The sequence below is a fragment of the Amaranthus tricolor genome, chromosome 13, assembly GCF_026212465.1.
Source record: "Amaranthus tricolor cultivar Red isolate AtriRed21 chromosome 13, ASM2621246v1, whole genome shotgun sequence".
Classification (NCBI taxonomy): Eukaryota; Viridiplantae; Streptophyta; class Magnoliopsida; order Caryophyllales; family Amaranthaceae; genus Amaranthus; species Amaranthus tricolor.
In genome coordinates, this window is record NC_080059.1 from 7691675 (window position 1) to 7822725 (window position 131051).

At 33.3% G+C, this 131051-nt stretch overlaps 14 protein-coding genes and 3 pseudogenes across 28 annotated transcripts in view; 8 read left to right on the plus strand and 9 right to left on the minus strand.

Moving 5' to 3' along the window:
• Positions 1 to 8693, plus strand: part of LOC130798668 (flocculation protein FLO11-like) — an 8713-nt gene extending 20 nt beyond the window's left edge. The window contains exons 1-6 of one of the 7 annotated variants that reach the window (XR_009039092.1): positions 87 to 574; positions 2642 to 3013; positions 3132 to 7444; positions 7675 to 7766; positions 7890 to 7978; positions 8300 to 8693. Coding sequence is in view for 1 of the 7 variants with exons in the window: in XM_057661759.1 (XP_057517742.1) it covers positions 488 to 574; positions 2642 to 3013; positions 3132 to 7388 (4716 nt within the window). In the remaining 6 variants the exon portion in view is untranslated. Of the gene's footprint in view, positions 575 to 2373; positions 2483 to 2641; positions 3014 to 3131 lie in introns of all 7 variants that reach the window. The other 6 variants (XR_009039093.1, XR_009039095.1, XR_009039091.1 and 3 more) reach the window with 6 other exon arrangements.
• Positions 8694 to 10897: 2204 nt separating this feature from the next.
• On the minus strand, positions 10898 to 14677 carry LOC130798670 (rac-like GTP-binding protein 3). Its single transcript, XM_057661760.1, has 8 exons — positions 14178 to 14677; positions 13812 to 13899; positions 13286 to 13395; positions 13064 to 13127; positions 12578 to 12642; positions 12422 to 12487; positions 11777 to 11874; positions 10898 to 11332 (listed from the first exon to the last, which is right to left on the minus strand). Exons 1-8 carry the CDS (start codon positions 14280 to 14282, stop codon positions 11293 to 11295), a joined length of 636 nt encoding a protein of 211 aa, XP_057517743.1. The 5' UTR covers positions 14283 to 14677; the 3' UTR covers positions 10898 to 11292.
• An 8311-nt stretch (positions 14678 to 22988) lies between these two features.
• LOC130798671 (protease Do-like 9) lies at positions 22989 to 33786 on the plus strand. The gene is made up of 9 exons (XM_057661761.1): positions 22989 to 23776; positions 28678 to 28877; positions 28963 to 29143; positions 29295 to 29486; positions 30931 to 31163; positions 32252 to 32353; positions 32466 to 32516; positions 32600 to 32704; positions 33485 to 33786. Exons 1-9 carry the CDS (start codon positions 23173 to 23175, stop codon positions 33581 to 33583), a joined length of 1767 nt encoding a protein of 588 aa, XP_057517744.1. The 5' UTR covers positions 22989 to 23172; the 3' UTR covers positions 33584 to 33786.
• A 948-nt stretch (positions 33787 to 34734) lies between these two features.
• On the minus strand, positions 34735 to 39958 carry LOC130798672 (S-adenosyl-L-methionine:benzoic acid/salicylic acid carboxyl methyltransferase 1-like). The gene is made up of 4 exons (XM_057661763.1): positions 39827 to 39958; positions 38043 to 38456; positions 35706 to 35960; positions 34735 to 35415 (listed from the first exon to the last, which is right to left on the minus strand). Exons 1-4 carry the CDS (start codon positions 39905 to 39907, stop codon positions 35077 to 35079), a joined length of 1089 nt encoding a protein of 362 aa, XP_057517746.1. The 5' UTR covers positions 39908 to 39958; the 3' UTR covers positions 34735 to 35076.
• A 2340-nt stretch (positions 39959 to 42298) lies between these two features.
• LOC130798769 (cytochrome P450 CYP72A219-like) lies at positions 42299 to 48391 on the minus strand (annotated as a pseudogene).
• Positions 48392 to 50360: 1969 nt separating this feature from the next.
• On the minus strand, positions 50361 to 55252 carry LOC130798673 (cytochrome P450 72A397-like). The gene is made up of 5 exons (XM_057661764.1): positions 54881 to 55252; positions 53133 to 53350; positions 52553 to 52797; positions 51876 to 52221; positions 50361 to 51226 (listed from the first exon to the last, which is right to left on the minus strand). The coding sequence occupies exons 1-5, from the start codon at positions 55161 to 55163 to the stop codon at positions 50798 to 50800; spliced, it is 1521 nt and encodes a 506-aa protein (XP_057517747.1). The 5' UTR covers positions 55164 to 55252; the 3' UTR covers positions 50361 to 50797.
• Positions 55253 to 58750: 3498 nt separating this feature from the next.
• On the plus strand, positions 58751 to 64093 carry LOC130798678 (putative F-box protein At3g28280). 2 transcript variants are annotated; one of them, XM_057661773.1, is made up of 2 exons: positions 58751 to 60295; positions 63818 to 64093. In XM_057661773.1, the coding sequence occupies exon 1, from the start codon at positions 59071 to 59073 to the stop codon at positions 60226 to 60228; it is 1158 nt and encodes a 385-aa protein (XP_057517756.1). In that variant the 5' UTR covers positions 58751 to 59070; the 3' UTR covers positions 60229 to 60295; positions 63818 to 64093. The 2 variants fall into 2 exon arrangements, with proteins under 2 accessions (XP_057517756.1, XP_057517755.1); XM_057661772.1 differs by having other exon boundaries at positions 58775 to 60295; positions 62000 to 64093.
• A 130-nt stretch (positions 64094 to 64223) lies between these two features.
• Positions 64224 to 66721, minus strand: LOC130798675 (cytochrome P450 CYP72A616-like). 3 transcript variants are annotated; one of them, XM_057661766.1, is made up of 5 exons: positions 66357 to 66721; positions 65610 to 65827; positions 65215 to 65459; positions 64729 to 65125; positions 64224 to 64649 (listed from the first exon to the last, which is right to left on the minus strand). In XM_057661766.1, exons 1-5 carry the CDS (start codon positions 66637 to 66639, stop codon positions 64224 to 64226), a joined length of 1569 nt encoding a protein of 522 aa, XP_057517749.1. In that variant the 5' UTR covers positions 66640 to 66721. The 3 variants fall into 3 exon arrangements, with proteins under 3 accessions (XP_057517749.1, XP_057517750.1, XP_057517751.1); XM_057661767.1 differs by having other exon boundaries at positions 65610 to 65838; positions 66357 to 66494; XM_057661768.1 differs by having other exon boundaries at positions 64481 to 64649; positions 64749 to 65125.
• Positions 66722 to 67522: 801 nt separating this feature from the next.
• Positions 67523 to 70800, minus strand: LOC130798679 (cytochrome P450 72A397-like; annotated as a pseudogene).
• A 413-nt stretch (positions 70801 to 71213) lies between these two features.
• Positions 71214 to 78761, minus strand: LOC130798676 (cytochrome P450 72A13-like). Of its 3 annotated transcripts, XM_057661770.1 has the most exons (6): positions 78685 to 78761; positions 74554 to 74728; positions 73590 to 73807; positions 73235 to 73479; positions 72757 to 73153; positions 71214 to 72676 (listed from the first exon to the last, which is right to left on the minus strand). In XM_057661770.1, exons 1-6 carry the CDS (start codon positions 78685 to 78687, stop codon positions 72251 to 72253), a joined length of 1464 nt encoding a protein of 487 aa, XP_057517753.1. In that variant the 5' UTR covers positions 78688 to 78761; the 3' UTR covers positions 71214 to 72250. The 3 variants fall into 3 exon arrangements, with proteins under 3 accessions (XP_057517753.1, XP_057517752.1, XP_057517754.1); XM_057661769.1 differs by lacking the exon at positions 78685 to 78761 and having other exon boundaries at positions 74554 to 76012; XM_057661771.1 differs by lacking the exons at positions 73590 to 73807; positions 78685 to 78761 and having other exon boundaries at positions 73235 to 73418; positions 74554 to 76246.
• LOC130798674 (cytochrome P450 CYP72A219-like) lies at positions 77110 to 82608 on the minus strand. The gene is made up of 6 exons (XM_057661765.1): positions 82177 to 82608; positions 80352 to 80569; positions 79900 to 80144; positions 79403 to 79799; positions 78685 to 79112; positions 77110 to 77202 (listed from the first exon to the last, which is right to left on the minus strand). Exons 1-5 carry the CDS (start codon positions 82460 to 82462, stop codon positions 78687 to 78689), a joined length of 1572 nt encoding a protein of 523 aa, XP_057517748.1. The 5' UTR covers positions 82463 to 82608; the 3' UTR covers positions 77110 to 77202; positions 78685 to 78686.
• Positions 82609 to 85905: 3297 nt separating this feature from the next.
• On the plus strand, positions 85906 to 89929 carry LOC130798680 (protein S-acyltransferase 18). Its single transcript, XM_057661775.1, has 8 exons — positions 85906 to 86193; positions 86299 to 86412; positions 86497 to 86922; positions 87032 to 87103; positions 88139 to 88267; positions 88357 to 88437; positions 88581 to 88751; positions 89241 to 89929. The coding sequence occupies exons 1-8, from the start codon at positions 86146 to 86148 to the stop codon at positions 89733 to 89735; spliced, it is 1536 nt and encodes a 511-aa protein (XP_057517758.1). The 5' UTR covers positions 85906 to 86145; the 3' UTR covers positions 89736 to 89929.
• Positions 89930 to 90664: 735 nt separating this feature from the next.
• On the plus strand, positions 90665 to 93790 carry LOC130798770 (cytochrome P450 CYP72A219-like; annotated as a pseudogene).
• LOC130798681 (meiosis-specific protein ASY3) lies at positions 93477 to 101415 on the plus strand. 2 transcript variants are annotated; one of them, XM_057661776.1, is made up of 10 exons: positions 93477 to 93663; positions 94035 to 95539; positions 95649 to 95718; positions 96331 to 96387; positions 96486 to 96549; positions 96684 to 96833; positions 96907 to 96965; positions 98321 to 98455; positions 100223 to 100314; positions 100962 to 101415. In XM_057661776.1, exons 2-10 carry the CDS (start codon positions 94046 to 94048, stop codon positions 101019 to 101021), a joined length of 2181 nt encoding a protein of 726 aa, XP_057517759.1. In that variant the 5' UTR covers positions 93477 to 93663; positions 94035 to 94045; the 3' UTR covers positions 101022 to 101415. The 2 variants fall into 2 exon arrangements, with proteins under 2 accessions (XP_057517759.1, XP_057517760.1); XM_057661777.1 differs by lacking the exon at positions 96331 to 96387 and having other exon boundaries at positions 100962 to 101414.
• A 1098-nt stretch (positions 101416 to 102513) lies between these two features.
• On the plus strand, positions 102514 to 108708 carry LOC130798771 (uncharacterized). Its single transcript, XM_057661867.1, has 6 exons — positions 102514 to 102642; positions 105330 to 105560; positions 105650 to 105933; positions 106058 to 106339; positions 107784 to 107906; positions 108486 to 108708. Exons 1-6 carry the CDS (start codon positions 102514 to 102516, stop codon positions 108616 to 108618), a joined length of 1182 nt encoding a protein of 393 aa, XP_057517850.1. The 3' UTR covers positions 108619 to 108708.
• A 2916-nt stretch (positions 108709 to 111624) lies between these two features.
• Positions 111625 to 116403, plus strand: LOC130798683 (uncharacterized). 3 transcript variants are annotated; one of them, XM_057661780.1, is made up of 8 exons: positions 111625 to 111757; positions 111975 to 112122; positions 112436 to 112510; positions 112815 to 112872; positions 112958 to 113013; positions 114406 to 114468; positions 115261 to 115329; positions 115943 to 116403. In XM_057661780.1, exons 2-8 carry the CDS (start codon positions 112066 to 112068, stop codon positions 116213 to 116215), a joined length of 651 nt encoding a protein of 216 aa, XP_057517763.1. In that variant the 5' UTR covers positions 111625 to 111757; positions 111975 to 112065; the 3' UTR covers positions 116216 to 116403. The 3 variants fall into 3 exon arrangements, with proteins under 3 accessions (XP_057517763.1, XP_057517764.1, XP_057517762.1); XM_057661781.1 differs by having other exon boundaries at positions 111641 to 111713; XM_057661779.1 differs by having other exon boundaries at positions 111648 to 111840.
• Positions 116404 to 116516: 113 nt separating this feature from the next.
• On the minus strand, positions 116517 to 124571 carry LOC130798682 (ABC transporter B family member 11-like). The gene is made up of 13 exons (XM_057661778.1): positions 124329 to 124571; positions 121512 to 121852; positions 121373 to 121427; positions 121108 to 121283; positions 120646 to 120867; positions 120320 to 120558; positions 119582 to 120107; positions 119147 to 119420; positions 118174 to 119039; positions 117791 to 118057; positions 117435 to 117698; positions 117047 to 117340; positions 116517 to 116870 (listed from the first exon to the last, which is right to left on the minus strand). The coding sequence occupies exons 2-13, from the start codon at positions 121827 to 121829 to the stop codon at positions 116517 to 116519; spliced, it is 3855 nt and encodes a 1284-aa protein (XP_057517761.1). The 5' UTR covers positions 121830 to 121852; positions 124329 to 124571.
• Between the last annotated feature and the right edge of the window lie 6480 nt (positions 124572 to 131051).

A 131051-nucleotide genomic window follows, 5' to 3' on the forward strand; every position in this document is an offset into this window, starting at 1 on the left:
TGCGTAAAATGATCGGTGACATTATCACTGACCGATATAATTGCCCGATCTACCCAACACAATCTGCCCGGTTTTGCGCTTAACCCAGATACGCCTTTCCTTTTGCCGCTTAGCGGGTCCGCTCCACTCCTTCACGACTCCATATTTTCTCTATTCACTCTTTTTTCGTCATTCTAGATCCTCGATTCTGTTGAAATTTCATCGTTTCCTTCTTCAAATTTCGTCTCCTTTTCACTGGATCTGATTATCTCCCCCTTTTTCGCCACTAATTTATACCAATCGATTCCTGATTTTTCGTCGAAAGTTATTAACCCTAGTTTCGGAAAAAAAAAGTTAGGGTTTCTGAAATCGGAGATCGATTTGTGGGATTTAAGTTGAATTTAGCAGTTCTTTGAAGTTGATTAGTGAGATTTAGGGTTTAATTGGAGAAACTAGGGTTGCAATTGATGGTGGAAGTCGAAGAAGGAGAAAATGCAAGGGTATTATTATGCATGGGCGGGAAGACATGTGTTTAGTTTCATCGGCTACTACTGTAGTTGGTGTTGTTGATTCTTCAACTTCTTTATTCTTAAAGGTATTATTGTAGAATTTTTTTTTTCTGTTGTTGATAGTTGTTGGAGTACGATTTTTGTTTGTAAAGTTGTTCTAATTGAAGTGTTGTCGATTTAATTGTACTTTTATTTCTAGTTTATGGAATTGATTTGTGTATCGTTTCGTATTCAAAGGTTTATGATTGAAACTAGTTTGCTCACATATGCATCCTCTGGTTCGTATATTTGTTTGTTTTTTTTTATGTGCTTATTGACCAAGCTAGTGGTGGTTTGGAAGAAGTTACTGATTGATGAATAAGGATGTTCATACTTTATTGTTTTCATCAGGGTGTATGTAATTGTTATTCCGTGATAATTGATTCCTTAAGGGATATTTAAGGATGAAATTTTGATATACAAACTATATTTGGTGTTGATTTGAACTTTAATGTGTATAAATTCAACTATTGAAAAAAAACGAGGAGGTGGCTTGATGCTAAGAATTGGCGTTCGGCTGAAAGTTTGATGTGTTAGAGGATGGAAAATTGTCTTTCAAAGAGTTTTTTTGGGTTGGTTGTGTAAGCAGTATTGGTACAGTTTATCTTACAATACAAAGAGAATGTCCTGTTTCTCGCCCTTCCATTGGTTTCTATTAACGTTTTGTCTTCTCACGGGCGGTTGTAAGGATTATAATGCTTAGGGGCTTGTTGTTATTGATTAAATTGAGCCTTAAATGTAGAAATTTATGGAAAGTAGTATCATAACTGAAGTATACTATGTGGTATATTGACTTAAGTGTACAAGTGTACCTATCTTGAAGCTGCAAATTGCCAATGACAATGAAGCAATGTACTGGTGATCAGCAAGTCAAATATCACAGCCATTTTATTAATAAATTTACAGAGTCTAGATCACGTCCTTTCATCTGTTTCTTGCACAACTTGGATTAGACAACTAGAAGGCGTATCCTTGTCACATCTTGTTGTCTCATATTGTGGTTTGGACTAAGATTAAATACGTATTTGCAAGGAGCACAAGGGAGCTTTAAATATACTGTATCACAAGGTTTGGATGATAGGATATTGGAGGTCATGTTGGTAGTTGGCATTGACAATTAGTTGTCCTTTAAAGGTAGTTGCCCATTCTTGGTTTGTGAAGATTTATAGTTTGGTTGTGGATTATAATGATCAATAAAACGACCGATTAAATTATCTATACTTTTTTTAACGTTATTAATGTAAAGTTGCAGATATTGCTTGCTATTTAGGGTTGATTAGAAACAATATTTTCTCGTCACAAGTTTAATGTTGTGTACATCTGAACCCCAAATCTAGCCACTTAATGCCAATGCCGTAATAGTGTTGGGGTAGTGGATGAACAATTTTTTGCAGTTTACCTTTTTGTCTTAAGTGGATCTTGACATTTGAGAAATTTAAGAAGCCCCCACAAGTTAGTCTCTGGATTCATTTTCCACAACTAGAACTTATGCCTTGTAGCAAAAATTCGATGCTCGTCTTTTGTTTTTTGTGCTTGGAATATATGTTACCCACAAGGTTTCTCTTCGCTTGCCTGAAAAGGTTTATTCAAGAAGCTGTGACGTGGGATGCACACTATGATCCTCTTGAGGGACTAGCCTTTCACATAGAAATTTTTAACTATAGGATGCATGGACATTGCTGTGAATTTCATAACTACAACAATTTGAAAGTAAGAAAGTTTTTTGTTTGATTTGTTATTGGTGCTGTAGTGCTGTTCCTTATTTGGGAAACGATTAATGGATTTAGCTTTTGGAAGACCTCTGATTTGCATATTTTTATTTTGTCATCGTCTTTTCATGTTGCAGTAATCTTCAGGATTTGACTTGAATCATGTCATCTGCAGAATGACTGTCGTCCTTTCAGTTTTGTCCTCCAAGGGGTCTGTCTCCATTGTGATTTTATTTGATTTTCATGGTGAATTCTATGAACATTTTTGACAAATATTTTTTTCTTTATTACCCAAGCTTGTCTGATCTTTTGTCAACTTATTTAACATTTGACGAATTTCCTTTTGTTGATTGTTTGGCTAGAAGTTTGGATTGACCTTATTTTTACACGACTTTGTTTTTGTAGGATGGTCGCAAGATTAGTGTTGGTGACTCTGCTCTTTTCAAGCCTTCCATAGACTCTCCACCTTTTGTAGGTATTATTCGTTGTTGGACTTCTGAAAAAGAAAATAATTTAAAGCTCCGTGTGAATTGGCTTTATCGTCCTGCTGAAGTTAAACTTGCGAAAGGCGTTGTGCTTGAAGCTGCGCCAAACGAAGTTTTTTACTCTTTCCACAGTGATGAGATTCCTGCTGCATCATTACTTCACCCGTGTAAAGTTGCATTTTTGCCTAAAGGTGTTGAACTTCCGCCAGGGATTTCTTCATTTGTGTGTCGGCGAGTTTATGACATTACAAACAAGTGTTTGTGGTGGCTGACAGATAGAAATTTTATTGATGTAAGTTTATCTGTATTGTTCTTTCACAAATTTTTTTGAACTGGGGCATCATTTTTCTGTTCTTTTCCATTTCTGATGTGGTTTCTGGCATTCAACTTGTTCTGGATGGATTTTCTAGGAACGACAGGAAGAAGTAGATCAACTTTTACATAAAACTCGTGTAGAAATGCATGCTTCAGCAGAACAGCAGCAAGGTTCCCGTTCGCCAAAGCCAGTGAATGGCTCAGCAGCAACATCCCCATTAAAACACAGTCCAGATAGTGTGCAGAATAGCAGTTCTAATCCGTCTTCTCATAAAAAGGGAAGGAAAAGGGAACGGAATGATCTTTCTGTCGATGCTGTTAAACGGGAACGGTCTTCTAGACCTGATGATGGCGACTCTGGTCTGTTGAGATCCGAAAGCAATTTAAACTTTGAAATTGCCAAATTTGCTGAGAAAGGCGGTCTAATGGATTCTGAAGCTGTAGCGAGACTGGTGAGACTCATGCAGCCCGAAAAATCTGAGAAAAAGATAGACCTGGGAGTGCGGTCCATGCTCGCTGGTATTATAGCTGCTACAGATAAGCTTGATTGCCTTAATCAGTTTGTTCAGCTTAGGGGTTTACTTGTATTGAATGAGTGGCTTCAGGAAGTTCACAAGGGTAAAATTGGAGATTCAGGAAACCTTAAAAACAGTGATAAATCTGTGGATGATTTCCTATTGGTTTTACTTCGTGCACTTGATAAACTTCCTGTAAATCTTAATGCCTTACAGATGTGTAACATAGGCAAATCTGTCAATCATTTACGCTCTCATAAAAACTCTGAAATTCAGAAGAAAGCGAGGAGCCTGGTTGACACATGGAAAAAACGTGTTGAGGCAGAAATGAATATCAATGATTCGAAATCTGGTTCAAGTCAAGCTGTTCAGTGGCAAGGGAGATTACATCAAGAGAGTTCTCATGGTGGAAATAGGCACCTTAGTGGTTCGGACGCTGCTGTTAGAAGCTCTGTCACTCATCACTCTTCCTTGAAAACTGCTGCGGTGAAACCTGGACCAGCACCAGGTGAGTCTAATTCTAAATCTGCGTCAGTGCATCCTAGCAGTGTAAGATCAGCATTATCACCTATGTCAACTACGGAAAGCTACAAGGATAGTCAACCCAAAATAGCTGCTGGCGGCGGAAGTTCTGAACCTCAGACAATTACAAAGGAGGAAAAAAGCAGTAGTTCTAGTCAATCGCACACGAACAGTCAGGGCTCTAGTGATCAGGCTAAAAACATGGTTCTGAGTGGAAAGGAAGATACTAGGAGGTCTACTGCTGGGTCTAGAAGTTTGAATAAAACTGTAGGCACTAGTTCCAAGCACCGTAAAATAGCCAATGGTCCTTCATCTGGTGTTCTCAGAGAAACTGCATCTAATAAAAGCTCATCAATTAGCAGAAGTTCTGACGCCGAAAAGGTGTCACATATTACTGTTGATGCTTCTGTTTATGAAAGCAACAATCATAAGCTTATTGTCAAGATTCCTAATCGTGGCCGCGGTCCTGCACAAAGCATTACTGGAGGCTCTTTGGAGGATTCATCCTGTAGAAATAGTGGAGCCTCTTCTCCTGCTCTTTCCGAGAAGCACGATCAGTCAGATGCCTCTTTGAAGGGGAATAAACATGATTCAAACCAGCTTCATGAGGTTGATGGGTCTTCAACCTCTGCTCACCAAAAAACCTGCGAGCCTAGGAAATTGCCTAGTGTTTCAAAGATTGCTGGCTCTTCGCCATCCAGAAATGAGATCAAGTCTAGAAAAACACATGATTCTTCTTTCAGCTCCATGAATGCTTTAATTGAGAGTTGTGCTAAGTTCTCAGAAGCTAATGTACCCATATCAGCTGGTGATGATGTTGGAATGAATCTACTTGCCAGTGTAGCGGCTGGTGAAATTTCAAAGTCAACTATTTCGTCACCTGCTGTCTCTCCTCACAATACGGACCACACTAGAAATCAAAAACAGTTGCGTGGTGATGATGCCATTCAACAAGGTCAGTGTACTAATGCTGCTGATGCTGAAGATCATATGAATGTTGCAGTTGGTTCAAAAGTTGATGGGGAAAATAGCAAACTGTGCATTGCTAAAGTTGAAAATTTTCACCAAAGTGTGGAAGGCTGCACAAAGAACAGTGATGCATTGGATGAAACTGCTTCCAAAACTATGTCTGCTGCATGCTCTTCAGTAAGGAGCGGAGGTGATCTTGTTTCTGTAACAATGAACGGAAAAGTCAAATCGGCTAAAGAGGAGAGTCTGAATGACCTTCAAATCAGAACTCAGGAAGTTGGTGGCTCCTTGGAAGCAGAGGATAAGTTTAATGTTGCCTCTTTTAATGTTGAACCTGAGGAAAAAGCTCACAGAGATTCTCCACTTTGCCCTCCGAACTGTGATGATGAAAAAAGCAGTGTACATGAGCTTCAAAGAAATTCCTCTTTAGATCAAAGTACTCTTGCTGCAGCATTGAAATCTGAATCTTTGAATAAAAATGAGACACCGATGATGGTTTCTACAAATGCAAGTCTGCATCTGGCAGCTGTAACTTCTAATCACATAAAAACTGAAAAATCTGACGATGTAGCTTCTGGTGACCTATGTAGTCGGGCGGGTAATAATGTATTCGATAAGGAGAGTGATCCTTCTGTACTCGTGAAAGAAGGTGAATCTGGAGGTTGTTATGCAGATGTAGATCAAGAAAGAAGCTGCAAGGATAGAAATAATGAAAGCAAGGAATCCCCTCTGCAGCAGTCTGGTACTTTAGCGACTCAACCTAGTTGTTCTGGAGTTGCTTTGCGGGTAACAGAAAAACATTCAACTGTAGACTTAACCAAATCGACTGCTATAAAAGAGGAGGCTAAAGAGACTGGCGGGTCTGCTGCCGAGAATGATACTCTGTCACCTGCTTCAGGAGGTCCAGATGTGGATTCAAAGCTTGGTTTTGACTTGAATGAAGGCTTTAACGTGGATGAGGGGAAACATGGGGAGGGTATTCTGTCTTCTGGTCACTGCCCAGATATTGTTTGTCCAGGAAGCTCCCTACAAATGCCTGTTTCATTTACTTCAAGTGGTCTTCTTGCATCAGTTACAGTAGCTGCTGCTGCTAAGGGGCCCTTTGTGCCGCCGGACGATTTATTGTGGAACAAACAGGAACTTAGATGGAAAGGATCAGCTGCCACAAGTGCATTTCGTCCAGCTGAGCCAAGAAAAGCTGTGGAGGTGTCTCTGGGTCCAAACAAAACCACTGTACTTGATGATAGTAGCAGACCAACTCGCTTTCCGTTGGACATTGACCTTAATGTGGCTGATGAAAGTTCTGGTCTTGAGTTCACTGGTGGAAGTAATCCTGTATCTGATTTTATGAATTTATCATCTTTCCGTAGCTCTGGAGGACTCGATCTTGATTTGAATAGAGTGGATGAATCTTCGGAAATGGTCCATGTTGGACGACGTTTTACTGGTGACAATCAGAGAGTTGAAGGCTTGGCTCAGCATGTTAAATCATCAACATCAAATGTTTTCTATAATGGTGAAGCTAGTAGTAAAAGGGATTTTGATTTGAATGATGGGCCAGCAATTGAGGAACCTGTTGAACAAATGCCATCTAGTCTGCATAACCGTGGCAGTATTCCTCTCCAACCACCACCTTTGGGACCTAGAATTAATTGCTCTGATACTGGGAATTGCTTTCCATGGTATCCTCCAGGAACCAGCTACTCAGTGAGTATGACACCATCTGCTTTGTCTGATAGGGACGCTTTTTCCATTGTTGGGATGGGTGGCGGTCCTCAGCGTGTTATGGGTGGTCCAACCTCAGCATTGTCATTTACTTCTGATGCCTACAGAGGATCCGTGCTATCATCTTCTCCTGCGTTGCCTTTCCAAGGAGCTCCTTTTCAATATCCAGTCTTGCCATTTGGGTCTAGTTTTCCTTTGCCTACATCTGTCTTGGCTGGTGGATCATCTGGTTACATGGACCCAGCTGTTGGTGGGCGCATTTCTGCCATCTCTTCTCAGTTGGTTGGAAATGCGGGAGCTGCTCCGTTTCAGTATCCTCATGCATATGTCGTTTCTCGCTCTATTCCAGACATTGGCAATAATGGGGTAATCGAAAGCAATCATAAATGGGGAAAGCAAGGTCTAGATCTCAATTCTGGTCCAGGGGTGTTAGATGTGGAAGGTAGAGACGAGTCACTAACAATTGCATCCAGGCAGGTCTCTACTATTAGTTCACAGTCCCTTGCAGAGGATCAAGCAAGGATGTATAGCATGGGTGGTGGTGGACCCTTAAAAAGGAAGGAATCTGAGGGAGGATGGAATATAGATAAGCTCAACTTCAAGCAATCATCGTGGCGATAGAATCACATGATGTTACCAGATAGTGACCGTTGAAAATTTGAAGTTGGTTTAGCTATGTAAGTGCTTTAATTCTGTTTAAATTTTGTGGTAGATTATCTTTAGGCTAACTTTTATCTAACACCGTTCTTTTTATTGTTTTTCGGTTTGCTTGTGTATCTTTTTTCAATCTTAAATACCTTTGTTCACAATTTTTTGTGACTGAAATATTAACCTTCAGTAAACAGATAGGGATGCATATTGTTAAGGGACCCCTTGTTATCTATAATCTGTGTATTATTTAATGAAGGTAATTGGTGGTTTTTAACTTAGCTTGTGATCTCAGTACTTCCACAAAAATCCATTACCGTGCTGAATGTTGCTGTTTTGGCCTGTGGAGCTGTAAGTCCATGATTCCATATCATGAAGAGATGCATTCCTTACAATTCATAAGCCTTGAAATTATTATCTCCGAAATGTTAAAAATGTTTTTTCAATATCACATGTTGCTGGTATGGTTATCAGCAGCTGCGCTAGCAAGATTGTCGTATGGCTCTAAATTCCAATGGCCGGGTTGTAAAAAATGAAGTGTTGGGGTGAAAGTGATGCCTCAGGTCCTTTTTTCCCTCTGCTACTCCTGAAGCAAAATTGGTTAATGATTAGTTATCTTTTCCTCAAGATTTGCTTTAAGTCTTATTTTTTTGTTGTCTTGCTTGATGTCATTCAAGTTCTCACCGTTTTTCTATTGATGGCTGCAGAGTGCAGACCCATTTTTAAAACATGTATCGTTAAAAAATCAGATCTTCTTTTTGACTTGGATAACATCTTTGGTTACTGTATAGCGTCAAAGTTCCATGTATTAACTTGTTGAATCAATTTGGTAGTTTTGGTCCATATTGCAATCATCTAACTACAGTTCACTTGTTCTGTTTCAGTTTGTAAAAGATGGAATCAGGCTAACTACCAAGATGTCATCGTCTAACTCTCGTCATAAAAGGATGGTGGTAAGTGGGTAAACGGACGTGTTCATAAATCTCCGACCCCCATTTCCTGTTGTATAATTCAGTTTACTTGGAAAAGAAAATTTTTGTGTTGGGGGTTCTGCTATTCATGCTGCAAAGCTATCATTGGGTGGCTTTTGGTCAGTTTTCCTTGTGTAGATAGTTGAAACTATTGAGAAAAATGCCTGTTATCCAAAAAGCCTCAGTAGCTTGATACCATTCGTTCCTTCTTCAACTTCCCAGCAATGGATGTTGAATTTGTTTTACTGCTTTTAGCAGAAGTGTTTGTTTGTGCATTTTTCTTTAATTATCCATTCTTTCCCAGATATCCCTCATCTTTGTCTTTGTGCTAGTGTTTACTGGCGCTTAAACTAGCGTTGGAAAGAGTATAAGCACAGTCCGATGCTCGTGGGGGAAAGATTATGCTATTTCATAAAATCTCTATATACTTCGTTGTGATAGGAGTTTGGTAGACACCCTTGGTTTGTGGTGGCATGTAGATTATGATATGCGGGCTGTCTAGTAGTTTATTAACACAGAAGTGCAGAACCAAATTCTTTTGGTCCTTGCTGCTCGATTATTCTTGTGCAATACAATCAATAGGTGTAGCTGGTAGTTGTTAGCTGATTAGCTATCTAAATTGTTATCCAAAGTACATGGTTCTACAAAAATTAGTTGCGAGAATCTTAACAATGGGTAATTTTCAAAAGCTATTCCAAAATATTGTTTGTCGAAATGCCGCCTTATGCTGAATTTGTCTTTTGAATATGAATTGATAAGAAACTAAAGGTTTACGTGTTATGTAGTGATTCAAACATTGCATAATGTAATGGGTTCCCTTCTAGCTAGGTTATTCAAATTGTGCATTTTGTTCCCTTTATTACAAAGACACCCACACTTTCTAAGCTCCTCGAGACCATCTTTTAGAGATCTCAAAACAAGAAATTTGTATTCTTGCAATTTATAGTAGTTAAGCCACCTAAAACTAATTTTATTTAGTTTTAGTGAAACCACTCTTGATTTTCGATCAACTCGGTATATTTTTTAGACAATTAATTTTATTTATCGTATAAAATTATACAATATTGATATTTTAAAAGTATGCAGTGAAAGTAACAACAAATTTAACAAAATTTTACTGTAATTTTGTCGATAACTAACTTAAATTTGCCCCTTTTCCCCATTTTTCTAGCTTGTCTTGGCAATGTATAATGTATCAATGTTTTGTCTCTTAGTCTCTCCGTCCTCTGATGATCTTCCCATTTGGAAAATTTCGCCTTAAGAAAAAAGGAATTTGATTAGTATTTTTGAGACATATTTAGAAAATAAAATATATCCATATGAGATCTCATTAGATTCGTTTTAATGTATATTTTTTTATTATATATTTTTTATAGTTTTTTATTTTGCATATTAAAAGATATTATGACTTAAAATTTATTTTGAAAACTATATAAAAAGTAAACGAGAAAAATAAAATAAAACAAAGGGAGTATTAATTAATACCTCTAGAAAAAGTAATCTCCATCTTAAGCCTTAAAGGAGATCTCCTATGAAATTTGGTGATGGGAGTAATAAACACACAACTCCCAAACTCTATTACGTACCACTTAATACCTCTAAACCTATTAAATTTAACGTATAGGTATTATTTGGTGGAGAAACCAAAAAAGAAAAAGAGATAAAAATAAATATTTTGAATAGTGGAAAAAATACAAAGAGATAAAAAAACTGAGTTAATTATGTGGATAGATTTAAAGAAAGAATATGAATTATAATTAAAAATAAAAATAAGATAAATTTAATGGAACAGACAAAAAAATTAAGTTAAATTTCGTGAGATAGAGGAAGTACCTCTAAAACAATCCAAATCAAAATCCAAATTTCCATATTTACTAACCACCCCTGTTTAATTATTTCTCCCATGCTTAATTGTTGATAGTTTTCTTTTCAATTGATTTTATAAGGATTACTTACAAAATCTTCACGCAGAGGATCTAAGAATTTACGAGATGACCCTATTAAATTACAGTTTTCTTTGGGGTCGCAATCATTTAAGTTGATTATATCTCCAACACATAAATCTAACAAGGTTTGTATTGCGGAGTATTTGTTTTCAAGAAACATAGGAAAAATGAACGTCCAAAAAGTCATAAATAACCCAAATATAAAGATCAACTTAATGGAAATTAAATTTAATAGAAATGTTATTGTAATTAATTTTTCAAAAGTTGAGTGCTATTTTGTGGAAAAAATTTGGAATTTATTAGGGACATTTATGATTTTAACAAAACTTAACGGAAATTAAACGTTTTTACATCCATAATGTTATTGCAGTTAATTTTTCAAGAGTTGAGTGCTATTTTATAGAAAAAATTTTAAGAACTGCGACCACTCACCTTTTGCAATATTTGATGCTTACCATATAGTATTATTATCCCTTGATTTTTTTAGGGTATATTTACAAAATTTCACATGGGACCCAAAATTTACGAACATTTTTCTTTAGGGTTGCAACCATTTAAGTCGATTATATCTCCAACACGCTAACACGGTATTGCTAAGTATTTATTTTCAAGAAACGTAGGAAAAATAAACATCCAAAAAGATTATCGAGAAATTTTGAACGTTAATCTTCGTAGTTCAGGGGATAGATAATTAATCACTTATCAATACTGTTTCCTAAACAAAATACTATGATCATCAAACTGCAATTAACTGGGAACCAAACAATGAACATCAAAATCATAAGAGTGCATTTACAGGGAGTAGCAACTACATTCCTATTGACAATTTGACAGCATCTACATATTGAATCACAGCTTTGATTATAATCTCCGAAGCGAAAACCGGTGAATAGATCAGTAAAGATGTAATATATCTGCTACTTCAAGTCGGGGAGAAAGCCGCTCTTGTTAGCAACAGATTCATTTGAGACACCAGAAACTCCTTCCGCCAAAGAGATTCCTGCGGAAATCATAACTTTTCTGTGAGAAACGTATTTGATTCTCATGGTACTAAAGCTATTTCTCTCATATTTGTTAACACAAGCAGAAAAGGATGGAAAATAGATTGTACATCAATTAAACTCCTAACAGTACTAACAGAGATTAACTAGTGATCAAAACAAAAACAGTTTCCGTTTAGATTACTCAAATACAGGGGCGAAGCAAAAATACACAAAATTTTTAGGCCAATTTATTCTACATCTTATCGCAATTTATGGAATAAACGCGAGTAAATAAACTAAAACAAAACTAATGTAAAATAATATCAGAAACCCTTTAATTTAAGGTCCCTGTGCAGTCGGACACTTTGCACATGCCCAAACCACCCCTGCTCAAATATACTACATATAATGGGATATTGATGCTACAAGTAATGAAAAGAACAAGGCTGAGAGGTACTCACATTATACATCCCTTCCTGGGCTTCTTTTTCTTCTCTTTTTGTTTCTGAGGCGGCTTGATAACTACCTTGATTGCAGCATCAAAAACAGCTTTCACATTCTGTCATTGTACAAAGAACGCATCACTAACAAAGGTGGAACTCAATATATTGTTGGGATGGTTTATCCCACATCGACAAAGTAAATGTGTGCATACTTTATAAGTTATTGGAGCCCTTCTTCCCATTGTCATATGGTTTTGGGATGGTCTTCTTGGCTTATGAAGTGTGTGCACCCCGTGCTTTACCGTTTATATGTTGGAATTCACAATAAGTGTAACTAATCTTAACATGGTATCCGAGCCGATGGTTCGATCAAAAATTTAAAAATGGACATCGAAAAAGTAAAAATGGGGTGCAGACTTTATAAGTTACTGGAACCCTTCTTCCCATTGCCATATGGTTTTGGGATAGTATATATCTTTTTGGATTATGGAGTGTGTGCATTTTGTGCTTTCCCGTTTATATGTTGGCATTCACGATATGTCCAACTAATCTTAACCCATAGGAACAGTTATGTACTTGACAACTAGTGAGATTGAAGTATAATGGAACACCATAATATATAATCCACATATCATAACAATGGCTAAGACAGTTCACTATTACCTGTTGAGTCTTGGAACTGCATTCGACGTAATATAAAGCACCAATCTGTTTTCGAAGTTCTTCTCCCTAAATGAACAAGCTATGCTAATCATTTATCATTCAAACGAGTGATTAGTTCTAATCATTGCCAACAAATGGGTGACTACGATATTGTACCTCTGATGTGCTAACTGGCACTATTCCAGGATGATCTGCCAAGTAGTGTTTGTCCTCTCGAAGATCTGAGCGCAAAATTGAAAGAATATCCAAAGTCACCAAGAAAGATCGGGATCAAAAAAGGAACACGGCTCAAAGAATTTTCGGGGAGACAGAAAAAAAGGGCACATTGATTCATATCTTCAGTGTGATCAGATGCGGCTCTAAAATCATTTTGATTAATATCCACCATTATTTCACAAAATTGATCGTTGCATAAGAGAAAATTGCTTACTCGAACATAAAGTAACATCTAAGACACTAAAATACCCTGACGACTATCGAATCTACGGTATACAAAAGGCTTCTAGGACGATAATCAACCATAGAATAGGAATCAGTCAAATGAAGGTTCATCAACATGATAGATCTATCAAAATATAAATCAAAGATTAATGATGCCAACAGAGCAGAAAAGATCCAAAATTCTGATTGCAGTTGTCTTACCCAATTTGGTGCCAACCAACACAATTGGTATTCCAGCAGCAAAATGCTGAAGTTCTGGGACCCACTGACCAACAAATAGAGTGTCAATATTTGAAACACTACTTCCAAATTCAATAAATTACACACAGCAAAATGCCAAACCAAAACCCAATAATACAAGCTATAACATAACTACATTAGCTTCATCGTTCAATCTCTATCAACTCGGTAAGAATGTAGTACCTTCTTTTGCACATTCTCATAGCTTGCACGACTGACCAATGAAAAAGCCAAGACAAAGACATCGCCCCCTCGGTAGCTCAATGGCCGTAATCTGTTGTAATCCTCTTGTCCTAGAAAAAAATTCAACCCAAAACATCTAAACCGAGAGTTGTTATAAACCAATTGATCATGATATTATCATTACCACCACCCTATGCTTATTTCTATGTACATTGGGGAAACCAACAACAATAATTCCATTCCATTCTATCACCCCCCAATACCATTAATGGGTCCTACTCCGGCAGAGTTTGAAAGGTCGAACGTTGCCTAATAACTAAGAGGTTGTTTTCGATTCTTGATAGCAGATGTAATACGTAGCAAACAATAACACATGCACATTAAACCACTAAAAATCAATCCAGTAACTGATTCAGCTATTTGTTGTTCATGTGTCTTAATCAATGATCAATACTTCATTTGTTGTCAAAAAAATACATTTCCAACCAAAAAATAAGTGACTGGTGGACTGAACACAAAAACTCACCAGCAGTATCCCAAAGGCCTAAGTTCACAGTGGTACCTTCAACAACCACATTAGCACTGAAATTGTCAAATACTGTAGGTATATAATCCTGGTCAAACAAATTATCACAGAAATGTTAACATAATATGAATATAAATACAATATAATCTCAAAGGAAGACTTAAACTCAGAAAGACAAAAGATTTCTTATAATATAATTATTTATTAAACAATGATGAAAACTTTTAGGTTAAGAAACCTAGGTAAAAGCAACAAAAATACAGAAAAAGCTGCAATACCCAGAAAGCATATTGAAACAAAAAAGCAACAAAACACAAGAAAAATCCAAAAATTGAGATACCCAGATGAGAAATTAGGCAAACTTACAGTGGGGAATTTGTTACTTGTATAACAAATCAGCATACAAGTCTTGCCAACAGCTCCATCCCCAACAGTTACACATTTGATAAACCTTGACGCACTTGAAGCCATTAATTTTCAGTACCAAATTGGAAAAACCCAGAATTATATCAGAGAAATTATGCTAGAACAGAAAAGGATTTTATTTTTTCAGGGATTGAATGATGTGGGTAGAGGTGGAAAAATTGGGGATATATTGAAGATGAGAGAGAATTGAATCAAAGGGAAAATTAGTCACAAGAATCTCACTTTTCTCATCAAACAACCAAAACACCACACTCAGTTACTCACTCACCTTCACCTATATCTCATTTGTTATGCTAGCTGTTAGTTAGAGTTTTGGTTTGATCTTTTTCTAACAGGCAATACTAAAGAATATGAATACCCAAAAAGGCCAATACAAAGACTGGTTTATATTGGGCGAAGCTGCTGGCTGATTTGACTAATTAAAAAATAGATTATTAACAAGATGTTTTGTAAATTTTTTTTATATTAGTTGTTTACTTGGTTATAAGAGAAAAAATAAGTGAAAAGTTAAAAAATAATACATTCGTTTCTTTTCAAATGTCCCCCTTTATTTTGGGTTACTATTCATCAATTATTAACATAGTCAGATGAGATCATATTTGATTCGTCTCAACATAAGATTTATGAATATTTAATATTTATAATTTTAAATTATATATAATTATTGCAATAAATATTAAATTAGTGCATTTGCAAATGTGCAAAAAGCAAATAAAATATTTGAAATAAAATAGAGGGAGTAGATTTTTATTTTGACTTAAAAGTTTATTGAGTCATTTATTAAATATTTATTTTAAGATATTTAACTAATTAAAAAATTAAAAATGTAAAAAATTAATTAAATAGGCAAGAAAAAATAATCGATTATCAAATGCCCACAAAGAAATTATAAAGAGTTTAATTTATAAAACCAAAGTTTAGAAAAGGATCCCACCATTGAGGTAACAAACGAACTCTTAAGTAAAATAAAGGACGATTTCTTTAGAATAAAACAGGAAAATTTTGGACTATAGGAAAAAGTTGATGATTAATACTCCCTCCTATTCATCTTAGTAGTCCCATTTGACTTTTCACGGATTTTAAAGAGAGTCAAAAGTGGGACCCTAAGGGTAGGAAAGAGAGTGGTATTATGAGTTTTTTAATGTAAGGGAGGAAAATTAGTATGGGTAATAGAGAGTATAATTGAAAATAGGATAAAGCTACTAAGGGCATAAAAGTCAAAAACCCATACCAAAAATAAAAATAGGACAATTAAGATGATTTGACCATAAAAGAAAATGGGACACATAAGCTGAATAGAAGGGAGTATAATAAAACAGGTAAGATTTGAATTTATTTGGTTTAAGTTTTTTGATTGTATGCTTTGATGTTTCAATGCGTGAATTAGGGAGGTGTAACAATTTTATATACGTATTTCATTTCTGTTTGAACATATAACTAAAAAAGTTTTTACGTATCAAAGTCATATGATTTAAACTCAAAAGGATATATATTATTGGTTCCTAATCTACAGCTAAAATAGGGTGAAGTGTTATTCTAGTTTGTCTCTTGTCGACTAGCCGTGTCAACCCTACAATAGTCATATGATAGACTGTAAATTGCACTGATATAGACGGAGTCTTATTGTACGGGTTAAAATCAAAATGCAAATTAAATCTTAGAACTAGATAGATTTGGAATGCATTAGAGTATTGTTTAGTAAGCCTCTCATTATGTAGTATAAATAGAAAATAATGTACTAGCATTTTGGTATGGTTTTAGAGTAAGTGTGTATTAATTGTAGTCAATAATTAATGTATTTTAAGCGTTTTACAAATTGTAAATTAGTATATTAGTTATTTTTGTAATATATTGTTAAATTGCGTTAATTTATAATTCTGATATATAGGTTCTTGTTGAATAATATATAAGAGTAATATGAATGCTAAATGATGTATTTATTGATTATTTGGTAAAAGCTAAAGGCTGAAACAATCCTAAGGGAAGGTTGGCTATGTCACTTTTTTGTAGGCCAATTGGATTTACAACTAATGAAAGGAACAATAGATTGAATCATTTGGCAACATAGTTTATAAAGGGGGTGGTGGAATAAGTAAAGAGTAAAGACTAAACATTATTATGATATAAAGGTCATATGTTTGTGGTGGCATGAGTTTTATGAGAAAAACAAAGGCATTAAAGCAATACCAAAAGCAAATTTCCTACCAAATTCATCATATGAAGGCTTACTTTAACATATCCAAAGAAAAATTTATCTCTTTTTATATACTTTCATGTAAAACTTAAAATAAAGGGGTGATAAAGGAAGTATCCTCAATACCATTGTTATGAGATAAGTCAACCATAAACCTTATCTTAGAAGCCAAAGTGTTGGCCAATTGCTAATACCTTCTTATTATTTAGGGTTTGTTTGCAAATGATTATTAGTTTAAGTGATTGTTGGTGGACTTGACCAGTTAAAGGTAAGTTGCTATTAATATTTTTTAATTCATAAGAGAATGAATTCTATCATTTAATGGTGTTAATTCTAATCATCAGATCTGTTATAGTTTTAAAGTTCAGCTGTTTCAAGTCAGGTCAGATTAAGTCTCGTGTGCACAACATAGTGCAAAAACAAGGCTATATTAACGTATCGTGACGGTATTGTAAAGGTTTTTGAGTTAACCGCGACCGAAATATAGGCTATACATAGATCTCGAAATAGACCGTGAAATCCATTTCGCATCCTATACTGCGACCGTGACCGAATCTGTAATTTTGCACTATGGTCCCCAATGATTTTAATAACATTCAAATCCAATTGTAAAGTTTGATCAAAGTCGAGTTCAAATATACAAATCGAATAAATGTCGAATCTCGTCTTATAGAGTAGTAAGTTAATGGAGATGTTTAACTTTCTTAATAATTTAAAATAAACAAAGAAAAGACTCGGTTTTTAGTGGTATGAACACGCTTAATCATCAAAACCTTATGAAGTAATTTTCATGGTATCATAGACTTGGCATTGAAGAAAAGCAACTACAAGAATCATTAGCCCTACCTTTCAATCAGCATTTGTTTGAAACAAAAAGAAATTTTATGAAAAACCCTTGTTTATTTGATTGTTTCCACCCCAAATTCACCCATCATTCTTCTACAATCACACCTTTTATCAAAAACATGGGGGGAAGAACAATAGAAAGGACCTAAAAATGGGGATGACTAACACCAAACTTAGAGGAAACTCATTGTTCATGGAGATGAATTCTGTGGTGAAGGTTTTTTGTGTACAGAACCCAACTTTTCTCTTCCATGGCAGAGGAAAAGGCAGTATAGTTCTTCAAGTAGTGCGTTTGTGATTTCAGGGAGAAGGGTTTTGACTAATGCTCATTCAGTTGAGTATCATACTCAGGTTAAAGCTAAGAAGAGGGGTTCTGATACCAAGTATTTGGCCACAGTTTTAGCTGTTGGGACTGTGTGTGATATTGGTATGCTGTTTTGTTTTTCATGTTAAATGGTAGTAGTATTTGGTTTAGAGGAAAATGTTGTTTTCTAATAATTTGTTAGACTACTGTTTTTAGTGTGAGAGCTTTGAAAAGGGTACATATGGTTGTTTGTGTGGTAGCATGGTGGTTGACCAGAAATCATGAATTTTTGCAAAATAACACCAAGAGCCCCGGGCGTAGCCTCCATGCCGCAAAACCATATGTTATACTTTTTGAAACGAGGAAGTGTGAGACACTTAGAATACTTGAAACGGAAGCGTTATCGAGATCAGCAATCAATGAAAGGGAGGTGATCCGAATTCTGGGGGTGATCTCCCGGAAAATCCCTCCGATGCTCAAGTTAGACCAGAGATGAGAGATCAATGAATAAACGATAATAAATTGACTGCAAGAATACAGATGTCTGGGTAGAAGTGGTTTGTATTTGGGTAAGTTAATGAAGATGATCGTGAGTAGGGATTTTTGAGGAGTTTCGATATGGTTTTTCACTGCCCTTAATTGATGTTGGCTGCCTCCTTTTATAGTGGTGGAGAGAGAGTTATTTCTGGGAGAGAGTAGATCATCATGGATATGATGGATGGTAGTGGGTAGTTATTTTAGGGCTAGGGAAGTTACTAACTTAGTAACCAAGCAAGGTGGTTAAGAAGTTCAGAAAAAGCCCCTTGACCGAGAGTCAAGGTCAATCAAAAAGTCAAAGGGTATTAAAGTAATATAACATTAAATAAATAAATGAATAAATAAATGTTATCATAACATTTAGCCCCACGCATGAAAGATGATTCAAGGAAAGAGCCCCAACGACCTGAAATATCTTTCTTTATGCGGAAATAATACTTATCTATCAAAACTGAATTAAGGAAGAAACACGATCATGGAGGACACTCAAACGCTCAGAAAGGTGAATATATCCATAATTTGGCGGACCCCCTAATGGGTTATGAAAATTGGGTTTGTAAGCTTCGAATCGACTGTTCACACGTCGAATTCAGAGTTGTAACGAAAAAGTTATGACATTTTCCAAAATAGTCATGTGAGGCGCACCAAGTCCAAGCGGAAAGCAAACAAAGGCAATAGAACTGCGGCTTGCAATATACGGTGAGGTAGCCTCAACTAGCCGTGCTATCTAGCAGCAAAATGAAGATGCGGGTGTTCGATCTCGCAACCAAGGATGCATGACAAGGGTACTCTAACAAACTAAGATAGCCTTGCCATTGTATAACATTTCACGTGGATTTAGTATATCATGATATTTTCCAGCTCAGATTACACTAGTACTCCAATGCCGCGGAAGTTCCAAAACTTAGAATATTTTTGGAATTTGTTTGCCATAAAGGGGTCCGACTTGTCTACTTCACGGACAAAATGCTATGATTTTATTTCTTTATTTTACTTTATAATTTCGTATTATGTGCCGCGGATTCTCAGGAGGATTACATGCCGTGGACATGAATTGGTTGACTCACATACGCCTTGGAGTCTGAGTAACTAAAATCATGAGCAGTTGATGACGCGGCTTGGATTTATTCTTTGATTTCTTCAATTTTCGCTGAGGGACTCCAAAGGAGTCCGACTTATCGATATCAACGAATGATAAAATACTTAGAGTAATTTCTTTCATCTTAACGCACCCCATATTTTTCTATGACGCGGAATGAATGCAATCGGTCTGCATCCTCGTAAATATGGGCAATTAGAATTAAAACTTATGAGCCCCAACATGGGTGATTTTCTTGTTCCGCGGCATTCACTTGTCTTGGTTGTTCCTCATACTTGCACAAATTACGTTTTACTCTAAGTTTTAGCTTAGAGGGGGTCTGGTATATTGAAGAGGCGGACGGACTAAGGTTTGAAAATTCTTCCACACTTAAAATATTTCGCAAAATTATTGGGGGCTACCTGGGAGTTCGACTTATCGATGACACAGACATCTTCCACAATGATCATGGATTCATTGCAACTTTGAAAAATTATAAGTTGGTCATATATCGAGTCCGACTTGTAGACTCCGCGGTCACAACCAATATATCATAAGTTCTATACATACCGCGACCTTTATGGGTGATGCGGCAACTAATCCGTCTTGTCTATAAGTCGGACGATAAAATGAGCCATCCTCTCATACTTAGATTTTTCCCAACTTTCTTAACTTTTAGGACCTAAGTTGGGGTTCGACTTTTCGACCCTACGATTTCGTGAGAAAGCCTGGTGACTTTGAGAGATTATCAACATCTCCACCCACCTTGGGGGTCTGACTTGTCAACTCCTCGGGTACTTCAAATGATTGGATACTTAGAAAAATTATCCACATCCCCCCTCATATTGGGGGTCTGACTTATCGACTTTTCGGTTTAATTTCGAGTTCCACTTCTCGTTTTAGGGTGTTTCGGGGTGAGTGAGGTTTTCAAGCATTTATTTTTGTAATAAATGGGGGTTTTGAAACTGTTCCCTCTCACCTAACTTCCATTAATATCTCCTTCATTTCTTTAATATTTTTTCGTAGTGAGAGAAAGTAGGGAGATACGCTCCGACAATCATCAATCATCCTTCAAATTCTGACAAAATTTTCGAAGATCTTCAAGGTTTTTCTGACAAATCTTCAAGTTTTCTAACAAATCTTCAAATTTTCTGACAGATCTTCAAATTTCTTCAAACAAGGTATTCGAATTTTCCTCAATTTTTGAATTTCTTCGAAGTGTTCTTCGTGTTCTTGAATTTGTTAGTTTAAGGCTTTGAATTTGTTTATGAAACTAGTCTTTATTCTGTACAAGTTTCGCCTGCTACTTTATTCTGACTATGGTTAATATAGATGTCACGGCTACAAATGAGACAATAGCTAACACAAACATCAACCCTACTAACCCGACGAACTTCCCCTCTTTAGCTGTATGTAAACGTATTGATGAGAGATTGTTGGTAGATGATTCGGGTGATAGCAGTTCAGTGAGAATCACCCCTCATTATGAGTCGATAAAGGTCGAGGATGAATCGTCTGTATTCCCTATGTATACACCGGAGATAATGAAATCTGCTCCTTGGGAAGTGAGCATTGCTTTCTTCCCAAATTACTTGCCGAGAATAAATCCTGACCTAGAAGGGTTATTGTATGTAGATATGAAAAAGATCGAACAATCAGTCGAGTCGTCAGGAAGAGAAAGTGCGGCGCCGGTGCCTCCTCCGTTTTATATTCCGGGCGGTGGGCCCCTTAATTATTTCATTGATTTGCAAACCAAGAGGGACTTAGATAAACAATGGAATGCTATCTCTCTAAAGTGGGGGTTGAAAGATGATTACAACATAATTACTCCGGGGAATTATGACACCGTTAGGTTTTCCCCACCACACTGTATAGTTGTATATCTTCCTTCCTTTGAGTTTCCCCTTCATCCCTTTTTTAGGGAAGTTTTAGATCTTTTAAATATTTCTGTGCCGGAATTATACCCTAACGCGTGGGGTTGTTTGGTGGCGTTTTTGATACTCTGTAAAGTTTTGGCCGTGCCTCCAACACTCACCGCCTTTAGATACATTTTTAGGGCTCGCCTGTGTAATTCTCAATCATACGGTTGTGGATGGTGACCTTTACTCATCGTCGTGGGCTGAAGATAGTTCACGACCTCCCTGACAATCAGAAGGGATATCGGACTAAATTTGCCTATTTGTACAGTTCTAGAGGGTGGAATATTAAAACCTTTTTTGATATCAAACCCAACCTTTCGGGTTTCAACAACGGGATCCCGCAGTGCTCATTCACTGACGCGGTAATAATAGAATATGCAAAAATGGACGTGCAATTGGGAAGGAAACCCATGAATGTTCAGCTCAATTGGATACCCGCTCGTTCTGAGTTGGAGAATGAAAATCTTCTCTCAAAATTCGGAATCAGTTTAGCCATAGATCGAAGTAAGGGCCACCATTTCTTGCCTTTTTTATCATCCGTTTACTTGTTTCTGACTTGTGATTTTTTAGGGGTTGCTAAGGAGAATCTGAAGACCAAAAACTCGGACCTGATGAAGAAGTTTAGTGTTATGAGGTTTGCTCATGGGGCCAACCAGAGGGCCGCGGAAAAGCCCTTGCCTCTTCCTCCCAAGGTATATATTGATGTTTTTTAGTGAACCATAGGGAATTTTAACTTTTTCTTTCGTAGGATTCGGTGATGACCGAAAAGGGGCTGGATGAGGTGCCCAGCGAGGGAGAGGCTCTAAGGCTTCTCGAGGAGAGGAAGAGGGTTCATATCCCAGATGAATCTAAGAGGGTGATTCCTTCGGAGAAGAAGGAGAAGAAGGAGAAAAAGGAAAAGGAAGAGAAGAAGAAAGAGAAGAAGAGGAAGAGGGAGTCTTCTTCTTCCCATGCTGAGAGTGCCACGAAGAGAGCTTCCGTGGACACTATCAGGACTGCTATACCTATAAAAATCAGGTCAGTAGAGAGGGAGGTGTCTAGCCTTCAGGGTAAAGCGATGCCCGTCTCCGGTAAGGGTAAGGAGATGGTGGGAGAGTCAGTTGCGGCCCCTAAGTCGCACGTCGGAGAGGTGTATCGTCGCCGGGAAGTCTTGCCTTTTCGACACGACACCCTTTTCACTGATCTGGGACATAAGAGCATGATAATCCGATTTAACAGGGCGACCTCACACTTAATAAGCAAAGTGGACGTCGATCACCTAGAGTCCCTATCTCCCAGCGACAGAGTGCGCCAGTTCCAGGCTTCCGCGGCTGAGGTAATGTCACCAATCTGCCGATTTGCCTTTAATCAGTAGCGCAGGGAGTTAAATCTTCCTTTATTTTGCAGACTTTTCTAAGGTTGTCTTTCGAGCTGAGCTTAAGCCGCCAAAGCGCCGCGGATAAGGAGACCTTGGCGGCCTTAACCTGCCGCTGCGATGAGCAGAACGAGGAGCTCAGGAAGCTCCGAGAAGATCTTGGTGAATTGCTTATTTTTAAGCTTATTTTTTCAAGTATTTAAAGAAATGAGTGTCACACCAAACTATATGCAAAAATAAAATTCTAAGGAAAACACTTTCAAGAGCAGTGTTTTTGTACTGCTAGCGGGGTTTTGGTCAAGGGAAAAAACGCTGCCTGAAACAACATTTTTTCAATTAAAGGAAAATACTACTAGCATTTTCCTCTCTTTTAATTTTTTTAAAAAATAATAAATTGAGAATTGAGTTTTGGTTAGGGAAACAACGTTTTCTCAATTAAAGGAAAACACTGCGAAGAGCAACGTTTTTCCTTTTAAATTAAATTCAGTAGTTTGTTTGTGCAAGCATTCGTACCCTAGTCCCTTAGGCACTAAAACCCAGTTTTCCATAAAAACTTATTTTTGCAAATAGTTCAAAAAATAAGGTAAAAAAGCAAAAAAAACTCTAAAAACAAGCACTTCACCTTCAGCCTCCATGCTGCATCTCTCTCTGCATCCTCCGCCATTAACAAACAATCAAGCTCACTAACAAATACAATCTCAAAATGGGCGACGACAACACTAACAACATCACCAACACCAACACCAACACCAACACCAATACCATCACCAACAACCGTAAGAGAAAACGCAATCGAAAACCCAAAACCTCAGAAACCCTAGAAAATCCCACCATGCCACCTCCAATCACCACCACAACATCAAATTCATTCAACCAATCCGACGTCGTATCAAACATGGACCTTGTCGAACCATCCCCTTCTCATCGCCGTCGTCCCCGCAACCGTTCCCGTAAATCTCCTCAAACCCCCGACACCAATCATCAACTAACTCCGGCCTCCAATGGTTGTGTGACCCATAATGTAGCTGGTTGGGACCCAGCTGCCCATGGTGTGTCAGCCCGTGTCGTACCAGCTATGGATGCAGTTGTGAAGGTATTTTGTGTTCATACTGAGCCGAATTTCTCGCTTCCTTGGCAGAGAAAAAGGCAGTATAGTTCGTCAAGTAGTGGGTTTATTATAAGTGGGAGAAGGGTCTTAACAAATGCTCATTCTGTCGAGCATCATACTCAAGTGAAGGTTAAGAAACGGGGTTCTGATACCAAGTATTTGGCTACTGTTCTTGCTATTGGCACTGAGTGTGATATAGGTATCATCTTTGTTTTATACTTCTTTTTGATGCAAAGTTTTATTTGGGTTTGTTTTTATTGTTTTTAATGTTAATTATTGTGTTATTTTGTGTTTAATTGAAGCATGCTTACTTACATTTGGATGGTAAGTGTGATTTGAGAATCAATCTAGAAGAAACTAGGGGGTGTTTGGTTTGTGACAAAGTTTTCCAGGACAAATGATATTTAATTTTTTTTGTTTGGTTTGGCTGAATACTCGGACCTTGAAATAGTGGAGAAAGTTGGTTTCCTTCTATTTCTATTTCTGGAGAGGCAGAGCAAAATTGAACAACTTCTATAAAGGCCCTGCTCAATATTTAAAAATTATGATATTTTTCTAACAACTTTGTATATTTAGACACTTAACATATACAGAGTAATTTAATATTGAGGCCCCTAATTTTTGCGGGGCTATGTGCAGTTGAATATGTTCAGAACCTCCCATGTCCGGAGGATAATGTTCCCAAAGTGAAGTAAAACTCGCTTCCATTCAATCTTTTCCATAGTAATTCCCTTAAACCAAACGAAAATGGGAAAAATATTTTCTAGGAAAATGTTTTTTTTCCTAACAAAAAACCCTATTATTGAAAAGAAACAAAAAAATTCTGGTTTGTCAAATGAGCTGAACTATACTCAAGTTTTCCATCAAACTCAAGTTTTTTTTTGGGTTTTTTAAATATTATATCGGTGTTGATTGTGATTTTTTTATTAGTTCAAATATATTTGCTTACATTTGGATGGAAGTAGTTTGAGAACAACCCAGAAGAAGCTTATTGAAAAAAAGAGAATGTTGGGCTGTGAACTTGTGTATGATATGACGTGTGAAATGAGTTGAATTTTGAAAATATTTTTTGTGGCTTGGTGAGAGGCGGAGTTTTTGACCTTTGAGGTATCTACATGTTTAAGTTTGGAACAATTTTTTGGGTAGGGTAAGATTGAGGAAGTCTTGGATTTTCAGTTAAGCATCCGAAAGTTTACGAGTTTTGAGGTGCTTATGAAGTTTCATTATACTGCTAATCAGTTTCGCTAGCATTAACAAATGAGCTTAGCATGAATATATGCTCATTGCTCATGTTATTTATGTACAACCATATCAGAATAAATTATTCATCTTTGCTGCTTATTTAGTGTAATTATCAAAGTCTCCTACTATATTTCATGAAAGTGAAGAAATATAGAGCCTTAGGCTCTTTCTATATGGCTTATTTTAGGAAAAGAGGGAAACTAAGCCTTTTTTCTTTATGGCTTATTTCAGGAAAAGAAACTGAGAAAGTTAAGCCTCATTTTTTATGGATTACTAGAGGAAAAATATAAGTTTAGTTAAGATATTAATATGTTGAGATTAGAGCTAAGGGCCAGTAAGAATTGGTATGACAAATTTCTTTTGTTTAATTAATTTAGATGAGAGCTTCAAAATTCCATTAAGTTATGATATTCCATATAGAACGGAGTTGTAGAAACCTCACCTAAATTTAATATACTTTCGATAAGAGCTGTTATTTAAAAGTTATAACAAGTTATGTGAACTTTTTAGAAACCTAAATTTCCTTGTTTATGTTATGTTATCAACATACGTAGAGCAGATAGTTTTGTGAATTGTGACATAAATTTTTTATAATATTTTACTTTGAAACATGTTCTAGCTTGTGTACTATTAAGATTGGTCTTGTCTTTGCTGCTTAAGAACCAGAAATGTAGAAGCATTGAAGTGCTTATTAAGTTTCATCATGATACTAAGTAGTTTTGCTTTTAGTTTTAAAAGGCACAAGGCTAAGTGCAAGGCGGAAAGCGAAAAGCGAAAGCGTGGGCTTTTCGTATCTTTTGATTCAAAAGCCTATAAAACAATTCTAGAACACATTTATACTTATTTATTATTGTAATTGTATTAAAGGTCTACTACATTTATTTTATTGTGCTAAGTTACTAATATAATGCAAAATGACACAAAAGGTTCTTCATATTAGAATATTTTGTTACAAAAAGAACAAAAAATGAAAAACTTATAAGAGGAAAAAATGAATAATTTAGAAGACAGACATATAAATTTAAGAATATGGAAATGAAAGATTAAAAAATTAGGTAAATTATGAGAAAAAAATAAAGATTAGTTTACAAATTATATCAGAGTAAACTAGAAAACAAAAGCAAGACTAAAAATACAAGAAGTCATAGGGAGAGAAAAAAAGTGAAGAATTTAGAAGGACAAAAAAAAAGATGAATCCACAAGACAAGAAGTGATATTGGAAAAGAAAAAAAAAAAGAATAAATTGTGCTTAGCCGTGTGGAGTTTCTTGAGGAATGGAGATAAGTCTCAAAAGTTGTAGAATTGTAAGCAAATCTTAATCTTGTCCCTTATTTCCCTTCCTAAACAAGATCCCTTCCTTACCCTTCTCTCTCTTTGTAGAACAACTCTTTTTTGTCTACTTTTTACATGGAAAATTATTTAAAACACTTTCTCCCATCAAAAAACTAAAAGTGCATAGAGCAAAACTTCGCAAGCGGTGAGCTATACTAATAAAAGTGATTATTTTAAAGCCTTCATGCAGGGGGCACTTTTTAAAATCAAGGTATTGCTAGCATGAATGGTAAATATGGGTTTGGCTAGAATGTAGGCATGGTTATCTAATTTACACCATATTGCAAAAACAAGGCCACATTGTATCATATCGGTTGTATTGTAAAGGCTTTCAAATTTATCGAATCGGTATTAACCACAGTGTAAAGATGTAAAAAAAGTCTCATACTTGGCAGTATCACTCGTATCAGTCGTATCGTAAAGGTTTCAAGTGCTATTTTATGGTTGAGGCCAATATTTGGTGCTAGGGCGATCACATCATCACTTTTTTTAAGTAATCGTGACCATTACCGCTTATTTAATGTAATTTCAATAGTCTCAAACTATGTTGCAGTAACCTTAGGCCCTTTCTTACGACTTAGCCTGTTCTACATGCCATAATGGCTTATTTTAGGAAAAGAAAGAGGGAAGCTTAAGCTTCATTCTTTATCGAGTATTTGATGAAAATAAGTTTACTTAAGAATCAATATCTATTGATAAGGTTTAAGAAAGGCCAATAAGATGAATCGTCGTGACTTTCCATTTAATTCACACCTTATAAGTTCAGATGAGGGTTAATAAGTTCAAGTAATTGGTGATAATTTACATGTAATGTTGTTGCAGAAATTTCACCCAAATCTGATATACTTTGGAGGGAAGATGGTATGTAAAAGTTAGCAAAAATTTTTAGAAACATAAGTTATCTTGTTTATGGTTTATTTTCAACCAATGTACATAAGAGTAGTGGTTTGTTTTGTTTATAGATTATGAATGAAAAGGTTATTCTGTGAATGGTGATTATCGTTTATGGGGAAATACTAGTTGGTTATTTAAAGACATGTTTTTTTCTAAAATCTCAAATTGTTGAATTTCCCATGAAATGAGAAACATGACTTTGTAAGGATTTGAGTGCTATATAGATCTCACATGCCACATATTTGGAAATTGAATATGCCAAAAGTGAATGATAGAAGCACTCTTTCTAGTCTTGTATAGGTTTCAAATGTGCCAAATTTGCAAAAATGGCTTTCTTGCGCCAAAACCAAGGGTATGCGAGATGCTTTCTCTCTACCAATCAAATGTCCTCATTAAGTGTCGGGCCTAGTTATAAAGTTTCTAGAACATTTTCTTTAGCCCAATTTATTGAAAGCAATTTACATCTGTATTTTGAGATTTTCATTCATAAGGTGAAAAGGGCTTATTTGTTTTTTTTGACTTTCAAAGGCTGCAAATCTTAATTACATTACCCAAGGAACTCCCTTACAACTCTTTTTTAGCTCTTGAAAGATTTATGTTAACCTTTAACATCTTATTTTGTAATAAGTTAGTTGATTAGTTCGTTTATTCTACTTTCTCACTCACTGTGCACTCTTAGTGTACAAAGCAATGGGCAGTTGCTCTAATTTTCTTCATCTCTTTGCATGCAAATTGTCATCCACTCGTCCTTTTATTTTCATAATGCGGATTGACATCAAATTGTGCGGAAGAGCCAACTGTTGTATGCTTTGTTATTGAAGTGGCAAAATGCTCTCTGTAGGTGACATGGATAGAAAATTATGTACTATCTCGTTCTCTGCATTATAATTTTCATATTCAATTACTTATATTAAGGTTTATGTGACTAGTTTTAGAATCTTGAAAAAGTACCAAAAAATGCTTGCTTTTCCAATATTATTAAAAATAAAGTAAAAAAGTATGATTTATATTGAAATGTATCAAGTTTTAATTTGGTAGTTTTAAGGCTGTTATGGAGTAAATAGCTTACTCAAAAAGGTGTTAAAAATGTATATTAATGATTGTATTTCCATGTACATTTGTTTTCTTTTTGAAGAGTTAATCCAAGTTGTGCTCGTTAGGATGCAATATGTAGTTGTAAATTCTGCAAAAAGTTTGATAGTTTCCGTTGTATATATGGCAGTTTTATATTTATTCTTTCATATTTTTACAAGATTTCTGGTATTTGCTGGAAGAATCATGGAGTTAAACAAATACATGTATGAGTAAGATGGAATTTGTAGAATAGGACTCATTACAACAACAATAACAACATTCTCTTACCCCAATGCCAAATAGGGACTCATTGTAGCATCAATATCAGTATCTATGTTTTCCTACTTGGGAAGTGATAGAGATTGCCTAGTATCACTAATATTCTTTGTCCATTAGTGATTTGAACTACGGAATGAGAAACATTTGTTGTTTACTAATCAGATTTGTTATTATGCATCCATCACTCATCAGTTCTTCTGTTGTAATGATGCTTTTTGTTGGAACATTTGAGTTTGATCAAGAGTTTATGGACACTTTTTGTGCATATTGCTGTTGTAGCTCTGCTTACAGTTAATGATGATGAGTTCTGGGAAGGGGTTTCACCTTTGGAGTTTGGGGAATTGCCTGCTCTTCAAGACGCTGTAACTGTTGTTGGTTACCCAATAGGAGGGGATACTATCTCCGTTACCAGTGGAGTTGTCTCTCGTATAGAGATCCTGTCTTATGTCCATGGGTCCACTGAACTTCTGGGGTTGCAGGTGTGCACATCATTCCTTTTCTTATGCTTAGCTTTGCTTTTTAGCTCTCACATTGTTAATATCTTATGCTTTGACACTGTTGCAGATAGATGCCGCCATAAACTCGGGGAACTCTGGTGGTCCAGCCTTTAATGACAAAGGAAGTTGTGTGGGCATTGCATTTCAGTCTCTTAAGCACGAAGATGTGGAGAATATTGGCTATGTTATACCTACACCCGTGATCAATCATTTTATTCAGGATTATGAGAGGAATGGAGCATATACTGGTAGGTTCATACGAAAAATCTGTGATTTGACTGTGGCATCAATTCATGTATTTAGCTCAGCAATCTCACCTGATACCTGCTAGAACTTTGAAATATTATTTGTGGCTGTTTTCTGTTACGTCTATCATTCATGATCATTGTTATTTTTTAGGGTTCCCAATTCTTGGTGTTGAGTGGCAAAAGATGGAAAATCCTGACTTGCGTATTTCAATGGGGATGAAATCTGATCAAAAAGGTGTACGTGTCCGACGAGTGGACCCTACAGCTCCTGAGTCAAAGGTTTTACGGCCGTCAGATGTAATCCTGAGCTTTGACAGGGTTGATATTGCAAATGATGGGACAGGTAAAAATTCGAGCTCCTCTTCTGGGACTATTCTATTATGCCCATTTAAAAATTATTTATGTATGCATGTACTATATCGTTTTGTTCTTTTTAAATATGCCAACCGTTTTAGGTGGACTTATCTCCAAGCAACAAGCCTAAGTTTGTTGAGGTGCTGAAATTGGCCTATTTCCAACATTTTGATGTTTAGTGTAATTTACTGTGCCTGAGTGTATATTCTTGGTGTACAATTTTAGTAATTTGTTCAACATTGTTATGTGGCTAAGCAAAGACTCCATAGCCATATTAGGTGCTAATCTACTCTTGCAATATCCGATTATCATGTCCTTTAAAATTTATTTTATTTTAGACATAGTGACATTCGGATAATTGAAAATTAAATTATAGCTACGTTGGCTGGTCTAAACTCTAAATGACCATTGTGTTTAGCACATTATCTTATAGTCTGGTGTTCTTTTGAAAGTTTTGGATTTTCTTTCTTGATTGTGATAAAATAAACTTTTGATGCTACTACCTTTCTTGGAATAGTTTGTGATTCAGATACCCTGTTATATAATTTGTAAGTAACCATAAATGGTGAAAAAATGTAGTGTATTTGCTTTCTTTTGGTTTAGTGATCTATGGAACAGATGTGAAGTATGAACGTTTGTTCTGGAAGTTCTCTTTCGGGGCCTGGGGGATTGGTTTACTTTGGGTGCTCTTTATTTCCGTTACTTTTAATGTTATTTATAAAAGTGTTAAACATTCTTGGTTCTTGAAAAGTGTTTTCGTGTCTGAGTGTGTTCTTTCCAAATTTGTTGCTTAGGAGTTCTGAGTTCTGATTAATTGCTGTCTATAGTGTCTAGATCTTCTAAAGTGCTCTTTGTCTGGCTGACTTTTGAAAGTTTTTAGGTTTTAATTTGTGTCTGGAATAAACTAACTATGAAATATGAGTTAAGTGAACTCAAACTTTATGCCTTTCTATGTAGTCAGTCTTTAATATCTGCTTTTGAACAGTGTGGGCATGATTTTTGCTCTTTGGTTGGTTTCATACATTGCTATGCAGCATGCAGGATGAAGTTTTTTCTCTTTACTCTTAATTTTTTTTTTTTTTGTAATAATCTGTATTCTTTAAGTTTTCTATACAAACTTATAAATAATTGTCATGGCTAACCCATTTAGTATGTTAGTCTTTGGTGATTGTAGATTTTCTTTAGGACGGGGAAATAGATACTAGATATTTATCTTGTGTTGTTGCTTGAAGTATCCTCGGCATAATGTTGTGTGCATGCTTGGTTGTTGTAACTTTTTTTAGCAAACAGTTTAGTAGACCGGCTCAGTTTCTCTGGTGTACTTCCTAAAAACTTGACCTAGTCTGTGTTTGGTTAGTAAGAATTTATTTTTCGTGGGTTATATTACAAATACAACATATTACTTACTGAGATTGACTTGTATTTCGTAACAGTTCCTTTTAGGCATGGAGAACGCATAGGTTTCAGTTATCTTATATCTCAGAAGTATACTGGAGATAAGGCTGAAATCAAGGTGCTACGTGATTCAGCTACACACACTTTCAACATCAAACTTGGTACTCATAGGAGACTCATTCCAGCTCATAGCAAGGGTAGACCTCCATCGTATTATATAGTTGCGGGATTTGTATTCACAACTGTCTCAGTTCCATATCTTCGTTCTGAGGTTTGGCTTTGATCTCTTTTACCTCTATTGCAAGTTGCAACCCAACATTATATGCATGTATACCTATATTGGTTGGTACAGTGACTTTTGTTTGCATGGTATGTGTAAGGTGACTTGGGCATCTATTAAAACTTAAAAGTATAAGCTTTCACCACCCTAGAGTTTTTAGGATTTCACCACAAACTGAAGGTTTTTTTGTTTCTTTTAGGATATGCCATTTTCCTTTTCTACTTCTGTTGGGCAAGGTTGTTTTGAAGGGAATAATAAGGCGTAATCAGGATGTAATCTCCATCTTCCCTCAATTTTGAAAGAATAAGTTTATCCTATTAGATCCATTTGATGTGTCATGTGTATCTTGGTTGGAAAAGAATTATAGGATCTTCCGTGATCATCTGTTCAGTTACACTATTTATGAACTTTCTAAAAGGTTATCTTAAGATTGATTCTCATGGGATCCCTGGGTTGTCCCTTTTTAATTTGATATGCGATTGGAGTCATTATATTCTAATTTGCTTGATATTTCTGGTCTTCTCTTCATATGTTGTTTCTTACTTCACTGACCTTGTCCAAAGAAATTGCTGATGATGTTTTTGAGTTGATCTTTAAAGTTTTTATGGTGATGGATATTGGTTTAAAGCGATAGCTAAAGTGATGGATATTAACCTAAAGCTAATTTCTTTACACCTTTTTCTTTTTTGAGTTTTCTTTATGTCAATTTTGTGCTGAGCGGACAGTCTGGACTGATAAACCGATTCGTGGAATTTGCTCAGTATATGCTCATGAATCATGAGTCATGTATCCATGCGAAGATGTGTGCTTATACATCCATATTAGAAATAGTCAGCCATTCTCCGTCAAAAAGAAAAAAGAAAAACGAAATAGTCAGCCATTGGATTGTGTTTGATCTAATTTCAATCATATCTGTTCCATTTCAGTATATGCTCATTTATCTGTGCAGAAAATTGGCGCTGCTGGCGCTTGGTTACATTGAACTCATTTGCCTTTCTGCGTGATTTTTAACCCCCTTTGGTCTCATTGTATACTTGACTCGGTTTTGCTCTTGTACTCATGTGTTTGATATGTGACAGTATGGGAAAGAGTACGAATTTGAGGCACCAGTGAAGCTTCTGGACAAGCTTTTACATGCTATGCCGCAATCAAAAGACGAAGAGCTTGTTGTTGTATCTCAGGTCTTTTCTCTTTGGAAATCCACTACTAAAAACACGATAAGAAAATTTCTAATAAAAAAATGAATTGAGATTAATTTGAAGCATTTTTCTTAATGATTTTCATTGTGATCAGGTTCTTGTGGCTGACATCAATATTGGATATGAAGAAATTGTGAACACTCAGGTGTAGTAGAGTTGCAGCACCTTGTTTCTTAATAAGTCTATAACTTGTTTATGCAGCCAATTTGTGTTTTGTTTGTCTGTCAGGTTCTTAAATTCAATGGTAAACCAGTAAAGAACTTAAAGAGCCTGGCAAATATGGTGGAGTCCTGTGAGGATGAATTCATGAAGTTTGATTTGGATTATGATCAGGTCTCTCTCTCTCTTTCCTTCTCTCTATAGTCTCTTTTGTGGCACTTCCACCATATGCACTTGCTCAACTTCTATACCCTCTATCCTAACAACTGCAATTGGGGGCGTTTTAGAGGTTGGGAATCGATGCGTACTTTTTAGGGATCAGGAGGAATGTTTGGATAGAATGAAAGAATAAGTTGAAGATGTGGATGAAAAATAAAGAGTTGTGTTTTATTTTTACCATTTCAACTTTAAAGTTCATCCCTTTTCTAAATAGGGTAAATTGTAAAAAATAGACCAACCCTTGTGCGATCCGCTGAAAATAAATTCATCTACTGATGATTTTTAAAAAAACCAAGCTATTTGGTATAATTGCTTCAAATAAACCCACCTATTGTTTATAACCATCTTCAAAACTTCTTTGTGATCAAATTGTTTTATATTTTTACGATTTTCCCTTCAAAGTATATTTAGCAAATTCGACTGGTTTTTTACTGTAGTGCTTTCGAATTGTTTTGTGATCAATTATGTAGTTTTTTTGATTTTTTTATAGTTGTCTCCTTTCATTGTAAAAGAAAGTCATGTCTTTAAAGTAATTTCTTGATAAATTGTTTGACTAGGGACTACGCTCTTGGCCTGATATCACTACAACATACTTTGGCACAAATATTAAGAATATGTGAGGTTATTTAAAGAGAAAAGACATGTTAAGTAGTAGGGCATTTCCATAAAAGGAAAGTATAACCATTTCATAGGAAGATTTACCGGCACTCATTTGCACTTGGTTTGTGTCTGCAGATCGTCGTTCTTCGGACGAAAACAGCAAAAGCTGCTACTGTTGATGTTCTTGTTACACACTGTATACCTTCTGCTATGTCGGAAGATCTTAAAGCTTAAACCCTAGAAATTCTACTTACTTCATTTAGGAAGTTTTGTATTTTCCTTAGGATTGGTTCTAGCTTTCAAAGTTTCACTTGGTATTTTGACATTTAGTTACAAAATAACCAATTTTTTTCATTTCAAACTATGTGGTATAAGTGAATCTCAAATTATATATTTTTTTCTAGACGAGAATATTGATATATCATATATGTTATGAATCTAACAAGTGCGGAAGCTGGGAGACCGTCTAAGAATATGTTGAATATTATTGCTTTGAAGGTGTGAATTAGACAATTCTGCAAGCAATCAAATGAAATGTGCGATAAATAAACGCAAATAATAATGTCAAGCTTATTGACGTTCATCCTATTCCTAGGTAAGCATTTAAGGGTCAAAGAAGCTATTAGCTCAAATAATACAATGAAAGGTGGTATGACAACGATGGAGACTAAGATTAGTATGAACTTTAATATTTAGGTTTGCTTAGTTTGTACATAATATGAAAGGTATTTTTGAGTCTTGATCATCATATAAAAATTTGAGAAATTTAGAGAAATAAGACAAAAATGATATGGTGTCAAGAACATAGATGAGCAAAATACAAGATATGAATCTCTTATTTTTGGTAGGATATATATAATGACGTGTAAATTACGTATCAATACTTACTTTAATGATTGGATCAACTGCTCTAAAAATAATATAGTTGATTCAACTTTTGAGGTCACTTGCTCATTACCACTATGAAATTTATTTAAAAATTAAATCATTAGTCAATTTACCAATTAAAAAATAAAAACTTACTTACTATTTCAAGAAAAGATTAGCTTACTTTTATTTCTCTAAACTCTTTTCAAATAATTATTTGAGATTTTATTTATTTTGTTGCATAAATTAAAAATATTATTTTAGACAACCAAATGCTATATATATTTTATATACTATATATACTTTACTAAAAAAAAAAATACTATATATACTTTACCTAGCTAGTACAAAAAGGAAAGATTATGCAAGACATTTACAAAATAAATATCATTATTAAAGTAAGAAACTAAGAATAAGACTGAGTACTCATTTTAGTTGACCATATGCCATTAACATGAACCATTAAATATCTTGACATTTACATAATACTTTGTTTATTCTAATATATATTACCCGAAAATTATGATCAATGAGAAAAACACTTAATAATATATACAATTTACGGTTATTTCTTTTATTTATTAAGAAGTAAATAACACGTCTATATTGATAATGATAATTATAATACATAGAATTTCAACTCTATTATTTTACCAAACACTCATTAAAGACTAAAATAATAAACCTTTTATAAAAAGATTTAATTTATTTTCATTTTACATAGAATCCATAAAATATCAAAACGAGACTGGACAATCACCCTTGAATTCCTGTAGATGATCACACAATAAACAAGCTTTATTTAACATTAAATTTTTATTTATTCTTGTTGGTGATTGCCGAACAATATTATCCATGATTCAACCGTTTCGAGTCAAGGACACGGTAACATTAATGAACACATTATTCTCCTTGGCCATGGAGACTCGTACAATATCTTTGTATCGATTGAACAAGTCTTCAAGAATGTGTTCATCAAAATGATTAATGAGTAATGGTTCCGCAACGGATCTCATACATCTAGCAAAGTCATAGTGATTCCTTTTATGTTGTTCACTTGAATTCCAGTTCACTTCAGAAACATCCACATGATTCAAAGTGAAACTTCCCTCTTTCTCAACTATTCTGTTTACTTCTGCTGCTGATGGTGTGTATTGAGGGATGTTGAATGTGTTTAGCTTCTCTTCCTCTATTAAACCCTACACAAATTACACAAACATATTCTTTCAAATGTCGGTATATAACATTATACTACTTTCAATTTTATAGAAGTATATTTTTTCTAATTATCTATTTGTTAAGTGGATTCAAATATTCAATATAATAGTCTTACTTTTATTGCAAAAATATCTAAATTTTCAAAGAGCGAAAAAATTAAGTCTGGCACAGATATCACTACGGCCCTGTTTCAATAACCTACGTATAGAGCGTATTTAATAGTGTGACAGCCTTATACAATAATTTGTGATAATAATTAAATAAGTAGTACCTCAAAAACCATATCGTTGAGAACAGTAGCAAGAAGGTCCCACTCGTAACAAGATTCCTTACTGTAAGGTTCATTGCTTCGTCGTCCCAAAATAGTAAGCACCATCATTCCACCTCCTACTACTTCTTCGGATCGACACCTTAAAAACGTCGAAAAATCCTTTTCGAACTGCTCATAATATGCTTTAACCACATTTGGTGGACTTGTCTTTCCTATGTAAATGTTTCTCTTATTGTCTTCAATCCCTTCAGGTACCTTTTTCATTTCATCATCAAAATTTAATTTCAATATATACTAATTATCATCAATTATAATATATTAAATTGTGTAAAATTAGTGGAACTTATTTTTATTTATATTCGGGGGAGGTTATAAACATGTTCAATATGCTGGACCGCATAGGGTCCGAAAAGTTGGGGGTTTTAATATTAATTTATGTAGTATATGTTAAGCGTTTAAAGATACAAAATTATTTGAAAAATATCATAATTTTTAAAAAATTGCATACCTTCAAAAAACTTATCTATTTTTGCTTAGCCCATGTAATTATATTGTGTAACAAAACTCGTTTAGACAGTATAATTGTAAAATTGTTTTAAATTTGATTAAATAGTTCTACTAAAATAATTGAAATGTTTTCTTTTGTATTTAAAAAAATACTCACTTTTAATTATTTAATTTTAACATGTCCTTTTAAATATTAAATTTGACACGTTAGATATTAGAACACTTGGGCTCCTTATATGAATATGACACATCGTGACACGATTTGATCTCATACATACACAAGTTGCTCAAATTATTAAATGTTAAATGTATATATTATGAAAGTTCATTGTTGAATCTGATAGAATAAAATATTTATATTATATTTAATAAAATAAAATATTTAGATTTTATTATGTTAATATTGCTAGAATATATTTTGTATCATGTAAATATTCTATTCTATCATATATTCAATACACTTTAATTATATATACAAGTCCGAACTACTCATATCTAGTACTTCTAATAGAATAAAAAGAAATGATAATTATATTCCAAAAACGGACGCGGATGAATAATAACAATATACCCTACTGTGCTACTAAGTAGTAGAGGTGATCAAACACCGGGCCGGGCCGGGCCGAGTGAGAAAAATTGCCCATTGATGCGGGCCGGGCCGGATTAAAGTGCGGGCCTAAAAGTTCCTGCCCAAATCCGTAATAATTTGCGGGCTTGCGGGCCTATTTTATATATTATTTAATTGTATCATACAATAAAACTAAAATTAAAATATTATTTTTTCCTTTTCAAATTAATTGCAACTTTGAAAAATGTCATTATTAATTTTTTACTCTTAATTTTTGTTTAACTTTTTTTATTTATAAGTTGAAATATAATTAAGTGATATCTTGTTTAAATCATTTCATTGCAAAGATTATTAATATATAACTTTTGTAATTTTCATTACATATAATTAAGAATATTAATAATTGAATTAGTACATCAAACTTCATAACAAATAAAATATTGCAAGAATATTAATAATTATTTACTCTTTTCGGGCCGGGCCACGGGCCAAATGTCAATCCCAAATCCGTCCCAAAAAAATTCGGGCCACTTATTTTCTGCCCAAACCCGCCCATCGGGCCATATTTTGAAACCCAAACCCTCACTTTTTCGGGCCAGGCCGCCCATGATTAGGTCTACTAAGTAGTAAGTACTAACGAATAGACCTTTGAAAAAATTTTGTTCCAATCAGAAATTAACCTGAAAACTTTACTGGTAATTATCTGAAAATTTTGATTCGCAATTTAAAAATAACATAACCTTATACTAATTAAAAAAATTAGGTTAAATCTAGCTGTTTTCACCCGTTTTCGATTTCATGTCATTCATGATTAGAGCTTTTGGTCCCCATCTAGTCACCAACTGGGGACAAACACACATCTCCATTTAGTCGTCATGTATTCCAAAGCGGGCAAATTTAATTTTAAAACTCAAACATTTAATTTCATTTTCATCCGATTTACCCCCAAAATCTTTCATCCTCTATCTTTACTCTTTCTCTCTCATTCTAAACTTTAATTTTACATCTGAATCTCTTATTCTCTCATTTATTTAGATCTCTTTTTCTTATTCTCTCATTTTTACTCTTTTATTTTACTTCTCTTTCTCTAATTACTCTCTGATTTTTTATGCCTTATACGGTCGAATATGTAGAATATGCTCAGAGCCTCCCTGCACCATCAGTTGTTTAATTTCCAATAAATCGTCTAACCGAAAAGAAGTTCAATTCAAGTATATATAAATATAAATTGGTAGTAATTAGTAAAAAGCATAAAACAATACCTGAGACAGCCACATGAGGCTATAAGAAGAATGCACAAAATGCAAATGGTTGGCAGGGAAAAGCCTACCATAAAAAGAGCCAGGGACACCATTTATAAAACAATACCCAAAATTCTGTCCCATAAGCTTCTTAAGCTTATCCTCAAACATTGGCAATGACCTAAATATTGTGTTAAAATCATTCCCAGGAAGATCATTCAAGTAAACCTGATATTCTTGCTGATATCCATTATTTCCGACCTCTCGTCGCGCTTTTTCAATGGTTTGAATGAGCTCAGAGACTACACCCAAAGTGTTAAGCTCGGCTGAGGAGCACCCTAAATCTGCTATGCATAAGCTTGCTGGTCGTGCTTTGTAATACAGCTCTGTTATTGCCTTTTCTTTGATGGGTTTTGTTAATGATAGCACCTGTTTCTGTTGCACCAAAAGTTTCTTTTTGTTCATTGACTTTTATTATTTACTTTCTCCTTTTTTTTAATAAGGATATAACGTATTATGGGCAGTTACGAATTAATTTAATATTAAAATTCCTAATTTTACGGATGATTGAACATGTTGAACATGCTCAGATTATTAATCACCTGATAGAGTATATAATTTGTCATAGAACTTTATTATATGGTTTGAAACTTTGACCAGCTTAAGCTGGTGAAGTAGTGATTAAAATTCTAATTATTTTATGTATATATCAATTTTATGCTTATATATTTGGTCTGAAATTATAGATAATATTAAAAACTAGGCGAAGTAAAATAATAACAAAACAAAAGGTTGAAAATTGAAAAAGGGTTAAATGAGAGAAAATTAAAAAAGTTGAACATTTACATCCGGTGCAACATGTATATTGTATACCTAAGGTTTCTTTTCCTTTGATGAGAAAATATATTTTATCGCTTATTTGCCCCATTGGAAAACATTAAGAGACAAAAAGAGTGATACATATTGTATTCATATACTACCTCTTGTTGGAGTTAATTGTTACGTTTGAACCTTTTTTAGTTCAATTAATTTTTTACTAATTTAATTTACTGATTAAAATTGATTGAAATTCATAAAAATTAACTTTTATTAATTGTAACTAATTAAAACAGATTATAACTAATTTTTATTGATTATAACTGATTTTTAGTATAAATCATCACTGAGTTGAGTTGTACTAAACAAAATTAATTAGTAATGATTGTAACTATTTCTACTGATAATTTTTTATTTTTACTAATTAATATTAATTTTTACTTGTTATTTTTAAACTGATTATTTTACTATTCTATAAATATTATTTTACTTTTTATCTTTATGCAAGAGAAAAAATATCGTAAAGTAGAATTTTACTTCATTTTATTTTTCTTAATGTATATTTTCATAATATCATATTAACTTTTTAATACTTTTAACTATATGCATTTAAAGAAATTAAAGATTAAAATAGTATATTAAATAAGTGTAAAATAAATAAGAATTATAACAACTAATTTCAACTAGAAGAAGTAAATAGTTCACCTAGGAAATTTATACTCCCCTATCTCCAAGAGTTTACATCAATATATGAATAGAATCATTTTAAAGTTAAAAAAAAAAAAAAAACTTTTCTAGTGAGACACCGTCTTTAAAGATACGACCTCAAAATAAAAAGCGCACATTCTTATTTTCTCTTTAATTTGTATTAATTGGGTCATTTAGCCCATATATCTAATGTGTTTTTCGGAGATATATATCATCTCTCAAACAATTTGTGAAATAAAAAATACTGAAGAACTGATAAAGCTAATAGGAAATAAAAATACCTGAATGTAGGATGTTTTGACATAACTGGTTTCATCGGTTCCTTCCTTCATGCGAAGCACCTGTTTCAGCTGAATTGTCATCTCAAATATGGAAGTAATATTTGGGTCTTAAGCTCCTTAGAATGGTTTTAGAAGTTAGATTTAGATACAATAATCTCAAATGTCCAATTTATAGCAATTGAGGACAATACTATACTTAGGACCAAACAAAAATGAAGTTGTTACACTTGTATTCTATGTGTTCTTATTTAATTACCTCACTTATATCATGTCATTTCATTTTTTTTTATAACATACAAAATTGGAAATCATGCCACGTATAATATAGATTCCTATTTGTATTCACATTCAAATTTAAATTTTTAAGTTTGTTTTTGACCGTGTATCGTATTTGAATCGAGATAAAATATTTAATGCTACATATAAGTAATAAAAGAGTTTTTATTGCATGCATTTTAATAGTCCTGCAATAAAAGTATTTAAGGGTTTGGGTTCATGTTTAAGAAACAAAAATATATATTATTGCTATTTTTTATTATTTTGGTCCACCATATGTTAGTATTCTGAATTTACAACTATTTAATATCACTTTTAAATTATAAATTATAGACTATTTTGAATTACTTTTTTTTATATCTTCTATCTTATAAAATACATTACTCCTTTATTTCATTAATTTTACATCATTTTAAATGATAATATAAAAATTTTTTCAATTAAATAATACATATAAGTAAAATAGAGAAATATTATTTTCTATCATGAATACTGAGTTTCAAAGAATCGTACTCTTCTAAATTGTAGTATAGTTCCAGTTTACGTTCACACTTAACAATAGAAAACGTCCTTTCTTCTACCAAAATGCATTGCTTTTACCTTTTATTTTATTTTACTTATACTCTATTATATAACAATTACATCTCACTTTTTACTTTATTTTCATCCACAAATTTATTACTTTTGTTTATTTTAATCGCTTATTTTTTTATATATTCAGACTAGTCTTGAGAGTATGTTAAAGGAGCCGTCCAAAACCCAAGTAAAAAATGTAGTACTTCCCCCGTTTCATAATACTTGCACCAAATAAACTTTTGCGCAATTCAATGCGTTTGTCGGATTGTTTGTATTTAGAATTATGCATAACTAAAAATTATAAAATTTGATATTATGAAAGTATGCGACGAGACAAATAAAATAAGATCTCACATAACTGTGTTTTTTTCTCGTATAATAACCAAAATATGTAAATTACTATCGATTGATAAATAGTGCAAAAGTTAATTTGATTACAAGTAATATAGATAATAAAAAGGCCCATAAGTATGCTATAATTGAGTTATAGAAAAGCTTTGGAAATCCACCATAATTATTACAGCTTTGTTAATGTTATTTGAACCACGTTTAGCTTTTTTATCCATGATTTTTTTCAAGTCTTTTGAATTCGAATGATTTTACAATACTAACATCGAAATATTCTTGCATTGTTTGCAATTTAAATAGATTCAATTTTCATAATTTCATCAAGAAAGTTATTTAATAAGTCCTTCTTGTATTCTTCAATTTGACTGCAATTATAATATATATATATATATATATATATATATATATATATATATATATATATATATATATATATATATATATATATATATATATAATCAATTAGCACATGTTTTTACGGGCAGATCCATAATATATAGGCCTTGTTTTTTTTTTTTTTTTTTTTTTTTCTCGTAATGCTGACCAAATGGCTTCACTTTAAAATGTGTTGAAGCCTAAAATGTCAATCTAACCTACGTGTGATTGCCACTTTTTGAATTTTTTTTACCAAGATCTCCACATCGTGATTCATATACCATCACTAAGACACGTCAGCTTGATTTAATTGGTCAAAATTTTCTAATAAGTCAATGTAAGTTAAGAAACCACAAGTGGCAACCGGAAAGTAACAAGTCGCAAGTGATAAGATAGTTAGATACTACTTCTTATTCTAACTAAATGTTTTAATTGATTTTGCATATATTATTTTCTAATTAAGCTTAATTAAAAATTATAAAATTTGATATTAATAAAATTTATATTGAGAGAAATTAAATAAGATTTCACTTGACTATATTTTAACTTATTAATTAAAAATAAAATACAAATTAAGAGTAATGGGTAAAAAGTTTCAAAAAACAAATAAGAGAATGGATCATGATAGGAGAGAGTATATACAACTACTAGTATAATAGGAGTAGTATATTTAGTATTTTTAGTAATTAGGGGTCATAATTTATTATGTTTCGCCAATTATTAACTGGAATGACATTCGATTTGAAAGAGGGAAACGGAAACGAAAACACGAAACGCAACCTAGATTGACTCCGGAACGATTGGGATCAAAATTAAATTAAAATGATTATTTTGCTTCAAGAAATTATTCTGAAATGGAATTTTTCTAGATTTCTAGGTTTCATCTCGTTTTTTTTCTAACTTCTATTTTCTTTAATTTGTAAATGAAAGCCAAAATACCTTTTAAAAAAGGTCTTCTAAACCAGGACATTGGGAACGACGAAGGTTTCCGGATTGGAGAACGTGGCTACATTCCACACTCCATGTAAATATGATTTCTCCTTAGCCTCTCAAATCTCAATGTCGGCCCTGATTAGAGAGATTTGAAAGCTATGAATAAAGATGTATTCTGTGAAAAATGAAATGAGGTAGCAAGTTTAGCTGTTAACATATGTGTAAAAGCCTTAAATATCTTTATATGCTCAAAGCCTATGTAAAACTATAGGAGCTCCATACTGAGGCTCTAGAAATATAACAGGCTTAGGTGCATGAACATAAGTTGGTGAAAGTTCAAAGGAAAAACTTTGTAGCATCATCGATACCGCCATCTTCGCTGCTGTCATTGCGAATTTTCCCCCTATACAAATTCTCGGTCTCCAACCAAACGGAAAGAATGAGTTGTTCCCATTTGTCGCCTTAGAAATCCCTTCATGGAATCTATCGGGTTTGAACTCTTCTGCATCATCACCCCATAATTCCTTATCCCGGTGCACAAGGAGTATAGGGATAGTTATCAACGCGCCAGCAGGAACCGACAGTTTTCCTACTTTAGAATCAGCTGAATTGCTGGCGGATATTACCTTAAAACCTCGTTTAGAATCATGCTAACCTATCGAAACATGGATATCAATGAATGTTTCATAAGACACTCAAATAAATTTGTAAAGTTTTAGGAAAATTCAATATGGTGACCCTGAGTTTTTGGCTTTTTCACGTGATAGACGATAAATTTATGTGATGACCCTGAACTTTCAACTTTTCCACGTGGTAGAAAAAAAGTTAAATTCTTTGTTAAATTAAGTATTCATTTCGACCGGATTACAAAATAAGTGACTAATTAAGCTAATCGCGACGTCGATTTTCTGAAAAAAAGTCAAATGTTAGAAAAAATAGCGTAAAGTTCACAAAAACACTTTCCTATTGTCTACCATGTGAAAAAATTGAAAGCTTAAAGTCAACACGTGTATTAAAAAATATGTTTGTCTACCATGTAGAAAAACCAATAATTTAGGATTACCACGTAGAATTTCCAAAATTTTATGAACATAAGATCAGATAACTTACTGTCTTCAAAAGGCTTAAACCTTCAAAATCTGGGGGGTTTTTCTTGAATGTATGCAACACTTCATTTCGAGCTCGCGCCTGCCAATCTTGGTGCTTACTTACTTAGCAAAATCAATGCCCAAACTCATCAATTACTTTTTGTATACACGGCCTAATTTGCTGATTTTGCACATTGCTACCAGTTTTTCCAGCATTAGAAGCCAAAAGCATACTCAACAGGTCATCTTTTACCACTTCTCGAGCCTCAATCCTGCTTCCTCTTGTCGATTACTTGTTTTAGTAACGTCTGTATTCGATTGTGAACTTCCTTAAACCTCCTATTTTTCATCGTTGGAAGGTACGCACAAGGTTTAGGTGGGTCAGATGTACGCAAATGTGATAATAGCAAACATCATATACAAAGTTGTTTAAATTAGGATTCTAATTAAAATCGTTTAGAGAGGTAACATCGAATCATAGAATCATAAGATTCTACGATAAACCTAAATTTGCTATTTAATCATTATATTTTCAACTTAAAAGTTTAAGTTTATGAATTAAAAGTTCGATTCAATTCATTTTGAAGAATGAAATAGAAAAATAAATGATAATTATTTTGAATCAACATACCGATGAAGAAATTTACTTTTTAAAAATTACGATGTTAGAAGTTGAATCGAATGAAAAATTAATGAAAGATGATATTTAAGAAAAATTAATAAAAATTAAGAATAAATTTGTAGAATCTGATTGCTAAATCGTAGGATCGTAAAATCGTGTTATGATTCTACCTCTATCAATTTTATAGTAACTAGAATCGTAAGATTCTACCAACTATACCTACGATCCATATTGCTCGGTTTTTTTGGATCCTAAAATCGTAGAATCGTAAATTAGAATCGTAATTTTAATAAATCATTATCATATACAACTTTATGTAAATATGGTATGTTAAACAAAGTCACCAAGCACTTCTCTTTTATCAATGCATAAATTAGTCAAAAATTTACAACGTGGTAAAATTCTACTCCTATCACTCCCTCCCTATCAAGCTAAGTATAAAAGCTTTAATTACTTGTCAACCATTGTTGAATTTAGGAGCATTTCTAATAGTATAAACAGGGTGCTCATCAGTTGCATTTTCCTCATCCCACCACAACATTCTTGAGTGGTAAAGCAAAAGCGAGAGTAATATTTTAGAGTGAGTTATTGTAAGAATAAGAGTGAGCTACTATAATATAGTAGTAATATATATATTGTAATCTTTTATGTTTCTAATGATATTATTATTACTTTAAGCATTAGTTGTTCAATACCACCCTAAATTTTAATGTCCACATTATTATTTTGCTATCCCTTCCACATAAATATACCCCGAAATCCTCTATAATTGGTATCAGAGCCAAACAGTCTATTGTGAGACTCACTTTGGTAAATTATCGATCAGGGACTGGTAAAAATTAGTTAAAATAATTTTGGCTGCCTGAGTGATCAAGTGATCACATTGAAATTCCATCTGTGTGCTATCTAGGATTGTGAAGTTTTTGGTGAGAGATCATTACTTATTACGTGAGAGACGCAACTAAGTCACAAATGGCGGATATTGCGAGTACATCTAGTAATATTGAGAAACTCAACAATAATAATTACACTATGTGGAGCATACGTATGCAATTTTATTTGTTGAGTCAAGACCTTTGGGGGATACCACAGTACTAACTAATGTAGAAGAGTCAAATAAGTGAAAGATTAAAGCCAGAAAGACGATTTACGTGTAGGCAGCAACTGTTGAAGACGAATTGTTGCACCGCATCAAGGATGCGAAGACACCCAAGGAGGCGTGGGACACATTATCTGGGTTGCTCTCAAAGAAGAATGATGCTCGACTCCAGATGCTAGAGAACGAGTTAATATCAATTCAACAAAATAAATTGACAGTGAACCTATATTTCACTAAAGTCAAGACTTTGTGTGAGCAAATCACAAAGTTGGATCCGGAGAATCCGATCACAAAGACTAGGATGCGAAGGATCATTGTGCACGGCTTGAAGCCGAGTCTTAATGGTCTTGTCATAGCCATCTGAGGTTGGGCTACACAACCAACTTTAATCGAGTTTGAAAATGTGTTAGCTAATCAGGAAGCTCTAGATATCAAATGTCTGGAGTTTATGTCAAAGATGAAGAGACTGCTCTATTTGGAAACAAAAATCCAAATAGAGTGGTGAGTAGATTGGTCAGTCGAGTAATCCATTACCTGGCAAGTCAAATCAAAAGTCAGGAGGATTTCAGAAAGGACGAGGAAAAAGAGGCTTTCATCAAGGGGGAGCTCGAGATCGATAAGAAAATCAGAATAAAGATAAGACCCGGACACAACGAGAGGTTGTTTGCTACAAGTTTAGTAAAAGGGGACATTATGCTCGGAAATGCTAGTCTAAGTCAGTAGAAGGGAATGCTGCAACTTCGGTAGAGCCAGAAAGCGAAAAATAATGGGATTTTCAAGCTTCCTATGCCATTGAAGAGTCTAGTTCAAAATGTGAACTAGATGAGGAAGAACAGTCTTTCGACATGATGGTTGTGTCAACCTGCAACATCGAGCCAAAGGAGATTGCATTTGCCACAACAAATGATAAGATGATCAATTACAAGGATGATTGGATCATCGACTCTGGTTATTTGAATCACATGACTGGAGATAAAGAAAAGTTCGTGAACATGTCCGAGTATAAGCGTGCAGCAGAGCTTTCAAAGAATGCTCGCATCATAAGCTACAATAAACACCAATTGTGTACTCGATCAGGATATCATGGAAAGCACAGGCGCGATTGCTAGCTAGAATCTTCCTTTTGGGGTACTTAAAGATGAGATATATAAGGGGTGTTTGGCAAACGGATGAAAGCTATTACAGTGGCTGATTTGACCAGTTGATTTCATTAACTAGTTTGACTAGCTGATTTTGAATCCGCTGCTATTAGCAAATTGTTCAAAATTAGCTTATTCATAAAAAATAAGGAAAAATTACCTAGTACTATCCTATCTTTTCATGATTTTTCGACAACAATCCCACTTATTGATTAACCATAAATAATCCCAATATTGAAGGTATTTTCCTAGAGTAAATTCTGTAACCAGCTGACTTGCTAAAGTAAGTTTTTTTTAATAAAAGATAGATTAAAATAAAATATCGAAAAAAATGTTAAAAAATATTTTAAAAATTCTAATTATTTTTTATTATTTTGAATTTTTTATTCAAAATTTTAAAATTTTTCTCTAATTTTTACATTAATTTTTCAGTTTACTTTTTTGTAAATTACCTACTATATCAGGTCATTAGTTACCCAATCTTACTCTAGGCAAATATCCTATAAAGTTGGGATTATTTATGATTAATCAATAGGTAAAATTATTGTAGCAAAATAATGAAAAAGTTAGTTATTTTAAACTATTTCAATCAGTTAATTTACAAAACATTAGCATTGGGTGATTTGACCACCCAACCCTCTATTCGTATTAAAATAAGCTAAAATTGTCAATAACTTATTTCATATGGTTTATTATTCAACATTGGTGGGTGAAAACTTAAAATGAGTGTAACATTCAAGGAAAAAACCTTTAACTTCTCCATATGAAAGGCAGGGTTCAACAATTTCCTATGGTTGATCCATTCTTCCCCCTCATAGTTGATTAGTCCCGGAAAGAGCTTGTCAACAATGTGGTTCAACTTCGGTTTCTGAATATCGCGAAATTTTGTTAAGGCCTCTCTGATCATCTCAGGTTTAAAGATGTTTATCATTGGTGTAGGACCTGCCCAAATGAAGTAGTCCTTTCCTGCATACCAAGAACTCAAATCAAACTTCTGGAATTTGTCATTGGTATTGATAGAGTATGATCCGAGCTCGCAATACATTCACATTTCTATCCCAAACAATACTTGTGTATTTGCAAACATATAAAAAGCAAATGAAATATTAACAAGAGTAAATTTTATGAATAAGTATGATCATTAAAATTCAATTTTAATCAATAAAAATCAATTTAAGCAGCAAAAATTAGCTACAATTAATAAAAATATGTTACAATTAGTAAAATTTAGTTACAATAAGTAAAACATCTTTAATCATTATAGCTTAATTATAATTTATAACTAAATAACAGGTACAATCAGTAAAAATCAATTTCAATCAAAATCAGTTTTGATTAGTAAAAATCAATTTGAATCGGTAAAAATCAATTAAATTAGTAAAAATGAGGTGAAATCAAAGGGTCTAATTGTGTAAATCCAATCCACACTATAAAGCAAATAACAATATAAATAAATTTGAGTAGGTAAAAATCAATTAAATTAATAAAAATGAGGTGAAATTAAAGGGCCTAATTGTGTAAAATGTAAATCCAATCCAATCATAATAACTATAAAGCAAGTAACAATATAAATCAAAATTTGTGATAAATGACATACCAAATTTGTTAAGCATGTGATGACGAAAAGGTTCAATTCGTGGAAAGTAATTATGATTGAAGCTATCCATGGGATGTTTCATAGTTCGAGTAGACATTGATGAATAGACTTTGATATCTTCATAGAAGAATTTGTAAGGTGTTACCACAATATCCAGTTTACCACTCAATCAATTAATAAAAAAATAATATTCTCACCAATTTAATTAGGCTGTCTTATTTAATTTTTTAACATTATTTATCAATCTTTTTTAATTTTTATTTGAATTAAGATAATGTAAGTAAACATTAAGATAATATAAGTATATTATAAATAGACATTAAAATAATATAAATAGATATTAAAAAAACAATAGGTGGACATTAAAACTTAATGGGCTTTAAACCTAAGAAACCGTCTCTAAAAAGAGACAGGCTGATTAGGAGAAGAGTCACGATCGAAACAAGGTAGGCCAGTCAAAGTATGGTTCATACATGATAGATGGCGGGACCCATTGATCATTACACGGCCATATTCGATGATTAATTGTTCGTTTAGTTCAATTTATTTTTCTATATTTGATCTGATTGTAATTCGTTTTTAAAATTGATAGTGATTTTTATCAATTGAAATTGATTTTTATTGAATGTAATTAATTTTTAGTTATAAATTCCAACTGAATTTTATAGATAAAGTTACTTTTTTTAAATTACAAGTAATTTTAGTGATTGTAATTGATTTTTACTAATTAATATTTTATTGATTACTTATTTTTATAAAAGTGAACTAAATAGGGCTTTTAGAGCATTAGTAATGGTAATCTAATTTTAAATCACATGACCAAACTAAAGTAAATTTACTGTTATTGGTGATAGTGATTTTATTTGGGGTGGGTCCGGAAAAGGTTGGGAAAAAGAGTCATCATGTGACCCGTCTAATAAAACGGTCACTAATTTTTTTTCAACATTTCTGCCACATGTCATGCATTTATTGAATTCATAATTCAGATAGCCTTTGCATCTCCTTTCCAAGTGGCACGATTTTATTGGATGAAAAAATAGACTTTTATTTATTTAAACGACTATTTTAATTAATTAAATTTTTTTTTAAAATTAAATTATATCAAGAGTCATATTTTTTCGAGATCTATAAAATAAGATCAACTTTGATATTTTTTGACATAATTTCATATTTACTTATTTTCTTTCCTATTTTTCTACATTTTTTTTTGTTAGAAAACACCAAAAATCATCCCAAAATGTAATGAAGTTCTATTAATTAGTGTTTATTTCCAGAACTTTTAATAAAACTATCCAGATGTAATGATTCAACTAATGTACCATTTAAATTATTTCATTAGTTTTTTAATTTGTGTATTCATTTTCTTTATGCGCATCGTAATTTTTACTTAATTTTAATGAATTTCATTTAATTATTATTGATGCCTATAAATTTATATTTATCAAAAAAATATCAGATTTATTAAAAGGAAAAAAAATTAATTAATAAAAAATTAAATTTATTTTAATAAAATAAAAATTTATATTAACTTTGTACATGAGAATGTTATTATGAAAAAAAATAAAAATAAGTATTAGATAAAATAAGAGAAAGTATAGTGTGGACTTGTGGTAGATAAAAGTAAGAGAGACAAGATGATACTCTTTTAAAAGAGATTATTGTTAATAAAATTAGGTTAAATGATAAACTTTTAGGAGAGAGAAAAATTATAAAATAGTATGATGACTTTTTTTGGGTCAACATTAAAGATGCTCTTAGTACTTGGTACTAAACAGACAAGAGTATTAGGTGACCAAATTAATGTTTAAATTTGAATGGTTTTAATAGGAAAATTTTGTTGCAAGTGTGATAGTCATGTGATGTCACATGTGTGTTCTATTTCGATCATTTTATTTTCTTTAAAAAATTAATTTATATCAATTCATCATCATTTGAAGATGTGGCATCAGATGATCATAGAATATTAGAAAACAAATATTTTTTAAAATTAAAGTTAATTTTATTATTGTGAGAATGACATAGTACACTTCAAGAAAATTTACAATATTCATTCTTATTACCACATGATTAAAATTTCATTATTGTGAAAATGACATTTTAATTTCATAAAATTTATACTAAATTATTTTATCATCATAGAATCATAATTTCATCACTATAGAAACAACATGGTAATTTCATGAATATTTACACTAAATTATTTATCAACAAGAGACCCTAAATTGAATATCTCTTAACATGAGTATTCAAAATAAATAAGCGTAGAAATAAGCCAATGAGTGCTCTAAAGTCTTAGCATTAACAAATACTTCCTCGTTCTTAAATACTAGTACTTGCTAAATTATTGTTATTGACACTATTTATTGTTTAAGCTTATTTTATTTATTGCAGTTAAAATGTAAGAAAAATATAGTCATGTGAAATTTTTTTTAATCGTCTAATCGCATACTTTTATAATATTAACTTTTAGAATTTTTAAATGCACATAGTTCAATATATAAATAATCAAAATAACACATTAAATTGCGTAAAAAGTCAAATATAACAAATATAATGGAACACAAACAAGTATACAATAATATGTTTCACAATCATTTCAGTATTCAAACTATGATGATGATCATATAATAGTTATGATCGTATAATAGTAGTATACCATTGATCAACAATTACAGCAGCAAAGCTTCTAAGTGCTCACAATAATCAGCAACCCCGTCTCGTTCAGATATAAGCCCCAAAGCAAAAGATAAAAAGTCCTTAAAAATTTAAGGCGTAATAATTTGTTTATTTTGCATTGTTCATATTTTAAAACTTTATATAAAAAAAATCCAAATAGCATGTTACATAGAAAAAAACATAAATTATATATAATTTTGGAACCCTAGGCGAAAGCCTGTTTTACCCTTGCTAATTGACGGTCACGATAATAAACGCAAAATGATCTGAGCACCATATTGAGGTTGTACAAGTATAACATCCATGGGTGCATGAACATAGTTTAAGGAAAGCTCAAAAACAAAACGTTGCAAAATCATGGATAATGCCATTTTAGCTTCAATTAGAGAAAACTTTTCTCCTGGGCATACTCTTGGTCCCACACTGAAGGGAAAGAATGAGATATTCCCTTTTGTTGCTGCTGAGATCCCTTCTCTGAACCTTTCTGGTTTGAATTCTTGAGCATCTTCACCCCAGATTTGTGTATCATGGTGAACAAATAGTAATGGTAAACATATCAATGTCCCAGCGGGGATTGAGAGATCTCCTAGTCTTGTGTCTTTAGAAACCCTTCTCTTAAGTTCAATTGCCGGTGAATATAATCTTAGAACCTCGTGTAGAATCATGTTCATCTGAGAAATGTTAAAGTTTACATTAAATATGATTCAAAAAATCCTTCATTGTGGATATGTTAAATTTAGTTGGACTTATTCTGAATGCTAGCAAATAATCGAAGAAAGACAAGGTGCTCACACACCAAGTCAAAAAGATACAAGCCCAAAATCATATGTCAATGGAAGAAAGGACTACAATGACTAATAAAGTGTATACACCATCTTTAATTCATCATTGTGAGATAAATCTCCCAAAACCCCCTCACATGTGAACTCTCGTCAAGTTTGCAGGTAGGAGCAATCAATTAGGGTAGGATGTCATTCTTTTCAGATCTATCATTTTAATTAATGATCGAACCATCAGCTCTAATACCATGTTAAATTTAACTGAACATATTATAGATGCCGGCCAAGAATCGAAAAAACACGAGGTGCTCACACTCCATAAGCCAAAAAGTATCATTTGAAAATCATATGACAATGGAAAGAATGACGCCAATGACTTGTAAATTAAGTGTGCACATCATCTTTAATTCATCAATGTGGGATAAACTATTCCAACAGAATATAATAGGTACACATAGTAAAATTTTGGATAAAGGCAATATGATTACGGAAATAATCTACTAGAACATTTAAAAATTGAAGGAAGGGATAATTAACTTACAGTCTTTAAATGAGCTAAACCTTCAAAATCAGGTGCAGAATTTCCAAAGGTAAGCAGCACTTCTTCTCGTGCTCGTGCTTGCCAATCTTGATGCTTGCTCAACAAGAGCAATGTCCAAACAAGTAGTAATGAAGTGGTTTCTTGTCCACCAAAGTAGAAAAGTTTACACTCATTGATTACCTCCTGGAGACTCATGTTGGAACTAAGAAGTACACCTAATAGGTCTGTTTTTGTTGCTTCTCCTGCTTCTATCTCTGCCTTCCTCTTCTTGATGATCTTCTTCAATCTTGTTTGTATTTCATCTCCAGCTTTCTTGAACTTCCTATTTCTTGCTGTTGGAATGTACCTATTCATAAGACCAACTCATATTTTTGATTCACCCTATTAATTACTCGGGTTTCTTGTCAATTACACAAGACCAACTGAGGCTCGATTTTGGACCAAAATTATGGAAATCTTCACAAAACATTTGAGTCGGGTACTTAGAATCCAAAGTTAAAGCTACAATATTCATCTTGTTTTACGTACTCTAATGATATTAAGTGGTGAACCAATGTTAAACAAAGATCACTTGTTTTTGTTAAACTCTGAACTGATAGGAAACATTATCTGCAATTTCTCATAAATAAATAAGAAACACAAAAAATTGATGAACTTAATTACAGCATACAAGTTACCTTAATCCAGGGAAGTATACTGATTGTAGCATAAGAGAAGCCATGTTAAGCTGCTCTCTTAGAAGCTCAAATACTCGTTGCCCATCCTTATAGCTACTACCAAAAGCAGTTCTAGAGATTACATCAGCTGTGAGTGTAGTAAGATCTGGCCATACGTCAAGTTCACTAGAACCATTTTCAGTTATTATTTTCTCCCATTTATCAACCATTTCCACACAACTTTCATAGAATGCTGGCAGCATAAGCTATAATAAGATAATCAAAATGGGAATGAGAAATTAGGATATTTATCCATCGTTTTTACTATGGTGTTTAGCAAAATAACTTATTAGATAATTTTGACTTATTTTATACAGATAAATCCAATGCTAGTGTTTGGTAAATTAGTTGGTTGAAACTATATATTTTTATGAATAAGCTGTTTTTAAACAAGTTGCTCATAGCAGTGATTCAAAATCAGCTATCAACAATCAACTGTTTGTCAAAAATCTTATTGTGAGAGTTATAGAAAAAAAACGTAACAAAATAAGTGAGACAAAATATTAAAAATTCATCTATGAAAAAATAGCTAAAAGATGACCTTTAACTTCTCTGTATTGAAGGCAGGGATAATCATTTTCCTATGTTTAACCCACTTCTCTCCCTCATAGTTGATAAGCCCGGCGTAGAACTCGTCAGCTAGCGGGTTCATTCTTGGTTTCTGAAAATCATGTATATTGGTTAACACTTCTCTAATTAATTCTGGCTTTGAGATGTTTACCATTGGTGTAAGACCATCCCAAAAGAAATAGTCTTTTCCTGCATCAACACCACAAATTTCTATCTTCAATTATAATATCTTTAGTATCATCGACAATAAACATAACGTAAAATACAATTCATCTAATATACGAAAATTTTCGTGTTTTTGTCCAAAATGAAGTGTACGTGCTCAAGTGTCTACAATGATGTAGTATATTATTGTAATAAATTATTTTTCAATAAACTACCATTTTTAATTAGAATCTAAAGAATTTTTTTCAATATCGTTTATTTGTAGACAGCATACTACAAGTATAATGCCTTTCATAACTTTAACATTTAATAATTTTGTTGCATTTTTATATATATACATGATGCAATGATACATTTGTAATCTTAGACTTAAAAGACTTACTAATATTTTCTCCAATTTTTTTATAGCAATTACTGTTCTCAATTGATCTTATTTCTTATATATTTTTTCACGTATAATGTAAAATATAGTCAAGCAGGATCTTGTTAGATTCGTCTTAATGCATATTTTTATAATATTAACTTTTTAGAATTTTGTATCATATGAAATTCAAGATATTAAAAATTAAAATCGTACATTAAATAGTATGAAAAACAAAAATATAACAACTATTAAAAATCAGAAAAAATATTTACTAACTTCGCTATCAACATAATAAAAACTACGCCTAAATATCCTAGAGTTGAGCAATTATAAATCCCTCCCGTTAAACTCCGTCCGATCATATATATTTGCCATGTAAATGTTGACATAAAAATTCCATTCCCACTTAGGCGCTATTCTTATGTTATGGTGTGTTTTGTAATTGGTTGTTTGCGTTTTATTTGAATTGTTTGATTAGTTGGAGATGTTGGCTGTTTTTAATGGCTAATTAAGCTAAATAGAAAGTCAATTATTTATGAAAATGTTTGGTAAATTTCAGTATTGACTATAACCTTTTATTAGAGAAAAATGGTTAACAAGTCAAAAGTCAACAAAAAAAATTAACTGGAATAGCTTTTTTATTTTGACTTAAAAACAAGCTTTATTAGTTGGCTTACAAAACCATTTGTCAAATACTTTTTTTTATCATGACCAACTAGCAAACTAAAAGCCAAAAACCATCAACCAGCCAATTTAAAACATCCAAACACCCCTATAACTTCTCCTCCAATCTAGTTATGTTATAAAATAGAAAATAAAATATTCTGATTTTGTAAATATAAAATGATTATGCTAGAATTAAGAAAACCCTAACAAAAATGTACTAGTATATAAACAAGAGATGTAAGTTTTAATTAATTTTCTCTAAGGCAAATGAAGGGCTTACAATTAAACCTAAAACTGATATCTTAATTTTGTCAGATTCAAAAAATAACACACATCTGATCCCAAATCAAATCTCATTAAGGTTTGTGTGCACTGCAGGCAATCATATTCTTGTTGTTTACAGATTATTAAATTGGATTATCCTTATCGCCAACGTCAACATAAAATTGGAAAAACATAAATAATTAATAACAAACCATCCTAAACACAGATCTAATAAAAAATAAATTGAGGACTAATCATACCAAATTCCTGGACGAGCCGATGTGGGAAAGGAAGAATGCGTGGTATGTAATTGTTGGAGAAGCTTGACATGGGGGTTTTCAATGCTTGTTTGCGCATCAAAGATATTTCTTTCAAATCTCCATAGAAAAGCTTGTAAGAAGTGCCCAATAAACCTTGTTGTCTTAACTGTCTTTCCAGCTTCTTTGGTCTCACCCATACCCAGTTTGCTACTTTTAGTAACCCTGCCACAATAACTATACAGATTACTGTATTTAAAATGAACTTTGCTGTAGATGTTTCCATTTCTGGTATTACATCAAGTCATCAACCTTAGGCCGGTTCTTATAATACTAATACTATATGAAGATTGAGGGGAAATGCTTCTACAGTTCTAGTTCATCCTATTTATTTTACTTATGTCATTTACCTTTTCACCTTTATAGGATAATATTTAACTTTCAAATCTCTAATTATGTTTAACTTAAAATTACTATAAAAAGTTAAGACTAATATAAGAAAATTTTACTTCACTATATTTTAAATTATAAATTAAAAACTTAATATAAATTAAAAAAATTTGTAATTAGTGACAAAACGTAAATGGAACAAGTAAAATAAATAATAACCGGTATATACTTGTTTACTTGTCCAACTATTTGCCTACTTTTGCAAACGTATTTTTATTATTTTTTTATTACTAACTTTTGATAAAGTAAATCTATTTTTACTTAATACTTCCCCCGTTCTGAAATACTCGTTACATTTCGATTATGTGCACTATTCATTATTAAACTTATTTTATATATTGCGATTAATGTGTAGGTAAAAATATAGTCAAGTGGGATCTTATTTGAATCATCTAATCGTATATTTTCATAATATTAACTTTTTATAATTTTTAGATTTGTATAGTTCAACATATAAATAAATAAAATAACGCATTGGAATGCGTAAAAAGTGAAATGTAACAAGTATAATGAAACGGAGAAAGTAGTACATATATTTTACGGAACCGAGTTATATGTATTAAATTCTATCGTTTAGACAAATAAAATATAATAGATAACTTTATTTTTATTAAAATTCTAATATACAAACTCGTGCAATGCACAAAATTTGTAAGTATTAAAATATCTATAAATAAAAATTTGATGTAATTGCATAATATAGTGAACACAGTTTAAATGTTGCACAATCACATTTTAACATGTAAAAGCGATTTTATTTGGTAAAGCTCTATAAAATCGTCATTTGCAATTTTCCTATTCTTTTGTCGTATTCTGTGATTGTAGATTTAATGTAATAAAAATCTTTTTAAAAACTTACCTTAAAATCATAATTAATGCAAAACTCCATAAAATCGTCGTATGGAATTTTCTAGCTTTTTTTATCATATTTTATCATCGTACGATATGATTGTATCATATGATAAGATATGATGTATGATTATATGATTTGATCTAATAAAAATTCTTTTTTAAAACTTACCTTTAATACTTAAAATCATAATTAATGCAATACTCTATAAATTTGACATGTGAAAATTTCCAATCCTTTCATAATATTGTATGATAGTTAAAATCATAATTAATACAATACTTTATAAAATCGACATATGGAGTTTTTTGGTCCTTTTATAGTAATGTATGATTACTCATTCTGTCTGAGCAAGTTCAAGTACATTTGGAGAGCAAATTAAAGAAAATTTGAATAGTAGTAAAATAAAAGTAAAAAAATATATAGATGAGACGAAAAGGTAAATTAAATGTATAAATGAGAAGTAAAAAAATAATGTGAATCATAACAAAAATTATGACAAATTAATGAGACGAACTAAAATGAAAAATATTACGAATTTAGGTGGATGGAGAGAATATTGGGTTTAGAGGAATCATAGGAACAATTCAATTTATTGTTTTCACCGGTAATAGATATGAGTTGCCGCCGTCCTTCCCTCCCCAAACTTTGTCCATAGTTTTTTTGTGAGCGAGATACACTGAATAGAATGATGATGACTAGCAATTAAGCATTTCTTTTGTTTAATTGAATTTGATGTAATTGACATTTTAGTTTGTTCTATTTCATTTACAAATTTAATTTATTTCAATCATGAGGTTTTGTCTTGTGCTGAAATTGTGTCTCGAATTGGACCACACAATTATACTATTATGTCGAATTGACTAGATCATAGCGTAGTACAGTAGTAGAACAATGCGTGGTTGTGGTTTGATACCATAGTTAATCATGCACAGTACAAAGGGAGGTTATTGGCAATGGGGTGAATTTACCCACTTGAATTTTACAGTAAATATTAAAGTTTTCCAAAATTTATTTAAAAATTTTTAATTTGGATTATTTTTCAAAATAAAAAACTTTGATTTTTATATAACCTCGTCGAGGATAATTATAAAAAAGACAGTTAACTTATAACTGTTTGCTAGGTTTTTGTTATATTGTTTAATTAATAAGAATGTCAGACTTTGAAGGCTTGATTTTCGAACACCATAAAAGCTTGATTTTGAAGATTTTCGTAGGTTTTTAATGGTGAAGAAGTATTTTCCAAATTTAGGGTTCTTATTTATTGAATGGGGAAGATGATGGGAGGACTGCTATATTATTTATTGGAGTTCTTTATTGGCCACGTGACTTGCACATGAAAATTAACAAAAATAACAATAATTTTGTTAGTAGGTATCTTTTGACAAATGAATTAAATTTTTTAGGTATTTTTTGACAAAAAAAATTTGTTCTAGATAATTTTTCACAAAAATAAGGTTTTTCTAAATAGTTTTCAAGAATTGTTCCAGATTATATTTAAGTTTTTATATTGCGAATTTTAACTTGTATTTTAAAGTTGATTTATTGACTTTTTAACCCCACTAAATATAAAATTTGGATCCACCGCATTCATGCAATTTTTATTGTTGATTATTCTAATATAAGTTGACTATTGGAACCATGTTTTTAATAAATTATAAAAATTACATGTGAATAAAATATTTAAAACTAGTAGAGGAATTCTTAAAAATTAATTTTTTACATAAATAAATATATATTTTTTAAGTTATCATCAATAATCTAAAACTTAATATTTAAGTTTTAGAAATTTTTATATAGTTAAATTTATCTTAGTGGTTAACTTTAAAGTCATCCTTTAATAGTAAAATATGAATAATAAATAGAAAAACTAGTATTTATCCCAACGATGTACCATTTTTTTCAAGAAATTTGCGTTAATACTTAATAGAGATTATACTACTTTTTGATATGCACCAGCTTTTGATTCTTAGATTTGAGATTAAGAAATCTTTTCAAAACCATCGAAGCCTAGGATTGTTGAAATAGAAAAACTAGCGACTTTTCAAAACCAATCTTGAAAATAGTTGTGTGTATTTAGGAGGTTTTCAACCTTTAATGCTTGTACTCTAATCTAGGAGTTACTTGATCTGTATTTTTGAAATAACACCATTTAACTTAAATATATGAGGAATTTTTTATTTTAATAGTATTATTTAAAGGGATAAAAAAAATATATTCAAATTAATTTTTTGCATTATATCTTAGATTTGAGAAGTGAGAAAAAATTGTTGAAATTGAAAGTTAGTATGAAAATTAATCTAAGAGATTGAAATTTATAGAAGATTAGGGTTGAATCAAGGTTATTCTCTTCCAATAGATTTGAAGTAAAGAGAAATTATGGGGATTTTAAGAAATTAAAAATAAATAAAGAGAAAGAATAAATTGTGTGAATAGATTTTAAAAAGACAATTTAAATGTATAAATAAGATTCAAAGAATGTGATAAGCAATTATCTAAAAATAAAAATAATTGATGAGATAACCAAAATAACAAATAATATAGAATAAGAGTAGAAAATGGGAGAGGGAGTACTTTTTTTTAAACAGTTCGATCATCTCCAACAGACCAAGACCAAACTAACAAATAGAAAAGACAACAGTAGGCCCATTTGAGCCTGCACGCTGGCCCGAATCACCATTTGCAGAATCTTTGTGGAGTACAGCATAGATTTAGATCTCTTTGCAGGAAACAGAAGATTCTTCAATTTTACAATTGCGAATTGACTTGCAAAGGAAGAAAGAAAAGTGAAGAGAATTGAAGAAAAGATCATCGTCAAGTTTAATCAGAAAATCTCATCTCAATTTACAATTAATTAGCCCTTGTTAATGCTGATTAAGCATAACTCCTTTCAATGAGGCCTATGAAGAGAACATCATCATCTCTAAAGATCTCTTCTTTACCCCCTGAATTATGGAGGGAAATCTTCGCCAGATTACCCGCCAAAACCCTCTTAAGATTCAGGTGTGTATGTAAATCATGGTGTTCTGTAATTGATTCCCCTGATTTCATTTCTTTGCATCTTAAACTTTGCCCTATTAATTCCTGCAATATTAATCTGTTAATTCTAGAAAGGCTAATGAAAAGTGGTTCAATTGCATTGTTATATAAGATTCGTCGTAGGGATACATTAAGAAAAACTACCCAGTTCATGATTAATTCCAAATTTGATATGGTTTATGGAACTGATATGGTTAATGGGTTGATGTTGATGGAGGATAATGGTTATTTTGTTAGAGATTTGATGTTATGGAACCCATCTATTAAGAAATCTGTGTTATTACCTAGTTGTCCTTTGTATATTTTACCTAATCAAGGTGGGATTTATCTGGGGTTTGCAGCTTCCTGTTTTGATCATAAGGTTGTTGCTTTTCACTCTGTTGATATTGTAATTGGCAAGCTTTCGATCGCGGTTTATTCACTGAATGATAATCTTTGGAGTGTCGAATTGGGCACGATTACTGTCCCAAATTGGTGTATTCAAAGAATAATTTCTGGGTATGGGGTTGTTTACTGTCAAGGGACTGTGTATTGGAGACCTCTCAATGGTACCGAGCAAGACGATGCCGTTCTTCTTTGTTTTGAGTTTGATGCTGAGAAATTCAGCTTTGTGGAACTGCCTGATAATGGGGATAAGATGCTCAGGTTTTTATTTGTCCTTGGTGAGTCGTTAGCTGTTTTTGGCATCTCTCGAGATAAAAGTTGCATATGGGTAATGGAAACGAATGTTGGAAAGGTTGGTTGGCATCAATGTTTTCATGGAGATTCCACCTTGGATGCTTATGAATTCTTTGAGTATTTTACCCATTCATCCACCAAGTTTCTATATGTTGAGAAAACTGGCACATTCTTGCTACATAGAGACAATAAATTGATGTCTTATAACATTATGAATCATAATATTACAACCCATCAAATTGAGCATTTGGGAAAACATGTTCATTGTTTATATGTGGATACTTGTGTGGATAGCTTGGTTCTTAGTGGCAATGCACAAAGATCTCAGAGTTGACTTTAACCTCTCTCGCTTAAATAGTGATTGTACAGACTACAGAATGGCTGATTTTGAAGGAAGGCAGGTAAAACTTATGCGTTTGGGCCTTCTTTTATCTAAAATGTTGTCAATGCAAAATGCTGAGTACTGTTTGTTTTGCTGGGTAGTTAGTCACATTTTACAATAATGCATTGTTCTATTACACAAACACTGATTTAGTTATCGGTGCGGTTTACCTTATAATCATTTTGATTTTGGATGTTAACACTGATCAAAGATGTGAAATTTGTGTTGCTGATGGTGAGCTAGTTAATTTATTATACAAAGCAAATTGATGAGATAAATCGACTATAGGTCTCAATTCTGTAAGCAATTCTTGTCAGTAGTTGCCTAGTATGTATGAAACTTATCTGTAATTGATGTGGTTTCTATGCCTTACAATGTTAAGATTAGGGAGAAATCATGTATGGATTGATTGTTGTATTCTGAAATTTGGTAAATCCTGGCCTAGTGGACTCATTGTCGTTATTACTCTGAGGATTTTAATTTCCATTTGCCAAACATAGACTAAAGAATTGACATTGCAATGTTCGGGTTGTTAACTTAGAGAAGCTTAGTCTCGTGGTAATCTGCAGGACTGGATACTTCATTCAGGCCTATTCCCTTGTTTTTGTATTTTATAGGAGTATTTTGCTGGTGAAAAGATTAGATTTGATTGGGTTTTCAAGTTTCATGTGGCAATGTATCTATGGAAGAGATTACATCGTGTGGTTGGGATTCGTTGGGAAGGGGAGCAAGGCATTAGATTTTTTGGTACAATGTTTTTTCCATTATGTTGCTTTGTTAAGTAGAGGAATGATATGATCTTTTGCGAATTGGAGTTCTCTTTTGTTATGTTTTGGAACCGAGTGGTTTTTTAGCTTCTCCCTAATGTGTCCCTTTGTGAGTATTGAGAAATCCGAGGGGGTTACCTTATTGCTATATCTATGTAGATCAATTATTCCACTTTTTAAACGAAAAATGAATTGGAGGCAGAGGTATATCATTTATATAAAAGGATGAGCTGCTCACTTCTTATAGGCTATTGTGATAAACATTTGAGTAAAACCATCTAAGCACAATATTGGGATTTATGAAAGCTAGTTTCATGGATACATAAAAGCTGCTCGCTTCTTATAGGCTCTTCTTTTATTGGTATAGTTACTCCTTTGAATAGATTTTCTCCCTTTTCTGATTAGGGAGACCATTGAGAGCGCTTGTCCATGAAGAATTCCGTGCATATTCATTCTGAATTAGTTTTATCGCAATGCATGGATATTGTGGTAGCCGATTTCATATGGTTCAAATAAGATTTTGACATTGTTGTTGTGACATGATAACTATGAGAGATATCTTATCACGTAAATCAAACGATAGATGTCCTAGATCTTTATTTTTATAATTTCGCTATGTCAGACACGTCTTTTTCGGATACCTAGTCAGAATCTCATACAATATTTTGGTCACAAGTGTACCTTACAAAAACATGTGGCCAGGATCTGATTTCTGAATTTGAAATAAAAAATAGACTAACCTTAAACTTGATTGAAATTAACTAAATGTAGTTTTCCAGGAACTTGAACTTTAAATAAAGTATACAATTAGAAAACTAGTATGAAACTACTAGGTTATAGATACAACTAGAATAGAAATTTTTTTTAATTAGGAGTTGAGCACAATTTGTGTTTATATATCTTATACATTTTAAATATTCACATCATGCCATAACGCTACTTTTATCACGTTGTAGGAGAATGTTTCTTGTGCTTGTGTCATAGTTATGTTTCGATGCTCATCATAAATGGCAAAGCAACTTGGACATGCAATTGATTATATATGAACGATTTAATGTTGTTCGAGCAAAAGAGGGAACATAAAAACTATACAATTATGTGAAGTACAATGATGTGAAGGAAGATTATGCATCAATAGGTGCCATGATAAGCAATTTGTTTACATTCTTTGAAAAGTGTGATTGAAAGTATTGTTTGGACACTATAGTTATGCCTTTAGTTTGTGATTGTTCATTTGAGGACATCCTTAAGGTGATGTAGGGAGTATCCTTTGTAGCTTACTTACGTTATCCACATTTATTTGAACTTAGATGTTGTTATGAATCGAACATGGGTATAATTTGTTGAGATCTCTGTAAAAACATTCATGTTTGAGAAATGCACTTGTAACCCTTGGACCCCCATTACACACATGTGTTTGAATATTCATCATCTTCTATAAAGAAATTGTAGAAGGCAAGAAGCTGTTTATGTGGTTCAATGATGCTGCATGGGGAACTATGAAACCTGGCTCTAAAAGAATAACTTAGTAGTTTGGATTATGAGTTTCATTGTCTGCTACTGTAATTGAGTTTGTATACTTATTCCCAAGGTTATTAGGATCGGGATTCTACCAAGTATCGTTGAGAGGGTAGGATCGAAATCGGGAGAATGGATCATAGGATCGAGTGATCCTACAAATACGCATTATTCAATTATATTTGTTCTCTTTTTAAGTTTTTAAGGTGTAAGTAAAAACTTATTTGACTGTGTCTATTAAGTTCTGAAAAAATAATAATTTTTAATCATTTTTAAACTGCAAATCATGAAAAACTTGAATTTTATAAAGGTATTTATATAATTATTTTAAATATATATTTATACGTAAGTGAAATTTATACCATACAGGATCAGATCATTAGATCGTAAGATCGTAGAATCGTGTTATGATCCTACCACCTAAATTTTTGAGCTAAGTAGGATCGCACGATTCTACCATATTAAGATTCTACCTATGATCCGGATCGGTCGCCCATTTTTGGATCGTAAGATCGTAGAATCATTGATCAGAATCAGGATTCTGATAATTATGCTTATTCCTCAATGTAAGATTTAGCTCTCTAAATGCTCTATGATGTTAGACCTTCGAATATGGGTGTTTTCCGTAAATTCGTATAGAGAAGAGTGTATCTTTGGACTTATCCATCTATGGCTCGTTTGGTAATCAGTATTGAATGGTGGGAATAGTTTACAGACTTCTACAAATTTCTAATCATTCCAAAATTTAGTACAACAACCAAACGGGTCATTAGAGTCATGAAGCATGGGAAGAAGAGTTTGATTACCGTCCAAATTCTACAGACTTCTAATCACTACCAACTTGTCTTGGGTTGGTAATACGTTAGTTTACAAATTGACACTTCGGATTTTAAAACACTCATTTTTAATCGTTTAGAAGTCACTTTAGATCGGTCTCATCATTATTCACTATTATACAAGAGTTGCTCCAAAAAAATCTTTTATTTTCACGAAGATAAAATTGCATACATATGACCTATTAAAACCCGTGTAGGTCATGAGAGTTTGCAATTGGGTGATAAATGCTTTTGTAGCCTTTAATTTGACTCTGGCATAATTTCATTAGACCATGGTCCATGAGTTCCCTTCCTTAAACTTCAAGCAATTCCATCAAAAAAAATTTATGTTCATTTGTTAACTATTTTTCTTTATTATTTGGCATTGATTTCTCTTTTATATCTTATAACACATGAGACATTCTTCCTTGTGTTTTGCAGTGATACATGCATAATAGGAGAAATCAAAGTCATTGCTGATACACTAGTAATAAAGTCATGGAGGTGATGCCCCATAAGGAGTTCATTTCAAGGAAAGAAAGGTTTATACTACGCCTTCAAACCTTTAAAGCTTTAGAAAGATTGCAGTTAAGAGTTTACTCTTCGAGTTTTCTTAAAGCGGGAGCTTTACCCTTTTTCGATATGCTTTCTTTACGTATAAAAAGAACAAGTATTTCACAGTCATTCGTATATCAAATTTTACTTCAAAAATTGAAACAGATGCACAAGTCTTACGCGATTTATAATTTGTTTTTAATATCAAGGCATTCGCAATTCATTTTGTTATTTTGCATACAAATAGACGAAGGTGTAATGTGCACTAGATTTACTCTATCATTGCTTACTATCAAAGCTTGTGTAGGATTATTGGAGCACCATGTTGAGGTTGTAGAAACATGACATTTATGGGTGCATGAGTATAAGATTGTGAAAGCTTAAAGGAAAAACGTTGTAAGATCATCGATAAAGCCATTTTGGCTTCGGCCATGGCAAACCTTTCGCCTATGCATATTCTCGGTCCCATTCCAAAGGGAAAAAATGAGCTATTTCCTTTTGTTGCCTTGGAGATCCCTTCAGAAAACCTTTCTGGCTTAAATTCGTGGGCGTCATCTCCCCAATATTCCTCATCACGGTGAACCAAAACTATTGGGAAAGCGACCAATGAGCCCGAGGGAAGTGAGAACTTACCTAGATCAGTATCCTTACTTACCCTTCGTGACAGTTGAATTACTGGTGGGTATAGCCTGAGGACCTCATAGAGTGTCATTGTTACCTGAAACAAACACACTACAGTGTTCAGTTTCATTCTTTTTAGCAATCATTTAATGGAGGTTAAATATAGGAAAGCTTACAATCTTCAAATGGCTCAAACCTTCGAAATCTGGCACATTACTCCCAAATGTTTGCAAGACTTCTTCTCTAGTTCGTGCCTGCCAATCTTGGTGCTTGCTCAACAAGAGCATTGTCCATGTTAATAATGTCGAAGTAGTTTCGTGTCCTGCCAAATAGAATAGTTTACACTCTTCGATTACTTCTTCGAGACTCATCCCTGCATGCTCGTCTTTGTTCTTGCCAACAGTTTGTCGAATTTCATTTAAATTGGAATCCATGAGTATACCCAACAAGTCAGCCTTTACTTCTTCTCCCGCCTCGATTTCCTCCTTTCTCGTGTTCACAAGTACGCGCAATAAACCATTTATTTGATCTTGGAGCTTCTTAAATCTCCTGTTTTTGGGTGTGGGAATGAATCTGAACACAAGTATGCAGGTATGATCAAATGTTTATTTTGTGTAGTCAATTAGTAGAATGACTACAGGATGTTATAGATTGTAAATTACCTGTAACCTGGGATATAAATTGAGTGCATCATAAGATTAGCCAAGTCAGTCTGTTCTTTCAGAAGTTCGAATATTCTTTGTCCGTCCTTGTAGCTGCTACTGAACGCTGCTCGAGAGATCACATCTGCTGTGAGTTTCTTTATATCTGGCCACACATCTAGCTCCCCTGATTCTGTTTCAGCTACTATCATTTCCCATTTATTGATCATTTCAGCACAAGTATCACGGAATGCTGGCAACATAAGCTGTAACAATCCCCAAAAGTTTTAAAGAATTTTAGCGTAAATCATAAGCTGTAACTATCACAGAATGTGAGAACAAACGCACGATCAATTTTTAATCATCGAAAATGTCGGAATCATTGGCAACAAGTTAGAAAAAAGTATAGTGAATACCTTCAACTTCTCCATATGGAAGGCAGGATTAATGATTTTCCGATGTTGTGCCCATTTCTCACCCTCATAGCTAACTAGACCGGGAAAAAGCTTGTCAAAAATGGGGCTGAACTTGGCCTTTTGAAAATCATGCATCTTTGTGAAGACCTCTCTTATTAGTTCTGGTGTTGAGATGGATATCATAGGCGTCGGACCAGCCCAGACTAAGAAGTTCTTCCCTGCATAGATACTTATCATGAAACTAACATCAATCCCATTATACACAAAATCTCAATGACAAACCGTCATAGGCTCGTGTGGACAAGCCTGTAAAGAAAACAACTCAATTAAAAGTTTATGCCGATGGTTGAGGCCCCAAGATATGTTATATACTCTAATACGCCCCCTCACACGAGAGTCCATTGGGTTAGAAGTGTGGATACAGCACTGGTCCTTCTTATACCTGGCGCTAAATATTCCACTTTAAATGAGGAGTGATTGAGATTTGAATCCGTGACCTCTTGTCACGTTGGCTTCTGATACTATGTCAAGGAACCAACTCAACTAAAAGCTTAAGCTGATGGTTAAGGCTCCAGGATATCTTATATACTCTAATAAAGCCCATGTAAGATGACAATTGACCACACACAAACTTAACGAGGTTCCTTCTCTAGACCATACGATGCTAGAAGTAGCCCACCAAACTTATATACTAACAAGAAAGGAAGTAAATTGAGGACAAAGATGAATAAAATTAAGAATACAAACCAAATCTTTTGGAGTTCTGATAGCCAAACGGTTCGACACGCGGATAATAATCATCGGTGAAGGAACTCATGGGTTTTTGTAATGCTGAAGTTTTCATGGAGGAGTGATCTTTCATGTCTCCAAACAAGAAGTTGTAAGAAGTACCAGGTAAACCTTGTTCTCTGAGAAATTTCTCCTTTCTTTTGGGTATCACCCATAACCAGTTTGTGATTAAGATTAAGATTGCAACAAATACTGAGCTCACTAATGTTTTCAGAATATCAATTCCTGTTAAAAATGCCATTTTCTTTATGATGTTCTTATTGATAGATCTAGATAGAGGTTTCTTATTAGTTTAATATAGGAAGGAAATATACATGACGCAGGGGATGACGAGCTGGAAGTCAACCCCCCCCCCCCCCCCCCCCCCCCCCCAAATGGCCTGCATTAATGAATGGCATTTTCTGGAATATTTATTGATAAGCACTTTTGAATCTATTTGATGGGATCTGTCGAACGATACCAAATTTTATGCGTAATAACCGTATAGCGGCCTAGATTGCTACCATTTAGTCTGGTCGCTAAAATTGACTTTTAGAGTAAGACTTAATTTCTTGGTCATAGCAAGTGGTTAAAAGAATTAGAAGTGTTTAAAACAGACCCAACGATATGATATTTATCCAATGTAATCGAATCTAACGTTGATCCGAGTTCGAAATGAATTTACAATTATATAAAAACCAGTGTTTACAATTAAACCGATTCAAAACTCAAGAATCGAAATCGATCTAAAGACCCAAATGAGCATCTCTAAATTTGACTCTTGAAAGTAATATCGGACCACCCCACCTTAATCTTCAAGCAGTTTCATTAGTTTTTTATGTTCATCTTCCAGGGAAAGTTGGCCCACATTAGTCTTGTATACTCCACTCCTTCACATTTTTTTAGACAAAATATTTTGTTTTGATATCTAGATTATTTTCTAGGAAATATGCTCAACTTATTACAACGGTGGAGTAAAATTTGACAAATTCTTTGAATGTCCGATGCGATTTCAAAAATTATGATATTTTTAAACAGCTTTGTATCTTTGAACACATAACATATACCACAAAATTTAATATTTAGGGCCCAAAATTTCAAGGCCCTATACGGTCGAATATGTTGAACATGCTCAGAACCTCCCCTGACTTATTATTGTTTAATATATCATTCATTAGATGTGATTTAATACTTGAGTATAAAGAACAAGTATTTCACAGGCATTCATATATCAAAGATTCTTTAAAAATTGAAACCAATTCATTTCTTTATTCTGCTTACAATAAGACAAAGGTGTAATATGCACTATATTTACTCTCATTGCTTACTACAAAAGCTTGTGTAGGATTATTGGAGCACCATGTTGAGGTTGTAGAAAAATATCATTTATGGGTGCATGAGTATAGGATGGTGAAAGCTCAAACGAAAATTGCCGTAAGATCATCGATAAGGCCATTTTAGCTTTGTCCATGGCAAATCTTTCCCCTATGCAAGCTCTTGGTCCCATTCCGAAGGGAAAAAACGAGCTAATTCCTTTTGTTACCTTTGAGATCCCTTCCGCGAACCTCTCTGGCTTGAATTCATGGGCGTCATCTCCCCAAAGTTCCTTATCGTGATGAATTGAAACTATTGGGAAAACTATCAATGAGCCCGAGGGAAGTGAGAACGTACCTAGATTTGTATCCTTATTTACCCTCCGCGATAGTTGAATTACCGGTGGGTATAGCCTCAGTGCCTCGTAAAGTATCATTGTGACCTGAAATAAACATATTGCATTGCTCAAATTTCATTCTTTTTATAACAATCATTTATGAAGGTTTAAATAAGAAGAAAGCTTACAATCTTCAAATGGCTTAAACCCTCGTGCTTGCCAATCTTGGTGCTTACTCAACAAAATGAATGTCCATTTCAACAATATCGAAGTAGTTTCCTGTCCTGCCAAGTAGAATAGTCTACAGTCTTTGATTACCTCTTCGAGACTCATCCCGACATGTTGATCTTTGCTCTTGCCAATAGGTTGTCGAATTTCATGTAAATCGGAATCCATGAGTATACCTAACAAGTCGGCTTCTACTGTTTCTCCCGCCTCAAGATCCTCCTTTCTATTGATAGTCAGACCGCGCAATATGCCATTTATTTGATCTTCTAGCTGTTTAAATCTCCTGTTTCTGGTTGATCTAAATACAAGTGTTATTGAGTAGTCTTTTAGTAGGATGATTGCAGTCTGCAGGTGTTATAGATCATAAATTACCTGTATTCTGGGATATAAATCGAATGCATCATAAGATTAGCGCAGTCGGTCTGCTCTTTATAATTTCGAATACCCTTTGTCCGTCCTTATATCTGCCGCCAAATGCTGCTCGAGAGATCATATCTGCTGTCAATTTCGATATATCTGGCCACACACCTAGCTCCCCGGACTCTGTTTCTGCTACCAACATTTCCCATTTATTGATCATTTCTGTACAACTATCGCGTATTGCTGGCAACATAAGCTGTAACAAGCCACAAAAGTCTATTACTCAACCTGTGTACTAAATCACGTTTAGTTGGGAGTCACTTAATTATCTTTAACTTTTCCATATGAAAGGCGAGGTTAATGATTTTCCGATGTTGTGCGCAATCCTCTCCCTCGTAGCTACCTAGTCCCGGAAAAAGCTCGTCAAAAATGGGGTTGAACTTTGCCTTCTGAAAATCATGCATCTTTGTGAAGACCTCTCTAATTAGTTCTGGATTTGTGATGGATACCATAGGAGTTGGACCAGCCCAAACGAAGAAGGTTTTTCCTACATACATAAAAAAAATGCTATAGGCCTTAAAATTTTAATTGAATAAAGTCAATTACCCGCTCATAAACTATGATCAAGGTGTCATTATTAGGGGTGTTTAATGGGTTGGGCTCCATTTTGAGCCTTTATTTTGCCCATTTTTAAAGGATTTTGTAAGGATTAGGTTTAAAATAGGTCGGGCGAAAATTGACTATTACAATAAAAATAGAGTGGGCTATAAAATGACGTAATAAAGGCCAAAATGGGCCTTTGTAAATAAAAATGGGCTCTTTATTAAATTTAAAGCCCCATATCCAATCCGGCTCATATTTGCTTAGCTCAGTCCGATTGACCCATATCCGGTCCATTGAACATCCCTAATGAGGATAAATAAAAGACAAATGATTTGAGGTAGCGACCAGTGAGATCATCTGCTCAAATTATACTTTTATTTTACTTGCAACCACATGTCAAAATTGAGAAAAACATACCAAAATTGATGGAATTGTGATGGGCAAAAGGATCAACACGCTGAAAATAATCATAGGTGAAGGAATCCATGGGGTTTTGCAAGGCTAAAGTTCGCATGGAGGAGTACTGTTTGGTGTCTCCATACAAGAAGTTGTAAGAAGTACCAGGTATACCTTGTTCTCTCAGATATTTCTCCTGTCTTTTGGGTATAACCCATAACCACGTCTCGATAAAAATGACGACTAACACAAATAGTAATCTCCCTGACATATTCAGGATTTCAATTTCTGAAAATATTGACATTTTTGATGTTGATATTGATGGGTAAAGATTTTTTTGCTTAATGTGGAAATGCTCTGTTCTTTATATTATAGGAAGAAAAATACATGACGATGGGGATGAAGTTCTTATAGGAAATATTACTTGTAGACTCTAAATATTGAATTTACTAATGAGCCTCTAATTATTATTAAAGCAATGTTTTTGTAATATTTTAGATGGGTCTATGGAACAAACACCTCATGTCCCGTAACAGGGTTGACCTTGCCTTTGTTCCACCAAATTTTTCCCAAATTCAAATTCGATAGAGAAACCAAAAAAAAAAAAATTGCTAAAGAATGCGTGGATAATGAAATTTATTTGTGAAAATTGAAGAAAGAATACAGATAATAGTCAAAAATAAAAAGTAAGTAAATTTAAATAAACAGACTAAAAAGAAAATTAAAAAAAATCAAAGAGTTGAAGTGTAAGTAGGAGTATCTTAAGAGGACATAAGAAGGAATATTTTGGAAGTATCTTAATGCAAGTAGTAATTTATCTTTCTCCTCTTTCATTTAGGCTTCAATAGTTCCTTATATTCTAGGAAGCAATATGAATAGGAGTAAATTTCTTTGCAACTAGATAGGTTGGTTGCATCTAGTCGCTGATATTTTTTTCTCATTTTACTAAGTTTGAGGAATTTAATTTATTTTTTTCGATTAAAAAGTTAGTCGCTAGATAGTCACAAAGTGATCGTCAACTAAGAAAAAATTGAAATGAATTTTCCTATCAATAATAAATTGATTACGAATAGTATAACGATATGAATAATAGTATACTAATATGATTAATATTATGCAAATACGACTGATATTATACTAATGCGACTTATACTATACTAATACAATAAATATTATACTAATTATCTATTAATGTGACTAATACAATACTAATAATATAAACTAATACGACTAACATTATACTAACACAACTAATAATATACTAATACGATTAATACTATACTAAAATGACTAATATTATACAAATACAACTAATATTATATATAAACTAGACTAATATAATATTATTACAACTAATAATATACTAATACAACTAATACTATACTAATAATATAAATATGACTAATATTATATTAATACGACTAATAATATACTAATATGACTAATATTATACAAATACAACTAATATTATATATAAACTAGACTAATATAATATTATTACAACTAATAATATACTAATACAACTAATACTATACTAATAATATAAATATGACTAATATTATATTAATACGACTAATAATATACTAATATGACTAATACTACACTAAGACGACTATCATATGCTAATTATATATTAATACAATCAACTAATATAATAATATAATAGTAATATATTAATAATTACTATACGACTAATAATATACTAATACTGCACCAATATGCCAAATACTATACTAATATGCCTAATGCTACATTATGACTTAAGCAAATAACAAAATTAAAGTATATATAACACCTCGGCTACATCGGACCGTTAATGATTACCCTTTGTGGCTATAGACTCGCGCAGGCCAACTCATGTTCTAAGATTGCCCTCCATCAAGTACACTTATCTTTAGAGTTCTTAACAAACGGGCTTCGTTGAAAAAAAGATGCACCTTATTAATATATGAGTAGTATATCAATCATTTTTAAACTCAACTCGGGATATCAAAACACAAGTATGAGGTATAAAGCAGTTAAATATAAGTCATTAGTCTATATGCATGTACAGTTCACAAGAAAAACAATTAAATAGTTTGTGGCTTAGTAGTTTGAAATGTTGTTTGTTACCTTTGTTGCGGAAGTTCGATTCCTCACTCTTGCAATTGTTTTATAGCATTAGAAAGTTTTATGATTAAGGAAAATTAGTATCGGAAATGAGTTTTGAAAAAGACATTTGCGGACGAGTTAAGGGACAAGCTTGATTAAATTTTTTTATAATTTTTATGCGAACAGGTTGCTACTAGATGGAGGTGTTTGCAAATCGCAACCAATTTGCTAACATCTCTCATATGGTCGCAATTTGCGACCAGACCAAGACTAAATAACTGTATTCTAACCATACCAAAGTGGTCGGTATAGGCATATAGCGGCTACTTAGTGGCCATTTTATCTGGTCATTATTTTTGCCAAAATAAGCATTCTCAATTCATGAACAATCTAAAATTGCTAGACGTTTTTACGAGATAATGGAATTTTCTATCCTAGAGAGGTGTATGAAGAACAAGCATTTGGCAGACCTAGTTAAGAAGAAAGCATTCTCAACTCATTCTTTATTTAGCATACACCAGATATACTCTCTCGTTTCGTATCATCAAAGCTTGTGTAGGATTATCGGAGCCCCATGTTGAGGTTGCAGAAACAGAACATTTATGGGTGCATGAGTATAGGATGCTGAAAGCTCAAACCAAAACTGTTGTAAAATCATTGTTAAAGCAATTTTAGCTTCTGTCATGGAAAACCTTTCCCCTATGCATATTCTTGGCCCCATTCCAAACGGAAAAAATGAGCTATTTCCTTTTGTTGCCTTGGAGATCCCTTCAGAGAACCTCTCTGGCTTGAACTCGTGGGCATCGTCTCCCCAAAGTTCCTTATCGCGGTGAACCAAAATTACCGGGAAAAAGATCAATGATCTTGAGGGAAGTGAGAGCTCACCTAGATCGGTATCCTTATATATCCTTCGTGCCATTTGAATTACCGGTGGGTACAGCCTCAGGACCTCGTAAAGTATAATTGTAACCTATAACAAATACACTATTGTTCAAATTATATTCTTTGTGACAGCCTTTAATGAAGGTTTAAAAATAGAAGAAAGCTTACTATCTTCAAATGCCTTAAACCTTCGAAATCTGGTACATTATCTCCGAATGTTTGAATAACTTCTTCTCGTGCTCGTGCTTGCCAATCTTGATGCTTGCTCAACAAAATCAATGTCCATACTAACAATGTCGAAGTAGTTTCATGTCCCGCCAAGTAGAATAGTTTACACTCTTCGATTACTTCTTCGAGACTCATCCCTACTTGTCGATCATTGTTCTTGCCAACAGCTTGTCGAATTTCATTTAGATTGGAATCCATGAGTATACCCAACAAGTCCGTCTTCACTTCTTCTCCCGCCTCAATTTCCTCATTTCTCTTATTGATAAGTGCACGTATTAAAATATTAATTCGATCTTCTAGCTTCTTAAATCTCCTATTTTTGGGTGCAGGTAGGAATCTGGAAACACAAATGGTTAAGCCCAAGTAAATTGCAGTCTTTAGTAGGATAACTGCAGAATGTTATAGGTTATAAAACTACCTATATCCTGGGATAGCAATTGAGTGAATCATATTATTAACCAATTCAGTTTGTTCTTTCAGAAGTTCGAATATCTTTTGTCCGTCCTTAAAGCTACTACCAAACGCTGCTCGAGAGATCACATCTGCTGTGAGTTTCTTTATATCTGGCCACACATCTAGCTCCCCGGATTCTGTTTCAGCTACTGTCATTTCCCATTTATTGATCATTTCAGCACAACTATCACAGAATGCTGACAGCATAAGCTGTAACAACCCATAAAAAGATGCAACTATTACGGAATGTGACATCATGAGCTACTTAGACACCTAACAGCTACCTTCTGTGGAACAGATCTAAAAGTTAAAGTAAATACCTTTAACTTTTCTGTATGGAAGGCAGGATTAATGATTTTCCGATGTTGTGCCCATTTCTGACCCTCATAGCTAACTAGACCTGGAAAAAGCTTGTCAAAAATAGGGCTGAACTTTGCTTTTTGGAAATCATGCATATTTGTGAAGGCCTCTTTGATTAATTCTGGCTTTGAGATTGATATCACAGGCATAGGACCAACCCAAACGAAGAAGACCTTTCCTGCATCAGGGTTCTCACTTCTCACCATCAAACACATTTAATCCCTATAAACTGTAATATTTCGATGGGAACAAAGATTCATAGTTATTTAATTTTGGAATATAATAGACTACTAAATTGACTCATCAAATTATATACACATTGCAGACGATGTTTGCTACCAAGATCAACCGGAAACAAGCTCTTTGTTATACTAACTAGGGTAAGGTTGCATACATCGACCCTCGATCAAAGAATTATAGTACTAAAAATTAACTAGGATAAGGTACATCAACCCCCAATCAAAGAATTTTAGCTAATTTGAGTCCAGAATAACATAATTCGTCAGCTAATTACCTTTTAGAATTCGCGATTCGTTCAAAATGACCCTAGAATAGCTCAAAACCGACCATAATTCGTTTTTTTGATTCACAATAATTATGCGACAGTGTTTGAGTCTATCACCTCTATTTTATTACTAAAAAGTATGTACATATTGGAGATGATGTTTGCTACCAGGGTCGACCAAAAACATCTCTTTGTTACTAACTTACTAATTAAGGTAGGTTGCATACATGGACCTCCAATCAAAGAATTATACCTTTTTTTGAAAGAAATCAAAGAATTTACTTGATTTGAGTCTATTAACTCTATTTTATTACCAAAAATGCCAAAGATTTCGATTAACAACAACAAAATTAACATTTATAACAAGAAAGGAAAGTAACTAAAAGGGCAAACAAGAGTTGAAAATTAAGAATACATACCAAATCTGACGGAATTTTGATAGCCAAAAGGTTCAATACGCTGAAAATACTCATGGGTGAAGGAATTCATGGGTTTTTGTAATGCTGAAGTTCTCATGGAGAAGTGTTTTTTCATGTCTCCAAACAAGAAGTTGTACGAAGTACCAGGTGTACCTTGTCGTCTGAGAAATTTCTCCTGTTTTTTGGGTATCACCCATAACCAGTTTGTAATTAAGATTAAGATTGCAACAAATACTAAGCTCACTAGTGTTTTCAGAATATCAATTTCTGTCAATAATGCCATTTGTTTATGATGACAGATCTTGACACAAGTTTATTGTAAGACTATCTGTTCCCTTTAATGATGAAAGGATAAACAATGATTGAGAGGGAAAAGTCAACCCCAATGGGCTTGTGTTAATGATTACCTGATGTAGGGAGAATCTTAGTTCGAGTTTGCCTAAATCATCACTTGAAACATTTGATTAAAAAAATATTAATATTGAATTGGATTAGATGATATAGAAAGATGACGGTTAAGTTGGTGTAGTAGACATATATAGATGAGTATTCGACTCACCTTACCAAGATATAATAATGGAACAAATTGGTAGAATTTTCACCTGTCTATTTCTATCATCCCTCATTGTTTTGGGACGCAAAAGCGAATAGCCCGATAAAAATTAATTAGATCAATTTAAAACCGCTCTGATACCATATTAAAATATAACAATGGTGAAATGAATTATGTGTTTGTATATTCTATTATGCCGAGAGTACATAGGCTTCATGCCTTTTATACAATTAGATTAGAATAAGTTAACCAATATCCTAAAAATTTGTACAACTAAAAGATAGCCGGAAAAGAAAAGCATAACTAAAATTTCCCAAGTATCCTCCTAAACAATCTTCAACAATATTTAATGTAATGGGAGTTTTATGGAGTATTTAGTAAGATAACACATGGCGAGTATTTGAAAAAAATAAGATTATTTAACAACTTTATTCAAAAAAAAGCTTCGTTCAAACTTTATTCCCAAAATAAGCGTTCTTACCTCCAAACCTAGGCTTGGTGTATACTCGCACTTACTAACAGCGAAATAAGAGAAATGGTCAAAAATTTAGTCAAGAGATATGTCGCTCTTACTAACAGCGACTTAATGGTTGACTGGTCAAACTATTAAGTCGCTGTTACTAACAGCGACTTCATGCGTTCTAAATTTCTATAGAAACTCCTTCTTTCTCATTTCACTTTACTTCGTTGAGAGCCCTAATAACCCATGAAAATATCCCTCTTCTTTCCACCATTAAAATCAACTTCAATCGTTCACTTAATCTCATCAAATTTCAAGTTTGTACTACCAATTAAGTCTGTCATCTTACTACATTAACTTCAGGTAATAATTTTTTTGTTTTTTTTTCTTTTTTCGAAAATTTAGGGTTTATATTTGTTCATGAAGTTTCAATTAAATGCAGGTTCATAAACTTGCAAATTACTACTCCTTGGTGATCTACATCTTATTAAGGTACCTTTTTATTATAATTTTTTTAGTTTTTTTTGTTTTTTAAAAGTATGTCATTTAAAGTGGTCATTTATACTTAAACTCTATAAATATGTCAAATGTACTTGTTATTTTCTATGATTTTCATAATGTGGTTGTTTGTTCATGAATTTAATGTAGAAAATGTTTGAATTTAATGTAGAGAATATTTGAATGCAAACCCTAATTTTGAGCAATGTACTTGCTTTCTTATGAACTTGATGGTGATGTTGATTTTGTACATTATTGTAGAAATGGCTTCATTTCATATGACTGTCGTATGTTTTTGGAATGGTTCAATTCGATAAAGTAGTAGCAATGTTAAGTATGTTGGGGGAAGACGTAAACTGTTTGCATGCAACTCAAACATGGATTTGAATGAATTTAAACATCTTATATGCTCTAAGATTGGCATTATTGACACTACAAGAAGTACTGTTAAATTAAGTTTTAAGTACAATATGAGTGGAGAATTGTTAGCGCTTCCGATTGAGGATGAGGAGGCTATAGATGCAATGTGGGAGTATTCAAAGTCTACCTCTATTCCTTCTTTAGAGTTATATGTAGAAGAGGTACCCTTAGGGAATCAAGATGTCAATGTTGTAGAAACAAATGTATTTCTGAATGTAACTTCTTCTGCTCCTTCTCATACGCCCTTCCCTACCCAAGAAACCCAAAATCCCATTATGCCATCTTCCTCTTCTCCTTCTCATGAACCCAATCAACTTCAAATTCAAGTCTCAAATGATAATACTTTTAACTTAGAAGATACAAATGAGCCTTGGGGTGATGTTCATAGTGAGAGTAATGAATTCGTTGAAGCTCCTTCTGAGGATGATGTGAGTGTTGACGAGGAGGCTCTAGTTAATGACATGAGCTTAGGCAACATTCTAACAATCATTGCTCCTACACCTTATGCACTAGTTCCCCCTCGAGACCCTAGTGTACTGACGATGCAGGCGGATCACAGGAGCACCGACGATGATGCACTTTGTAAGTATTCTTCAACGTTGATTATTATCCATAGAACTTACATGTTATACGTTTCATTAATACTTCAGTCTTAATGTAGGCACAGGGCATTGCATCTGTCATCAGCTCCACCCGAGCATCATGCGACGGCCTCTTACTATCGTAGGAGGAGGATTAGCATTAGTATACAGTTTGTATATATTGAACATTAATGATATTTTGTATATATTGAACATTTGTACATATTCAATATTTGTAACATTTGGACTTTTTTGTATAATTTGTAATATATATGTAGATGTATATATTTTTATCGTATTATCACACATTTATTATGAATGAAATGATGTTAAGTACTCTGAGTTTTCGGTGATGAATCATTCCGCCAAGAATGCAGTATGAATTTAATCAAAAACACACAGACAATCATATTCAAATAGGGAAAATGCTCTCGAAAATTCAACACAATTTCATTCATGTTCAACGAGTCCATATCAATGGCTATTTTCAACTTCATAACGGTTATTTTTCAATTTTACAATGGTTAGTTTAAATCATACAAAAAGATCAACAAAAGTCAAACCAGGTCAAGGATTATGTCGCTGTTAGTAACAACGACTTAATAATTTGACCAGTCAACCATTAAGTCGCTATTAGTAACAACGACATATTTCTTGACTAAATTTTTGACCATTTCTTTTAATTCGCTGTTAGTAAATGCGAGTATACACTAAGTTTAGGTTTGGAGGCAAGGACGCTTATTTTGGGAATAAAGTTTGAACGAAGCTTGTTTTTTGAATAAAGTTGTTAAATAATTTTTTTTTTTTCAAATACTCACACATGGCTACAAAATTGGCCTAGTAAGCCTAATAGCCTATAATCCACATTAGGTAGTGAGTTAGTGGAGTAAGTGGCAAAAACACAGAACCATGATATTGGAGAATAATTAACAAGAGACAAAAATAGTTTATAAACAGTTACATAAGCACTAAAGATTCCATTCATTCTTGCCTTTACACATATATTGAGTTGTTGAAGAATTCTAATTAATCCTCTTTGATAGTGTGTTATGGATTATGGTAAATTGTTGTTGTGGATGTGTTTATTTAGATATTTAGTCAGTTTTTTGTAATTATGATGTTTTGCGTTTGATAATTTTGAATTATGTGGATATTTAATTAACAGAGTCGTCTTGAATAATTATGGAGTTGTACAGAGTTTTAAACACAGATAAAAAATGATGAGTGTATGAGATTTGAACTCATATCTTTTTGTCACGTTAGCTTCTGATATCATGTCAATGAACTAACTCAATTAAAAACTTAAACCAAAGGTTAAAGCTCCAAAATATGTTACACTCCATAGACCATAGCATCGGGCAAAATTTGGAATTTCGGTATCTTGTTTGCATAGATTCATCGTGCATAAGTCAAAAGATAAGCAGTGATACAAATTAGTACAAAAGTGGATCACCAATTATTTTAGGTATGTACGAAGAAGTGTTTTATCAACAATATTACTTATACAACACAATGAAGAAGAAACAAACTAAGGAGAGTTCTAATGAACTTTTACCCTAAAATTTACACAAAAAATGGAATTAAGGAGCAATTTTTAGAAATAATGTACAGAATATTACCATCAAAGCTTCTGTAAGATCAACTGAGCACCATGTTGAGGCTGTAAGAACATAACAGTCATGGGTGCATGAACATATGATGGTGAAAGCTCAAACGAAAAGCGTTGTAGAATCATAGATATCGCCATTTTTGCTTCAGCCAATGCAAATTTTTCACCTAGGCATATTCTGGGTCCCCAACCAAATGGGAAAAATGAATTATTTCCTTTTGTTGCCTTGGAAATTCCCTCAGCAAACCTCTCTGGCTTAAATTCATGTGCATCATTACCCCAAATTTCCATATCTCGATGAATAGATATTACTGAGAAAGAAAACAATGCACCTGATGGAAGAGACAATGCTCCTAGATTTGTATCCTGTTTTACTCTTCTTGAAAGTTGCATTACAGGTGGGTAAAGTCTAAGAACTTCATACAATATCATTGTCACCTAAAACAAGCAAAAAATTTTGTTTGAAATGGTTAATATGGTTTCGGATTATAATGGACTATATAAAATGACTTATTATGACAAGTAATCATATGTAGTTTTTTTCTATGTGAAGTTGTGTGTATATTTGCTAACAGGGTCAATCAAAACAACCACTTTGTTAGTACCAACAAGGGTAAGGTTGCATACATCATACCCTCTTGACTCCCCCCAGATAGAAGTCACTGAAATAGTATTGGCGTAATGGAATGATATCAATTATTTTCATGAATGAACTGCAGAGAACTTACAGTTTTTAAATGGCTTAAGCCTTCAAAATCTGGCACACTACTCCCAAATGTTTGTATGACTTCTTCTCGTGCTCGTACTTGCCAATCTCGGTGTTTGCTAAGCATAAGCAATGTCCAAACCAACAATGTGGATGTTGTTTCTTGTCCAGCCAAGTAGAACAGTTTACACTCATCAATTACCTCATCAAGACTCATCCCAAAGTTCCCATTAGCCTTGCTGCCAACACCTTGTTGGATTTCTTTTGCATTCGAATCCATAAGTAAACCCAACAGATCCGCCTTTGGTGATTCTCCAACATCAATATCCTTCTTCCTCTTCTTGATAATTTTATGCAGTAGATTATGTATTTGGTTTTCAACTTCCTTAAACCTCCTGTTCCTTGCTGTGGGAAGGAATCTAAACAAAACAGCCAATATCAAATCTATCTAATCAAGCACAATTATTTGTCAAGTGGGAAATTAGTAACTGAAACTGCAGTTATATGAAAAAAAGTTACCTATATCCGGGGATGTAAACTGATTGTACAATGGCTAGAGCTAAATTAGTCTGCTCCTTTAGAAGTTCAAAAATTTGTCGCCCTTCTTCATAGTTGCTACCAAATGCTGCTCTAGAGATCACGTCTGCTGAGAGTTTCATTAGATCCGGCCACACATTTAACTCACCCGAACCCATTTCAGCAACCTCAATCTCCCACTTATTGATAATCTCTGCACAACTTTCATAGAATGCTGGTAGCATAAGCTGTAAGAAGCATCAAAACCCGAGTTATAATGAAGTTTAATGCTCATATATCTAATCAAGGCCACGCATTATTCCTCTGCCCCTTTGAATTTGCTCTAATAAGTACAAAAAGCTCTGACTTCAATTTCCGAGCCATAGCAAATTCAAAAGAACAGTAGCAATAATTGTTAAGGGAAAATGCTCAAGAGTTAAAAGGGTATTAGTAACCTTCAGCTTCTCCATATGGAAGGCAGGATTAATAATCTTTCGATGTTTAGCCCATTTTTCTCCTTCATAGCTGACAACTCCTGGAAATAGCTTGTCAAAAACGGGGTTCACCTTGGGTTTCGTAAACTCATTTGTCTTGATGAAAGCCTCTCTGATCAACTCTGGCTTTGAGATATGTATCATTGGTATAGGACCAAGCCAGACGATGTAATCCTTTCCTGCATTTATCAATTAAATTAGTTTCATCACTAATTCATTGTCACTGTGTCCCTTATTTCGATCAGGTCAAAGATTTAGATTTTTTTGGTTTCGAAAACGATATTAAGTTGCTCATTGAATTGTGTGCACTTTTTATCTATGTGAAGTTGCTGATAAAATTTGTGACTAAGAGTCAATTGGAAATAATCTCTTTATTATCATTAGTAAAGATGCTCCCTTTACTTGGGGGTTTAGTTGTTTACGCCATTTCCTCTTGTCCTTACCCTTGAGGGGTATGAGTATGGTATGTCCGCTACCTCTTTTCCCGGAGCCTGTCTTTGTGCGGAATGTTGGGCTAATAATGATGATGATATCATTAGTAAATTTAAGGTTACGTTGAATTACCATTATTGAAACAGTGCACTTCATGAATAATATACTATAAATCATTTTCATTAGTCATTACCAATATTTGATACCAACGAACAAACGGATTGTTAAGGGAATTGGTGTAATGAATGTAGTGACTAGTTCCTTGTAGCTACTTCAAATTCATTCTGTCCAAAAGAAATACTATTCTATTCTACTAAATTTGTTACTGTAGAAGTTTTTATGCCGTAAGTCCCCTTAGACTCATCTTTGGGTAGGTTGACATATGGAAGATGTCCCTAGCACATAGATGAGATCTTTATAGTGGCTCTTTTAAAAAAAGGAAGAGTGGTGAAAATGGTTCAAAAGTAAAAGTTGACTCGATTTGTTTGATAATTAGTAATTTGTGTCAACACTAAAAGTATACTCGGTTTCCGGATAGGCCACAAAAAAGTGACTCGGTCTTCCTCTCTAGATGCGGGCTTTTTGCGCTCAGTTTGTTATTGAATGTAAGTGTATTAAGATATATATACTCCCTCCTATTCATCTTAAGTGTCTCATTTTCTTATTGGGTCAAGTCACTTTAAATGTCTCATTTCTATTTTAGATACTTTAACTTTACCAATTTATCCCTACTAAACTTAACTTTTTTACACCTTTACACTTACTAACTCCACTTTACACCTATAAAAATTTAAAAACTCTACGGTTTTCTTTTACACATGTGATTCCATTTGACCACCTAAAAAATAGTAAAAAGTCAAATAGAACACTTAGGAGAATAGGAGGGACTATATCATAAATAGCTTAATCACACATTCATTAGATCAAGTATGTTAATACTTTCTAATCCCTCTCTCAACGATTGTAATCCTAAACTCTCTAACCCTCCCTTCTTCTCCAAACTATAAATCACCCTTGTAAACCTAATTGAATGTTTTAAGAAAGTTTGTTTTCATCAATAAAACATCAAGATCAGCTGACCAGGTGGAGTTAACCCTCGGTCGGGAAACCACGTTAAATGGTGATTAATTATACACAATTGTTGTGTTAGGGGTTCTTACATCAATTTTTCCTATTCAATTTAGCTCATTAAACGTTCTAAACTACTTAAATTACTTTATAAACAACAGTTACATTGCAATTTTCAACATAAAACCAAAAAATATTAATGCAACAAAATGAACACACGAGTATATACAAACATTAGAAGCTTCCAAAACGAAATTAATTTCAGACATTAAGTGAGACTACATACCATATTTAGAGAGAATCTGATGGCGAAGAGGTTCAACGCGACGAAAATAATCGTCGGAGAAGTGAGTCATAGGTGTTTTCAAAGCCTGATTGCGCAACAACGAGAAATCTTTAAGATCACCAAACAAAAACCTGTAAGAATTACCATATATACCTTGTTGATTCAGCATTTTCTGCAACTTTTTAGGTCTTAACCAAATCCAGTCTACCACTCTAATGAAGCCTGTCACAATAACTACACAGATCAATGACACTAAAATAGACATCATTTCTGTCGATGCTACCATTTTTAAAGATCAAAAGAATACTGATGAAATTCAAATAAGATGATGTCGAATTGTTAGAGTTAGATGTGTTTATATAAGTTTGTTTACATTTCTAAGTTTGTATCGACTTTGAGAAGGAAATTCAGAGGACGTCAGAGATGACGTTCGTTGGGTGGCTCCATATTTAATCAAAGTATATTCATTAATTTAAATACTACTAGTAGTAATATAGAAGTACTAGTTATATTGCTTATTTTCTTGGCGAACAAGTAGTGTTATTATTAAAAGTGTGTTGTCCAAGAAAATGAAAAATTATTACTATAGTCTACCATCATATTTCTTCCTATTCATCCAAATAGGTGTATGGTACGAGAAAATGATAATTTGAGGATAAAAAGATAAATTAAAATTGAAAATTAATAGTTGGAAATTATTTAAATACAACTCAATCTCTTGTTTGATATGTTAATGAGAATATATAAAAATTGTAATATTTCTTGTTTGATAGGTGGGGATGAGATTAGAAAATAGGTCGGGCTCAAATAAAAATAGGTCAGGCCTTTATTAAAATAAAATGGGCCCAAATGGGCCGTGATCCTCTTGACCCTATCCGGCGCGATCAGCCCGTTTATAAAATTGTCTTCATGAATTTTTATTCAAATAAACATGTTTGATTGAAATAAATAGCCTATAATTTTATTATTTGCATTTGTCCATTATAACTAAATTATAAACTTTTATAAATTAATAATATTGTATCATAACTAAAGCAAATTTAAAAATAACAAAGGCTCATGTAAAGCCCATTTTAAGCCCAATCCATTTTCAAAATAAAAGGCCCATTTAAAGCTCACTTTTTTAGAAAATTTGAAATCTTTAAGTTAAAAAATCAAAAAAATGAACCAAATAATCCAACTTTCAAACTTACTCCAAAAGTAAGCGTGAAATTCTCAAACCTGAGGTTTGGGGATGTTCACAGTTAGTCAAAAAAGACAAAATAGCTGTTCGCAGTTAGTAACTGCGAACAACTATTTGACCTGTTTTTGTGGAGCATGTGCGAACAGGTCAAAACAGGTCTAATAGTTGTTAGCAGTTAGTAACTACTAATAACTATTTTTGTCTTTTTTGATCTGTTCACAGTTAGTAACTGTGAACAGCCCCAAAACTTCAGATTTGAAATTTCACGCTTACTTTTGAAATAAGTTTAAAAGTTGGATTATTTGGTTCATTTTTTAAATTTTTTGACTTAAAGATTTCAAATTTTCACTTTTTTTAAGGATCGGATTAGGGCCCCAAAAAACCTCCGGCCCATTATACACCCCTAAATGAGATTAAGATTAAAATAACAAATTACCAATTTATTTGTTAATTAATTAAGAGAATACAACACTTTTCTAATATTAATAGAATTTTTTAGATAGTATATATATTAATTTTATCAAATAATAACTTTAATGGAGAAAATGTGAAGACTATTAGCATTAAAAAAATTAAAATATTAAAATTAGTAAAAATCAGTTTTTATCGGTAAAAATCAATTTTAACTAGTAAAAATCAGTTTTAATTAGTAAAATTTTAGTAATAATTTATAACTAAAAATCAGTTATAATTAGTTAAATCAGTTTCAATCAGTAAAAATCAATTTTAATTATCAAAAATCAATTACATAAACTAATCATTTAAGATCTAAAATTGTAAGAGTTGTTTATTAATATAAATTATATTCAATTAGTTCATTAGTACTTAGGTCAAGTACAAAGTCTAATACAACTATGTATCGATTTATCTAACAACTATGTATCAATTTATCTCAATTTGAGCACGTAGGTTCTAAATATGTTTAACATGTTCAATCGCACAGGGTTCCAAAAAATTGAAGGCATCAATATTAAATTACAACATAGTATATGTTAAGTGTCTAAAAATACAAAATTACTAGAAAAGTACCATAAATTTTTAAATTGCATAATTCAAAAAATTATTTAATTTTTTTTTGCCCCTACTCAATTTTATTAGTCTTGTAAACTCTAAGTTATATATTCCCTTCAATTTATTTTTATGTTATCATTTGTTTTTTTATATTATTCATCAATTACTCTCACTTTATATTTTATTCTTAATTCATAAGTTTAAACATAATCAAGTGAGATATTACTGAACATGTAATGTAATGATACCGATGATTCTTAATTCATAAGTTTAAGCATAGTCAAGTGAGATATTAGTGAAAGAAATTAAAAAAAAAAGTGAAATCATTGTCAAAAAAGAAACTTATGCAAAAATAGTGGGATTGTCTCGTGCATAAATCTAATGGTAGGACAATGATGTCAATTGACATTAATTAAATAAAAAAACATAATATCAATTAATAGAGTTAGATGAGTTGGTAGAATATACAAACTATAGATTGTCTTATAGTGAGACCAAACAGATACGGACTGATCAATTTTCATTTTGTTTTTTTTTTTTGGTTATCTTTTGTGGCTGCAATTGGGATCAATTTTGACTTAAAAATAATCTATTTTAACCTTAAAGTGATCAATTTCAACTTAAGGTATATGACCTAAATGGGTTAACTATGACCTTTTTAAAATAATTAATTTTAACCTTAAAATGATCAATTTCAAGTATATGACCTTAAATGGATTAACTCTGAACTTTTAAATTGATCAATTTTGACTTGAAAGTAATCAATTTGAACCTTAAAATGATAAGTTATATACAAAGTGATCAATTATATCATTAGAGCGGACAAATTTAACTTGATAACTGACAATTTTAAAAATAATCAATTATAACTTCAAAGTGATCGTTTAAAATTTATTATGCTAAATTACAAGTCATCACCTATATAGTGAACAATTATAACTTATAATTTTAAAGAGGTCAATTAAAACCTTAAAGCGATCAATTACAATTTTAAAATGGTCAATTTTGACTTTCAAGTAATAAATTATAAACACTAAATTTTAAATGAGATGGTCCCATGGTGAGACCATTTTAATGTACTGACTCAATATATACTTTTTGTCTTAAAGTGATAACTTATAACGTTAAAATAATCACTTATAATCTAAAAATATTCACTTTTTATAGTCTTAGAATGATTACTTATAACCTTAAAACGATCACTTACGATCTTAAAGTATTCAATTAAAGGAATGAGCTTTATATGAGCCCGCCTCATGGTGAGACGGTCTCATATAAAACAAGCTGAATTATAAATTATCGGTTATAGCAAAACACCAATTTTAACATTAAAATTATCAATTGTAACCTTAACTTGATCAATTTAATAATTGTATATTTTAATTTAAAAAATCAAAATTAACTATTTTTTATATAAATTATCAATTGTAACCTTAAATTGATGAATTAAGTCCTTTTCAAGAGTTCTTGCTAGAAGTATTAACACAGCACTTGACATATCCCCTTTAATCCTGCCCCGGTCAACTTTGGCTGGGCCCGACCCGATTCCCGAGCCTTTGAGATTCTAGTACCGATAGGCTAATACCTCCAACTCCAAGCTTTCAAAATTCAAAAAACAGACCGTTGGGATTATATATTTGCATTTGTGATCAAGAGCAGAAGAAAATACTGAAGTCCGGCCATGAAGCTTAATCGAGCAACAACAACAAATCTTTGAAATTTATCAATCTCTGATTAGATTACAATTCAAAAGGATCCAAATTTGCAAGCTACGGATGAACGCCAGACGCCATGGTTGGCAACGTCCTCTCCATCCTTTACAGGTCAATTTCATAGTATTACTCTTTGATTGAAAAATTGGCACGAGATACAATTGAATTGTAATACGTTTTACTTTAATTAATTATATTTATGAATTATTCTTACAGATGGTGGGAATGGGCATCTACATTTTCTTGGTTGCGTCTTTCTACATCTTTCTGGGACCTTTGCTCGGCAATCGTATTGCTGAAATTGTTGTCATTTCGATCTTTTCTGCTGTGGTGATTTCTGTTACCATCTTTTCACTTTCGATTTTTGTCATTCATTTCAATTTACTTATTTTCAGTTTAACCTAATTTTTTCAGGCATTTGCAGTTATGGTTTTGTTTGTTAGATGCACAGCAACAAACCCATCTTCTAAGAACAATACCCACAAAAGGAAAGTGAAGTATAAAGCTAAAATAGTGAAGAAATTAAATTATGGGTTCATTTTAAAACAGATGATTATTAGGTGTTTTAGGAGGGTTGAACGTAAAATCCTTAAGAGTTGTATAAGGAGAAAGTATTTAGTAGATCCACGGATAGCAAATGGGCATGTTCTTTTGGACCCTCTGATTCCATTTCCTTTACCACCTCTTGTGACTAAAGAAGATGATGATTCAGTTGCGCCTGATTGTGACAAGGAAGATGATTTTTCCTTTTGTTCTTTGTGCAATTTTCACGTCAAGAAACCTAGCAAACATTGTCGGACTTGTAATCGTTGCGTTGAAGGATTCGATCATCATTGTCGGGTAAGATTGAGTAAGAAGTATTTGAAAATGTGGTTTATTACTTGTATTTGTATGGTATGGAGTGGTATGGTATGTATGGTGTTCACTCTATGTTATGTTTCTCTTGCAGTGGCTTAACAATTGTGTAGGGAAAAAGAATTATACAACATTCATCCTACTTATGGTATTTGTCTTGTTAATGGTGAGTTTTTAGCCTCTTGTTATGGATTTGATGCAATTCAATAATGTTCTTTCTAGTCCCTTGTATAAAGAATTATACACATTAATTAAAGTATTGCTCTTGACTTTGTAGGGCTCTAGTTCAAATGATAGTACTATATAAAGGGCTTTTCATATACAATAAAAAAAATGTATGTTTTGACTTTTGATCATTAGAATATTGTGTTGCGAATCGCTTAAATCATACATGTATGTGCTGAAACAATCCCTTAGCCCCAGGATCGTGAAAGAGGAAAAACCCCAATCACCACCATGGTCGAAAGGCAGGACGAAACGACTTGGATCCCTTCAGAGGTCCCAGCTCCTTGGGAAAAGCAACTTAGCCCCTTGAAGGATCAAACTTACTCCTTAGCTAAGTTGCAAGACAAGTGAAATGACCGGAAAAGCAACTCAGACCTCCCCAGTAGTTCATAATCATTGTGAACCCTAAAAGACATATCTTCAACTTCGCTGAGAGTGTTGATTGTTTTCTTCACAACTGGAACAATACATAAAATGAGTTTATTTACGATAAATTAGATTTTTTTTTCCTCTAATTTGGAGGCCATGAGCCCTTGTCCAGGCCATTTATCCAAACCAATGTCACGTGATTTGCTAATTTCCTCAAGAATCGCGAATCGAAAAAAGCGAATTATGGTTGATTTTGAGTTATTCTTGGGTAAATCTGATCAAATAGCGAATTTGCTAGCGAATTTTGTTACATTCCTCAAAACCGAACCTGATTGAAGGTCACATGCTTTAACATTTTGTTAGTGTCAATATAAGCTGTCAAACTTTATAGAAAAGATTTTTCTGAATAAATTTCCAAACATACTTCTTGTCTCAGCTTAAATATGTCAATTTGCCGAGTATTACATTTATTGTCGCGTTGATAGCGTGATTTGAACTAGAAAGGTAACAGAAAAATTTGACAGAGAAAGTAAGATCTATTGCCATATTATCGACTAAGGGACTAAACACATTGTATCTTTTGCTGAGTGTTTTGTGATAAATGCAGCTTTTTATGGAAGGAGGAACAGCTATTGCCATATTTGTTCGGTGCTTTGCTGATAAGAAAAAAATGGACGAGGATTTAACAAAGCAATTTCATTCCAAGTTTCCCAGGGGAATTCTCGCTGCAATATCTGTAAGTTTTTTATGATTTCGTGCTGCATAATATCTCGCAGTTGATGTCATGTGATTTGGCTCATTGATTGTCCCTGATCGAGCTTGTAGGTTATGCTGGTTTTGTTTACAGCCTATGGTGCAGCAGCTCTTGGGCAACTCTTTTTCTTTCATCTGGTCCTTATTCGCAAGGTAATTCTGATGCTTATGTCCTTTGTCCATATGAAGTATCTATCATACACTATCTGGGACCAAAACATATGGGTTATGGCAAATTGGCACAAGTTCGATACAGCGCGTTTATAGTTTGATAAGCATTGATTCTATTCCTGCAGGGAATGAGAACATATGATTACATACTGGCTATGAGAGAAGAGAATCATTTCAGTAGTTTGGACCCTTTGAATGATTCAGATTTCTCGTCAGATGATAGCAGTGAACCAGCTTCACCAAAAAGACCGACCATCAAGTTTCAGTTCATGTGTAAAGGACAGAACACAGATTCGGTAAGAAAATTTGATGTGTCACTCTATACTCTAATTGTTGTCCGATGTCGTTCACATGTGTGTTGTCTTGCGTTAATGGAATTTGGAAATAAGAGAAAGCAGCTATGTTTGAGCTTTAGGAACTGCTTCTTCCGTTGTGGATGTTAGAGTATATAACATATCCTAGAACCCAAACCATTAGCTTAAGCTTTTGGTTGAGGTGGTTCCTTGACATGGTATCAGAAGCCAACGTGACAAGAGGTCACGGGTTTGAATGTCAACCACCCCTCATTTAAAGTGGAATATTTAGTGCTAGATATGAGGAGGGCTTGTGCTGCATCCATACTTTTAGCCCAAATGGCTCTTGAGTGAGGAGGCGTGTTAGAGCATATAACATAGCCTGAGACCTCAACCATAAGTTTAAGCTTTTGGTTGAGTTGGTTCCTCGACAGTAGAACCTCCATTTGGCTTATAAGTGGTTGCTACTAACCATCTCCTAATGTATTTCAGAGTCCAGGACGATTAACTGTAAAAATAGATCCAAAATCTGGCACTTCGATCATGAACCAGAACCTACACTATCATGCCAGCATCGATCCATGGAAACTGATACATATGAGCAAAGAAAAAGCCATGAACGCTGCAGAGAAAGCCAAAGAGAAACAAAAGGTCGAGCATGAGTTGCTTAATCCACTTCCTTTCGAGATGAAAAATGGGCTACTGATGAAACCAGAACGAGATATGGAAAATCCAGGATTGGGAATGAGCCCTCACGTTTCAAAAGCAAGTCTTCCAGGTTCACCGAGGACATTCTCCAGCCCAAGAAGACGGTTTTCTGGCTCTCAAGCGACTTTGTCTAACGTGGGTGCACTGCAAAATCAGAAATACAGAAGTAGTTTCGACTTAAATTTAACAGAAGTGTCAAGGGAACTTGAAGATCATATATCAAAGCAGGCATTGTTTTCTGTTCTTAAAGACAGGACTGAAGCATCCCCAAAATACTAGTACTGTATCATACTTGTATTCTCAGTCTTTGAGAACTTTTTTCATAGATATTTATTTATTATCATTCATTTACCAAATGCAATTCTTTAATTATGTTCATGGTTTGGTCATTTTATTGTTTTGAATACTTTTCATATTGGGTAGTATCCCATTGCTTTCTTGCTTACAAATAGAAGATTATGACAGCTATGAAATCCTTTCTAGAATATCCTTATTTTGATATCCTTTATAGGAATATAACCAATATTTTTTTTTTGAAAATAAACAAAGATAAAATTATTAAAATTTGAATGGTAATATTATTTATTTTTGCCTTTTAAAAATTTTGAGGAATCCAAATCTAACATAGACCAAAGAAAATAGTGAAAAACCTCTACAAGAAAGAGAGCGGAGGGGGAATTAATATTTCTGTAGGTATTGAAAACTAAATCTTTAGGGCAATAAGTCAACAACCCATGATTCTCTCTTCAATAATTTTGGATTAATGTAATTAGTTTAATCAACCCTTGACCAATTAACTGATACATTTGTTATTGGGGTTGTACATACAACAAGAACTGCATGACTTGCTATATCAAGTTTTATTTAAAAAAAAGATTAAAATAAAATATCTAAAAAAATGTTAAAAAATGTTTCGAACAATTTTATGATTTTTTTTATTATTCATAATTTTTATGTAAATTTTCAAAATTTTTCTATAATTTTAATTTAATTTTCAGTTTATTATTTTGGTGAATTACCTATTATAATAAATCATCAGGTTACTCAAGTTTACTCTAGTCAAATACCCCTTAAAGTTTGAATTAGTAATGGTTAATCAATAGGTTGAATTATTGTATGAAAATGATGAAAAAATTGGATTATTCTAAGTAATTGTTCCTAAAATTTTTTTTTGCATATATTTGCTCCCCTGATGTAACAAATAATATATGGTTGGATATGCTGCAGGAGAAAGTAATTACTTCTTCTGGTTTGGCCCTGTTCCAATGGTACACATCTCACAGCCAGATTTGATCAATGAAGTCTTCACCAGGACTGATGAATTTGTAAAGGCCAATGTGAACCCAATTCTTGATTAGCTTCTTCTTGGTGTTGTTAGCTGTGAAGGAGAAAAATGGGTCAGACATCGTAGGATTATTAATCCCGTCTTCCATGTAGAAAAGTTGAAGGTCAGTTCTTTAATCGAACAGTTGAAGCCTGATGATATGTTATTTACTATAGTATGATCCTTCAGAAGAGAGCTATTTGGGCTACTCGCGGGTAAATTGAGACGATTGAATCTGACATGAAGCTATTTGTGTTTTTCACAGCTGATGCTGCCGGAAATTCATGACAGTTCTGCAGAGATGTTCGACAAATGGGATTTGACAGTAGCTGAAAATGGTTCAGTTGAGATCGATGTGTGGCCTGACTTGATGAAACTCACAGGAGACGTTATCTCTAGAGCAGCATTTGGCAGCAGCTATGAGGAAGGACGACGGGTTTTTGAACTTTTGAAAGAGCAAATACATTTAGCTTTTGTTCTTATGCAATCAATTCATATCCCAGGATTCAGGTGATTCCGATGATCCTGATTCCTGCCCTTAATTCAACAATGTAGTACGATTAATGTTATGTGCTTAGAACAAACTAGTGTTGATGCTTGCGTTCAGCTACCTTCCAACTGCAACAAAAAGGAGGTTTGATAATGTTGAAGATGAAATACATACTCTATTGCGTGCGCTTATCAACAAGAGATACGAGGAAATCAAGGCCAGAGAAGTAGTGAAGCCTTATCTGTTGGCTACACTCTTGCACTCCAATTTAATAGTGATCAAACAAGATGTGGGCAATAACAAAAATCAGCAAGTCGGAATGAGCCTTCAAGAAGTGATTGATGAGTGTAAATTATTCTACTTAGCGGGACAAGAAACGACCTCAATATTATTAGTTTGGACATTGATTTTGTTGAGTAAACACCAAGACTGGCAAGTGCGACTAGAGAAGAAGTCTTGCAGACATTCAGGGATAATGTGCCAGACTTTGAAGGTTTAAGTCATTTAAAGACGGAAAATTCTAAAGTTGAAAACTGTTAAAGGAATTAACTTAACCAAAAGCTTAAGATGATGGTTAAGGCTTCATGATATGTTATACACTCTAACACACCCATTCATACAAGAGCCCTTTGGGCTAGAAGTGTGGATGCAACACAGACCCTTCTCATACCTGGTACTAAATATTCCACTTTAAATGAGGGTAGTTGAGATTCAAACCCGTGGCCTCTTGTCATGCAGTTTTATGATACCATGTCAAGTAACCAATTCAACCAAAAGCTTAAGTTGATGATTGAGATCCCAAGATATGTTATATACTCTGACACGCCCCCTCATACTGAGGTGACCTCTTGTGTCACATTGAAATCTGCTCTGATACTATGTCAAGGAACAAAATCAACCAAAAGTTTAAGCTTATAACTGCGGTCCTAGGATATGTTATGGAGTATACTCTAACAAAAACCCGAAGTTATACTATTACCTAAAAATTGTTAATAGTTTAGTATGTTTAACTGTTTGTTTAGGTAACCATGATACTACATGAAGTTCTTAGACTGTATTCACCAGTATTGCAACTAGCAAGAACCATTTATATAGATACAAATCTAGGCGCCTTTTCGCTTCCGTCAGGTGCAATGATAACATTGGCGATGCATTTTGTTCACCGGGACAAGGAATTGTGGGGTGATGATGCCCACGAATTCAAACCAGAGAGATTCGCGAAAGGAATTTCTAAGGCAACGAAAGGGACTAACGCTTTCTTCCCCTTTGGTTGGGGACCCAGAATATGCATAGGTGAAAAGTTTGGAATGATTGAAGCAAAAACTGCATTATCCATGATTCTAAAGCACTATTCCTTTGAACTTTCAGCATCTTATGTTCATGCACCTGTCAATGTTTTGTTTCTACAATTAATTGCCGATGTAATATAATTCACTTGCGAATTTGCATTTTACATTTGCTGAAAACGACCCAAAAGTAGATCAGAATTTGAGTTTTTCGATTCACAATTCACGATCAGATTAACGAATTATGTGCCACTAATTGCACTACGATGGCAGCTAGAGAGTTTGATCAGGCAGCTAGGTGAATGTTGAGTTGTGATTCTATAATCTTATCATATTGTTGATACGTTGGCAGCCATTAGTCATTTGTTAAATATAATTGTTGGCTATTACTTTGATCAATTGAAAGTATTGACTTATTTGATAACTATTAAAAATGTCTAATAATAATTACTTTTTGGTGTAGAGTAAAAATTGATTGAAGTATAAAAAACCAATAAAAAAGCTACTACAAATAGCTTATTAATTTCGACTTAAAAAGTAAACATTTCAAGTTTTCAACTGACTTAAAAAATTATTGAACAAAAATGCCAACAGCTGGTTTTGGACAAGACGACCTCATAATGAGACCGTCCATTTGGGTCGATCCAATTCGCGCGTTTAACAACCTGGACAATTTTTTCATTTTCTGGCATTTTTCAATTTTGATCTTAAAAGTATTAATTTGGACCTTTAAGGTATCAATTTTCAAAACTAATAACGCCTAGAAAATTAAAATGTTGTTACCCGCGCAAATTAGGCTGATCCGAGGTCTCATGAGACTGTCTCGGTCTAAGTCTTTGTGAAATGCCAAACATCTCATTTAATTTGGGAAAATTGTTTTACAAGTCTTAACTTTTTTTTTTTCATTGGCGGGAATAAAAAGTATAAGCTCAAATTTAAATTGAACTTTCAGGGGTGCAACTCTCATTTGGATCACGTCAGCTCAGAATTCCCAACAAACTTCATTAAATTTACAACAGAATCTGTTTCTCTGTTTGATTTTTCGTCACAGAAATTCGCGATAAATCCCTCGAAGACTACAAATTGATTATCCTGAGTTTGATTAAGGTATAAAATCAATTCTCATGAAGCTTTACTTTTAACTGCATTTTCTATTCAATTTCTGGCATATTTAAGTTTTTCAGTTCGTAGACAGATAAAAATCCGATGTTCAGGAATATGCGATCTCAGTTAGTACTGCCATAGTTACCAATTATACTCTTTTTCTTGTCCTGTTCAAACGATTATCTGTTATTTTGTATGAATGGATTATTTCAAAGTAATTATTAATCCTAAGTCATGACTTTTTCGGATTGATTTTATGTTGGATTTCATAATCAATGGAAGTTGCTTCTTTGATATACTCGCGTTTTTTTCTCTTCGCAATTAGGGTTTGTAATCAGTGATTGTAGAAAGAAATGTAATTCGTTATTTTGCAGGTTGGGATAGGATGAGTTGCTATTTAAGTTCTGGTTGCAATAACCAACGATGCAGTCAATCTCAGAAGGTTTCAATTGGGATAGTTGTTGATTCAGTTGTGAAATCACGTCATGATTTTATCAAGGATGCATCAAATCATAATGCACAGCGAACAGTGAAGGCTTCTACTACTGTGAGTAAGTGTGCAAATGATGTTAAGGAGGGTTCTGTTAGGGTTACCACTGCATCCTTTGGTGCTAAGTTGAAAAGGAAAAACTCTGATCATGTTGTAAACCATGCATCTAGACCAGCTACAAGTAATTTATATATAAAACAATTATTCCCCAATCATGCAATGCCCGAGTTTGATGTTGTCAACAAGACAGAAGGGGACCAAGTTTCTGGGAAGGTAAATAAGAGTGTATTTATGAATGATACAACTCAGAAAATTTCAGCTGCACCCAAACAGAAAGTTGATTGCGACGGCAAAGTAATAGAGGACAGAAGCAAAGAAGCTTTGAGGATGAAGTTGCACGAGCTATTAGGATCTGGTGACAAGAAATTTGGTAATTCAGATACTCCTGAAGTGGATGTGAATGAGATAAGGAAGGAAACTGAAAAGGATGAGATCGATTTCAAGCCTAGGCAGAATTCTGATAGTATCGAGACTGATTCTGAGAATGTAGACCAGATGACTAAAAAACCTGTGACCCGCAATCTTACTAGAAGGAGGGCTACTACAGCTAGGAAGCGGCCAAGAAACTTAAAGTCTAAGTCCTTAACCTGTGGCAAAGAGGGACTTCAAGGGGCTGACGTCTTCTCTTTTGCTGAAAAATCTGCAGTTTCTCCACCTTGTGCTATAAAACGTGTTTGCTCAATAGTTGAGAAAAATGACCATAAAAGAAGTTGTGGTATCAAACCAAGGTACAAATTGTCTCCTGTAAAAGACTTGAGAAATATCCAGCCTAAGATAAATGGGGTTGAAAAGGCAAACGCAGTTGAGGATTCACCATTAAGTTGTGGTGGTGTGAAATCTCCTAAGAATACTCGTCTTGATGAGGGTCTTGAACCTGATGCTGCAGTGCAGAACTTATCTTTTGGCCACTTCCCTGTAGCCAAAGAGAAAGTTCAGTCTCCCTCTCCAACATCACAGGAAAAGTCAGAGCATCTTGAACCCGTTGGTGATCAATCTCCAGTGCACCAAGTTGATAATTTGAACCAATGTCTAGTGCACAATGTTGAGGATTTGAACAAATCTCCAGTGCACCATGTAGATACTTTGAAGCAGTCGTCAGTGCATAATGTTGATGATTTGAACCAATCTCCAGTGCACCATGTTGATGTTATAAATAGTCAAAGGTTTAAAATGAAGAAAACTGCACTGGATTCTCCTATGGGATCCTATCCACTGACAAATGATAAGAGGGGTTTTCAAGGATCTGTGCAACAAGAGGGAGGAGCAGGTTCTAAAGCTAAATGTTATACTCCTAGTACATCATCAGAGAAGGAGATTTCTGAATATTCTGTAAGAACACAATATATGATTCTGTCTAAGCTGTTCCTTCTTCACTGCCTCTCTTTCATGCATGCATCAATCACTTATCATCATAGATCCTTTTCTGGTGAATTTTCAGGATCATGCGGATAAGCTTGAAGATTCCCCAGCCAGTACCCTAAAGTCATCCTCAGAAGAAAATGATGCAGGTAATGGTTTGTTAACCCCAATGGAAAGAGAGCTTGATTGCACTGAGAATGTTTCATCTGCCAAGAAAAGTGGACCCTCTTTCTTGTATTTTGCTTTCAATTGCTTTATATATTAGGCAAACCGTAAATGTGTGCTAATCGAAGAGGATACAAGATGCTGCTTGAATCATAAAGCCCAGTATTTTGTGCTAAACAAATCAGACAAAATTGCTCGTACTCCATTTTTTCTTTTAGCTCTATGTACAATGGCACTTCCGTTCAAATATGTAATGCTAAAACCAGGAAAACTAGCATCGATCTTAGTTGGAGTGATGTTACTTGTTTTTAAAACTAGTAATAGTAAGCTCACTGGACAGTGAACATTAGATGTCTATTCCACGTTTTTTCACATACTGCAAGTTTGATCCTAAATTATGGGGTTTTCTACTTTTCTTGGAGAAACTTTATTTCCTTAGGGAATCTGAGGTTTTATTGTTGCTATTGGTGAATGCGAGTTCAGTTGTTTCGTAGGTTGGGTTCTGCACTGAATAAAATCTATATGTTTTTATTGCTATGTATATGCATTCTTCATATCCAAATATCTGTTTATTAAAGCTGAACATCCTTGGGCAGCCTCTCCAGAAGTAGACGATGTTCACACATCTCCAGAGAGCAGATTGACTCCTAAATGTAACTCATTGATTTTGAATGTGCTTTTGTGTCCCTATGATTCTAGTAGGATTAAACTTTTGGGCTTTGGTAATGATACTTTTTCTCTAATTTACCAGTGAGTGCAGATGTTGATGATGATTTGATGTGCTATGAAGAAAGTCAAGATGATGGAATGGCAAGGTTATGATTTTCTTATTATCTTCTCATTCTCAACTAGAGAAAAAGAAGTTGTTTACTAATTATAGAATTCTATTTATCCTGATCAATAAGACTGCACTTTTGTATTGATGTTAATTTTCATGGTGATTTTTCAGAATGGTTTCTTTATTGGGTCTGGCTTTAGAAAAAATTAAGAACAAAGTGATTTCTCTCACAAACAAAAAATGTTCAGAAATTCTGGTGTCTGCTGCTGTAGAAATACAGTTACAGCTACAAGGTGTTGAGTCTCAGATTCAGACTGATTTGTGGGTATTCTCAACCTGTTAACTTGATTATCACACATGTTTGTATCTTTGATTTCAGTTTTCTTTGTTTCAGAGGGAAACTGACTGACATCAAGACATCCAAAAGAAAACATTTGGAGACAAGGTTTCAAGGTGACGTTTCCTTTGATAAGAGATGTCAATTAGCTCATTAACTTAATATTGTTTGAGACTATAACTTCATGAATTGCAAATTATTTTGCAATGATCAGTTTTCAATGATTGAACGTATAAATGTTTAACTTTGCAATTTAATGAGAAAATAGCATATAAAGCGTTAAATCAGGACAAATGTTGTGAAGTCAATGGAATAGAATAACAATGTTTCAAATGTTATTTTAAATGCACTACTTAGGTAGTGGATAGGTGCAACACTTTGGTCCAGTAGAAATGAACATTTGGTTGTCAAACTAACTTCCAATTGCAGATATATATTCTTGTGAATTGGATGACTAGAAAATTTGTATGAAAATTTTGTTTTGTGCTACTTCATTGGAAACATACATGTGTGTGAAGCAATGGTAGTCATGTAGCATCTAGCATTGTATTTCCTTAGCATTTTTGTCTCTTGGGGGTGAATAGCCTGTTCTGGATCAAAATTTAGGAATTTGATGGAAAAAGCTATATACATTAAATAGAAAATTACTGTTTAATTAGATTGAGTTTTCATTGTCTGAAACTGAGATCCTTAATTGATTCCAATTTCAGAATGCTTGATTTGGCGGTCATTTAGTTTTCAGGCTGCTCATCATTTGATTTTTAAAAATTGTATCTTCATTCTCTTATTTGGTTATTTGTTGGCTGTGCATCTAACTTGATTGCTAATATATTGTTATATATTCTATAAATATGTTTTCCATTCCATGAACAGCTTTTTGTTGTATGATGGAAATAATGCCTCTATTATGAATTTGGTGGTCCACACTTCACAACTCTTTTTTGTCCTTATACTAGCTAATGTTTCTTTTAGGATGCTACTTTTACTTAGTGAATTTTTCTCAAATGAACAATAATATTGAATTCTATGGTTTTCTTTCATTAGTCCAGAGGCATTTGGGTGGGTTACACCTCTCATTCAATGCCCACATGTTCAGTTGTATGTAATATTCTAGGAATCCTTGCATGTCCCCTTCGTGGATTTATTTTGTTATGTAGTTTCTGCCTATTTTGAACTTTAATTATCTGTATTTTTTATTTATTGATACGATGGTCCACCACCACCAGACTTCTGTTTATAATAAAGTGAACTTCTAATGCTATGTTACAAATTATTGATGCTTCTGCGTCAAGAAAAATGCTGTCCCAATTTCCTATCTACTTATAGAGATGATCTTCCTAGTTCTCATAACTAGCTATGTTATAGCCGCAGAAATATAAAACCCTATTGGCGTTTTAAAATACTTGGTTAAGTAGTCATTGTCTATCCTTGCGTGCGTCCTGGCATGTCTGACTAGTATTCTGTAAAGCAGAACAAAAGGATCACTTGAATGCTATGCATAAAAAGTTCAAGGAAGATATCTGCCAGTACCTTAAAGATTGTAAAGGTGCAATGGAAGGGATGGAAGAATACCATTTAGAGCTACAAGGAGCTATTGAAAAGCAAAGTATGACAAATCTTATCATATTGTTCTAATAGTTTTATTCCATTTACATAGAACTTATTGCATCAGTTGAGCTTGCTTTTAGTATAACTGTTACTTCGTTATCATATAATCTTGGTTGGATGTCAGGTGTTTCTAATTGATTCATTGATTGTGGAACTCCTTATGTTGACAATGTTGGAATATCTACTGTGTTTGAAATAGGTTACAATTTTGAAAATTATACAGCATAAACCCATTAAGTTTGGTTTCCAGTCGTAGACAATGACTGAGGAGGTCATGGATTCATGGTGTGTGCTTCTTATAACCCGAATTCGCTGACCGAAAGAGTGGTGCTTTTAGGATTATGGATACATGTGAAATGATTGAGCTTCTGAACTTTTGTGATGTTACTTACTTGCTCACAGGGCATGAGGCGGACAGCCCCACAAGATTTCAATCCTACTTTTACATTAGTTATCCACTTGATCTTGTGTTTAGTGTCTTGGTCTTATAGGAGTATGCTTCAAAGCAGTTTTTCACCTAGCAGAAACCATAGGAGCAGTGTGCAATGTGCATACACAACTGTGCGAATGGATTTGGAAATGATTGAAGTGGCCAATTAACCACGAATACTGTGTTGCTTCTCTGCTTCTCTCCTTTGCCCCTTAGCAATTCTCTCTTCAATATCATCCGATGCAACTTCTTTACCCTCTGATAAATCTGTTCAACATCATCTAATTCTGTGCATCTAAGAATAACTTGATCAATATTCAACATATGATATTTTAAACTTCAAGTAGCACAATTTTCCTCTGATTTTTCATCAATCTGTCAATCATCCTTTTTTCACGAACACTGTGATACCATCTCAACCGCCATTAGGATTAACCGTTGGATAAAAGTGTACTTATTCTGCCTCCCTTGAAAATTTGTGCAAGGCCCATTAGATTCTCCTTGAAATTTTAGTGCAAGATCTGTTTCAGCTCATCACCTTCAATTTTATGTTTCCAAGAAATAAAAAAATTTCTGTTATAATTAGATTACATTGTGTTCTCTTTACTTCTGGCAAACACATAAATTTTGCAGTGGAGAGAGATATGACAGCGTCAGAACCTCTCTAGATTGATGTCTCTTGCATAACAAGGAGTCAGAAGCCTCTCTAGATTGATATCAGGTTCAGGTTGCATAGGTCTAGTTGAAAATGCCAACTTCTACGATTAGGGAGGGAATAGGGATGCTTTAGGAGTCTTTTATGTTTTCCACTATTGGTGTATCCTACACGGACACTAAGTGAAAGGACTACTATAAATTGTGGAGAGCCTCAAAATAGCTTTGCATTCTCAAGTTGAAAACATATTAAGTTGCATTTTCCAACCACAGAAAAAAAAAACTGATTTTCATTAGCTCATCAATGGTTAACTTGTTGCATCTTTCTATTGTAATTCAAATAGCTCTTCTATATACAGTTAGTAGTTAAGGTTAATTAAAATTATTTTGCAACTAAGACATTTTTGCATATACACAACTGAAAAAAGGCCATGAAATCGAGTTTTATCTTCTGATTCATCTGATTGGAATTTTGAAGTTCATATTTTGTCTCCGTTGAGTGTTGAGCAATGCGCAATGGCCTTAGGTTAGGTGGTAAACTTAACATGAAAAATTATGCTTGTGGATTTTCACTCCTACATTACATTTACATATTACCATGATGAATTTAGAATAGGTTTTATTGGCACTATGTTAGATACTTTGTTGTACTCTGATGTCGAAAACTGATTTTTTTGCCAGAAAAATTACATAAGAAACTTCTTTTGCAAACGGAAGCAACAGTTGAAGCACAACTCAGTGATGCAGAACGACAGATGAAGTTTGTACGTAAGGTAAGCCTAGATGACGTTACCGTATACTCCGTTCATCTGAAAATTTCCTATACTATGTTAGGACGCCCACTCATATTCTCCTGACTCTGTAATGGTTTGTGATTTGATTAATGTCTTCACTAAGATTAACTGTTGCTGAGTTAATGGGAATGATCCAACTATAATTTTGACTGAACTTATGAGATAATGATTTTTGTTACAGAATCACGAAAATGTCTGGTCTTAATACACTTTGCATCCAAAGTCTACCTTTTTCCTTGGCTTTTTTGTTGGCTTTTGGTTTGTTAACCGACTATTAAGCCAAAACCAAAAAGCTACTAGAACCAGCTTTTTCATTAGCGTTTACCTTTTTATCCTATTTTTTTCTCTGATTAGCCAACAATCAATAACTAATTTTTACCAAATACATCTATAACAAATCACTTAAACAGCTGGCTTATCAGCCATTTGCTAACAGCTTCATCCAATAGCCATTTGCTAAACAAACAAACTTCTCATTTGGAACACTCTAAGTTTAGCTCGAAACTTGTAGTTGACTCTAACTTGAGTTCTTAGATTTAACATTCCGTTGCATACTTTCTGAATTACTGTATGAATGCATTCTTTCTAAATCCTTCAAACATAATCAATATCGTCATTTGTTGCAGTTGGGAAAACAGAAGATGCAGCAGTTGCAAGTCGTTATTGCAGAATGTCTGAACGGCTAAATCACCTATTAATCAGTGAAAGTATATATTCTGTAGAATGGCCGACCATTTTCCTCGTGTTGGGGCATCGTGTAATACGCTTATCTGTGAACTCTGACAATACATGTGGGTCGGACTTCCACCGAACATTTTGTAATCAGTAAAGGAGGGAGTTTCTGAGTCTAAGCCAATTGCAACCTTCTGCTGAAGGATAATATAGCCATATAGCCATATAGGAAGTACTATTGAGTATTGAACATTATTTAGTGGTAGAATGTTGTTTCATTAAAGATTCAAGTATATTAAGATGAGACCTTGGTGAAGGCTTTTTCACTATACTATTATAGGAGAAGGTATAATCTTTACATAGTCTATCTATGTCTACTAACACATCGTTAGTTATTTGTAGAAAGAAAATCACAATTCACAAATTTTATTGAAAACTCATGCTTTAAAAGAAGGGAAATTTGAAAATAAAATGCTCACTATTGGATAACCCAATTTCATTTATTTAGGAAATCTCATCTTTTAACTTTCTCTTCTTTTAAAAGTCTAATGGACTTTTAACATGTGCAATATGTCTCCTTTTATTAATATTATGAATTTTGTTTAGAATTTTTATTTTAAAAAAGTGAAATAATTTTTAACTGTATTAAATCAAAACAAAAATAATTTCAGAAGTTAAAAATTAGAAAGTACTTCCTCTATTGTCTTGAATTAAAAGATATAATTTTTTTAAATTTTAGTTGAAGAATAAGATAAAGAAGTAAAAGAAAAAAAATATATGGATGAGTACTAATATAAATTTCATAATATAATCAACATTTTACATCCTCTCTCTTAGCTCTTGTCTTATGCTTCGTCCCTATGTGTGATTGGTCATGATCGAGTTCAACTAGACCCCTGGCAAAACAAAAAAAGAGGCCCCCTTTAATAAAAGAAATTCTTGAATGAAATTTTATACAGAATTAGTATGTTATTTAGAAAAGAAATTTATTTACATATATCTATTTCCATATAATATTACATACTTCTACAATATAAGAACATTCATTCACATCATTATACGAGTTTACTATAAATTAACTTGACATTATTTTCTCCTTAAATATTTACCTCCAATACAAACAATAAAATTGATTTTATAATAAAGATGACCAATGACATAGCGCACATGCGGGTCATGCTTGTATAATACTTGAATAAGGGCCATCCATCCCCACACAAGGATATCAGCTCGTCGACCGTTTCACCGTAAGATGAACCTATATAATTAGAAAATTTCTCTAATTGATCAATTTAAAATTATAGACGGTCACTTTAATAAACTAAACATACATAAATCAGCCTAATAAAAATAGTCTCACGATAAAATTATCTCATTTAATAACGTGTGCAAGGAAATGCATGAAAAATGTGAGTTAAATATGAGGCTTGTTTTGAGCGAAGATCATGTCATGCATGACATGAAGTCACATTATGGCCCGTTGAGACTCAGCATGAAGATGCCCCAATGGAGGCTGTTATCAAGGATCGGAGAGGCTCTGTGCTAGGGAGGGGCTCTATACTTAAAATGTACTTCTTTCCTGGGCAGAGAACTTCTAGCCATATACAAATACATGGTGCGCCTCATGTTTACAAGGTATAGTGGTTGGTTGCCTTCATTAGTTTGCCTTCTTACCTTCTTTTGTTTCCTTGATCGGATAGGGAAACTATTCTGGAGAGATAGGAATGCTCAGGGACCTGAGAGATAGGATTTAATTGAGTTCAATTTAATAATTTTTTGCTTTGCTGATATTGTTGGTGAATATGGATAAGAGGGACTTATGCTTTTTTAGGGTATATAATATATATAGTTTCAAATGTGAATTACTCTTTCATATTTTTTTGGGAGTTGGATAGAATACATATAAGTATGTGCCTTCTTTCTGGTACTTGTGAGTTTGTGATTGATAATAGGATTTTGGAAGTTCTTTTCCCTTTGAATTTCTTTTATGCTATAACCTTTAAAATGCTGAGAAAGGGGGGTTTTAAGGATTCTGTAGTTGCTGTTCCTCTTTAAGGCTTTTTGTGAGGTTCCTTTATGCAATTGTTTTTGGATCACATGTAGGTTAGTGCGTAGAAGTTTGTACCATTCATTTTAAACCAAACATATTATGGGTATTATGATCAAATCAAGTGAACTTACGGCCCGTTTAGTAGGTAGTATTAAACAGTGGTAATGGGAATAAAACTAGTGTAATTTTGGTTGAAAATTCTCTTGGTTACCTTGATGGCTATACTTGTCCAACTTCAATCATCTAATTTTCTTCATAAAACTCAATCTAACGCATTACCAATGGGAGAAGTGGTATTAGGGGTAATGGAAATTTGTAAAAAAATATTTTTTTATGATCAAAGTTTCATCACTATGAGAATGACATGGAACTTTTGATGAAATTTTACACTATAAATCATTCGCATTACCAATATTTAGTACCACTAACCAAACGGACCGTTAAATAGTAATATTTTAAATAAATATAATAGGTGCTCCTACTTTAATTACAAGGTAAGGGAAAAGGACTTGTACATGTTTTTTTTATTGATCTAGAGAAGGCATATGAAAAAATGTTAGGGGAAGTATATCTATATTGTTCTTGAAAGATAGCCATGTTAGTATATCTATATAGCTTTGAAATGTGCGAGGAAGTACAAACCAATGTTGCAACACGTGTAAGAGTCACCGAAGATTTTCCCAATCATATACATTAAGTTTCTTTTTTCAATCCCTATCCTAGTTTTGTCGTTGTCCTAAATGAGATAGCAAGGCCTATCGATGGAAATGTTCTTTAGTGCATGTTATTCAATGAGGAATAGAGATATGGTTAATGCTAAAACAAAGATATGAAGGCAGATATTAGAATTGAAAGGGTTTAAACTGCGTCGAAGTAATCTCGTTTTTTATGAAGAATTATAGTAAAGGTGTTCTAAAGTTGGATGTGAATGAGCTCGTTCCAAGCGAGTGTTTCAGGTGGCTCAAATGGAAAGTAGCAATCAGAGTATTATCATGTTGAAGGGAAAGTTCTACCCACTAGTATATGGGTCAAAACTCAAATGTTGGGCTTTAAGAAGAGACCGTTGTGGAATAATCCAAGAAGCAAAGATGCATATGTTAAGAAGAATGAGTGAATGATAGAATTTGAAATGAAGACATAAGACATGTTTTTGGAATCAAGATATTGAAGACAAATTGAGAAAAACCATTTATGTTGGTTTTATCATGTGCCCAGAAGACTGAAAAATGTAGCAATATGAAAGTGGAAAGTTGGAACTTTGAGGAGCTTAGAAGAGGAAGAGGTAGACCAAAAATGGCAATATGAGTGAAGACTGAAGAATGACATAATACTTTGGATTGGTAGAGCATATGACAATAGATAAGAATTCTAGGGAAGAGAATATTTGTGGATGATTATTGGAATTGATTTTCTTAGTTGTAGATTAATATTTAAGATAAGCCGAATAAAGTATAATCTTTGTTAGCAACTATCACTTGTGTTGATTTGTATTAATTCATTTAGTCGACCCCATACTCTATGGTTAAGCCTTTGGGCCTTTGACATTGTTGTTATAGTATACGGTTTCGATCACGGTCGTGAAAATGGTCGCAAAATGGCTTTCGCAAATAATGCAGATGCTCAGAGACTCTGTCGGCCTATATTTGGGTTGGTGTAAGCTCAAAAACCTTTAAAACACATTATTCAAGAGATCTTTTGTGCTATGCGCCTATTTCGTTTTATATCCACCTTGTAAAATTTATATTTATTTCTACATTGTATTCATTGACGGACCTACTTTATCATCATAATATTAAGATTACAATATATAAATGTTCAAAAAAGGTAAAAGCAGATGCTCTACTTTCTTTGATTCACAAATATTCTTGCAACTATCCCAAAGATAGTATAAGTGTAAATATTTTCATTTTAATCCTAATTATGGATTAATCTAGAATATCCCATGCCCCCTATGAAAGGTGTCTTCTCAAAATGTTTTATTGATCTGAGAAAACCTAATTAGTAATTAGTTGTTCAAATATTGTCATGTTTTAGTCAGCTGAGTAGGGAAGTAGAAAGAGTAAAGGAGAGGTAATAATAGCAAAACAAAATATAAAACCATTAAGACAAGTTTTCAGGAATAAAGTGCCCTTTAATAGGAGTATTATTCTGGGAAAACCAGAAATGTTTGGGGGTTTTTTGTAATCTAATACTTATAATTTTTGCTTGTAGTTTTTGCTTAATACTTATCACTTGTTGAATTCTCATCTTCTGTATTCATTCCCATTTTTAGGTAGAAGGTTACCCTGTCTACAGCATGGCCACACTGACACCTAATATCACTGGAGCCAAAGAGATGTTATCATTCTTGGGTGCCAGGGGATCAGTAAATGGTGGAAAAAAGATTATAATTACTGATCTGAGAGAGGAAGCTGTGGTTTACATCAATGGTACACCTTTTGTTCTCCGGGAACTGAGCAAAGCTGTCGATACACTGAAGCATGTGGGGATTACTGGTCCAATGGTTTGTTACTAAACTACTAGTGTATTATTAGCAAAGTTGAAACCTTTAGAAAATGAAATTAACAGATTGTTCTCTTGTTAATTATGAAGGTGGAACATATGGAGGAACGACTAAAAGAGGATATTATATCAGAGGTTACTCAGACTGGTGGACAAATGCTTTTGCATCGTGAAGAGTACAGTCCTACGCTGCATCAATCTAGTATTGTTGGATACTGGGAGAATATTTTTACAGAAGATGTCAAGACTCCTGCAGAAGTTTACAAAGCACTAAGAGATGAAGTCTATGATGTAGAATACAGGCGAATACCTTTAATGAGAGAGAGAGAAGCTTTATCATCTGATGTTGACGCTATTCAGTATTGTAAAGACGAGTAAGTAATCCTGGCTGCTGTTTATTCTTCTTGTCGAGGTTGGCAATGGAGGAAACCACTTACTGGTGTTGGAAATTGTTTACGTTTGACATCTTTCCTTAAACAGTTGTCATTGCTATTGCAGGTCTGCAGGATGCTATTTATTTGTGTCCCATACAGGATTTGGGGGAGTGGCTTATGCTATGGCAATTATTTGTGCAAGACTATATGCTGAGGGAAATGTCCAACATGAAGTTCCCTCATCTGCTGTCTCAGCATCTCCACTTTCAGTACCTGATGACATGTCATGTTGGGCTTCTGATGAAGTGGCACTCAAACTGGGTGACTATCGGGATATACTAAGCTTAATAAGAGTCCTTGCTCAAGGACCCAAGAGCAAAGCAGACACCGACAATATCATAGAAAGGTAAGAATATATGGCAATGAGTGAAAGTAGAGCCAAATGCTTCATTTGGTGCTGGGCTTGTCTTTTCTTGATTTTGTGGATATCGTTTGCATGATTCCTAAATAGTGTGATGCTTTTGTGTTAGCTCTCTTACATGGGACTCATACTGTTGTTGAGTTCTTGGCTAATTGCTAGGAGTGGAAATATTTTACAGTAAAGGAACCTAAAAGTCATCCATATTTGAAGAAAAAGAAGAGCGTCAAATTACCTTTATATCATGAATGATAATTCAAAATCATTACTCAACCCTGCAAAAAAGTTTAGCTGAAAGTGGACCATAAAAATTTTCCTGGTTCCTCTTCAATCAAAGTACCAACTTAATAGCAAATATTTATAAAATAAAATTTATCACAAAACTTTATACATCTTTTATCTTCCCTATGGTACAACATTATAACAATTTTCACTTGTCAATAAGTTAATGGTTTCTAACGATGAAAAAAGAAAAAATTTTATTGGTTTGGCATTCACAGCTGTAATTTTCTTATTGAACAATCGGATTTGGTGTGGATTCTTCTTACCTTTCATGTTTCTTATTGCCATTAAAAGTTTGTTGGTTCTTGAGCTTTGCTTGAGAGGAACAAAAGAGAAATGAATTTGTTAGATCAGCATATACGCAAGTACTAGCTGTTCTGTGGAGGTCAATCAATGCACTTTACTTGTTTTTTGGTTTTGGAATTGCTGGAGTTAAAGAATGCTATTTCTATAATCTGGCATGGAGACTATCTTTGGGAATAGATTTAGAGATAATATGGATGTTATAGCCTTGTTTTCAGTTTATTATACGATCATGTGACAAGATTATATTAGCCATAATTGGATGATAAGGTTTCGGTATCTATTTTGCTGTCCTTTTTTTTGGCAAATAGGTTGGTGAGAAAGGGTAGAATATTATGAATTGTGATTTAGTATCTATCCACATATTCTTGTGGTATTTCATGATCCTGATCTTCACAACAACAACAATAACAATGTCAGAGCCTTATTCCCAATAGATTGGGGTCAGCTACATGAACTAATATATCAGTTTCAATTGTCGTTCACATGTATTTTTCTTCTTCATTCATTCTAATTTCCTACCATCTCCATTTGTATGCCTAGTTCATTCATATCCTTTTCCAAACTCATGTTCTCCAAGTCATCTATGGTCTTCCTCGCCCTATTTGTTGTTATTGTGTCATTTGGGGGTTGAGTTTGTGTAAGACCTCTATTTGTGTTTGTAAATTTTTGTTATGAAATAATGGAATTTTTCCTTTACGTAAAGGACAAAGAGTCATTCATTCGTTGTTTCGGATTTAACAAAGAGTCATTCATTCATTGTTTCGGATTTAACATACTTTAATGGACTGCAATTTCTTTCATTGGATCCTTCATCATTAATTCTTTGTTGGTTTTGTCTTCAAAGATGTGTGGGAGCTGGACATATACGTGAAGACATTGTTTACTATACTAAGGAACTGAAGCAAGGCTGTGATGGCAATGAGGAACATGAGGCATACCTGATTGATATGGGTATAAAGGCATTGAGGTTAGACTAATGAGCACCATTATTTGCAGATATAAGTATTATATGCCTATTTACGTTTATCCTTTCCGTTCTTAATCATTGCGACAAATAAAAAATTAAATTATTGAAGGAATTACCTTTTATCATATCTAGTTTTGCACGACATTTTCTTTCTGTTTTCTATTTCCTTTTTCCATCTATGGACGTCTTCAAACAAATCCACCAGGAATTACCTTACCAAATATTCCTGAACAGAATTTATTTGGCTCACAGAATCAGTTGCTAAACCATTGGCATTTGGATTGTAATCTTGAGTAGTCTTTATCGCAACATCGGGAATGATTTTCGATATAGATTGTTTCTGATTATCCGATTAGCTGATCGCTGTTGGTCATCAGAAGTAGTGGACAAGGAGAGAACTAAGCATCATGCACGGCTGGTGAGGGGCTTGTTGCGATGGTAACCTTTTCCCGGGTGTATGTGAAAAAAAGTGACGCACTCATCCTACAACCTACACTTGTACATTTTTTTGTATACCTTTTTCAATCTGATTTACTTCCCTAATTACTTCTGAATAATTTTACCTGATTAAATCTGCAGGAGGTATTTCTTCCTGATAACATTTAGGTCTTACTTATACTGTGCTTCTGCGGCTGACACTACATTCTCGTCATGGATGGATGCTCGTCCTGAACTTGGCTATCTTTGCAATCACCTCAGAATCGATAAATGATTACCATTTTAGAATATTAGTATTCTTTTTTATTCTGGGTTTATAACTTTACCTTCATCCTTGGGTGAATAATTGTACATAGTTTTCTTCTGTGCCTTGATATTCCAGGCATTAATCGCGGTAAGAAAAACTGTTTGTGGCCTTGCTGCTGAGGTTGTGCTCCAATGGAATGTAATGTTTTAGAGACTTGATTATTATTGTAATTACTAGATTAAGTATGTGTGATACATGAGTTATTTTAGTGACTTGAATATTGTCAATGTACTTAAGCAATTTTTAATCCGTCTCTTTAATGTTGCAACGTGGTATATCCTTGAAAATTGTTCAACATTTATATTGTTTCATGTTTCATGCTATTTTGTCTTTCCAATTTTATACACATAAAAAAAAAAAAAAAAAAAAAAAAAAGACATGTAGCTTAGTTGTAGTGTTATGGGTTGAGGATTGTGTTTTAACTTTTCATATATTATACCAATTTAATAAAAACTTTGTTAGACACTCTTCTCCACCATGCATTATCATTCAAATCACATTTTTTCGTAGTATATATATACATTGTACACACGAAGCTTAGCTTAAAGACATTCTTTAGTGAATGTGAATCAAGACACCTCCTCCAATGCTTCAAAGTCTTCAACAATTCTAATACAAGAGTCTTAAAACTTAGCTAAAATAAGATTAGTCAAATAAATGACTCAACTCAAGTCATCTTTGTTAACAATTTTAGTTGGTTAATCAAAATATCAATTCATTTTATGTGCAAATGCTAGAGTTTTATTTAGTTTATAAATTTAACTCTGAATCTAACATATTTTTTTGGATAAATTATGTTAATTAATAATTTAACCAATTCAACTAGCACTACTTTAAATAAATTTATTAACTTATATTTGATTTACGAAGTAATAAAACTCTATATGTCAATACAAATTGGAAGAGTGGAGGGAAGCTTTGGAGGGTAAGGAGTTGCGCATAATTCGTACGAAGACAGAATACTTACAATCCAATTTCAGTGAGACAGAATCGATAGGGGAGCCAGAGGTGACCATAGGGGGAGAAGTTGTTGCATGTACGTCCAAGTTCAAATATTTGGGATCAGTGCTTCAGAGTAATGGGGAGATTGATGGAAACGTTACTAATCGTATACAAGAGGGTTGGCTTAAGTGGCGAGCAGCAACGGGGGTGCTTTGTGATAAAAAGTTCCCGAGGAGATTAAAAGGTAAATTTTACCGCGTTGCAATTAGGCCGGCGTTGTTATATGGGACAGAATGTTGGCCCGTAAAAAAGTTTTTCGAACAGAGGATGGAAGTAACAGAGATACGTATGCTGAGGTGGATGTGTGGTAATACTACGTTGAATAGGATAAGAAACCAGGAGTTCAGGGAGAAATTAGGGGTTGCACCTCTCTCCACAAAGATGCGAGAGAACAGGTTGAGATAGTTTGGACATGTGCAGACAAAGACACATGACGTCCTAGTAAGAAGGATCGAATGCATTATAGTGGAGGGTAAGAGAAGTCAAGAAAGACCTAGGAGAACGTGGAAGGAATATATTAAAAATGACATGCATGAACTTCACCTCTCTAAGGACCTGACCAGGGATAGGGCAGTTGGCGACGCCTTATTCAAGTCTTAGATTATTAAATCCGTCCCTTTTACCCATTATTTGTTATTGTTCCTTGCTTTTAATTATCACTCTTTACCTTCCTCTTTACGTGTATCTTTATTTTTAGTTATTTGTACGTATTTTATTTATTCTATCTGTAAGTTGCAGGTTTCTCTCTCTTTGAAGACCTTTCTCGAGCCAAGGGACATTTTGACCGCTCTCTCCTCTATGGGTATGATGATGATGATGATTTCTTGTAAGATCGATCAATGAGAGCGAATGAAGTATTTTATAGACAAGTGACGACATTAAGAGAGATATTATAGACGTAGAAAAATACTTTATTCGCTTGAGTTTGCTGCTGACATAATGCGAGATGGAATGTCACTATTAGTAGCAAACTCAAATTGACAGCAAAACAAATAAAAATACGATTTTATTTCAGTTGGTGAACAAAAATACCACTTTTGAAAAAGTTAATTCTAACCTAACTCCTTCCCTAGGTGTCACCTCGTGGAGTAAAATTTTCCCTCCAATATAGGATGATGATGTCATCCTATTATATAATAAAATAGGATTTTCCATTGGTATTAATTAATATTGATTAATGCTAATAAATATTATCATAATCAATACATTGAAATTGGTAAATTTTCTCAACAATGCCTTAATGCATTGGAATTAGTTTATTTAATCAAAATAGTAAATGCACTATTGAAATTGTTTAATGCAATCAACTTTTCAATAATTTACCTAATATATCTAGAGGTAAGAGGAGAGATAAATTGGTGAATACAGATTGAAAGTCAGACAAAGATGAAAACGAATATTTGCATTTGTAAAGCAAACATCTTTTTTACAATCATCTGATATTTGCTTTAATTTTATACTCTAAATTTCTTTTATTATTTATTTATTTATTTAAATAGACACAATTACTTTTAATGTTTTTTTATTCACAAATTCTTAAAGTGTCAATTACAATCTTATAGTGATCAATAAGATAATTTAGCTAATTACATGAATCCATCCCAAAATTCATATAGTCTCATACAAGACAATCTATTTATAATTTTATATTTTTATTATTTTTTAAATAATTTTTTGTATATAAATGTTATCGTTATTTAAAATATTTCATTTAATTTAATATTGTAATATATGTTTAAAACAATTTATTGATATTAGTAACATAGTTTGTTATGATGTTAGTAAATATTAAAATAATATCAATAACATTATACATAACTTATAAAATAGTATTTTCAAAATTAAAAATGAATCAAATATTAGTTATTATATACAATTATTAATTCACTGAAAATCAGTAACCAATAATTTACAATTTCTTTTTTTTAAATAATAAAAAATAAAATAAATAAAACGTGGGAATTATTTGGTAATTAAAAAAAAATAGAACACAGGTAACAAGTTTGTTGCTGTTTTGCTACAATCCAGACCAATTTCTTTCGCATTCCTGCTGAATTAGGGTATCCAAATGATCATAACCTCTTCTACTAACTTCAGTAGCAAAGTAATTAGCGTCAATCTAAGCATTGTTCTTGAAACTTTTAGATTTCATATGTTACGTACAAAATTCTTGTAAATCAATTTTAGGTACATATGATTGCTCCATTTTCTGGGTATTTCAGTATCCATCATTAGCTTCTTTTATTACTTGTCATTTTCTAGGTATTTTTGAATTTGTACCCACAAGTATGAGCATTCACAATTGGGATTTTTCCGCGCAGGTACTGTGTATTGTTTTCATCATCTGTTGTCTGAATTTGGAAGCACAATTGTATCACAATTAGATAAGTTTGAGGGTTTAAGATATTAGAAATGGCTGAGGATGCACCTCCTCCTGTTAGGTTGATGAATTTCGTCTCTCAAGAAGAGGTCCGTTTCAAACCCTACTTCCTTTTATTGATTTAGTGTTTCCCTTATTTCTTAATTATGTTTTTATATTGATTAATGTGATGTATCTGCGGTTGGGATTATTGGTGGAAGTGAGTCTAGGTTAATATTAAATATTGATTTGCAAATTGATTACTAGATTCATGATTTGTGAACTTGTTTTCGTGTCTTTCTTATCAATTTGCAAATCGATACATGATGTTACTTTGAATCTTCTCCTTGTTGGTGTTTACTAATTTTTTTAATGAGCTTTTTTTTAGAGGAACTGAATTAATGTATGTGGTTGAAATTGCAGTTAGATGTAGCAAAACAACATCGCGGTGAAAGAGTGGAGGATGGGACTGCACAAAGAGACCGCCCTCTATTTGAGGTTCTCAGTTTCATCTTGTTATCTAACTTCTTGCCCTTTGTTTAATTAATGTCAAGTTGAACAACTTAGGGGAAGGATTAGTTGTTAAATGTTAGTGGAAAAATTATGTTTTTTCAGCTCTTAGGCGGATGTGCATAGTAAGGTGGGTAGGAAGGTGTTTATGTCTAGATGCTTGGTTGAGTGAGTAGCAAAGCGCGAGACTTGGACAACTCCCCATCTTATGTATTACTATACTTCAAATGTCATTTGAATTTGTTTCGTTTAGAGCATGACTTTTATGCCTGACATATTTGAAATATTTCAGATTTTGAAGGAGAACAAAGATAAGCGGGATGCTGAATTCAATGAGCGGTTTAAACATCGTATGTGCCCTCTATACCTATTTACCCTCTGCTTCTCGCTTAAATGCATGAATTAGCCTAGATCTTTAAGTTTGTTTTACTGCAGGACCACCCAAGGCTTTGGATGAAGACGAGACTGATTTCCTCGATAAACTGGAGACGGTGAGATTTTTATTTCATCTTTCTTTCATTTCTATTAGTGGACCCAGTTGTTGGGATTAAAGTTTTGGGTTGTTGATTCTTTTATTCCTATGCTGTGAAGATCAGCAACCTTACATTTTTGGCTGATCTGTTGCTAAGGATAAAGGGCGTAAGGGACAAGGCTGGGCATAACTCCTCCCCATAGTCATGTAGGTATCCTTCCTTTGTAATAACCAAGAGACCGTTTCCATGATAGCAAACATCATATGCAACTTCATATAAATATGACACTTTCAATTAGCCATTTTAATCTTTGACTCAATTGACAATGGACTTCTGTAAATTGGCTAATTATAAGTACCTTATGAGTAATAATAAAGTCTTGTAAGTGCTTTTTGAAAATTGTTATCTTTCTTTCATTTCATTTAGAAGGACTTGAGAGACAAGGTTGGCCTAAGAAACTCTCGCAAAGTTTCTTATGGGTGCTATTTACATGTTTCTTACACGTCATAACATTATCTATCCCTTCATGTGGTGTAATGTAATATTGTTATGTGAAAGATTTTCATAGCTATGTCAAGGGTGAGAAAGAGTGATAAATCAAAACGTTATGAAAGAATACTCTTAATTACTTATTCTTGTTTATCCATTTGATTTAACTAAATCTCAAATTTTATAGTGTTTTGGACTTTTTTTAAAATATCAAAAACATTTTTATGATTTGAACTAGGCTCATGATATCTGATATAGGATTTTTGATAGAGCTGTTGAGCTGACCCTCTGATATAGGAATTTGATAGTCATTGACCTGACCCTTGGACATGGAAATTTTGATAATCATGAAATATTCTCTTGTGATGCTAGTTTTGTCTTCATCTTTAGTTATGCTTTAGATCCAATAATCTATTGTGTAAAAAAGATTATGTGAATAGAATAACCTAGGATTTAGATGGAGGCATGGAGTAGACCTCTACATTGGAAGTTTTCTCAATACCAACTATGTATTGCGCGTAAATTCTTGAGGAGGCTAAGTTGTCAAATCTCAGCTAATGCCATACTTGTAATCCCTTATGCTCTCATGCTATACGTAGATTTAGAGCTCTAGACTGAATTTCATCTATTAGAGGATGCATGTTTATTCTGCTTGGGCTTTTGGCTGAGGTGTGAAGATGACTTCCTTTAGAATTTGGGCTTTTAGTTCTTTCTGAGTTATTCATGTCATCAATTTTTGCGGTGTTGCTTACTGGTGAACCTTAAAAGGCCATGAGAGAATTAGGAACAGCCATCTAAACTATATAGTCACATTGTTTATAAATGGCGCCAGTGATTGCGTTTACAAGGTATATATTCTTTAAAATATTTTTAGCTTCTGAAGTCTGTTCACTTGTTTTTAACTCTTTAATGTTCTTGTAGTCCAGGAAAGAATATGAACGACTTATAGCTGATGAAGAAGCTGAACAACTCAGGAGCTTTCAAGTAATGTATCTTATTCCTCTTTATGCATCAAAATCAATATCTTTGACTTGGTTTATCGTTAAAGAATTACTTTCACTAGCACTTACCTCCCCCCATGCCCCCGTCACTTCTCCTTTGTAAAAGAGGATATATGTGTCTAGAGACGATGTATGACTGATTCTTTTTATTTTTATTTTCTTTTTGAGCGTGTATATTTCCGTATGTTTGTCACTTAGATGCAATTGATTCTTGTACTTTAAGTTGTCAGTTCGCAGCAACTTAAGAGTGTGTTTGGATTGAAAGAAATTGAGGGAAAGGAAGGGGAGGGATTTGGAGGGATGTGAAATCATTTGTTTGATAACATAATGAGAGGGAAGGGATTTGGAGGGGAGGGGTTTGGAGGGAAAATATGGAAAAGTTTTGCTAAGAATACAATCTCTCCTAAGGTGGAAAGATTTCAAGGGAAAACACTTGTTTCCCTCCCCTTTCCCTTCCCTTTCCTTCTAAACAAACAAGATACACCCTCCCTCCTTACCCCTCCCCTTCCTTTCGCTTCCTCCCCTTCTCCTTCTTTCCTTTTCTATCTCTCCCAATTTGCTATCCAAACATAGTGTAAAGTTATTTAATGCTAATTGCAGCATTATATAACTAATAGCGAATTAAGAATTAAGAGAGAACTCTGTCAAAGGCTTTGAATGGCAACTGAGTCTGTTAGAAATTAATGCATCCCAAAAGAAGGGAAACTAAATTCATGCAGGGTTTCTGCTGTTTCTCTCTTATCTGATTTCTGAACCTTGTCTTTACTGCATGCAGGCAGCAGTTGCAGCGCAATCTATGATTGTACATGAGGTTAAAGAAAGGCTTCCTGTTTCTGATGTCCAGGTCAGTAATGGACTCGGCAAAGCCAATACTCCCTCCGTCCCATTTAATTTGCAGCATTTTCCATTTTAGTCTGTCCCGCTTATTTTGCATCATTTCTATTTTTGGACTATGGCCCACCACTTCCTTTTAATCTCATCCATTCATTTTAGCTCTCTTTTAATTTCATCCACATAATTCATTCTCTCTCTTCATTTATTACCACTATCCACCTTTTTTCTTAAAAAATAATTTTCTCTTTGATGCAAATTATACAGGACAGAGGGAGTAGTAATTAGCGTATGTACCTATGTGGCCCTTAAAAGAATTACTTATGTTGCGTGAATGCATCTCCAACTGGAGTTTTTTTCTATTGTTTCTGCTTGTGGTGATGGTATAGAAATAAGTTCCTTTGCGTGTTAAAGCTTGTCCTTAGAATGAAATTTAATGAGAGTTGATTGGAACGGCATTCCCATGCTTCTCAGGTTTCCTTGTCGTGTATATGGTGATTAGTTTTGGTTTAAGATAACGTATTTAGCATTGATAATCCATCATGGAATAACGAAGCAGGGGCTTGCAAGTGCACTGTTAATAATGCTTTGTTTGCTAATTAACGATACCCTACCTGTTATAACAGGAGAAAAGGACAACGGGGAAGAAAAATCCTCCTTCTCAGACCTTGGGAATGATCATAAAAGTAAAGCCACAAAAGAAAGCTAAAGTGGAGCCATCAGTGGAACCAGAACCTGGAGCTACTGAAAAGTCTTCCACTGAGTTTCAACAACGTTCCAACCAGAAAAATGCACCTAGTATCGATAAAGAGAGGCCTCCGGAGGCGCTTAAGAATTCCGAATTCAACAACACCTGCATTGGTTTAGTTTCGTACAGTGATGAAAGTGATGATGATTAATCTCTTGTTTTTATAAGCAAACGGGAAAAATGTCCTTTGCTCGTCTAGCTAGTTTGGCTTGTAGGGCTGTTAGCTGTGTACTAGACCTCCCCATGCTCTGTATGACAGAAATTACTTCCATATACGAAACAATTATTATGGCTGGATTTGTAAGAAATTGTCTCAATCGATTAAAATTTTACTTGAAACTGATTCTTTCTATTAAATAAACACTATTTACAAAATTAAGTACATATCAAATTAAAGAACTAAATACTATCTCTGTTTATAAGGATCAACAAAATTGTAAAATATAGATGACTCAGGAGGATGCGCTCATGTGAAGAGCAACCAAGGATGCATACACTCCATCTTTGATACGTATCAGAGTTTCATGCCTCCCTTTCTCTGCAATGACTCCGTTTTTTACCACTGCAATTACATCGGCATTCTTTATGGTAGATAAGCGATGTGCAACAACTACCGTAGTCCGATTCACAATCACGCGATCTAATGCATCCTGCACAACTCTTTCAGATTCAGCGTCCAGCGCACTGGTGGCCTCATCCAACAGTAGTATTCTTGGATTCTTTACTATAGCACGTGCAATGGCGACCCGCTGTTTTTGACCTCCGGACAATTGAACGCCTCGTTCCCCTACTACTGTATCATAGCCCTGCATCATTTTGCATTTGGTTAGAGTTAGTTAACACGGTCTTACACAGGCTTGCTTTGTGGGTATCCAATAGCTCTTTTAATGAGGTTTGGAGCAATGATGGTCCGATTTGGATCATAGAAGTGGTTACGGGCAATTGTCCTTGAAAGTCTACATTAAATTCAAAAAAGAGTTACCTGTTGAAGGCCGCAGATGAACTTATGCGCATTTGCAAGTTCTGCAGCCGCAATGATTTCAGCCTCGGTGGCATTGCCTTCTTTTCCGTAAGCAATGTTCGCCCGTATTGTGTCGTTAAACAGAACAGGTTCTTGACTGACAAGGCCCATTTGTTGCCTTAGCCATTTCAACTGGAATTTCTGAATTTCAATGCCATCAAGGGTAATGTAGCCAGATGCAGGATCATAAAATCTTTGCAAGAGTGAGATGACTGTCGATTTTCCGCTCCCACTTTCCCCTACCAGAGCCACAGTCTGCAAGATAGCGATAAAAGCTTAGAAAACTCAAAATTAATAGAGAATAGTATTGTTGGGAATGGAATGGAGAATGTTTCGAGCATGTTCAGACCTTCCCAGAATGGATAGTTAAGGATAGATCTCGGAAAATCTGAATATCAGGTCTAGTGGGATATGTGAAGCTCACATGCCGTAGCTGAATTTCACCTTTTACGTTATCCAAGGTCGTTCCAGATTCATCACTTGGGTCTATCTTGGATTTTCGATCAAGGATCGAGAATACAGAAGCAGTGGCACTTTTGGCTTTGCTACTGTCGGGAGCGAAGGAGCTAGATTGTGATATTCCTATTGCTGCCATGGTAAGTGCAAAAAACACCTGCAATTGTGCACATTTATGAATGTGAAATAAGGAATTATATTTGCAAGAAAAAACATCGATATCGACAGCTCTAGAAATTCGATACTCACCCGGAAAACCTTGGTAAAAGTTGTTTTACCATGGGCAACGAGTTGGGCTCCCGCGTAGAAACTGACAGCATAGACGCAAAAGAGCAAAGCAAAGGACACTCCGAAACCTGCGCCACTAATCAAACCTTGCTTCATACCGGCTTCTTTGGGAGCTTCACATTTCTGATCATACAATTGCATCACTTTCTCCTCTGCACAAAAAGAAGCAACTGTTCTGACACTCCCAACTGCGTCATTTGCAACTTGGCTTGCCTCTTCGTACTTCTTCTGCAGGAAGAAAAGGTGAAAGAGATTTAAAAATGTAACACAGAACTAGATTTATAGAAGTTTAGAGGCAGGTAAGGGGGGATCGCGTCATTTGGGTGAGAGTGTAAAAGAAAAACCTTAGCATCTGCGCTGAATCCCTTCATGAACTTCATCTGAATATACCCGTTAAGTCCGATTAGGGGTATTAATGCGAGGACAATGAACGCCAAAATCCAATTTGCAAGGAAAGCAATCAGCAAACCCGCAATTGCAGTCGCAATATTCTGAACAAGCAAACCAAGGGCATCTCCAACCAAAGCACGTACAGCTGCAGCATCAGTAGAGAGCCTTGCACCAATCGCACCACTCGAGTTCTCAGACTCATCAAACCAACTTACCTCCATATGAACTACTTTAGAAAAACACATGGATCTGATCCGTTGTATCAATCTACAACCAGCCACTGAAAAGAAGTAGGCTCGAGCCGGGTTTGTCAGAAGGGATGCCAGACCAAGGACTAGAAACATTAAGGCCCAGAACTTCGAATCTTTTTTCAGCTGTTGGGGTGGCTCGTAAAACATGTTGATCACACTAGAAAGAAGTATACTGAAAATGGGGAAGATGACACCGTTGGCACTTGCAGATATAGCTCCAAGCACGAGTGCTGGAATTTCAGGCTTATTAAGAGACACAAGACGCCAAATCGAGACTTGTGGGTGTTTTGCTGAAGTTGAAGTAGCAGCATCCTCGGTTTCTGGTAGGGCACTCTCCGGAAGATCTACTCCTACTCCGGACATTATTGAGAATGAGTGACGATTACTGCTCAATCTCCCAGAGGATCCACGACTCAGTGATCGTAAGGATGATATTCTCTGGCTTGACTCTTTCGAGATCTCTCTAACGTTCTCATGATCAGCTTGTTCAGATTCTTTTCTCATTTCCTGCAGACGGATTAGTTGGGAGTAAGCCCCTTCCGGATCCTTCAGTAGTTCATCGTGTGGTCCTGATTTGTATTCACAAGAGGAGCCAAATTAACACCTTTTATCATAAACCAAGAAAATTTTCGAGGATATATCATATCAGAGCTAAACACCCAAATTACGAGGTTACCTTTCTCGACCACCTTTCCTTGATGAATAACGGCGATCATATCAGCATTCCGTACAGTACTCAAACGATGAGCAACAATAACAGTCGTCCTATTGATCATTATCCTATCTAATGCTTCCTGCACTATTCTTTCCGATTCAGCATCAAGCGCACTCGTAGCTTCATCGAGTAATAGAATCCTCGGATCTTTCAAAATGGCCCTCGCAATAGCCACTCTTTGCTTCTGTCCGCCAGATAGCTGGGTTCCATGCTCACCGACTAAGGTATCTAGCCCCTGTAGAGAAAGAAAGATGTCATTCAAAACATTCTTTTGACCCGCAATAGGAGTTTGAGATCAATAACAACAACAATGCTAGAGCCTTAATCCCGAAAGATTGAGGTTGGTAATAGGAGCCGGACAAGTATACAACAAATACGACATGGAGAAATTCGAACCTGCGGTAATTTATCAATAAACTTGGAAGCATTTGCAAGCTCAGCTGCAGCTTTTATCTCTTCGAGTGTGGCACCATCCTTCCCATACGCGATATTATCTCTGATAGAAGAAGCGAACAAAATTGGTTCTTGACTAACGAGCCCAATTTTTTGCCTGATCCACCGAAGTTGAAAATCTTTGATATCGATTCCATCAATTAAAACCTGTCCGGCTTGTGGATCATAGAATCTTTCGATGAGGCTAATCACTGTCGATTTCCCACTTCCACTTTGTCCGACCAATGCTGCAGTCGTACCACTTGAAATCGAGAGAGAAAACCCGCTAAAAAGTTGCTCGTCCGGTCTAGTTGGATAACTGAAATAAACATCCCTTAGCTCAATATCCCCATGAATATCATCCAACACTTTTCCACTGAGATCATAAGGATCAATTGCAGGTTTTCTGTTGATGGTTTCAAACATCTTGTAGGCTGCTGCTTGGCCAGCAGCAAATGCACTCATAGAAGGCGACGCCTGCCCCAGTGACCTACATACATCAAGAAAATTATCAGTTAATCATACCACAAAACATTGAACCCTTAAACTCCCGTTTTATTTTAATTATAGTAGAGCCCCCGGCCCATTTTCGGCCCGACCCTTACAAAGCCCTTCAAAATAGGCCCCCCCATTGAACACCCCTAGCTCTAACATATATTCTATGTATGACTGAACCTAAAACGAGTTGAGTAATGAACTCACATGGAGCCAACCAGGACGGCTATAATGACATTAAGGACGGTACCGCCAGAGTAATTTTTTTCGAGAATCATCTTTGAGCCGAACCATATGGCTAGAGCATAGCTGCAAAAGACTACCATCATTAAAGCACCCAGCCCCAATCCCGCGGCCACTCCTTCATAAACGCCCGATTTATAAGCACTTCCAATAGATTTATTGTACTCTGCAATAGCTCTTTTCTCGCCTGTAAATGACGCCACCTGAGGAAGAAGACGGTTTATTTTGTATTAATAGCGTGAAATAAGGTAGTAGAAGAAGAAATGCGTAGAATTCGTGCAGAAACTTACAGTTCTGATTGATCCTATAGTCTGTTGTACAACAGTTGCTGCCTTTCCATAAGCATCTTGCCCCCTTGTTGCCATCTTCGAGACAATGATTGTCATAGCTGCACCAGAAATGGCTAGAAGAGGAATGGAGGAAAGCATGACAAGAGTAAGAAGCCACCCTTTGATAAATGCGATGACAAAACCTCCTACGAACGTTGATATCATCTGTAAAAACTTTCCAACCTGCCAATCGACGAGATTCAATGATGATATCAATAAACAAAGAAAATGATCATCTAGTCAATGATAAATTTGGCTTGTACACCAAACCCATATAAGAGAAGAGTTGACTACACACAAACCCGATGAGGTTCCATCCTAAAACCAGTTGGTAATAGGAGGACTAACCCATTAGCCATCAAGCTAATATGTGTGATCACATGCGGGTTTTTAATCCAACACTCAAGAGTGCTAAAAACTTGCCTTCTCCCCCATAGCATCTTGTATAAGAACTGTATCCCCTGACATTCTCCCTATAACTTCTCCTGTGCTTGTTTCTTTGTCGAAAAAGGCGATATCTTGTCTAAGTATAGCTTTCAAGTACATCTTCCTTATTCGTGCAGCTTGTCGTTCTCCTGTTACCATCCAACAAGCCACCTCTGCCAAAATGTACGCAATCATTATCAGACATTGTATCTTCTCAATACTTAAAAATCTTAATCAAGACTACATAAAACCGAATGCTTACGAAGAAATGCTGCCACAGCTACTCCTATGGCCAAGTACACAAACTTTAGCGCGACCTGCAAGAAAAAGATAGAGTGCATACATTAACCATCTTCGGAGACATCTCGGAGACTCGTTTAGAGGCTTAAAGAAACGGGTACCTGAGAGACGATATGAACAATACGTTTGGTATTTTGATTTTCGCCAAACGAATCAACCAACTCTCCGAAAATGACAGCCATCAAAGGCATACATACACCATTTCCGATAGCGCCAATGGTGCCAATGATCATCAATGCCTTATCAGTAGAATCTGCAAATGAGAAGAGCTTATAGAATGGAACTCTATTAGTAGCACTATCATTCTGCTGAGCCTGAATCTGAGCCTGAGTCTGACTCTTCTTTTCGTTCTGATATTGTTTATCGGATGCACCAGTGTTGGAAGTTGATGCCTCTTCTACTCCATTATCCTTGTCCATAGTGTCACCAACCACCCCTTGTTCTGGAAAAGAGCACTTAAATTAGTTATTTCACAATGTTTAGCTAAGCAAGCTAAAGATCAACATAACAAACATGATCTTATGATATTTTTGTGTTATATGTACGTGTGTACACTACAATATAATTTGCTTTCAATGGGATACAGTGACATTTAATTTAAATTTGCTACTTTAAATTTCTAATAATATATATATATATATATATATATATATATATATATATGTGTATATATATATATATATATATATATATATATATATATATATATATATATATATATATATATATATATATATATATATATATATATATATATATATATATATATATATATATATATATATATATTGACATTTATTAAACTTTTTAGCAAAATAATAAAAAATCACACTAGAGTTTTTTGCGACATAAGATTTAATAACATTTCTCATACTTGTCACTATAGACTATAGTAATAATTACATATGTCACTAAAGACCAAATAAAATGTCGCTAAATCACTTAATTATAATGAAACTTAAAATAAAAATCAATAATTATTATTCTACAAATATAAATCAGTGGCATTTTTTTAATGCAACAAAATCTAATATCACAAAAAGTTAAATTTGTTGTGATGGTATAAGGGTAGAGTAAAAATATATTTTCTGGACAACATTATTTAATCATTTTAATACATTATTTTATCTTAAGTTTATATTAAAAAATTATAAAAAATTAATATTAATAAAATATGTATTTATATTTTTTCGGTGATGCTCTTACACGTGGCAGATTCACCTCTGAAGAACAAGAAGTCAACAAACACCACCAAAAGCGTGAGTTAGCGGGTAGCCGTAGTCAAGTTAACTCATTGATTGATTTTTCTAATTCCTTATTGCTTATTGCATTGACTAAGGTGCACACACTATACCCCAACCATGATTACTTAAAAAGTTTTTTTGCGGTGCTGACTGATTTGAATTTGTTACTATAGTAGCTTATTTAATAAACTAATTTATCAAACATTAGCATTAGATGATTTGACCACCTAATTCTCCTGATGTGTCAAAATAAGCTAAAATTGTTCAAATTCTATATGTGCTAAAGTAGGCTAGTATTGCCATAGTTTATGTTTGGACAATTATTTGACCAAAATCCTCCCACATTTTTAATTGGTTCGGGAAACCATATAATAATAGTATTTGATATAGAATTATTTCATTGTCATTAATCAATCTAATTTACAACAACCTACTTATATCTTTGTATTGAATATCAGCTAGTCAAAATCACTCGAAACAATGAATTATCAACTATCAACTATAATCTCAGCTTGATATTGGATGGAATACTTTGCATTTCTATACCCTTATAATAAGGGACGTAAAAGAAAGTTAAGGGGCATTAATAAGAAAATAGAAAAAGAAAAAAAGAGCGTGGAAAAAACAAGGAATCATGATTCATATAATACTTTATGTCTATTATAAACCTAATTTAATTTGAAAAGTCTCATATGATCCCCCATTTTATAAAGCTAGCATCATGTGCATGTAATGTAATAGTTCATGTAGAATTGTGTAATAAAGACAGAAAGTAGGAATAAATTAGATGAGTGGACATAAAAGACAGATGAATTAACCACTTATTCTATATTAAAACATCTCTTTAGTTCCAGCTAAAGCCAACCCAATTGATCATAAAGAAGGATCATGCCATCAATTCTTGTATAATGTATATACATGTATAAATATGCATCTATATATATCTTACATCTTTGAAGTAATTATATTGTATTTAATTATCTTTCTAAAAAAATTACAAGGTAGGGCAAGAGAAGAGAAAACTCAGAACTTTAGTATGAGAAAGTGTTAAATTAAGTTGCACTTATTGTGAATGTCAGTATATTATCAGAGAAACACGAGGTGCATATACTTGATAAGTCATTAATATATACCATCACAAAACCACATTCCAATAAAAAGTATAATATTTACTTCAACCGATATAAGACATCTGATTATATTATTATAATAAATTAATCTTTTTCATATTGTACATGAAAAAAGTTTGAGACAAATTATAGTGGAAACAGGATGAAATGAGTGTACATAAACAGCTGTATTTTTATACCATTCTTCCCTTACATAATTGCTCTTTCAGAATATTTGTAGAAAATAAAGCATTTAGTCAAGTAGATCATAATATAATCAATATATCCACCATGATCAATATATGATATATATGATGATCTTCCAGATTGAGAAGCATAAGTTAGTTTAATGACAGATAACTATGAGAATTAAAGCTCCCCGACGGCTATAAATCCTATTAATACTAAATTGTGTAGCATATAAATAACGAAAAAAAAAAAAAAAAACATTTAAGTTTGATATTAAACAGAGATCAAAGATGATTGATCGATTCATCCAATCATAATATTTTGAATTCGACTAAAATAAAATGTTGAAAAAGGAAATGGCATTAAAATAGCTTACCAGAAAAGTAGTTGATAATGTTAACCTTGAGGCGTGGAAGAAACCTGGAGACTTGTTAGGATGTTTGATGATGAAGTTGAGCCGCTTTTATTATTGATAAATATATTTCTGATGTAGTATGAATGACTCCAAATCTAAATTTAATGTACGTGAGAATTTGTGACGAGTGACGACTAATTAAGCTTTTTTGTTTTCTGTTTGTCTTCGATCACAAAATCTAATGTCTCCCTGACCTTAATCTATTCAGCTATTTATATATATTACTCCCTTCTATTGTGTCCCATTTCTTTTTATGGTCAAATCATCTTAATTGTTCCACTTTTGACTTACTTTAAAATCCGTAAAAAGTCAAATGGAACTCATAAGGTGAATAGGAGAGAGCATATAGAAAATCAGATTGTTTTTTCCTTGTTAATTTTTCTATCTCACGAAAATTGTATTATCAATAAGAAATTATGTATAAAAAAATAAAAAAAAATATATAACTGAAATGATCATAAATAAGTTAAATGTATAGATAAAAATTTAAAAAAATATTTTTATAAAAAAAATAAAAATAAGACAAATTTATTTTAGACTTGTATTTCAAAGTTGGATCAAAGGTCAAACTATTGCTTTATATTTTGCTTGGAGAGAAAGCAATTTATAACTATTAAAATTTTGACCATCAACTTCGCTAGCTCTTGCGTAGGTTCCTCGTGATACCCTAAATAAAGTAGAAGTATGTAGTACTTAATTATTTTTTTCAAAATTATAGCTTTATAAGTGATTTTAGTATTGTTTATTTTTTAATAAAAAATAATTAAAATAAATTCAATTTAGCCAAAGTGTTAAGACTTGTCCAAAAAGAGTCATACAAATAAGTTTATTGAAGCTACCTGTTATTTTCCATCTAGCTACCACCTGAGCAAGAGAATTACCATTTTTACCAACAAAACTAATACTCCCTTCGTTCTTTTTTGTTCTTCTCGTTTATATTTTGCACAGTTTTTAAAGTAAATTTTGAGCTTTAATATCTCTAAATACGCATCATAAAATTATAAAAAAATTATAATAAAAAAGTATATATTAAGACGAATCTAACGAGATTTCAAATGGATATATTTTATCATCTATATGTCTTAAAAACCTTAATTAAATTTCTCTCTCTAAAGTAAAATATTTTAAACGGAAAGAACATTAGAAAACGGAGGGAGTACTAAATTAACAACCGACTCCAAAAAAAATTATATTCCTTCCAAGAAAATAGGTGAGATAATAATGAAAGTATAAGATATTTGGGTGAGATATTCCTTCCAAGATCCTTCCTTCATTATATTATACTTGCTACATTTGACTTTTTATACAATTTAATGCGTTTTATTTTGATTATTTATATATTAAACTATGCAATCTAAAAATTATAAAAAGTAAATAATATCAAAGTATACGATTAGACGATTCAAACAAGATCACATTTGAAAATATTTTTTACATATTAGCTCAATATTTAAAATAAGCTTAAAGAATAAATAGTGAAAATAATCGTAATGTAGCAAGTATTCTAAAATGGATGAAGTATAAGATACAAAGTCCAAGAGGTATGCTTCAAGACCAGGATGGTCCAAAATATTTAGGATTCTTGGTTGGTGTAATAATATTATTTAGTCAATGAGAAAGTTTAGAAAAAATGTCTTACTCACACAGTATTAATTTCATTTGTTCATTTGTTGCATCGTTGAAACTTCACCTTTCATCCAACAAGAATCAAGACAATAAGAGCCAATAATCGCTAAGCCTAAGACTTACTATTGCTAGGTGAAAAAAGGGTTCACATTTGGCACAACTCTAATTTAAGAGATTTATAATTATTTATTTTTGAAAAATTTTTAATTAATACCGTCTCACCATGAGACGGCTTAATATGGATTGACTTAATTTTAAATTTTCTTAAAATTTATTTTTTAAAAAAAAACTATTTTTATCTAGTCAACTTCTATGTAAGTTTAACTTTAGGCTGCTTGTATAGGTCCGTCTCATGCTGAGATGGTCTCTTACAAGACTTGCCGTTTATTTTTAGACTCTAAGGGTCTAGATTGGATCTATGTCTATGATCTTAGGGTCTAAATTACATTTTTGAGACCCAGTTCCAACACATTAAACCTTTTACATTTATTTTATTTTTTAAAAATTTATGTATAAATAAACTGTTATGCATTCGTTGTATTTGTACTTTAATTGAAAGATTTGATGATATTTGGTTTAAAAAACTTGAATGTTGAACAACTTCATACAGTTGGTTGCACATTTAGTATAAAGTATTAGAAAAATCTTATTAGTTGAAACAGTTTAAATAATTTTGTACGATTGAAGTGAAAATTATAATACTATATATTCTTTAGTTTTTAGAAAAAAATAAATTTAGACCTAAATCCAGACTATAGATCACCCGTCAAACACTATAGGTATTTGTCAAGTTTCAAAATTTTCAAACCCTATGCATTTAGGTCCGAGTCTGATTCTAGTAAAAAAATAGAATCTAAATCAGGTCTAGTTGGTTCTAACCCAAATCAAACCCGTGTTAAATTGTTCAACCCTAGCTGAAATTAGTTAATTAGAGAAATAAATAAATTATATGGACTCGTCTCATGTTAATATGGTCTCATATAAATTTTCTGGTATCTACTATATGCTATCCAGCAACCCTGACATTTCCCGACCAAAGTTAGGGTAAAAATAGTCATTATTAACTACAAATATGAATTTTAAAATTCATATTCGTATAATGATAGATTTTCATACGACTTTACTAATTAGGTTAGTTAATATTTATATAATATTATTGCTAATCAGAAATTTTTACTAACTATTACTCACTTTGTTATTCTTATTTACTTTTTCATAGTTTTCAAAGTAAATTTTGAATCTCAATATCTGTAAATACACATAATAAAAAATTATAAAAAATATATAATAAAAAAGTATATATTAAGATGAATCTAACAAGATCTCACATGAATATATTTTATCTTCTAAATATGTCTCAAAAAAATTAATTAAATTTCTCTCTTCTTAAAGTGAAATATTCCAAATGAGAAGAACATTCAAAAATAGAAGAAGTATAATTATATCAACAATTGAAAATAATTTATTAGTTTATATGGTATTTTTTAAGATTAAGAATTTGATATTATTAGATTGTTTCTTTAGGTGCAATAATCAACAATTATTTTAGACTTTCTCTCTAATTACTCGATTTCTGTTTTATTATATTTGTGACTAATTATTGATATATATATCACTAAATATATCATTATTATTAATGTAAACACATTTTCTAACTTGAAAAGTATTCTCTTTGATTTCATGACCTTATTGTGATGATGATATCAAAAACTAGAAAGGAGCGAAAATTCATAAGAATATCCAACTAGGAAGACACAAATATTAGGAGTATTTTAGAATATACAGGTAAAATTATAGTTTGTATGAATAAGATAAGTATAATAATAATGATTTTGTATAGATAAAAATATAAAGTAAAATACCTAAACATAAATTAAATAATTAAAAATATAAATATAAATTATAACTAAAAATAAAAATAGGACAAATTAAATTAAAGGATATATGCTCCACTGTTGTATTAGTCCTACTAAATTTATTTTATTTTTTATTTTTGTGTTTGCATTCCAAAAATTTGGAGTATTTTATCCGTTTTAAAATATTTGCAAATGATTGACTTTTTACACAATCTAATGGAATAATTCAATTTTTAATACTTTTAGTTATGCATAATACAAAAAATTATAATAATTTGATACTAACAATCTTTAAAAAAGTGCTTGTGGCTCAATGGATAACACATCTACATGTGTAGCAAAAGGTTTGGGGTTCAACTCCTATTGGGTGTTTGTATCAGTTTGAGGGTTTTTTAACTGCGCGCATCTCTCTTTACTTCCTCCTTGGGGGAACGGGTATGATTTGTCCGCATCTTTCAGGAAAAAGAAAAACTCCCTACCTATACCCTGCCTTGTGCGGGATATTGGGAGTGTCCTTTACATTTTGATACTAACAATCTTTGTATTGAGAGGAATCAAATAAGATCTCACTTGACTATTTTTAATTTATAAATTGAAAAATTATCACAAATTAATGGTGATAAATGAATTGTGCAATATTTTTATATTTCTAATGTTGTAAGTAATTTAGAACTGAGAAAATATCAATTTACTTATTCTTTTATATAATTCTATTATAAATGCCTATAAAACAAGTTTGGTGGAATAAAAGGGATCTGTAAAAACGAGTAATTAGTTGAATTGCATCATCACCTAATAGTATTAATGAATTAATTCTTACGTTTAAGCTTATTTTATATATTACGGTTAATATGTAAAGAAAAATATAGTCAAATAGGATTTTATTTGAATCGTCTCATTGCATTCTTTCATAATATTACCTTTTATAACTTATAAGTGTAGATAATTCTATACATAAATAATTAAAATAACACGTTAAATAAAAATCAAATGGAACAATTATAATAGACATGAACAAGTAAGAGCAATTAATTAATGATGGGAACAATCTGTGGTGGCTTTGACTGACGGAATTAGCATCAAGCAGCATGGATATCATGATCAAGTTATACAAGTACACCGTATCTATACTTTATTTACACACCTAATGAAGTCTTCCATGATGTGAACTATTCCTACTTTTCGTCACTACTTACATCATTTTGTTTGCTTTGTAACTTAGCTCTAATAAATTGCAACACTAATAATTATATTAATATATATATAAGAATTATTAAATTGTATGAATATAAAAGTGAGAAAAAATAAATAAATAAATAAATAGAAATAAAAAAATAATAAAAATACTATTTAAAATAAAAATATTATGAATCCATAAAAATTAAAATAGAGAGGGAGTATTTAATTTTTACCCTTGTTCTACTCTTGTAATTCCTCCGTTTTACCCACTAGTGTTCTACTAGTACTCTTGTTTTGACCCTCCCAAGTCCCAAGTAATACTCCATTTGATTCTAATAAACCAACATAGTTGTTTGTTGTATAAATATTAAGAAATTGTGGAACTATTTAAATTGTGTAGATAAAAATAAAAAATAGTTAAAATGTGTGAATGAGAATAAAAGAAATGGGTAGATACATTTTCATAAAATGAAATGTAACACTATAAAAGGGAGGAACAAATAAAAAAAGTGTGACAATCTCTTAGAAACAGAGAGAATATTCTATTTAAGAAGAAAGAAATTTATACATGAATTTTATGTGGATATTTACAAAGTTAAAATATATTTATGTGAGATTATATTAGAAAAAAATTTAAAAATATTATAGTATTTCACAAATTACCATTAATTAATTAAAATTTAATCTAAAATCATTTAATATAACCTGAATTAACAAAACCTAAAGCCAACTATCCCTAACAATGATTTCCTCCTTTTCCACATTAGCTTAACCCTATTGATCTCCCATCTCATTTCCACAAGCTCTAAATAGTTGATGGAGTACACCCAATATGTCCCATTTGCTTCGAAAGAACTTTGTGTATTTTACGGTCTAACAACCTAATATAATATAAAGTCCATGTTTTCGTATACCGTTAGAACCTTATAGTTATAGCTAGCATTAATCAAAACTAGTACAAGATAAATAATCATAAACAACATTAAATTTTATAAATTCATTCGATCAATACTATCACCTATGAAGATTTCAACCTTATATACTACCCAAAAACTAAGAAAATTAATAAAAGAAAATTAAAAAAATATAGACATGAGAGAAGCAAAGTAACTTTATTAAAAGAACGATAGTGATCGGAAAATCTAGCAATGATGCCAATCCCAGAAAAAAGGCTCAAAAAAAGTAGGTTAACGCCTTAAAATAAAATATGTTTAATATATTCAATAAAAGATAGAAATTAGCCTAAAACCCAAAGTGGTCAAAACTTAAACAATTTCGTATTGGGCTTAAGGCTATGAGGGTTTATTTTGAGAGATTGTTGTCATCAAATGGCTATACTTTTTGCTCATACATGTGTTTGAAGCGTATAATATACTGTTGAAAAGCACTTGAAATTTCGGTTTTGATCAAAACAATAGATGAATATCAATTTTGCCCCAAAATCATTGCATATATGAGTCCCTGTTAGCCTATTTTTCTTCATTTCTTGACCCATCTTCACTATATCTTCAAGATATGTGCCCATGATTTCATAAAGCCCATCTCCACCTCTCTTGCACTATTTAACCTTTGAAACAACAAAAGGACACAAAGCTCTCACACACAAGCCTAAAATCCAGGACACATAACTCTCACACACAAGCCTAAAATCCACCAAAAATTATAAATTTATCACGCAAATAAGTATTTTTTGACAATAAAACTGATTTTATTAATTACAATTAAGCTATACAAATCTCAGTAAAGAACAACCAATTTTTAACCAAAATTGAAGTATTATCCTATTATTGCGTCAATATGAAGATTAAGATACTTAAATAAGTATTTAGCACGTAAAATGAGGCTAAAAATCATGTAAAATAGGACATCAATAAACTCCCCCAAGTGAGTCTTTTGCTTGTCTCAAATATACTGGTCAAGATAGCCTAAACAAACTAAAAAGTTGTTAGGGTAACCTAACGAATGTTTGTACTATTGCGTTGGTAATCAAAGCCAATTCCTCATCAAAGCACTCCATGTACTT

What these genes read in the sequence shown, in the direction of transcription:
- LOC130798670 (XM_057661760.1), bottom strand. Translation starts at nt 14,282, where the DNA reads ATGGCTTCAAGTGCGTCAAGGTTTATCAAATGTGTAACTGTTGGGGAT. An exon ending in AGGCCTTTGGGATACTGCTG is followed by an intron (nt 13,396 to 13,811) that starts GTGAGTTTTTGT and finishes ATTTTTTTCTAG; the next exon opens with GACAAGAGGATTACAACAGA. An exon ending in GTTGGTTGGCACCAAATTGG is followed by an intron (nt 12,643 to 13,063) that starts GTAAGACAACTG and finishes TTTTGCGCTCAG; the next exon opens with ATCTTCGAGAGGACAAACAC.
- LOC130798671 (XM_057661761.1), top strand. Translation starts at nt 23,173, where the DNA reads ATGGGCGACGACAACACTAACAACATCACCAACACCAACACCAACACC. An exon ending in TGGCACTGAGTGTGATATAG is followed by an intron (nt 23,777 to 28,677) that starts GTATCATCTTTG and finishes TTGCTGTTGTAG; the next exon opens with CTCTGCTTACAGTTAATGAT. An exon ending in AGCTTGTTGTTGTATCTCAG is followed by an intron (nt 32,354 to 32,465) that starts GTCTTTTCTCTT and finishes CATTGTGATCAG; the next exon opens with GTTCTTGTGGCTGACATCAA.
- LOC130798672 (XM_057661763.1), bottom strand. Translation starts at nt 39,907, where the DNA reads ATGACAATTCAGCTGAAACAGGTGCTTCGCATGAAGGAAGGAACCGAT. An exon ending in TCAAAACATCCTACATTCAG is followed by an intron (nt 38,457 to 39,826) that starts GTATTTTTATTT and finishes TTGGTGCAACAG; the next exon opens with AAACAGGTGCTATCATTAAC. An exon ending in GCCTCATGTGGCTGTCTCAG is followed by an intron (nt 35,961 to 38,042) that starts GTATTGTTTTAT and finishes GAAATGAAAAAG; the next exon opens with GTACCTGAAGGGATTGAAGA.
- LOC130798673 (XM_057661764.1), bottom strand. Translation starts at nt 55,163, where the DNA reads ATGGAAACATCTACAGCAAAGTTCATTTTAAATACAGTAATCTGTATA. An exon ending in TCGGCTCGTCCAGGAATTTG is followed by an intron (nt 53,351 to 54,880) that starts GTATGATTAGTC and finishes GTGTTGATGCAG; the next exon opens with GAAAAGACTATTTCTTTTGG. An exon ending in TCAATACAGAGAAGTTAAAG is followed by an intron (nt 52,798 to 53,132) that starts GTCATCTTTTAG and finishes ATCTTATTATAG; the next exon opens with CTTATGCTGCCAGCATTCTA.
- LOC130798678 (XM_057661773.1), top strand. Translation starts at nt 59,071, where the DNA reads ATGAGGCCTATGAAGAGAACATCATCATCTCTAAAGATCTCTTCTTTA.
- LOC130798675 (XM_057661766.1), bottom strand. Translation starts at nt 66,639, where the DNA reads ATGGCATTTTTAACAGGAATTGATATTCTGAAAACATTAGTGAGCTCA. An exon ending in ATTTATATCCCAGGTTACAG is followed by an intron (nt 65,126 to 65,214) that starts GTAATTTACAAT and finishes ACTTGTGTTCAG; the next exon opens with ATTCATTCCCACACCCAAAA. An exon ending in GTTTGAGCCATTTGAAGATT is followed by an intron (nt 64,650 to 64,728) that starts GTAAGCTTTCCT and finishes TGTTTGTTTCAG; the next exon opens with GTAACAATGACACTCTATGA.
- LOC130798676 (XM_057661769.1), bottom strand. Translation starts at nt 74,836, where the DNA reads ATGGCATTATTGACAGAAATTGATATTCTGAAAACACTAGTGAGCTTA. An exon ending in ATTGCTATCCCAGGATATAG is followed by an intron (nt 73,154 to 73,234) that starts GTAGTTTTATAA and finishes TTGTGTTTCCAG; the next exon opens with ATTCCTACCTGCACCCAAAA. An exon ending in GTTTAAGGCATTTGAAGATA is followed by an intron (nt 72,677 to 72,756) that starts GTAAGCTTTCTT and finishes TATTTGTTATAG; the next exon opens with GTTACAATTATACTTTACGA.
- LOC130798674 (XM_057661765.1), bottom strand. Translation starts at nt 82,462, where the DNA reads ATGGTAGCATCGACAGAAATGATGTCTATTTTAGTGTCATTGATCTGT. An exon ending in TCCATATGGAGAAGCTGAAG is followed by an intron (nt 80,145 to 80,351) that starts GTTACTAATACC and finishes TGCTTCTTACAG; the next exon opens with CTTATGCTACCAGCATTCTA. An exon ending in GTTTACATCCCCGGATATAG is followed by an intron (nt 79,800 to 79,899) that starts GTAACTTTTTTT and finishes TGTTTTGTTTAG; the next exon opens with ATTCCTTCCCACAGCAAGGA.
- LOC130798680 (XM_057661775.1), top strand. Translation starts at nt 86,146, where the DNA reads ATGAACGCCAGACGCCATGGTTGGCAACGTCCTCTCCATCCTTTACAG. An exon ending in TTTCGATCTTTTCTGCTGTG is followed by an intron (nt 86,413 to 86,496) that starts GTGATTTCTGTT and finishes TAATTTTTTCAG; the next exon opens with GCATTTGCAGTTATGGTTTT. An exon ending in GATTCGATCATCATTGTCGG is followed by an intron (nt 86,923 to 87,031) that starts GTAAGATTGAGT and finishes TTTCTCTTGCAG; the next exon opens with TGGCTTAACAATTGTGTAGG.
- LOC130798681 (XM_057661776.1), top strand. Translation starts at nt 94,046, where the DNA reads ATGAGTTGCTATTTAAGTTCTGGTTGCAATAACCAACGATGCAGTCAA. An exon ending in AGGAGCTATTGAAAAGCAAA is followed by an intron (nt 98,456 to 100,222) that starts GTATGACAAATC and finishes TTTTTTTGCCAG; the next exon opens with AAAAATTACATAAGAAACTT. An exon ending in AGATGAAGTTTGTACGTAAG is followed by an intron (nt 100,315 to 100,961) that starts GTAAGCCTAGAT and finishes CATTTGTTGCAG; the next exon opens with TTGGGAAAACAGAAGATGCA.
- LOC130798771 (XM_057661867.1), top strand. Translation starts at nt 102,514, where the DNA reads ATGGAGGCTGTTATCAAGGATCGGAGAGGCTCTGTGCTAGGGAGGGGC. An exon ending in GTGCGCCTCATGTTTACAAG is followed by an intron (nt 102,643 to 105,329) that starts GTATAGTGGTTG and finishes TCCCATTTTTAG; the next exon opens with GTAGAAGGTTACCCTGTCTA. An exon ending in ATTCAGTATTGTAAAGACGA is followed by an intron (nt 105,934 to 106,057) that starts GTAAGTAATCCT and finishes TTGCTATTGCAG; the next exon opens with GTCTGCAGGATGCTATTTAT.
- LOC130798683 (XM_057661780.1), top strand. Translation starts at nt 112,066, where the DNA reads ATGGCTGAGGATGCACCTCCTCCTGTTAGGTTGATGAATTTCGTCTCT. An exon ending in CAATGAGCGGTTTAAACATC is followed by an intron (nt 112,873 to 112,957) that starts GTATGTGCCCTC and finishes GTTTTACTGCAG; the next exon opens with GACCACCCAAGGCTTTGGAT. An exon ending in AACAACTCAGGAGCTTTCAA is followed by an intron (nt 114,469 to 115,260) that starts GTAATGTATCTT and finishes TACTGCATGCAG; the next exon opens with GCAGCAGTTGCAGCGCAATC.
- LOC130798682 (XM_057661778.1), bottom strand. Translation starts at nt 121,829, where the DNA reads ATGGACAAGGATAATGGAGTAGAAGAGGCATCAACTTCCAACACTGGT. An exon ending in AGCTGTGGCAGCATTTCTTC is followed by an intron (nt 121,284 to 121,372) that starts GTAAGCATTCGG and finishes ACATTTTGGCAG; the next exon opens with AGGTGGCTTGTTGGATGGTA. An exon ending in TCATCTGCGGCCTTCAACAG is followed by an intron (nt 116,871 to 117,046) that starts GTAACTCTTTTT and finishes AAAATGATGCAG; the next exon opens with GGCTATGATACAGTAGTAGG.